The sequence below is a fragment of the Musa acuminata genome, chromosome BXJ2-9 (genome assembly GCF_036884655.1).
Source record: "Musa acuminata AAA Group cultivar baxijiao chromosome BXJ2-9, Cavendish_Baxijiao_AAA, whole genome shotgun sequence".
NCBI classification, from domain to species: domain Eukaryota; kingdom Viridiplantae; phylum Streptophyta; class Magnoliopsida; order Zingiberales; family Musaceae; genus Musa; species Musa acuminata.
In genome coordinates this window covers 38,643,426-38,787,604 of record NC_088346.1, presented here as the reverse complement: position 1 = coordinate 38,787,604, position 144,179 = coordinate 38,643,426, and the positions used below count along the sequence as shown (strand labels likewise).

The 144,179-nt window shown below is 38.9% G+C and overlaps 5 protein-coding genes across 10 annotated transcripts; 2 read left to right on the top strand and 3 right to left on the bottom strand.

The window, feature by feature from the left end:
• Positions 1 to 27,640: 27,640 nt before the first annotated feature.
• On the bottom strand, positions 27,641 to 82,014 carry LOC135584465 (lysine-specific demethylase JMJ17-like). 4 transcript variants are annotated; one of them, XM_065126340.1, is made up of 34 exons: positions 80,631 to 82,014; positions 69,194 to 69,251; positions 68,449 to 68,571; positions 68,192 to 68,249; positions 67,958 to 68,094; positions 67,052 to 67,210; positions 66,864 to 66,950; positions 65,172 to 65,372; positions 58,635 to 58,787; positions 58,365 to 58,556; positions 58,193 to 58,258; positions 57,727 to 57,822; positions 56,170 to 56,256; positions 55,928 to 56,044; positions 55,613 to 55,820; positions 55,436 to 55,500; positions 54,291 to 54,349; positions 54,057 to 54,188; positions 53,824 to 53,980; positions 53,405 to 53,740; positions 49,449 to 49,631; positions 49,295 to 49,356; positions 47,790 to 47,865; positions 46,554 to 46,703; positions 46,339 to 46,472; positions 42,859 to 42,979; positions 42,703 to 42,776; positions 34,830 to 34,974; positions 34,317 to 34,466; positions 31,469 to 31,564; positions 31,290 to 31,385; positions 30,997 to 31,205; positions 30,313 to 30,512; positions 27,641 to 28,499 (listed from the first exon to the last, which is right to left on the bottom strand). In XM_065126340.1, the coding sequence occupies exons 1-34, from the start codon at positions 81,965 to 81,967 to the stop codon at positions 28,489 to 28,491; spliced, it is 5,535 nt and encodes a 1,844-aa protein (XP_064982412.1). In that variant the 5' UTR covers positions 81,968 to 82,014; the 3' UTR covers positions 27,641 to 28,488. The 4 variants fall into 4 exon arrangements, with proteins under 4 accessions (XP_064982412.1, XP_064982415.1, XP_064982414.1 ...); XM_065126343.1 differs by having other exon boundaries at positions 67,958 to 68,113; positions 80,631 to 80,707; XM_065126342.1 differs by lacking the exon at positions 65,172 to 65,372.
• Positions 82,015 to 85,862: 3,848 nt separating this feature from the next.
• Positions 85,863 to 102,693, top strand: LOC135623408 (signal peptide peptidase-like 1). The gene is made up of 3 exons (XM_065126338.1): positions 85,863 to 87,434; positions 101,696 to 101,896; positions 102,283 to 102,693. The coding sequence occupies exons 1-3, from the start codon at positions 86,637 to 86,639 to the stop codon at positions 102,463 to 102,465; spliced, it is 1,182 nt and encodes a 393-aa protein (XP_064982410.1). The 5' UTR covers positions 85,863 to 86,636; the 3' UTR covers positions 102,466 to 102,693.
• A 1,158-nt stretch (positions 102,694 to 103,851) lies between these two features.
• LOC103998505 (serine carboxypeptidase-like 51) lies at positions 103,852 to 109,056 on the top strand. Of its 3 annotated transcripts, none has more exons than XM_065126336.1 (13): positions 103,852 to 104,088; positions 104,161 to 104,255; positions 104,340 to 104,447; positions 104,530 to 104,770; positions 104,854 to 104,897; positions 104,991 to 105,058; positions 105,145 to 105,250; positions 105,349 to 105,542; positions 105,642 to 105,711; positions 105,794 to 105,844; positions 107,232 to 107,260; positions 107,364 to 107,499; positions 108,726 to 108,943. In XM_065126336.1, exons 1-13 carry the CDS (start codon positions 103,950 to 103,952, stop codon positions 108,798 to 108,800), a joined length of 1,356 nt encoding a protein of 451 aa, XP_064982408.1. In that variant the 5' UTR covers positions 103,852 to 103,949; the 3' UTR covers positions 108,801 to 108,943. The 3 variants fall into 3 exon arrangements, with proteins under 3 accessions (XP_064982408.1, XP_064982409.1, XP_009418264.2); XM_009419989.3 differs by having other exon boundaries at positions 103,866 to 104,088; positions 107,208 to 107,260; positions 108,726 to 109,056; XM_065126337.1 differs by lacking the exons at positions 107,232 to 107,260; positions 107,364 to 107,499; positions 108,726 to 108,943 and adding an exon at positions 106,203 to 106,317.
• A 1,012-nt stretch (positions 109,057 to 110,068) lies between these two features.
• On the bottom strand, positions 110,069 to 113,789 carry LOC135623406 (uncharacterized). Its single transcript, XM_065126335.1, has 4 exons — positions 113,669 to 113,789; positions 113,472 to 113,549; positions 112,082 to 112,174; positions 110,069 to 110,275 (listed from the first exon to the last, which is right to left on the bottom strand). The coding sequence occupies exons 1-4, from the start codon at positions 113,669 to 113,671 to the stop codon at positions 110,204 to 110,206; spliced, it is 246 nt and encodes an 81-aa protein (XP_064982407.1). The 5' UTR covers positions 113,672 to 113,789; the 3' UTR covers positions 110,069 to 110,203.
• Positions 113,790 to 116,155: 2,366 nt separating this feature from the next.
• On the bottom strand, positions 116,156 to 118,094 carry LOC103998504 (probable xyloglucan endotransglucosylase/hydrolase protein 32). Its single transcript, XM_009419988.3, has 4 exons — positions 117,776 to 118,094; positions 117,590 to 117,690; positions 117,287 to 117,504; positions 116,156 to 116,812 (listed from the first exon to the last, which is right to left on the bottom strand). Exons 1-4 carry the CDS (start codon positions 117,975 to 117,977, stop codon positions 116,446 to 116,448), a joined length of 888 nt encoding a protein of 295 aa, XP_009418263.2. The 5' UTR covers positions 117,978 to 118,094; the 3' UTR covers positions 116,156 to 116,445.
• Between the last annotated feature and the right edge of the window lie 26,085 nt (positions 118,095 to 144,179).

Genomic DNA, 144,179 nt, shown 5'->3' with positions numbered 1-144,179 from the left:
AAAGGGTGTGGAAAGCGGCATACGCGACCGGATCCACCACCTTGACCGCGGTGGCGCGTGCGACAGCGTCTTTCTTTCTGTCAAACGTGGTTATGGTGTTTATCCGGTGACGATAAGCCAATGACCGCGTCGTCTCAGATTTAGGCCCCCCGGGGGACGGGGGGAGGGAAAACAGCTCTTCGACCCCTCGAAGAGGCAAGCAGGACGCGCCGACCCCATTGCTTCCCAAATGCCTCGAGAGAAATACGAGTAAATATATTGTTATTGTTATTATTATTATTATTATTATTATTATTATTATATTAAAAAACCTCACATTTTGAGTGTTTTTTTAACCGGTGTCCTTTATTTTATTTTTTAAACAGTATCCTTAATTTTAAAAATACCTAAACTTCTTTCAAAATTTTGTTTTGATCTTTTTATAATATTTTTTGATCAATTATAGTATTTTGACCATTATAATAAAAACACTATAAAATATATTAAAAAATACTATAAATAATTTAAATAGTGTCATAACCTCATTCAAATTAACTATAAATTTTAAAATATAATATTGTAATGATGTATGAGTAATGATGAATTAATAATATTTTTTAGGTCACTTAAACCAATCAATTAGTTGGATACAAAACAATCATATCCCACTGCACATCTCCATGACATGTTGATCAAATAAATAATCAAGCTAAAGCGATGCCGACTCAGCATCAACATGAAGGTTCATGCAGTCAGTCCTACATGATTTATAGCTTGTTAGAAGAAAATAAAACTGGATACATATATTCATTAGAAAAGATTCTCTCTCCTACACAGACTTGACTTGACTGAGTTTTAAGTTGCACCGCACTCAACCTGTGCACCAATCGATTCAGCCTTTGTATAGGCATCAGAAGTGGTTGTGTAGGAGGCTGCAACCACTCAACGTTGCTCGGAATGGGAATGTGGTGGGCGGCTGTAACATTCATCTTTTTTATTTCTTTTTTAATATCGTAACACTTCACAATCTCCCATCCAAAGTAATAAAATAAAATTATTATTCATTTTTGCTTGTCGAGTCATGAATTCGTCTCCACTAAACCATTAAAGAATCCGTTTCACATTAGTTTATTAGTTTTAATTAGTTTTTTCATAACATCTATTATGTATGTATCCATGATATTATCCTTTATTATTATTATTTTTAAGAAAATAGGTAGCATCCTTCATTATTTTATATATTATTTTAAGAAAATAATATTGAACTCCTATGTGTTTTCACCCAGGATATAAGATTGAATTTTTGCTTATGTCTCCACTAAAATTAGTAGAGTCATGATTATATCTCTACTAAATTATTCATTTTTTATTATGTCTCCACTAAACCATTAGAAAATCTGTTTCACATGAATTTATTAGTTTTTATTAGTTTTATCATAGCATGATTATCCATTGTGTTGATCTTCTATATGTCTATGATATTATCCTTCCCAATTTTTTTTTTATAAAAAATGATATTAGACTTTTATGTGCTTTCAATCATACGATGTATAAAGTACTTTGATTCACGATATAAATAAATATTCTTCTTGTGCCCAAGTTCTTCTATTAATCTTATAACTCAAATTGCTTCTTTCCAAGCTTGTGTAGTTGTTATATACTCGATGTAATTTTTTTAAAAATAGCTATATCTTTCTTTATTTTCTGTCTCAATTAATTTACATCTTTAGAATCTTATTTGCTAGTCCCAAGTCCCTATCTTCCTAGCCAATTATCTTTAATTCTTTGACTTGATGTTTATTAGATTCAATTTCTTGTTAGATTGTTATCATCTACAAAGATATATAATGGACTACATGTAGCTTAGCCTTCTAGAAAATTGATGACTCTTCATCTTTTGTTAGAAAAAAAATAATACGCATAACATTACCCTCTCACGAGTTGATTGTTAGACTTGTTAACCTTCCAACATCGCTTATGAACAATTCGATTTTTTGATATTGAATCTTTTTTACTTGAACTTGAGTAGTTTTTGAACTTTTTATCATCATGTAAACACCAATATCCTTTTGTCCATCTTTTACAAAGCTAACATCTATACTGATAATTAACTTGTACTTAGTGATATCCCTTAACTCCATCAAGATAACTCGAGAATATATTTTTCTGAACTTAGAATCAAGCTTTGTTCTGTCTTTAAGCATTGTACATACATTCTATACGTACGTAGGACAACCAAATATATGTAAAGAAGAAGCTTACCAATCCATATATTTATTGATAGGTGTCTTAAATTCAATTGCAATCGGGAGACTAATTAATAGCATAATAAATAGGTAGTCTTTACTACTTTTGCCCAAAATGACTTGGGCAGACATATAGTATTAGTAATGCTTTAGTCCTCTTCAAAAGAGTGAGTTATATGTTTGTTTATCCGCTCGATCATACCCATTTTGTTAGGATTGTACGATACTATAAAACTCTCTATTATCTACAGAAAATATCAAACTCTCTCCACTCGTATATTCTTCTTCTCCATTATCTATCTACAAACAAACACTTGATCCTTTTCCCATATTCAAGTCTTACCATTGATTTAAATGATGAAAATACTAAAAACACATATGTATTTTCTTGTTTGAACACACTTAGCATTAATGAATAAGGGAAAATAATTTATGCCGCTTAGTGATGTAATTGATGACTGACTTCCAAATATCAAAATGAATCGATGCAAGCATGTATGTTAATCTAACAAATTTTAATCTATGTTTTTTACTTGTTACACAATGCTTATAATAATACTATATATATATATATATATATATATATATATATATATATATATATATATATATATATATATATAACTAGGGTACTTCTTTGACAATCTTCTTAATCTTCTTCTTAATCTTATTCTGAATATGGGTATGTTGTTAGATTTTTATGACCCTTTATAATTGGGTAAAATATATAAAATAACTAATTGGATTCTAATAAAATATTTTAGCCAATAGAAAAAAAAGTCCATTTAAAATAGGATTCCTTATGAGATAACCTTGATAGGATAACGCACAAGACAAGCATAAGATACGTTTTCTCCTCAACTCTCTCCCTAAAACTATCAATCTAGTTGGTCATATGAAAGGATCTAATTCCTCCTTGCAGATTGACAATGATCTTGGATTAAAGACGATGCCTCAAACAAAAATCTCTGAACAGATGGCATCGAAAGATACACATTGTTAAACTAGATCTAAGTAATTAATTTCAATCCTAGCATAAAGGTTATTTTCGTATTTTAATGCAGCATATTACATATTTTTATGTTTTCAATTGGTATCAGAGCATAGGTTTTTGAGATCAAACACATTAGATCTATTAATTTGTTTACGATGCATGAATTACATTTATCCTCTAAGAATTGCTGAATGGTCGCCATCGACCTTGCTACAAATATGTTGGCGGCAACGTCTGCACTGGGTAACATGCCTACCCTAGTGCAGGCGACAACCGTACTGTCACAGACTTAGCTGGTTTTGCCTAAGTCGTGCGGCACCCTTGCGTGTCCGTCCGCAAAGGTCAACCTCCCCAAAGCCTCCCATGGTCCCTTAGGACCCACAAAAGAGAGAACAGGATAGAGAAAACGCCTCACTCGGGATCAACAAGCAAACATCTCCGAAAAACACTTTATAGACAATGCAAATTACAAACAAACTTTACAAGCTCTGAACAGTTGCACAACAAAGGGTAAAATGGTCCATTACAGACCGAAAATCTCTCACACGTGTCCACATGACACAACCTTTATTTACAAGCCTAAAGCGGCCACCAACCCAACTAAAATGGGACTATTAAGCCTTTGGCTATCCCTCTAAATACTATACAAAGCATGAACATACCAAAAGACACAGACATACATAAGCATTACATCAAACATCCAGTTTAGAAGTTTGTCCGTGACATTCTCCCCCACTTATTCCTTCGACGTCCTCGTCGAAGCCTTTGTCGACACTGCAACTCCTCGCCTATGCTGAGTCTTCAATCTTCTGCTCCAGCTGCAATGCGTCTCTAGGCTCCCAACTGCTCTCCGCTGTTGTTTTTGAGTAGTCGAACCTTTGATCCGCTATGATGCTTCAACTCACCAATGACTCTAACTATGGTATTGGGTTGGATGAGTTGTGTTGATCCTTATTGATTCCTGCGAATCCTCCAAATGAAGAAAAGGACCATCCTTACTGTGCTAGTCTCTCAAATGCCTCATGCTGCTTGAACTGGGTTGATGCTTGTTGGAGCTTTAACGAGCATCGTCTCGCAAACTTCTGAAGTTTTGGGTCCTTCCTCCACAAAATTTGCTCATTGACTCTTATTTCACTTAGTTGTCACATCCAAGTAAGTTAGCATCACTTCCGCTTTCGATTGGCATTTCGTTGGGAAATGAAGCGGACAATATACTCTTAGTAGCACTGATCACTGTTGGTGAGGATTTGACAACTATTTGTTGGGAAATCCTTGGGGGCGACATCATATGCACAGCGGAAGAACAAGAAAAATAAAATCCCGATTCCCAAAGAGATGTTCGTCGTCGTGCGAAGATTGGTACGCAAAAATCCGCGAAACATGAAACTGCGTATATAGTAGATTGTGTTACCTAGGGAGATCGTATATCCCTATTTCCTTGTAGATCCTTAGGAGAGGGTGAAGGAGGTCAAGTGTCCTCCTCTCTAGCGGTGATCCACACAGCAGGGTTGCGACGACGCTCCTCAAAACTCCAGACCTACTATGAGGTGGAGATGGAGAGTAGAATAGGAAAAGGCAAACAAAAGCTCTCTAGCCCATGGGGCTCTGAATCCCTCCTATTTATAGAGGTCCACTGTCAAACCCTAATGGGTCCTCCCCTAGTGGGTATTGGATGTGCATCCAATAAGACAAGGGCTCCGTCGGATATCTCATATCCGAACCTCTATTCATCGCAATGCCTACCATATGTGTATGACCCTCTAGGCCCAATATCGAGCTGGCCGTGAGTCATACCTGTCAGAACTCCTTCTAACTCACTGAATTATTATCTCTGTAATAATTCACTCGACTCATCGACTATGGATGTACTAGGCCACTAAGTCGTAGTCCCCAGACGATACAGGGGAATCCAATCCATTGGACTTGTCTGTCCTCAGTTACCGTGTACCTATAGTCCCTCATCCATTTAATATACCAGAGACCGTATATCGAGCATGGTGTTGTCAGACCCACACGGTTTCTTCTCGAGTCTCGCTCTAATCGGATTCTCCTGGAGAACTCTTTCTCTCTCAACCCGAATGACCCTGGCCAGGGATTTATCTGAGCAAGAACACATAGGATATTCCTCTCATGACGCTGAGAGTGGATGATCCTCTATCGACACTCAATAGCACTCGTAAGGTCGACTACCACTCCCAATGACCAGTTGTACTAGATCTGGGACAGCCAAACCTATAAGTCTGGTATCAAAGAGTGGAGCACTCATACAGGACATCCTTGGTGTCTCAAGTATAAGGACCAGATACACCACTAGGACTACGGAATCGCTGTCTGACAATAAGGCATCATCAACCATCTAGCATTCCGTAAGCGGATCAATCAGTGAACTCATTCTCCAATGAGCACCTGTACTGTATCCCTAGTGTCCCTACACAAGCAGCTATGAGACCAACTGCATCCATCATATGGATGGGTATACAGCACACCAGTCTGTCCGGTTATCACGATATCCCTCTCGAGTAACCTATGACCGAGATTATTTAGGATATGTGTTTAAAGGTGAATCGATCTCACTATCGTGATCTCATCACGATCCGATTCACATTGCACAAATCCAAGGACATCACAATATATGTATGCATTTATGCAATAGTTATAAAGTGATATATGCCAAAATATAATAAGCAAAAAGATTCTATATTAAGTCACACGTGCCATCACTCACGTGATTGGCTTGCTGAGCACCTATGACTAGCAATCTCCCACTTGACCTAAAGCCAATCACCTATGTGTCTGATCCCCATCAGACCCCTGTGACGCTCAAAACAAATATGAGACAACGGCTTTGTTAGTGGATCTGCAATGTTATCTTCGGATGGAACTCTTTCCACTACTAGATCTCCTCGGGTCACGATCTCTATGATAAGGTGGAACCTCCTCAGAACATGCTTAGATTTCTGATGAGACCTAGGTTCCTTTGCTTGAGCAATCGCCCCGTTGTTGTCGCAATATAGGGAGATCGGCTCTTCGCTACCCGGCACGACTCCCAAATCTGTGATAAACTTCTTCACCCAAACTCCCTCCTTTGCTACATCTGATGCAGCAATGTACTCCGCCTCTATGGTCGAGTCAGCAGTGGTATCTTGCTTGGAACTCTTCCAGCACACTGCTCCTCCATTCAAGGTGTACACATACCCTGAATTCGACTTGCTATCATCGACATCAGACTGAAAACTTGAGTCAGTGTAGCCTTCAACCTTAAGGCTATTACCTCCATATACTAGTAAAAGATTCTTAGTCCTTCTCAAGTACTTAAGGATACACTTTACTGCTTTCCAATGCTCCAAGCCTGGATCCGCCTGATACCTGCTCGTGACACTCAGAGCATGCGCTATATCAGGCCTAGTACATAGCATGACATACATGATAGACCCTATTGCTAAGGCATAAGATATCATATCCATGTTCGCCATTTCTTCTAGAGTCTTTGGGGGCATACTCGTAGAAAGCGATATCCTATGTCTCATTGGTATGAGACCTCTCTTGGAATTTTCCATGCCAAACCTTTTGACAATGGTTTCTATGTACCTGGACTGGGACAAGCCAAGCATCCTCTTGGATCTATCTCTATAGATTCTTATCCCCAAAATATAGGATGCTTCCCCTAAGTCCTTCATGGAGAAGTATCTAGATAACCAAGCCTTTACTGTGGATAGCATTCTTACGTCATTCCCAATGATCAGGATGTCATCCACATATAACACCAAAAAGGTGATAGCGCTCCCACTTACCTTTCTGTATACACAAGACTCATCTTTGTTCTTAACGAAGTCATAAGATCTGATTGCCTCATCAAATCTTGTATTCCAACTTCGGGAAGCTTGCTTTAATCCATAAATGGATCTAAGCAACCTACATACCTTATCTGGATAGTTCTTGGACACGTATCCCTCAGGTTGTATCATATACACCTCCTCCTCGAGGTTCCCATTGAGGAATGCGGTTTTCACATCCATCTGCCAGATCTTATAATCATAGTGTGCTGCAATAGCCAATAGAATTCTGATGGATTTTAGCATTGCTATGGGTGAGAAGGTTTCGTCATAGTCAACACCTTGCCTTTGACGATACCCCTTAGCCACTAGCCTTGCTTTATAGGTCTCTACCTTTCCATCTACTCCGATCTTTTTCTTAAAATCCACTTGCAACCGATGGGTACAATACCTTCGGGCGCATCAACTAGGTTCCAAACCTTATTGGAGTACATAGAATCCATCTCAGAATTCATGGCTTCTTGTCACTTCCCAGAGTCTATACTCATAATAGCCTCCTCGTAGGTCTGAGGATCAATATCCCCTACATCCTCTTCTCTAATATGTCCCACATATCTCTCAGGAGGATGGGATACTCTATCAGACCTGCGTAAAGTTGAAACTTGTGTATTAGGTACCTGAACAGACTCGGGCTGTAGAGTGGTGCTTGAGCTTGGTTCTCCAACCTCGCTCAATTCTATCATTCTCCCATTATCTCCGCCAAGAATGTGTTTCTTCTCAAGGAACACTGCTCTCTTAGCTACAAAGACCTTTTGGTCCTCGAGATGATAGAAATAATACCCATAAGTTTTCTTGGGGTATCCCACAAATTTGCATTGCTCTGTCCTTGATTCTAACTTATCGGGGTTGTGTCTTTTAACATGTGTAGGGCAGCCCCAAATCTTAATAACCTTAAGATCATGCTTCTTCCCTTTCCATATCTCATATGGTGTAGACACTATCGACTTAGTTGGAACTCTGTTCAGAAGGTAAACTACGGTTTCTAGGGCATATCCCCAAAATGAGATAGGTAGGTCAGCGAAACTCATCATGGACTGTACCATATCTAATAATATACGATTTCTCCTTTCAGAGACACCATTGAGTTGAGGTGTATAAGGAGGTATCCATTAGGATAATATCTCATAGTCCTTGAGGAACTGAGTGAACTCTGTACTTAAGTACTCACCTCCTCGATTTGATCGAAGTGTTTTGATACTCTTTCCAGTCTGGTTCTCCACCTCATTCTTATACTCTCTGAATTTCTCAAAGGCCTCGGACTTGTACTTCATTAAGTACACATATCCATACCTTGAGAAATCATCAATAAATGTAATGAAGTAGGAGTAACCTCCAATGGCATGAGTTGACATGGCTCCACATATATCACTATGACATGGGTCCACATACATCACTATGACATGGGTCCAACAACTTAGTAGCTCTCTCTCCAGTTCCACTAAATGAAGAGTTGGTCAGTTTTCCACGAATGCAAGGCTCACAAGTTGCATATGACACACAGTCGAATGGATCTAGATATCCATCATTTAGTAACTTTTGAATCCTTCTTTCATGGATGTGACCTAGCCTACAATGCCACAGGTATGCACTGTTCAACTCATCTCGTTTCCTTTTGGACACATTTACATTCATGATATGTGGAGTGGTGTCTAATATAAATAAACCATTATGCAATGTTCCTTTCATGATGATCTTATCATCTAATAATATCGAACAACCATTGTTCTCAAAAACAAATTTATATCCACTAACTGTTAAACATGAAATGGAGATAATGTTTTTGATAATAGAAGGAACAAAATAACATGCATCTAATGCAATAAAAGCTCCACTAGGCAGATGTAGGGTGACCTCGCCAACAGCTACTACAGTAACTTTTTGCTCCATTACCCATCTTGAGGTCCATCTCGCCTCTCTCTAATCTCCTAGGCCTTGCCAGAACCTGTAATGAATTGCATATATGATAAGCACTACTGGTATCCAATACCCATATGTTATCATAAGAGTCTGACAAATGGAGACTGATCATGAATGTACCTGAAGCTTCATCAAGCTTTTGTTTCGCCCTTTGTGCAAGGTACTCTTTGCAGTTTCTCTTCCAGTGCCCATATTTACCATAGTGGAAGCACTGGCATTTGTCCTTTGCTGGGTCTTTCTTAGCAACCTTTGCTTTACCTGGTTTGACCTTGCCCTTTCCCTTCTTAAGGGACCTTTCTGCTTTCCTTTTCCTTTTGGTCTCACCAATGTAGAGAATTGGCTTCTCTTTCTTGATAGTACTCTCTGCCTCCCTCAACATATTGAGAAGCTTTGGGAGAGTCACTTCAAGCTTGTCCATATTAAAATTCATTATGAATTATGAAAAGGAATCTGGTAGGGACTGAAGCTCAATGTCCACACACAAGTTATCCTCTAGGACCATTCCTAAACCTGTGAGTTTCTCTATCCACTCAATCATCTTTAGGACATAGTTCTGAACCGGTGTCCCCTCAGACATCCTAGCGCGGAAGAGGCTCTTAGATATCTCATATCGCTGAGTCCTTCCCTATTCCTCAAACAATTTGCAGACATGTAGGAGAATGGATCTAACATCTATCTTTTCATGTTGTCTCTGTAACTCAGGAGTCATAGAGCCCAACATATAGCACTGAGCAAGAGTGGAGTCATCAATGTACTTCACGTAGCGAGCGATCTCATCCTCGTTTGCCCCTTCTTCGGGCGTAGGCATCACTGTATCAAGGACGTACACGATTTTCTCCGCTGTGAGAACAATTCTCAAGTTACGGAGCCAATCCGTATAATTTGGACCAGTTAGGCGGTTGACATCAAGTATGCCACGTAAGGGATTTGAAAGCGACATTTACTGAAAATAAAGATGTAGCAGAAATAAATAACATGCAGATTTTGCAATCAGGGACATTATAGCCTCGAGGGACTCGACCAACCATGATGCTCGGTTAAGTCAACACCTTCGTTACAAGATGAGTCTGATTTGATGATATACCCTCAGGGGACTCGACCAAGTATACCATGCCCTCAGGTCACCGGTGACATCTCTATGTCGTAAGCAAGATAGCGAATCGCGATATAGGTGAGTCTCGAGGGACTCGACCAACTCAACTTACACCAGGAATCGGTTCCTACTTATAACGATGGAAGGCCACGTGGGTCAATGTAATTGCCTCACGTTTACCGACTTAATATTATCGAGAGATGTTTTTATGATTTAGTCTCCTAATATGACATGTCACACATATACATATTTAATATATATCTACATCGCATGCAAATATATATACATATCTAGTATGTGTATAAGCAATTACACCAGATGATCATGGACCACAACCTAATATGATTAGGCCCGAGCCAGTAGACCTAATCACTCACATCAAGATCTATGTGTGCAACGGTGCATCTCCATGCCCTGTGATCGTCCATTTCGTCCTTGTCGGTTCCGTCGACATCTTGATGCATCTTCATGCATCACAATCGTCCGTCTCGTGGGTCCCGCTATCGCATCCATGCTCCCGCTGTGCCTCCTCATGTGATTACAACTTAATCATAGGCACGCAGGCCCGACAATAAACGAGAAATATAATGGAGGTTCGCAGACCTCAATAATAATAATCACAGGTACACACATCACATGGTTCATGATCATCCGTCCACACATCATACATCACATGTATAAATAATCATCATCATGTAGGACTACTAGATAATAATAATAATAAAATAATAATCAACTAAACCTTTTAATTCATTAATATTTTCTGAAATCAGGGACATTATAGGGAATTTTTGAATTCATAGGGGTATTTTCGTAATTTGGACAAAAGATAGAAATTGGAATTGCTCAAATTTCGAGGGGCAAAACTATCTTTTGCATAGAAAACCCTAATGCCCTTTCCCCCTTTTCGTTGCTGCCGCCGCCGCCACCCTGCCGGCGGCGGCCTGTGCGGCGGGGCGATGGCACTGCCATCGCCTGCAGGCGGCACGCCCGCTGGCAGCGCTGCCGCTGCGGGTGGGCGCCCCCTTTGGGCGCTGCCCCCTCCGCGGGAGCAGCGGCAGGCGCCGCTGTCCTGCGGCGCCTCTGCCCGTGGGCTGCCAGTCCCGCCGGTAGCAAGCCTGCTGCAAGCAGGCCCCCGGCCGGCTGCAACAAACGCAGCCACTGTGCTGCCCGCCTTCGGCTGCGCTGCACGCATGTAGATCGAGGGCAGCAACTGTTGCTGCCCTTCCTTGTTTTTGCGTCAATAATTTTGACGTCAAAATTCTTACTAAACACAACACACGCAGTTCAAAACCAATCAATCGCACGAGCAACCTGGCTCTGATACCACTGTTGGGAAATCTTTGGGGGCGACATCATATGCGCAGTGGAAGAACAAGAAAAACAAAATCCCCGATTCCCAAAGAGATGTTCATCGTCGTGCGAAGATTGGTACGCAAAAATCCGTGAAACATGAAACTGCGTATAGAGTAGATTGTGTTACCTAGAGAGATCGTATATCCCTGTTTCCTTGTAGATCCTTAGGAGAGGGTGAAGGAAGTCAAGCGTCCTCCTCTCTAGCGGTGATCCACACAGCAGGGTTGCGACGACGCTCCTCAAAACTCTAGACCTACTCTGAGGTGGAGATGGAGAGGAGAATAGAAAAAGGCAAACAAAAGCTCTCTAGCCCATGGGGCTATGAATCCCTCCTATTTATAGAGGTCCCCTATCAAACCCTAATGGGTCCTCCCCTAGTGGGTATTGGATCTGCATCCAACAAGACAAGGGCTCCGTCGGATATCTCATATTCGAACCTCTATTCATCGCAATGCCTACCATATGTGTGTGACCCTTTAGGCCCAATATCGAGCTGGCTGTGAGTCATACCTATCAGAACTCCTTCTAACTCAGTGAATTATTATCTTTGTAATAATTCACTCGACTCATCGACTACGGACGTACTAGGCCACTACGCCGTAGTCCCCAGACGATACAGGGGAATCCAATCCATTGGACCTGTCTGTCCTCAGTTACCGTATACCTATAGTCCCTTATCCATCTAATATACCAGAGACTGTATATCGAGCATGGTGTTGTCAGACCCACACGGTTTCTTCTCGAGTCTCGCTCTAATCGGATTCTCCCGGAGAACTCTTTCTCTCTCAACTCGAATGACCCTGGCCAAGGATTTGTCTGAGCAAGAACACATGGGATATTCCTCTCATGACGTCGAGAGTGGATGATCCTCTATCGACACTCAATAGCACTCGTAAGGTCGACTACCACTCCCAATGACTAGTTGTACTAGATCTGGGACAGCCAAACCTATAAGTCTGGTATCAAAGAGTGGAGGACTCATACAGGACATCCTTGGTGTTTCAAGTCTAAGGACCAGATACACCACTAGGACTACGGAATCGCTGTCTGACAATAAGGCATAATCAACCATCCAGCATTCCGTAAGCGGATCAATCAGTGAACTCATTCTCCAATAAGCACCTGTACTGTATCCCTAGTGTCCCTACACAAGCAGCTATGAGACCAACTGCATCCATCATATGGACGGGTATACAACACACCAGTCTGTCCGGTTATCACGATATCCCTCTCGAGTAACCTATGACCAGGATTATTTAGGATATGTGTTTAAAGGTGAATCGATCTCACTATCGTGATCTCATCACGATCCGATTCCCATTGCACAAATCCAAGGACATCACAATATATGTATGCATTTATGCAATAGTTATAAAGTGATATATGCCAAAATATAATAAGCAAAAAGATTCTATATTAAGTCACACGTGCCATCACTCATGTGATTGGCTTGCTGGGCACCTATGACTAGCACTATTATCTTCCATTATCTTCGAAGGGTCTTTGAACATATGCAGAGCTCCTCTACTGGATAGATAAGAGAATTGGGGTACTCGGTTTCGCCCATTCTCTTAAGAGTTGAGAAGGCAAAGGTTACTTGACTTCGCTCGCCTCCTCGAAGTTGTACTCCATGCATCGAGCTGGTTACTGGACTTCGCCTGCTCTTTGCTCACACTTCTGAAGCACTTGAAGTGTTTGCACTCCTTGCGTTGAGTTAGCTACTGTGATTCACCTTCTCAATACCATTGAACTTCTGGAATGTAGGAAGTTTTCACCCCAACTTGGAGTAATTCTCTAATAGATTTGGTCGCCTCTGGGATTGTACCGTCTTCTCCATCAACCCTGCCGCCTACTCCCCTAAGTAGCGAAGGTACAGCACCGCGTACTGACTACTTCGTTCCTTAGTCGTGCACTCTTGCATGACCCGAAGTCCTTCATTTTCGGCTATCTTGATGAGAAACTCATTGACACCTGTCTTACGAAGTTCCTTGGCCTCTGCCCTTCAGCCTTGTCTCGGTACTTGGAGTTTGCCTCTGCATGCTCCACCTCCTCGGCCCCTTTCACGACCAAGCACTCTCCCTCCATGAGAGCAAGGGATCAATGACTTTCACGGAAGTCCCGCCTCTGCGGTACCATGGCGCTGCCATGCCCATGGCACTACTATCCGTCGCCTCGCATCTGCATCCCTTTTCTTCACAATCAGTAGATATGCCTCTGTGGTACTCCTCCGAGTCCACCTTCATTCTATCTGATGCTTGATTTTTTTGGGTAGCTAAGTCCCTCTAGACTCATCGTCGCTTCCTCGCCACTTTCGACCCCCTGCTTCAACACCTCTGTGTTCTCCAAGCAGCTCCCTTTGGTCGATGGAAAGACAGACTGCAACTCCCCTGCACGGCCTCTGCCATCACGTTGTAGGGTTTGCACCGATTCTGTTCTCCTTAGCTTCCTTGGTTGCAACGTTCGCTTACTCGACCTTGTCCTCTGACTTGTTGGGCTCCCTTAACCGAATATAGGCTCTGGAGTAGTCCAACTCTCCAGCTGCTTCGATCATACCGCTGTATGATCAAGTCCCTCTCATGGGACTCACTAGTACTTGCATTCAAACTTTTCCCTTGGTGGAACACAACCCCCATATACTGATAACCAAGGCTTTCATCCGATGCAAAATTCGATGCATGCACAGAAGACCCGCATCTGCGGTACCATGGCCTTCACTCCTTGAATCTATAGCTCTTCTTATCGTCGTGTTGTTCACCGAAGTGGAGCTTCCAGTAGCTCCCGATCATACCTCCGTATGATCTAGTCCCTTACGGGGCCAGATTGTGTGTATCGCATTGCCACGAACTATTCCACCGCGATCCGCTGCACCATGTCGCTTCCCGGTGACATCTCCATTGCATTCTGATCGTTGTGGGATGAACTCGAATTGTGGTCCCTTCATGTGTGGCCTATGCCAATATATCGTAGGGTCTCTTCCACCTTCGCTTTTGTTCGCTCCTTTGGCAATCGACCTTCATCCACCCACTCTTGGGTCACACCAAGATGAAGAACTGCTTTAGGACAGTCCGTCGCCTAGTAGTTCCCAAAGTCCCCGGACTTCGCTGCAATTAGTGCACCATTGTTTGGATCCTGGGCCTCTACCCCTACCAGCACAATCTTCGCTATGCACCGCTTCCTTTATAGCAACTCGAATGGCAACATTGTGGCATATTCTTTAAGTGTACGCACCTCTGCATCCTCTTGCCCCGTGCTAAGGCCTTCTGAACCCAACTTCGCCTCCACAAATTCAGTCGCCTTAGTTCCTCCATCAAATGCTCCTCCGAGTTAAAGTGCATGTGCCCAAAAGCCCCCTTCGTCTTTGGCACCATGCAAGATGAGTCCGCTCTGTCAGAATGAATGACCCATGGAACAACATGATCCTGCTCTTGCCTCTACAAGAGTTCATGTCCTTGACCTCTGTCCAAGGAAAGCACTATGCCTCTGCTCCATGTTCCATCTTCTATGCTGGCTCCCTTCATGCGGCTTGGGTACTTCGCCAAGTTACACCCAAGTTATTCCGCTCCTCGTTTTTGCATTGAGTTGATGGTGGCCCTCGCGCCCACCATTCCACGGGTCAACCCTCCCTTGAGTCCGATCTCCATATCGACTCCAAGTGTGCCTTCATTTATGTTGCTTTGGGTCGCTCCCCCACTTGATCTCGCAATGCATCCACCAATGCATTCTCTCAAGCGAGATCATGCGACGACTCCTCGCTGCTTGCTCAGTCCATTGAGCTTCGTGGAGTTATTGTTTGCTAAGGTACTCCTCCTCAACTTGTGAGATCCGTCCCACATGATTCTCCCTCTAGAGAGCCGGGACTTATCCCTCCTGGATAACTGTCCCGTTGGAGCAACATCTCTCTTCGTTTTGGAGACCACCATCCCCTTGGACTACTCCGATCTGCTGAACAAACTGTGCATTATTCTGCCTCCTGCAAACACACTTGCTAGATTGCAACTCCACGTCAATACAGCCCCCGCTACACCCCTCAAGACCTAGCAACATGTTGAACTAGTTGCACCCTTCAGCCTCCTATGGACGTATCCTTCACATGCCGAAGAGAAAGTTTCAATGCTCCATGGCGCCGAGTTTCGGTCGCCTTGGGATGGCCACGAACATTCCATCGTCCGCATACAAGCCCATACATGAGTACCAAATTCTTCGAGCTAGCAATTCTCCTCACCTCTGTGAGCTTTGCATAACTCTTTTGGTCGTTGAGCAACTCATTCCACCTTGTATGGTCTCATCCTTTACCAAGCACCTCGCTTGCCTTGAGCACCATCAAGTATCGTTGTCAACATTGAGCCGTAGCTCAAACTAAGCCATCCCAACCTTTGTGCGCTTCACATTCTTCCAAGCTTGTCTATTCTCGTGGTGCCTCTTACGCGAAGGGTTGGCAATTCTTCTGAATGCTAATCTCAGATGCCTGCTCCTCCGAACGACTCTTTTTCCCTACATCTCTATGCCCGTTTTCCCCCAAACGATCGCGCGTGTGTTGACTTCCCTCAGCGCAGCCCGGCTAGGTCCCCCACGTTTGCATGCTAAGTGTTTCTATGAGTGCTTATCCCGCTCTGATACCATCTGTCATGAACTTAGCTGGTTTTGCCTAAGTCGTGCGGCACCCTTGCGTGTCCGTCCGCAAAGGTCAGCCTCCCCGAAGCCTCCCATGGTCCCTTAGGACCCACAAAAGAGAGAACAGGACAGAGAAAACGCCTCACTCGGGATCAACAAGCAAACATCTCCGAAAAACACTTTATAGACAATGCAAATTACAAAAAGATTTTACAAGCTCTGAATAGTTGCACAACAAAGGGTAAAATGGTCCATTATAGACCGAAAATCTCTCACACGTGTCCACATGACACAACCTTTATTTACAAGCCTAAAGTGGCCACCAACCCAACTAAAATAGGACTATTAAGCCTTCGACCGTCCCTCTACATGCTATACAAAGCATGAACATACCAAAAGACACAGACATACATAAGCATTACATCAAACATCCTGTTTAGAAGTTTGTCTGTGACAGTACGCGGGCATCACAGTGCCCATGCGACGGCCGATCGCACACGGGTATAACCCATCCATATGGTGGTCGCACGCAGGCAGAGAGCCCCGGCGGCGGTCGTGCACGGGTGGGTCGCACCCATTCGGCGACCTCGCATGGGCAGGTGCCGCGCACAAGCGACGTCCATGAGCGGGCAGGCCGCGCCCAAGTGGCAGCGACCGTACGCGGGTAAGAATCGCCACAACGGCAACAACCATGCGTGGGCAAAGGCAGCACCACGGTGATAGCGACTGCGCGCAGGCAGCTGTGGCTGCTTGGGCGTGGGCATCCACGCCGCAAGCAGTAGCAGTAGCACCGCACATGCAAGCGGCGACAGCAAGGCAAATTAGGGTTTTTGGTATAATTACGATTTTGACCTCAAGACTAGGGTTTTATAAAATTACAATTATGACCCTTGCAAATTTCGTAATTCCAGTTTATGTTCTGTCAACATATTTATAGTTTTACCCTTGGGTCTAATTTCTATCATATTATAGTTTTGCCTTTCATAAATTGTATATTTCTGCTTTACATCCTATCAAATATTTATAGTTTAATATTATGAAATTAAGAAATTTAGTTTATGTTCTCAGTTATAAAATTGATAAATGTGATTTATTATAATTATGATTAAATTTAATCATGATTATATTTTTGATCATTTGATTGGATTATATATATATATATATATATATATATATATATATATATATATATATATATATAAAAGCTATAAATTATGGTTTGGTTTTATAGTTTTCTCATATGAATTATTGATTATACATGTGGTAAATAAAATCAAAATCCAATTATTTTTTTTAGAATTTTATTTTCTTATTCACATTTATATATTTAAAATTATGAAATAATATTTACTTTTCAAATGAAGGCATGGCCTGGGATGATAGATTTTGTGATATAAATTACAATAAAAGTTTTATCATTTATAGGATATTTTAAATTTTATTTTATATTATTGCATTGGTCTTGTAACCACCAAAGTGACCTAGACTAATGACTTATAAAATAATATTAAAGAATTAATCCTAAATGATATTAAAAAATAATATTCATAATGACACATATAATTAGGAGATTTAGATAATTCTAAAGGAGAATCTAATTCAAATAATTATGTGATGGGGTAGGATGATACTATTTTGAATATCCTTGCAGTTTAGGGGTTGTATACCCAAAGGTAACAAAACTATTCTACAAGGATGGTATCAGTCCTCCATAAATATTCTTGAGTGAACACTAGATATGTCAATATTTCACCCAAAGGTGTAATATAGATGATATCAATAGTTCATCAATTTTTGACAAACTCAAAGTATTAATGTTATTATATATTTTTGCAATGGTACTTCCACCCATACATTCTTATGCTTCTAATGTCCCTGTACTCTTTGGATCAAATTATTCAGAATTGTTAGAGCATGTGAAATTTACACTAGGTGTATTATATCTTGATTTAGCATTGCTTATTGAAAAGCCTGTAAACTTGACTGATAAAAGTACTGTAGAACAAGTCAATGAAATGAAAGCTTGGGAAAGATCTGATAGGCTTAGTTTAATGTTTATAAGAATGATAATTGCAAACAACATAAAGACTTCATTATCGATTGCAATTAGTGTACAGGAATATCTAAAGGTTATTGAAGATAGATTTAAATCTGCTGATAAGTCATTGGCTAGCACATTAATGAAAGAACTAACTATGGCTTAGTATGATGACACTTAAGGAATTCAGGATCGCATCCTCAATATGGCTGATAAAGCTACAAAACTTAAAACATTAGGCATGAATATTGATGAGTCTTTCCTCATGTAGTTTATTCTCAATTCTCTTGATTAAGGTAGGAAAGTTCATATAATATCATGACTACTATTCAAGGAGTTGGTAATAAGAAAAGAAAGTTGAAGCATTATTTATCAAAAAGATTTGTCGGGTCTGGAAATGTTAAACAAACTAATGAAAGGAAAGCCTTTATTGTAAAGTGCTTCTTTTGTAGCAAGAAAGTACATGTGAAGAAGGACTGCATCAAACGTAAGATTTGGTTCGAAAAGAAAGGTATTAACTCGACCTTCGTATGTTTCGAATCAAACATTACATAAGTTCCTTTTAACACTTGGTGGATTGATTCTGGTACTTCAACTTATGTTACTAATAACATACAAGGATTTCTTTCAATTCGGAAATGAAAAGAACATGAAAAATTCAATAGTATGGGAAATCGTCTTAAAACGAAAGTGATAGAAAGTGATAGAAAGTGATATCAATGGGAACTTATCGTCTACGCTTAGAGACGGGTCATCTGACAGATCTTATTAACACATTTATGTTCCTATAATTTTTAGAAATTTAGTTATTCTTTCTAGAATTGATGAGTTGAGATATTATCTTTCTTTTGGTAGTGACAAACTCAGCATATTTTATGATTAAATAAAAGTTGGTTCTGGAATTCTATGTGATAGTTTATACAGAATTAATTTGGATCTTGAGTTTACAAAGACATTAATAACCCTACAATCAAGTGTTGGATTGAAACATAGTTTCATTAATGAAAGATCTTCTATATTGTGGCATAGACGATTGGGGCATATCTCCAAGGAAAGAATTGAAAGATTAGTGAAGGATAATATTTTGGAACATTTAGACTTCACTGATTTTGATGTTTGTATAGATTGCATTAAGGGAAAGCAAACTAAACATATAAAGAAAAATACCACAAGAAGTAAAGAACTCCTTGAGATTATTCATATTGATATTTACGAACCACTCCATGTTCCTTATTTTAGTAAAGAAAGGTATTTCATCACATTTATAGATGATCTGTCATGATATGGCTATGTTTATCTAATACATGAAAAGTCTCAAGCCGTTGATACTCTTAAAGTGTACATAAATGAGGTTGAGAGACAATTAGATAGAAAAGTTAAAACTGTCAAATCTGATAGGGATGATGAATTTTATGACAGATATGATGGAGCTGGTCAGAATATTGGTCCTTTTGCTAGATTCCTAGAACAACGGGGTATTTGTGCTCAATATGTATTACCAAGTGTGCCATAGCAGAACGGTATTGTTGAAAGACGAAATCATACTATTATGGATATGGTTAGGAGCATGATGAGTTATTCCTTTGTACTTGAGTTGATGTGAGGTGAAGCTCTTATGACAACTATGTATATCTTAAATAGGGTTTTTAGTAAGTTAGTTCCATTAACTCCATTTCAGTTATGGACTGATAGGAAGCCTAGTCTAAGACATTTACATATTTGAGGATATCATATAAAGATAAGAGTATTCAATCCACATGAAAAGAAATTGGATCCAAGAACTATTTCAGGATATCTTATTAGTTATCTAGAAAAATCCAAGGGATAAAGATTTTATTGCCCTAATCATAGTACGAGGATAATAAAATCTGGTAATGTAAAATTCCTAGAAAATGATGAAATCAGTGGGAGTGAAAAATCTCGAAGGATTAATTTTGATATTGAGGAGATTTAGGTTAATTTTACCATATCATCTCTTATTTGAGAGATTGTTGTTTCTCAAATCAATAAGAGTATTGATGAGGGTGAACAACAAAATAACATCGAAGAACTCTCACATGATGTTGATGTCGCCATTGATGATCTTGTAGAACAACCACAATTGGCAGATTTGAGAAGATCTCAAAAGAAAAGGAAACATGCCATTTCTGATGATTATGTGGTATATCTACAAGAATCAGATTATGATATAGGAATAAAAAGAGACATCTTATCATTTTTAGAAGCCATAGAAAGTAATGGTTCTAAAAAATGGTATGATGCAATGAAAGAAGAGTTAAAATCAATGGTCCAGAATAATGTCTGGGATCTCGTTGAATTACCCAATAATTATGAAAGAGTCGGTTGTAAATAGGTCTTTAAGATAAAACGTGACTCAACGGGCAATATCGAACAATATAAATACAGACTTGTGGCCAATGGTTTTTTTCAAAAGGAAGGCACCGACTATAATGAGACTTTTTCTCCAGTTTCTAAAAAGGACTCATTGAGAATCGTCATAACATTAGTAGCTCATTATGATCTTGAGTTGCATCAAATGGATGTGAAAACAATATTTTTGAATGGGGATCTGGATAAGGAAATCTATATGGAACAATATGAAGGATTCATAGAAAAGGGAAAAAAGGTTGGGCTTGTAAACTTAAAAAATCAATTTATGGCCTTAAACAAGCTTCTAGACAATGGTATATAAAGTTTCATAATACCATTACTTCCTTCGGATTTAAAGAAAATACTATTGATCAGTGTATATACTTGAAGGTAAGTTGAGCAAGTTTATTATTTTGATCTTATATATGGATGATATTTTACTTGCCAGTAGTGATCTTGGTTTATTGCACGAAACCAAAATATTTCTCAACAAGAATTTTAAGATGATTGATATGAATGAGACAGCCTATGTTATTGGTATTGAGATATTCAAGGATAGATCTCAAGAATTATTAGGATTGTCTTAGAAATGATATATTAATCGTATCTTGGAGAGATTTAATATGCAGCTTTGCTCAACCAATGATATACCTATTACTGGAGGTAAAAAACTCAATCAAAGTCAAACTCAGTCAAAGTCAAAACCAGTCTCCAAGAAATGACTTAGAAAATAATCAAATAAAGAATATTCCTTATAGGTGTATAATTGAAAGTCTATTATATGCTCAAACCTATACAAGACCATATATCAGTTTTGCAGTTGCAATGCTAGGAAGATACCAAAGCAACCCAGGAATGGAACATTGGAATGCTACAAAGAAAGTAATGAGATATCTATAAGGGACGAAAGATTATATACTCACATACAATAGATCAGATCAGCTTGAAGTGATAGGATATTCAGATGCTGATTTTGCAAATTGCCTTGATAATAGGAAGTCCACTTCAGGATTTGTATTCCAATTAGTTGGTGGGGCAATTTCTTAGAAAAGCGCAAAGCAATCGTTTATTGCATCATCAACAATGGAAGCTGAATTTGTGGTATGCTTTGAGCCCACAAATTAAGCTTTATGGCTATGAAATTTCATCTCAAGACTTGGTGTGGTCGACTCAATTACCAAGTAGCTGAAGATATTTTGTGATAACACCGCAGTAGTTTTCTTTTTTAATAATGACAAGTACTCTAGTGGTTCCAAGCACATTGAGATAAAATACTTGATGGTTAGAGAAAGAGTCCAGAAACAACAAGTGTTAATTGAGAACTTGAGCACCACTATTATGATTGCTGATCCATTGATAAAAGTCTTACAGTGTAAAATATTCAAAGAACATGTTCTTAGAATGGAGCTTGTGAGCAAGTCATAAAAGATATGGTGATACATGTTTATGTGGATGCTATTATTGATATTATTTTTGCTTAATTAAAATTATTTATTTCTGTAATCCTGTTTACATTTATGTTTATACATATTATGGTTGAATGTAATAATAGGATTGTCTTGATAAGATAAATTACAATGGTCAATATGAACTATATTAGGAAAGACTAACAACATTGTGGTACATAGAATAGAGTATGACATTAATGAAATACAATCACTCTGACTCGCATTGATTGTTGGACTTAATATAGTATTATTGTATTTATTGAACTTATTGGCTTGTTTTAAAATTCATGGGCATGTATAAAATATTTTTTTAAAAAATCTTTGAAATCCGTAAAATTATTTTTTAAACAAAATTTGTTTTGTTTATTTTAAATGCCATCATCAATCTAGTTAGTTTAGTCCCGTAAAAAGATAGGAAAAGAGGATAAAGGATCTAGTTCTTCGTTGTAGATTGACGGCCTTACAGATCAAACAGAAATATCTGAACAGATGGCATCAAAAGGTACGCATCGTTAAACTAGATATAAGTAATTGATTTTAAATCATGGCATAAAAATTATTTTCATATTTTAATACAACATATTATATATTTTTATGCTTTCCAAACTCATCTAACTAACCTAATGGCATATTTTTCTTTATGTTTTTGACATGTGGTACTCCCTGAATAGTGAGAATCATACCATCATACATCTTTATCCTGATAGTATAATTATCAATAATCTTTATAGTATGATCATTACATAGATAGATTAATACTGATATAACGATTCTCTCTTTAGTGCCATGCATCTAGATGTTACTAAATCAACTAGCTAGAAATCAACAAGCTTCTTTCCACCAACTTTGGGAATCAGTGCCCATGACATGTAAAACTAACCACGCAAATTGCAATCGAAGAATCTCCAGCTTTATGAAGACACGAGTCAGGAATGAGTCTACCACCACTAAGAAAAGCAGTGAAACTCCATGGGTAAGTGGATTCACATGTCATCATCTCCATCTCCATCTCCATCTCCATCTCCTTTGGTGGATTCGTATAAACAGACCAGACCAGACCAGACCCTCTTTATGCAACATTCTAAATGATGATGACATCTATGCAGTTGGAGCAAATAACAATGTGATACGAAGATAAATACAACTACGACGACATAGAAAAGAGACGCGCGCGAGCACATTTCCTCCAAGCAGTTTCAATAGTGTGCCTTAGTCTCGTTATATGAAGATAATACGACGACAACATAGAGAAGAGACACATGCAAGCAAGCACACATTTCCAAGCAGTTTCGATAGGCGACATCATCTTCCTTCTCTGATGCAAACATCTTCTTCGCATGAGAGAGAGAGAGAGAGAGATAGCACAATAAAAGACATGTTAATAAAGATAGATAATTCCATAGGAAACAAATTAAATGAACAAAACCTTTATCCTCCTCCTCCTATGTTGGTCACTCTCCTTTTTTATTTTTCGTATGTGAAAAGTGGGCGATACGTCTAATGTGCACATGTGTTTACTTCTCTCCAAGTGTAATGTACTCGGTACATCGATTCTCTTCCCATGCCCATGTCCGTCCAACTAGAGCTTCATGCACTACTGGTTCATCATTAAGTTACTTACTTACTTAATGAAGGATGGATGAGACTCGAATTTGGAAAGGAGAGAGAGAGAGATTAAATGATCTTTTTCATTAAATATAAATAACAATATATATATATATATATATATTCGTTCAATAAAATCATTAACTGTATATTTAAAATGAAGAGAAAAGGGGTACGAATCTCTTTTGGTCGTCGTTATGGACGTCAACAGCAGAATAAATAAAATACTCACATAATAGATGGAAAAAAGGAAATAGGACACTTTACTTTGCTCGTCCGCACTTGACATATATGCATTTATTCATTTGGGAAATCCCGAGCAAAATTCATATCAAATTTCTTCTTCGGCAATATCAAGAAAAGAAATGGTGATTCGAGAATGGGTTGGGCTCAGTTTGCCAAAATAAGATGGATATAAGGCCCGGTCCAGCAATTTGGAGCTGCGATTGATTAAACATCCCTTCTCCTAGTTTTACCATCACAAAAAAAATATGAACATCTCTCTCTCTCTTTCTTTTCCATCACAAAATTCTCCCCCTTACGAATAAAATGATAAGTAGAAGAAGAAGAAGAAGAAGAAGAATTAGTAGAGCCTCCTTTCTACTCCTCAGCAGCAGATAGATAGAATTAGTAGGACATCACTCGAAAAAACAAAGGAAAGGAAATAAAAAAATCACTTGGTGTATAAATTAGTCAGTGGATGCAAGGAAACCAGTTTGCTGTATTTGTGTTTCATTTAAGAAGCCTTGTGTAAAATTTAAAGATCATTTAAGACATCTCTTCTCTGTCTTGAATGCTGCTATATCCTCTGCATTCATCAATAAGCTCATCACCTTTGGAGTCCGATTTGGTTGTAACAAGGAACTGATTTGGTTGTTTCTACAAATCTATGTGACGTGTGTAATCTCCTAAAACTTGTTGTTTCCTAACAAAAAACTCATCATGAAATTACCGGTAGATCTAATTCTTTAATTTAGATAAACCTTTTTGTCCTTCTTTATTGCAAGGAAAAAAAAAAAAAAGACCAACAAGTGTTTCTTCATCGGTAAGAAACAAAACGAATAAGAAAGACAAAAAGGAGGAACAAAACGAATAAGAAAAGCAAAAACTCCTTGTTAAGCAAACAGAGTTGATGTTCTACTATAGCAAAAGCTTATTCAATGAATCAGTGAGCATAGCAAGAACCTGGAAGATGATGTCTGTTGTTTGCCAAAGCCCAGAGAGAGAGAGAGAGAGAGAGAGAGATGAAGATTCAGCAACCGACGGAAAATTCCTAAGGAATCGCATGATCTCCTAAAACCATAGGTGGAGAAAGAAGGCAAAGAGGAAAAGGGAGATCAATGCGATCCCTTTGGAATTCTCCTTCAGCTGCCCATACCACGAGACACACCATCCAGCTTCCATCTAAACACACACACACACACACACACTCTCTCTCCAGATTGAGATAGAAGAGGACATGGAAAGAGGAGATGAGATTATAGATATATATATATAGAAAGAAAGAGAGAGAGAGAGAGAGAGATCGGGGAGGTGAAATGAAGGTTGTAGTCTCTCGTGGACCAGTAGTTGGTGTTGCTGCTACTGTTGTTGGTGTTGTTGCTTTGCTTCACGTTAAGAACACGAGGGGCGGGAAGGTGTGAAGGATGGACCCCCAAACAACGACTCTTCCTCTACTCTCGTAATTGACCATAATACCCTTAACATTTACAAATATTATATATATACATTTTTTTATTGTAATATATCCATTTAGGAGAGTAGTTATGAACAAAGTACGATTATATTTATGTCACTTTATTATTTTTTTTAAAAGATAGATGATAAAAATTAGATCGAACTTGGTTGCTTACGATAAACTATCAAAATCTTTTATCACGCCTTCACGTTTGTCACTCACTCGTAAACTTCACATTATCAAAATCTTTATTTTTATATTTATGTCTCTTTCCATATGCCTTTGGCGTCGTATCAATTTATGACAAGAGCCCTCTATCATATCTAAATATACATATAAATATAAATATTTTATTTATTTCACAACGAGGTTATATATTTTTGTCACCTCTCTTTCCATAGATCCTGCAGAAAGCCTTGTCAATTTAACTTATTACTAATGAAAATTCTTCATCGATTCATTTGGCTAATTATTCTACCAAAGAAACATTTTATGGCATAAAATGTTCTACAACTCGAGGATGTATAGATTTTTCTTATCCTTCTCATCCTCCTTGTTTCTTGGGTGGTCCTCCCTATTGATTGTTGCCACCAAGTCCAACACACAAAAAAGTGTAATCGGACTTTAGCGTAGCGGTTGGCTCCTTTCTTCATCTTGGAAAATGCCTAAAGTCTCAACTATGATTTGGATGCATACAACAGCTCCCAATGGAAGTCTTTGTTTTGTTCCTCACAATAATAATAATAATAATAATAATAATAATAATAATAATAATAATAATAATAGAAAAATAAAAAAATCTATGTGATAATGTCAAGGAGAATTTTGGCAATATGAGTGAGATAGCAATGGGTCTAGTTATCCACATCACAAGCAGACCAAACTTTAGAAGCCCATGCAACAAAGATGCCGTCGCTTTCTCTCACAGTTGGGACTCTTTCCAACCTCCACTTGACATTAAGCAGGATGATGTATACAAGGAAGAGTGCTAATGATACTAAGGTATCTGAGAGAAACATCAAATCCTTTGGACTGGTCATTAAGTTCTTATACACACGGAAATCCTATCTATTTATTTATTTATTTAATCTTCTTTGGAGAAAAATAATATTTTTATTTTTTTTAATCCATGAAATCAAACTGAAAGACATATATCTCGACCGGTCAAAAACAAAATATAAAAAAAAATCAAATTTCTAGTAGTACACGAGTTGGAAAAGGAAAAAAAAATAAATCCTCGAATGAGAAATTAATATCATTAAATTAAGATGTGATTAGATGCCACAAAATGAGTAATTTTGTGATGCATTGCATTGCGGATGATATGAAAATGGTAGGTTAACAAGGTATGGGTTATGAAGTGAACTCTACACTTGCTTGTCTCTAGAATTCTTCCTCAGAAAAAAAAAGTTGACTTTTGAGACGAAGACAAAAAAAAAAGTGTTGCTGCCATCAGTCACAGAGGAAGAAACAATGTGGGACAGTGCGTGCGTGTCCAAATGCCAGAGAAGAAAGGAGATAAAAAGTTACATACCTCGCATACACTGAAGAAGGCCGGCAGCGGTTGCCATCAAGAGGTAGCAAACATTAATAGGAAGAACGTGGGCAACAATTAATGTGGGAGACGCACTACGAACACAGCTTAATCAATCCACCTCTCAAGCTTATATTATTTGCTCTCCAAACAAAGTTTCTTACACGTGGCTGCAAAACTAAAGATTGAAGTAAACTAAAAATTTTTCAAGCCAATCAGGTATTCTATTTAATTATGCTTGTGTAATCCAATGTTTGCAATTCAAAAGGAACGACAATAACAATTTACTAACTCGTTATGCTCCTGCAAGTAGGTATCACGACAGGGATGAAAATGACTTTGGAAAAACTAATTAAGAATTCATAAAATCATGATAAATTACTGAAACAAAACAGTATTCAAGCTCATAAGAAAAAACCCCTTCAAGGATTGGATAAGATGCCAATTATATTAGTGATCTCAAATCCAAAATAAAAGAACGAGAATAACTACTTTTTATCAAAAAAGAAAGTTGACCCACTTACCTCAATCATATGTGCCAATACTTCTCTACTACTGTATCTAAGTCATCTCGATATATGCTGATTGGCATGACAGTCCTTGTCATAGAAAAAGAATCCTGGAGTTTCCAAGAAAGAAAAGAAAGAGAGGATGATCTAATGTTTGTTATAATCTTAAGAAACCACAAAAATAAGCACTTAACAAAGGCAAGTAAACATCAAAATCTCAGCAATTAAAAATAATAAATTTAAGGAGACAATTTTAGTCTCCCTTCCCTTTTTGATATTTTATTGTGTTCTCCACTTGAAAACAGGTGTAAATACATGTAGCAAATTACAAGTACCTTGTTATTTCCAGATGCACATGGCAAGGTGACAACAGAGCCTGGCCACCACAAATACAACAGTATCACCATTAGCCTAAGACAACATCAGAGATGAAGAAGCAAAGGAGCTATTGCCAATAATTTTTTATTGAGAAAGATTTTAAACTCTATGAATCGTATCGAAAAGTGGGTAAGATACACATACATCTCATACATCCAAGACAAAGACTTGGATGCTAAATGTGAGACACATTGCCTCTGGATCAAGCAACAATAATATGGTCACAAAAACATACAAGGTAAATACCCTAGAGAAGGCTATGCTCAAAGTAAAAGAAAAAAAAAAAAAAACTTTAGGACATTAGTATCAACCAAATAATTCATTTGGTTCAAGTGCTTTCCCACGGAACCAAGACATCTCACATATCATGTGGAAAAATATGTACTTGGGAGTCACAATCTTCCCAGTAGACATGGTCATGTGAAATGTTAGAAGCAAAAGGCACCAACTAGCGGCCTGCAACATTCCACAGGACAGAGATAGAGCAGGCCAGCCCCACCAGCTCACATCAATCCGATGTCACCGTGCTCCCTTGGCCTGGTTCATGTGGACCCGACCCTTCCACTTGCACCGCAACACAAAGGACTCCTCATAGACTGCCATTAATCCCCATCACTTTCTTACAACCATGGATGTTGAACAGTTCTTTAAGAATGTCTCCATGTGAACCCTTTTCATCTCATAGAACAACAGCATGACTTTATGGACCTGTGCAACAGTAGCAAATGCCGAGGCCCACTTCAACGGGATCATGATCATGCACAGGCTAATGGCTATCATCGCCAAGCTGTGGACCATCTGTGTTTTTGGTCGCATCTTTAAAGCATTCAGTGCATATTTGCCAAGAACAAGTACTCACAAGCGCAAGAGTCTGGCAATTGTTACCCCCAAGTTGATGATTAAAGTTTTACTGTAATAAGTACAAGAAAGAAGGAAAAAGTCATGTAAGCAGTTGATATATTTCAAAATCTTGTCTAAATAGCAAAACTATAAGAAAAAACAGTGGCTGAAATAATCAGAAACCTAAAAGTAGTAAAAAAATTTGTTTGGACACCTTTGGTCTGAGATACACCAGTCTGATCATAGATCACTGGAACAAAGGAAGTTTGAAACAAAAAGCGGCCACAAAATCCCAACTGTTTGGGGTCAGCTAGAGGGACATTTTCCCATCATCAAGCTCTGATTAGGTCAATATCACTAGTCAAACTAAGAAAAATCAGATCTTTTATTGTGACCATCTTAACAACTACAAGAGCTGGAACACCAACTCATCAAATACTGAAACCTTCCATCCTTGACAAAGCAAAAGACATTAGCTAGATCAGATAATAAAGAGAACAAGACTTTCCTGGCTATAAAGTTACCGTTCAGAATGAGAAATATATAATCATAAAGTTTGTCTATGTTTCTGCTGATCGTAATGCAAAGCAGATGGTAGGATAAGGGACTGTGCAAGAGCCTCAAGAAAATACATAAATTTGCTAAATAACAATTAAGAAAATATAAAATATTACTAAATTTCATGGTAAAGCTATTAGCATGCTGATAATATAGAAAAAAATATACAAATTGACATTATTCTCTAAACCATAACAAATCAACTTTATTGAGTGGTTAGCACTTTGCCCTTATAGACGAATCAGCAAGATATGAAAGCAGCTAGGATGCCAAAGTTTAAGAATGAAACCAAATAAAACAGTTTTAATCATGGCCAATCACCATCAACTAGCATATAACTGCCTTGTTGAGGATACAAGAGTTATCACGAAGCCAAAGCAAGTCTGACTGAGGCATACATGGACAGTTACAGACTCAGAAGTGACAATTAGGCATCACAATCAGGGATATCTATCATGTTGCGTAAGAACATTCCAAAACAAAATTAAGCTACTAAACATGAATGGTTACAAGAGTGGAACGGAACCAAGGTTTCAAATCTCAACCTTACCAATTGGTATATAGTATATACCTTATTTACTGGTATAATACCATTCGCTACTATTTTTTATTATTTTATCCAATAAGACCAAATGGTACAGGTTGATACTCTGGTACCATATCGGTCAGGTAGCTTACCAAAACTAGTATGGGACTGGTATTAAATCCTTGTCACAACAGGCAATCTTTACATGTTGGGTATGAGCTACACTAGCACCAAAACACAATTTGGCAAATAGCTGTGACCCCATGATGTGTCAGGGAACAAGCAAGTTCTTCAGTCAGGGAACAAGCAATTCCCTGAAGAGTTACACATATAACATGTTAGAAATTAATCAAAGGTCACAGCAAAAGGTTTCCAATGAAGATGCAAGTTCACAAGCTCAGGATTCATAGAGAGAGCAAAATGAGATATAATCAAACAATAAGCTCAGAAGAAATAGTTCCAACAGGCAAAATTTTAAGGAAATCTCCAAACGAATGAATGAGGAAGGATTAAGTGCTTATGAACTATTGAATAACTGATTACAAGAAAATTAAGAAGACAGCTTCATCTCTAGCATTGTCTTACTCACGGATGAGATCTCACCGGCAGTGTAGACCTAGGTTGATGACAATCATGTACGAAGGCAAGGTATCATGCAAGATGCAAGATGCAACAATGTTATTGCATGTAAAGCCATCACCAAATGAATAACTAAAGAATAAACAGTACAAGAATAATGACTGGGGACTATTCTTTTAAAAATTGAAAGCCAAAATAACATAAACACCTCCCAACTTACTACGTCTTTTGGCTGTTCTGTGAAGAGGCCTTTTGTTTTCTCTCCATAATTGATCAATGTCACTAAATCTTAAAACTTCCAGTAAATCAACTGCATCCTGCAATTTCTGATGCAAATTAGATCCAAAACTTATTGAACCTCTCCGTTTTGATTCTCTCTGGCAGACTGGGGGTGTATCAGGTCCACCTACATTGCTTGATCTGCAAAATTTTGATAAATGATCTAATATCCTGAAAAAGTTATATATGTTTCAAGAACAAAGGCCTAAACATGGAATATCATATCAAAATCTCATCTTCTCTAGGAAATAATTCACCATACGTTTGCATTGAAGCATCATAGTATGTTATTGAACATAATAAGGAACCATATTTAACTCTTTCATAGAAAGAAGGGCATTTCAATTACATCTTCGACAACTGAGAAAATAATTTGCGAGAAGTAGAGCTCTTTTGTTCCTTGCACCTTTAAGTCTTTTTCAAATAGTCTTACAGTCTCAAAAGTCAAGTTTTATCTGATGTGTAATAGAACAAAATGAAATACCAGCATGCTTGACAGCTATTCTATAAGACATGGATACTTGTATTCCTGGACAAAAGTGAATTTAGCATTGTAATGACAGAACTGCATCAAGAAACTGTTAGCAACAACAGACTTAAGAAATCATACAGTTCCATTTCTTACCTCTCTTCATTGCGCATCACTTGTGGAAGAGATATAAACTCCTCAAGAGATGGCCGACATGCCGGACAATAGAAGGTCTTTTGAGGTGGTTCATGCAAGTCAATGCAATCAAAATGGTACCATTCATCACATTGGTCACAAGCAATCATTGCTCTCTGATCATAAGGCTTCCGACAGATGCAATAAAGTAAACTTCGAGCTCTTAAAGACTGAATCAATTTGAATAAAAATGAGGATGAGTAATAGCTGATTGCAAGAGTCTCTCAAATTCTACATTGTACAAGAGTATATACCTTCAACTCCTTCTCCAAGTTAAGAGGTAAATTTTCACCTTCACTTATAAGCTTATAGACCTCGCTTAGTGCAAGGTCCCCTGAATCTGATATAACCTGAAAAACAGAAGTACATTGGTTTGTATTATGCATCTAACACAAAGTCAAGCAACATTTATGGAGTGCTAAGTCATTTACACCTTTTTGGCAACATCTGCCCATCGCAAGCTTATCTGCCGAACTTCTGCAATTTCCCTCATAAAATGATCTTCAGATGCTATGCCCATAGCTATACCCTGCAATGTCATTACATAGAAACCACACCTGAATGCATGAATAGAACCCTACAGCATCAAGCAGGGGGAAGAGAAGAGCAAATGACATAATTTATGGTTTTTCAAGTGAGCCCATTTCCACAACAATTAAAAACTAAAAGGTTCAACACTGTAAGATCAGCATCCTTCAGATAGCCTTGGATTCAGTAAGGTTATGTCTAGAACTAAATAACTATTCACATGATCTGTAGTTTGTGGATGATAATTCACAGAGGTAACTGGTCAAAGTGTGTTCAGTGAAATCTGAACAGGATCTAAATGTTCGAAGAGGGTATGCTTTCTCAGCTATTGCAGCAAAGCAGTAATCTTTCTGGGTTCTTTTAACTCAAGATAGGCACTAAAGGCTGAAATATCAAATAGGATTTTGAAAAACCATACTATTTCTGTAACATCAATAGCATTCTGCTTAATGTGTTAATGGGAATGATGGGTCAACAATGTCTTGGGTCCGTAACATGATGTTCTGGTAGGCTTTCTTTGGCCCACACCATGAGATACTGGGAGGCTGTCTTTGGCCAGCACCATCATGTCTTGGTACGATCTTATTAAAAAGATAGTGGGAGAGTAGATAAAATGAAGTCTCCACAGAAAATATGAGCTTAATCCTTTTTTTTTTAAGATGAGCTTAGTTAACTTATAACATCTTGATGGAGAATATAATTAATACACCCTTTGGTTTCAGCTCCTATCCAGGAATTTAATTTACTAGTTCAAGTTAGAGGACAGCTCAGACAAAGTATAGACAGTTCTTACATATGGTATTTTTCTGTTTAAAATCAACTATGACAAGGTCACGAAAACAGCTGGAGGTTTTTCATTTGGCAGATTGGTGTCAGAATTTTCTTTAATTAATAGGATAGTGCTCAAAGGAAGCCTGCTTGCTGAAAATTAAATGCTTTCATTAATTCCCATCAGAAAAATATTTTCTTGTTCGCCATCTTGCTGGACCTCTAAATGAGCTGAGTTTGTTAAGCACATGACAGATCATCTCATCACTTTAAAGCAGATGCTAGTATTGATTACCATATATTACCCCGAGGTTTGCAATACCATCTGGTATGGTTCGGTACTGACCAGTCTAATAGCCTACCAGTACATGGACCAGGATAAATAAACCCGATGATAGCACAAGGCTTGGACCACCTAATACAGGGCCCACACCACCCAATATATCTAGCCTAGGGCCTATACCGTCGGACACAGGACTTGTACTACCCGATACAGGGCTTATACTAGGCAGTGATTTTTTTATTTTTCAGCATTTTCAAAACACGGTATGTGTAACAACACACTATATGTCAGTATGGCTCAAACCTCTTCTGGCCTTGATCTGGACCTGTACCCAAAATTAAAACTCTTGATACTACCCATGAGGAGAATAAAACAGACAAGTATCTGGCAATCTCTTGAGGGACAGTTGAATATATTCTTTATGCAAAGGTCATCGTCCTGATGGATTTAGCCAAAGATGATTGGTCTGTTAGTCATGGAAACTGTCGACAATGTAGAAATAAGGGGGCTAAGCATGGACAGAGTGTGAATCCAAACTTTAATTAATCAAACCCCCTCTCTGCTGCTGCGTGCTAAAGTGAAAATCGACAAAAGCATCGATATATAGTTAGCTAATGTGTACTTCTATATATTACAATCAGTCATTACTTGTGATGGGAAAATGCCAGAACCAAAAGGTAGCACTGCGAAGCATGAGCTTCAAGAAAATTGTTAGGTAGTTGAAGCTAGCTGTAGTGGAGATCAGCTCCTAGAGGTTATTCCAATTCAAGATTAGCCATTGACAAAATCAACCAATGTTGCATTTCCCATTGAAATGGTCTGTCATTGCTAAGATTACTCGATTCAAAGAATAATTCTACAGTATTAATTTCACTTTCAATATACCGAGAGGGATTGGTTAATTGATCACTTATCACACCTATAGCATAGCTACAATGAGATATGAATCTTGTTATGATATCTCCCCAGCTTGAAAAGTATGTTAAAAGAGAATATTGCTGGGTGGATTTATGAAAAAATAAAAATCACATAACTTTGGATTACAAAGAATATCATATTTGAACCCATGGAGTGGTTTGGTCAATGACATCAGTACAAGGATTTTGATGGGTCAAGATAATATGTAGCCCTTTTTTATTTCACATGAGCTGCACCTTTGACATAGCAAATTGCAAATTTGACATGAGCATGAATTTGCAAATTTTTTTCCTTTCATGGTCAACTTACAATAGATGGTACGGTTCCTGCATGGATGTTCACACGAGTTTCTCTCATTGCTGAAAAAGTTCCTAAGAGGTTTTATTCAAAGGATTTCAGTTTCCTGGCACATAATGTCAGTAATCTGATGGCACTGTATGAACCAAGCAGCATAGTCAGCCATTATTTCATGGAGATGAACCTTGCTTTCTTGCTCAGAAAGAACAAAGCCGGAAGGATTTTTTTTCTGATGAAATTTTATTCATATTAGTTACCACCTACAAGTCTATTAGATATGAAGGATTAATAACTAGTTGACACTACAATTAAAGTTACAATTGGTTATCAGTGGAAAAAAATCTGGACATGGAGCAGATGTTCATTTCAAGCTACGGATTATTATTTTTATATGCAAATATTTTTGATAAAATCCCCAAATCTAACTCAAAAGACTAAATATCAGATAAAGAAATCCAGCAATGACAAAACAAATAATGCTTTTTACCTCTTTAATAAGACGCTGAATTTGTTGGAGGACAGGCTTCTTTGATCCCCTCAAAAGCTTTTTGACTCTGACTTTCCATGAATTTTTAGATAATGCCAACTCAAGGTTGCAGCAATCTTCATGATCATATATCCCAGCAACTGCTATTGCCTGATAGATAGAGACCATGGCTGAGAAGTTACCATGCATGGAAATTAAGTAAATGAAACCACCATAACAAAAGTATAGCTACTTGTATTACTTTTTTTTTCAGAAAATAGAAAGTATTATTCCTGAAGAAGGTTATTACATACTAAACCATGCTCCTTGGAGCACAAAAGAGGAAAAAAAACCCGGAGGCCATTCGTTTTTCCAGGTCTTGGTGGCCTTTGTGTTTTTGGCATATTGTGCCAACTGCCAAGTGCCAACCAATGTGCACAATTATTTCCTTCTCTCTAAATGTGAAGGAATTTGCAACTTGTATTATTTAAAATTAACGTCGAACTGCATAAAGAAAGACAAAAGAAAAGGAACCTTCAAGGCATTCAGAAAACTCTCTGAGATAGAGCTGAGGTCATTGCCATGGTAAGAAGTAGTATGATGCACTATTTCAGTTAAATTAAACTTGCACTCCAGTGCTTGTTTAACAATTTCTTCTACCAAATTCAATTCTTTGAACCTGCAATAAAAAATCAGTTGACCAATAACATAATACTACTAAATGAAATTGAGAAACTTAGACAAAAAAAATATACATTTTTTAAGGATTTTAATCAATCAGGCAAGTTCAATGCTGCACATAATACAAATTGATGCTGCAAAGTCAATAGTTTTGGAACAACAATATATCATGACAGGAGAGAAAGATCATCAATTTCAATCTATGACTGTCATTTAATTGAAAAAACAAAGGGCATAAGAATAATAAATCTCATGTAACCATATTGACTGTCATAAAAAATCTATGTTGAAAAAAGAAGTCCTCATGAGAAAATTAGTGAAATACCAAAAATTCAATTCACATACTTATTTACAAAATTGAGCACTTTAGGTAACAACCTTAACTGTTGTTTTTATTATCAAAAGCATAACTACCAGATCTGGATTTGGCAGCAACTTGACCAAGCGTCTGGTTAATGGGTCAAAAGTTGGACAAATTGGTCAATCAATTGGATCACGTCTCCAGGAAAAAAGAAATCAATTGAATCACGTCTCCAGGGAAAAAGAGATTACAAAAATAAGAAACATATATAAAAAATAAGAAACAAAAAATAGAAAAAAGTTAAACATTAAGAATTTTGATGAAAATAAGGCATAAGATAGTGACTAAGGACTTGATTCCAAGGTCTTGAGGGCTCTTTTAGATTTTTTTCCCTCTGCTATTAAGATAGCGACTAAGGACTTGATTTTTTTCCAAGGTCTTGAGGCATAAGATAGCGACTAAACACAAATGGACAGAAGTAATACCAGTCAATGACTGTTTCAAACAGGAACAAGAGAGGTTTTTCGCATTTTAAGTGATTGTAGAGTGGCCCAGTCTGGATTTGAATTGGCTAATTCTTTCAGCTAGCAGAAAACCAGCCAGAACATTTTCAATCCAACAGTAGAATCCGATCGATGAAGTAACCACTTTACATTTTTTTGGTTTTGTTTTTTTAGCAAAGGATAAGTGACGAAGGTAAGATTTGAACTCAGGACCTTGCAATCAACTATCAAGGTCTTAACCAGCGAGGCTAGTCAGAACCTTCAAAAACTATGTTGGATGAGGTATCGAACCCTCAACCTTCAGTGGTAAGTGAGTCTGTGTTAGGACTCTAGCTTGGAGAGTCCTAATTGAGAGGGATATTCATGTAAAACTGTTAGGACTCTAGCTAGGAGAGTCCTAATTGAGAGGGACATTCTGTTAGGACTCTAGCTAGGAGAGTCCTAATTGAGAGAGACATTCATGTAGGAGGTTTTTTCTTTTAGAAGAATTAGGAGTTGTAAGGAAATAGGAGTCTTGAGTAGGAGTCCTATTAGGAGTTGGTTAGAAGTAAGAGTCTTAAGTAAGAGTCCTATTATGAGTTAGGGTTTAGAAGCCCTATAAATAGCTATGCATTCCATCACTTTTCTTAAGCAATAGATGAATCTTTTCTGCAGCCTTTGAGCAGCAACTTGGAGGGAGGAACCCCTATAGAGTTCCAAGGAGGCCGATCCCCTAAAGAGATCAACCCCAAGTTTAGAATCTGCAAGGGTTCTATCACCTGGTATCAGAGCAGCATTCTTGGCATCTTGCTGCCCTTCCAGTGCCATCCATCAGCCCTCCACAACCGCCAAAAGCAATTCCCATAATTGCTTAAAAGATCGTCGTCGAATTCCGCCATCATCTCCACCACCGCGGATCATCCTTTGATCTCCCCATGAATTGCAACAGGTTCTGATTTCCTACCTTACTGCTGCTGCAATTTAGTTATCCTTATTCGAAAATCCAAAAAAAAAAAAAAACTGTTCCTATATTGCTGCATAAACCTTTCGTCACAAAGTTTTCATCTCTACGACGAAAGATACGTTGCAGAATTCCAACCGCATAGTACCATCTGTTTAATCTTGCTATTGTGCTTTTTCTATCCAAATTTCTATGAAATTGTTATGACATCTTTGACACTTCCTAGCAGCAGATTTCCCTTTGGTTTTTTCAAAAAATTCTCAATATAAACCATTGATCTTTTACGTCTAATCTGCTATACTTGAAAATCTGCACTGTAAAATTTCAGCCGCATAGCACTGTTTGTTTGATCTTGATACTATATTGTTTCTATCCAAATCTCTACGAAATTTTTATGACAGCTTTGACACTTCCTAACAGTGGATTTCCCTTTGGTTTCATCAAAAAATTCTCAATATAAACCACTGATCTTTTACGTCCAATCTGCTATACCTAAAAATCTGTGCTGCAGAAAATTTCAGCCGCATATTGTTGCCTTAACCCATCTATTTGTAATCTTTTTTGAATGAAATTTCTTATACACTTCATAAATCATCTTGGCTTCCATCTAAGATTGATCTTTTAAGAAATTCATCTCTAAAAATGATTTTATGTTGCTGTAAATTTTCGTCGTAACCTGCTGAAATTTTTTGACGAGAATTCTGCAGTCGCAACTTGCACCAATTTCCTTGCTGTTATACTGCCAAAATTTTCTTGATTAAATTAGATATCCTTGCTGTCATATAAACTGTGATTTTTTTATCAATTCCCTCCTTAATTCTCTCAAGTTTTTGGTGGAAATTACGTCGAGAAACCGTTGTTTCTTCGACGACAATTCTACTCTTACAAGACAGCACATACTTGCTGCAACTTCCACTTTTTCTATCAAACCTTTGCTACCATCTACCACAGATCCAAAACTTTCATCTATAGCCCTAAAATTCCACCAAACCACACCCTCAAACTGCACCGAAAATAGCTATAAAACAAGCCTAAACCGTAGCCTACATCCACCGATCTACCAACCCTTTCGACCATCACCTCTCTCAACCAATACATGTCTTTAACTCGACAACAAAAGAGAGATCTTAACATCACAGATTTGGTGGCATATACTATGGCATCTGAGGAGGTAATCAATGCTAAATTCGAAGCCTTCGAGGCACGAATGAAGGATAAGATTCGGACGCTCTTTACCGAACTCAGATTGGGCTGACCATTAAGCACGAAGAAATCACATCAAGGAGAGAGCTATGCCCAATCGCACCAAACCCAAAGATATGACTTCCAAGAGAGGGGAAGCTCTATGACTGACCCTAACTATCCATGCATGAGAGTGGACTTCCCTAGATGGGAAGAAGGAGACCCGATTGGTTGGATCTCGCGCGCGGAGCGATATTTTCAGTACCACAAAACCGCGGATGCATCTATGGTGAAAATTGCAGCTATACATCTTGAAGGGGATGCTATACAGTGGTTTGACTGGTTTGAATATACTTATGGAGTTCTTTCATGGCGACAATTCAAAGAATGACTGCTAATCCGCTTCAGACCAACCGATTACGAGAATATTGACAGACAACTAGCAAAGATCCGACAAACCTCCACCATTCAGGAGTACCAAACTAGGTTTGAAAGGTTATCTAATCAAACTCGTGATTGGTCTCAAAAACAGCTATTGAGGACCTTCATTGAGGGCTTGAAGCCGGAGATCCGAGGAGAAGTTAAAGCACGACAACCGTATACGTTGATGGCAGCCATCTCTTTCGCATGACATCAAGAGGAGCAATTGAACCATGAAGCTCGGAGGACTAGGGTCGCTCCTCAACCAGTAATATTGAAGCCCTCAGTCCCCCCTACAATCGACCAAGTCCCTACACCAAAGAGGTTAACAAGAGAAGAGCTTCGGGGGCGATATGCGAAGGGGTTATGTTGGCATTGTGACGAGCCGTGGAGCTGTGAGCATCGCTGTAGTAAAGGGAGACTTCTTATGATTGAACCAATAGAAGAAGAGGTCATTGAACATCCAGAAGAGAGCCTTGAACATGAAGAAGAAGATGAAGAAGAAGAGCCACAACCGACTGAAGTTACGGTACATGCACTAGCCGACTACTCAAACCCGCAAACGATGAAAGTTGGAGGCCTTCTCAAACAACAACCGATCACTGTTCTCATCGACACGGGCAGTTCTAATAACTTTATAAATAGTAAGGTTACTATCCAGATGGCCTTACCTATTGAGAATTGCAGCAGGTTTGACGTTAAGGTCGTCGACGGACGGATTTTGAATTGTGATCGTAGGTGCCCGCAAGAGAAACTATTGCTGTAGGACCAAGAGATAATTGCAGATTTCTTCCTTCTCCCTCTTGATGATCATGAGGCCATGCTCATAATTAAATGGTTGACGACATTATGTGATATTTCTTGGAATTTTATGCAACTAATTATGAAATTTTATAGTAAGGAGAAACAGGTGATACTGAACGGGAAACATGAGGGCGACATAACGACGATTTGCACACAACAAATGAAGAAGGTTTTGCATAAAGCATGCAGCGGCCTTTTGGTACAACTTGAGCAGCAAACTAAGGGAGAGCCAATAGAATTTGAAGATCCAAACCTACTTCCTTTGCTTGCTGAATTTTTAGATATATTTGACGAACCGCACAACCTATCTCTTACCAGTCGGCATGATCATTATATAACGATTCTTTCAGGCAAACCTCCAGCAAATACTCGGCCATATCAGTATCTACATCTCCAGAAGGATAAAATAGAAAGGATTGTAAAAGAGATGCTCGAAACAAGAGTTATTTGGCCAAGTTGCAACCTCTACTTTTCACCGGTGCTACTTGTACGCAAGAAGGACGGAACATGGCGAATATGCATTGATTATCGAGCTCTCAATGGCATAACCATCAAGAACAAATACCTAATTCCAATAGCAGATGAATTGCTAGATGAAAGGGAGCACAAATCTTCGCAAAGCCGGACCTTCGATCCGGGTATTATCAAATACAAGTGTATGAAGAAGTCATATCAAAAACCGCCTTTCGAACACACAACGGCCACTACGAATTTTTACTTTCTTCAACAAAAGGTGAAATATCTTGGGCATATCATATCAGAGGAAGGTGTGATGGTGGACCCCTTCAAAATTGAAGCAATGCAAAACTGGCCTACCCCGAGGAACATAAAATTGCTACATGGCTTTTTGGGTTTAACAGGCTACTACCGTAAGTTCGTGAAAAACTATGGAAAGATCAGTGCACCACTTACTTCCTTACTGGAAAAAGATGTCTTCCAATGGTCGGACAGAGCCTCCACTGCCTTCGACAAACTTAAGGTAGCCATAACGACGACGCCGGCGCTAACACTACCAGATTTCAACCAACCCTTCGTTATTGAGGCTGACGCATCTGGAGTCAGAATTGGAGTCATTCTCATGCAAGATGGTCGACCATTCGTATACACTAGCAAGGCATTATCTCCCTCCCATCAAAATAAGTCAACATATGATGAGATGCTCGCCATTGTGTGCGCAGCAACGAGGTGGAGACCCTACTTGATTGGTCGACGATTTCAAATTAAAACCGACCATAAAAGCCTCAAGTACTTTTTGGAGCGAAAGATATTATCCCTTGAGCAGCAAAAATGGGTAACAAAACTTCTTGGATTTGATTATGAAATAACTTACAAAAGGTGGAAAGAGAATGTTGTTGCAGATGCGCTTTCGCAGCTACCCGAGCAAGCTGAATTTTCGGTTGTTTTACTTCCAACCAACGACTTCCTTGAGGATATTAAGATGGAATGGCAGGAAGATTCGGAGACCAGTAAGATAAAAAAAAAATTAGAGGAAGCACCAAGCTCCGTGGCTCATTACAATCGGGACTCAAAAGAATTATGCTATAAAGGACGCATTGTGCTTGTGACAAATTCTACTTGCATCTTCAAGAGCAGATTTTGGACAAAGTTATTCCATATGCAGGGTACTAAATTGAAAAGGAGTACGACATATCACCCACAAACCAACAGCCAGACGGAAGTTTTAAATAGGTGCTTGGAGACAGCCCAAAGCCACCCACCAAATATGACTACCCAAAGAGAACTCCAGACCCAGCCATGTGCCATTATTAATCGACGGATCGTGACTCGACGACGACAACCCGCTAATGAAGTGCTAATACAGTGGGCGAACCTACCAATAGAAGATGCCACTTGGGAGAACTATGATGACTTGAAGATCAAATTCCCAGAATTCACGAATCATCAGCCTCGAGGACAAGGCTGATTTGAAGAGGGCGGGTCTGTTAGGACTCTAGCTTGGAGAGTCCTAATTGAGAGGGACATTCATGTAAAACTGTTAGGACTCTAGCTAGGAGAGTCCTAATTGAGAGGGACATTCTGTTAGGACTCTAGCTAGGAGAGTCCTAATTGAGAGGGACATTCATGTAGGAGGTTTTTTCTTTTAGAAGAATTAGGAGTTGTAAGGGAATAGGAGTCTTGAGTAGGAGTCCTATTAGGAGTTGGTTAGAAGTAAGAGTCTTAAGTATGAGTCCTATTAGGAGTTAGGGTTTAGAAGCCCTATAAATAGCAATGTATTCCATCACTTTTCTTAAGCAACAGATGAATCTTTTCTGCAGCCTTTGAGCAGCAACTTGGAGGGATGAACCCCTATAGAGTTCCAAGGAGGCCGATCCCCTAAAGAGATCAACCCCAAGTTTAGAATCTGCAAGGGTTCTATCAGTCTGGTACATTTTTCTTGTTGAACCAGCTAATCTGATCTAGTTTTGAACCTTTTGAAAAGTGATAACTATGGTCAAATGTACTCCATGTGTCCATGTTGAGCTCTCCCAAACCGCTGGCACTTCAGTGATGAAGATAAAATTGATTAGTGTTAAGAATTGGAATTGTAGAAGTTATGGTATGTATTTAATTGATTAGCACTAGGATTGATAGGTGAAAGGTGTCGTGTGTGCATGTGAGTGGAAAGTGCTATGGAGCAAAAGAGAAAATGGCCTTTGTGTGCGAGATGTGTGAAAAGAGAAGAGAGCAGATAAGCCTTATGACTTCGGTGTAGGTCTTATCTCTCAACTGCCAACTTTTGCTTTGTATTTTAATTACTTGCACATAATCCCTGAGTCAATTGAAAATTAGTGTTACAAAAACAAATCGATGTGAATTTAAATCAGCACCTAACCTGCAAATGTAGATATCATTGAATTAATTAAATTTCCAAATTTACATTTATTGAATAATTATTAACTAAACAAAGAAATGACTATAACAAGCCATTTTAGTTTCTCAAAATAAATTCTATAGCATAAAGAGGATTTTGAAGGTTCTGAGATATCACATCAAATTTCAAATTCATCATGATTTTACTTGGTTAGCAAATTTCAGTGTCCTACAGAGAGATTATCTTAATTTATAGTACTGTTATTTGTGAACCATAATGTTGTCATCACCACTAGTACACATAAGGTCATCCTACCAAAAGGTTGTAGGCCACTCACCACACATTCCAGCTTAAGCAGAGGCTAACAAGAACAATGAGAATAGATAAATGAAAGTCAATATTTCTAGTCTTAGAGAGGTTGTAGTGATACAAAGGTAGACAATCAATACATGAAATGCTATAGCAATATGATACAGCCTCCGAATCGAGCAAATCACATTATGCAATCATTGAAACCAAAATCAAAAAAGAAAAACCTGCTTAAGTCAAAAGAATTTGAATAAAATTTTCAAATAATTCATAACTCTAAAAATCTTCAGGCAATGGAAATGAGAACATTTATGTCCATAAATCAGTGTTCTAGTTTGTAATTATTTAAGTTAACTAGGCTGTTTTATTAAATATCTGCACTTCGTTAGAAGGAAATATCACATTGTATAATTAGGTACGCATCTCAAAAATAAAACATCTTAGATTCTCTTTACCTTGCATGGAAATCCTTTGCAGCATATAAAAGTTCGCAGAATGATTTAATTTCCGGGCGGTTTCCTCTAGATATCTGTAACAAGCAATACCAACATAAGATGAATGAAAAGTTCCCTCAATATATCCAATGTGGAAATTGACTATAAGATGATTACCAATGTTTGGTTTCCATTTCTTGGTAGAGATCCACTTTCCACACACAGGCAAAAAGGACAAGAATACTCACTAGTCATCCCAGCATTAGCAAGTGGTGGTCCCACACATGAGTAATGGAACCTGTCAACTCAATTATGATATTCCTCAGAATAATAAAACATACATGTCAACCCTAATTGACAAATAGTCAATTCCGCATATTCTAGCTTGTCAAGATGCACATTTGAAACAGTAGAATCAATTATACAAATGCAAATTAACTTAAATAGCTTTTAGCTTCTATCTGCTTCCAATTTCCTCCTGAGTCAACATTTCACAAAAAAATTTACAGTTCTGAATTACTTACTAAAAAATGTACAACCTGATTTTTTTATTTCGATATTTGTATAATAAATAAAATGTTTCAGTTGATTGCTTCTTCACATGCTTCCAGTAGCAGGCATATATCCAGAAGTGGGAGAACTAGTACATAGAAGCAGCACTCCTTTAAAAAAGTGATCACAACCAAACAAATACAAAGGGACTCAGATGATGAGACCACAACAACTAGCCAAGAGATGGTGCCATAACCTGAACAAAAGTCTATTGCTACAGCTAATTAGCAGCCTAAACTGTGCAATTCCAAGGGAAAGTCCAAATCAAGCAGATTAATAAGGAATATACTTCAAATCACTCAAATTGATTCAAGGCAAAAGTGATGTTCAATTTAACCGTGTCAAAGGTGCTAGACGCTAACAGGTGGCAAGGTAGACATGGAATTAGCAGGCATATAACCAGAAGTGGGAGAATTAGTACATAGAGGCAGAACTCCTTTAAAAAAGTGATCACAACCAAACAAATACAAAGGGACTCAGCTGATGAGACCACAACAACTGGCCAAGAGATGGTGCCACAACCTGAACAAAAGTCTATTGCTACGGCCAATTAGCAGCCTAAAATGTGCAATTCCAAGGGCAAGTCCAAATCAAGCAGATTAATAAGGAATATACTTCAATTCACTCAAATTGACTAAATACAAAAGTGATATTCAATTTAAGCCTCAAGCCAGTGGTGTCAAAGGTGCTAGGCGCTAAAAGGTGGCAAGGTAGACATAGAATTAGCAGGCATATATCCAGAAGTGGGAGAATTAGTACATAGAAGCAGAACTCCTTTAAAAAAGTGATCACAACCAAACAAATACAAAGGGACTCAGATGATGAGACCACAACAACTGGCAAAGAGATGGTGCCACAACCTGAACAAAAGTCTATTGCTACGGCCAATTAGCAGCCTAAAATGTGCAATTCCAAGGGCAAGTCCAAATCAAGCAGATTAATAAGGAATATACTTCAATTCACTCAAATTGACTAAAGACAAAAGTGATATTCAATTTAAGCCTCAAGCCAGTGGTGTCAAAGGTGCTAGGCGCTAAAAGGTGGCAAGGTGCCAAAATGGCTGCCTGAGTGAAGTGAGGCACTCACGAATATCAAAATATAAAATATATATAATTATTGAGAAATATGATCATTAAAATAAAAATGAGAGGAGCAAGGAGCTATTGGGGAGGAGGAAGGAGAGGGGGCTATCACGGTCTATGGAGTTTCGGATGGGAGGGGAGCATTAAGCTATCGGAGGAGGAGAGTGTGGTGGATGTCGGTTGGGAAGGGAGGAGGGAGGAAGGAGGGGAGCTATCAAGGAGGAAGGAGAGGGGTCCAATGGGTCCAGAGAGGAAAGCTATCAAGGAGAAAAGGAGTATGGACAGGGGGGTTGATGAGGTCTAGGAAGGCTCAGTAGGGAGGGGGAGGGAGAGATAGTGGAAGATCAGAAGGGATGATAGTGATAGGGAAAAGAGAAGGCAATGTTTGATATGCTCAAAATGGCACGAAACGAGCGATATGTACTGGTCAACTGACAGGTACACAGATCAGCCCGTTTCGAGTGGTACGTAGGAAAAGGTCAGGTATCAGTCAACACGGGTGATGTAGCTATATCGACTGATACAAGAATTTCCAATCAATACAGGTCAGTATCTGTCAGAATATCAAACCGATATGGGTCCCAAATTGTGTCAAGTTTAACCCCAACCATCAAATTGACCACTTGGGCCTCTTTTAGGGCTTTCAATCCCCTTCTCCCCCTCTTTCAGTCAACTCTCACTCACTCTCATTCACTCTTTTATTCTCACACTCTTACATATGATTAAAGTTCGTAGTCGATGATTAGTGATAATTAAACTATTGATTTGGATGAAAAATGGATTAGAAGTCAAGATTTATTGAAATTAATCTCCAATTTAAAGATATTTAGCTTCTTTCTATGTTTTATTTATGCAAATTTACAATGATTAAATATAAATAACATTATTCTCCTTTTCTAGACCCAATTAAGTATATTATCTTACATTTACAGCCAGATTAGGGGTATTTAAGGTTAATCACAGCCTTATGCATTTATTTATGCCTCATATATACTCTATTCTTAATTAAATATAATAAAATTACCATTAAATTAGGACAAAAAGTCTAAGGGATTTTTTTAAAATTTCTGGCCTATTTTCAGCCTTTTTCCAAAAATTACTATGTACTGGCATACCAATGTATTGATGAACAAAACGCTGGTACTGACCAATACATATAGGTCCATCCATTGACTGATACCACTAGTCAGCAAATACGATGGTCCTTGGGGGAGAGAGAGTTTACCGCAATAAAAGAGCCCATTAGAGATCCACTCAACGCATAGAAGTCACTCGCCGAAGGAAGACGACATCATTCGTTTGCCGAGGAAGATGTAATCGTCATTCGCCATTAAAGAGGAAGGCGCTATCACCATTCATCGTTGGAGAGGCAGAGACACTCTGCCACTGATTAGGTTTACTAAGGAAAAGAAACAAGTTTTCATGGGTGAGTGGGTGTTGTGTGAGGAAGAATTAGGCTCACATTTTATTGGTTCAGTCAAACCATAATCAACAAACTAAGCCCAATTTGGTGTGGTTCAGGCTTGACTCAATTAGGTTTGGTTCAGGTCCGCTTGAAGCACTCGACGTTTGAGATCAAGCGTGTGCCTAGGTTGCGCCCAATTGAAGGTGCCCACCTGAACCTGTTTTCAAGTGCTCGAGCCTCATCTCACCACACTTTGCCCAAGCACCCAATGACTTTAGTTAATTCAAAATTAAAAGCTCTTCAAGATCAGTCCCATGAACTTTTCTTATATGACTGGGACTTCAGATTAGCTTAGCTCTATTTGGCATCCACTAAGATGGAACCCAATCAGTAGAAATAAGTTACACAGCATGTATAATATATTACATTATGAGCATAATCGAGCCCGGCAATCTTCAGGCCTGAGAATTGATTCAAAGCCCACTTATACTATCAGCCAAGTTAATCCAACTCTAAGTGGCCAAATCTATTAGCGGATAAGCAAGTCTCGTAGCACCAATTTATGTCGTAAAACTTCAAAATTGTAATCTAAGTTGACAAGTTAATCAGGCACCTTACCGATCATCACATACGAGACAAGTATATACTTCTTCATTCCCTGCATAATTGGGGCAGCAAACAGAGAATTCTCTGGCTCTTCGTCCTTTGGAACCACGATAGACACACAAAGCCTTGTCAAGTGAACCTTTGATCTGGGAAGGTAATAATAACTGTGTAAATTTCTTTAGGAATTCCTAACCAATAATATATGCAAAATTGATGACATGACATACTTGCACTAGCCCAGCTGACAAGGAATCAAGATCACCAACTACTGGGTCCAAAAGAACATGGCACTCAGACATCCAATTCTCAATCTTTCCTACTTCAGAAGCTACTCTATAAAACTCAGAACACTCAAAGGCAACAGCTTCTCCATGTTCCTGCAATAATGAGAATTTAAATGACCAATGCAGACACCAAAGCAAGACTATTTAACTTAGCAAGTTTTATATAGGTCAGTAAAATAGCAAATGATTCAAAAATTCTAAAGAAACTACAATAATCATAGACTGCTGTACTGCCCGAAATAGTATGATATGGCCAGTACATACCGGTCCAAGCATGGGCCGATATGTAGACCACCCCTGTTTCGGGCAGCCCAGCTAAAACAATAAAAATAATCAAAAGAAGTGGTGAGCCCCTGTCCAACTCAGCAATTAAAAAAACAAATTAGGGCTCGCGAACGCAAGCCCTCTTCTCATGTACAATGCAGCTGCTGCTTCCGCTTCCACTGTCACTTCTGCTTTGCCACTCCCACTTAACTGCTGCTTCTTCTCATCCTCCTCTTCTTTCTTCTTATTCTTCCTTTTTCCTCCTCCACCGCTTCTTCTTCTTCCTTCCTCCCTCCTACCATCTTTGTTCCTCTACCACCCCTTCCTCTTCACCCTCTTTCTCTTCCTTGTCAAAACACTAGTACACACCGGCATACCATGTTTGGTACAGATCAGCATGTATCGATCTGATAGGTTGCCGAAATGGGTCTGGTACCCGAAAAGGCAATCCTTGATAATAATAATAATAACCATCTAAAATGTTTTGAAACAAAGTTCAGCACATCTCTAGTTCCTGATTTACAAAACTATGGTCTTCAAATATCTTATGTAGATTACTAAATAAATAATACATATAAAAATAATCTCTTGTAAGTTAGAAAAGCCAAGAATTTCACTTAACTGTCTAATATGTGCATTCATGCAAAGAACCAACATTGGTAGTCTAAAGAGGAGACTAAAAACTGCGACATCTATTGAGATGTCTTAGTGACACAAACAATTGCTAATTTATTGGTAAATTTGTTTGAGACTATGATGATCACGACAAATTATTAATAGACAACAAACACCATCTATTTGAGCCAATAAAAGCAATGGTTATAATGTGGCCGGACAGTTGATTTGTATCTGGTAAGAATGGAGAAATTATCTAGGGCACTCGAACTATTTGATCATAACATGTGACTGGCTTACCTTAAGCTCCAACAAAGAAGGCCAAAGCTGTTCACTAGGCAGTTGAAAACAAGCATTAACTTGCTTCAACCAGGATCTGCATCAACGCATTGAACAGATTAGGTTTAGTTAAAAATATGAAGAAAAATCCGATAATGATCCCACTTAGGCTAAAACAAAGGACAAACAAAGAAGAACAAGGATAAACAAACTTCTTTAAGCTTTCCACTAAAATATGTAGTGATTTTAGTTCAGTTACCTCGATGCTTAAACAAATTGTGACCATGATTGAGTTGCATTAGTGTTTAGAGCTTTACAACAAGATAAAAATGTTTATAATTAAACCAAAAATAAGAAACTAAGAATATCCCCATTCATGGGACTGAAAAATTAGATTGCTTGTTATTTATACCTAATCAAACAAAACGTAGTGATGCAAAGCAGACTGCAATAGAACTAGTTTACAAGAGACAACTTGAAAGTTGATTAATATTAAGGCAAAGTTAAGCAAAAAATAATATAATACTTGCACATTTGGGAAAATATATAGAGTACCATCTCCAACAGCAATTTTCAAGGGCACATCCATCAAATTCATTAATGAAACAGTAAATATAAACTGAAAAGCAAAATTTGCAGCTAACTTCTATGGATCATTACTCGTACTTGAAAAGACACCAATTCTATATCAAACTATCAATAGCTTCCTTTACCAAAAATATTAAATATTATTTTTAACCGAGGATTTCAAAAGTGAAGCTCCTCTTTGTGGCAGCATGCTTGTAGATAAAGAAGTAACTCATGTACCTCTCCATTGGCATGCCTATGTGCAGTATTCTCTCAAAGTGACCATTCCTAATAACCTCTGAGAGAAAAACAAGAAACTTCAATCGGTTCCATGATATCACTGGTGGTAGCTATTCAAGTCATTTCCCATTTCTTATAATTCATTTTAGATCAGAAATTTAGACAAAAACTGCAACAAAATTAGGAAAATGATAGCTAATCATCCAGTTTAAAATTAGAGTAAATACTGGCATCATTCTACCATTATATAAAACATTTATCATGAAATCAACCTCTTCTTAACCATGCTTTCACTACTCTAGGTTCTGCTTACAAGATGATGGAGTTGGTAAGTCTGTATGTTCCCTGTTATGGAGCTCAAACAGCATTAGGTGAAAATAAAATATTAAACATACATCAATAAGTAAAATATGATTTTCTTCCAGTTAACCACTTGACTCCGAAAAATTCTATGAACATTAGTTCTTTAAAGCTATGTCTTAGAAAGACCATCAGGAAAAGGAATTTGGTAAGATGATTGGCTAGTGACAATCTTACAATTGCCCATATACAACAATTCACAATAACATCTTAAGATAAGTTCTGAAATCTATACACATAAAATGTTTGTTCTACCTGATATCCATGTTACTTGTGGTTACAGATGTAGATTTTGCAGGCTATAAAACCCATGCTCAACATTATATGAAAGAGAAAATATAGAGAAAATGAAGACTAACTTATGTTTCTGGATGGCACTTTGAATCTGAGAAACAATCAACGGATAAGGAACTATATATTTCTGCAAATTGCATTGGAAGCATGTTAGTCAAGATTGCCCAGCAACAACAAATCAGATTAGGTCGATAAACATAATCAGAAGAATGAGTTAACCTGAATTTCATCTAAAATTGTTTCAACATCTTTCAACTTGCACCTTTTAAAATTATGAGGTTCTGGAAGTATAGAAAGTGCTTTCCTAAGACAATTGACTCCCACAATCAACACTTCAGCGAGATAACTATCTGCAAAAATGATGGGAAGACAATCTGCATCTTCAAGCAATCTTTCAACCTCCTGTCAACCAAACTGAATTAGTTTTTCATCTAAAGGAGCAACCATGAACCAATATCTGGTACTTTATCTAGTAACAACTTCCATGAAACCTAAGCAAAAAGGCTACACAACCTCCAAGTTACACATGAATGTAATACCAATAACTAATGAAGTTCACCTTGCCAGAACCAAAAATTAAAGCAATGTCAAAACGTTCCACTAATAGCAACCTTAGAAGAAAAATTAAGTAAACAAACTATCCAGTCAATGCAGGATACAAATCTAGCAACAAAAAAAAAAAAGCAAACCAATTAATAAGCCAAGGATATATCACTAGCAAGGAGAAGAAAACCATCAAAGCTACATTCTTGAGAACAAAAAATATAAAGTCGAGACATAGGAATGAGGAAAAGCCAGTGTTCTAAACAGCACTATACGTTAAAAGGTGACAAGGTCCCCCATTGCTCAAGATGCTAGGTGCTAGCTTAGGTGCTCACCTGAGTAAAGTAAGGCACTTACTTTACAAAAATCATTAAAATAAGAACAGGGTTGAGAGGGCAACGAAGCAAGAAGAGGGAGGGAACAGGGAGGGAGGGGACAGTAATGTAATCATGGTAGTTGGTTATTGGGAGTGGAGCAGAGAGGAAGCAAGAGAGGAGGGAAAGGAGAGAAGAAGACAAAGAAGGTGGGAGATAATGGGTTCGGCCATAGAGAGAGGAAAGGAGACGAGAGAAGTGAGTGCCAAATGATGTGCTTGCCTAGACAGCAACCAATTATGTCTCGCCTAGGCCCACAGCATTCGAACCTTGCCTAGGCAAAGGCCCAAGCCTCTCGTCATCATTGGAAGAAACAAAGCTTTTATTTTGGACAAACAAGTTGTATCATATTACGATGGCAGTATCAGCATGGCCAGTACAGATTCACCTGCCAATCCATGCTGGTAGCATTCCACAAAACATGGCAGCACATCAATAGCATGGTCCCTCACCATTAAATTCAATTATTGGAAATTAAAAAACAAATTTTTTGAAATTGAAGAATAAAATTTGATAAAACACGGATACCAAGAAATATGAATAAAGAAATCACCATAGTCACAAGCAAGAAGCAACAAAAAGAAGCAAATGTGGTGAATAACTTTTCACACACCAGATTGAAACCTGTATCATATAGAGAAGAAAAAAATAAAGAGTCATGTTTTAAAGGATTTTTAAACACAAATTGCGAACCATCTATGCTATTGTACAACTATTAGCCCAAAGGTCAACCTTAGGCCTTATGCATGACAACTAAATTGTTTTTCTGGAAAGTTATACTTTTCATTAGTGTTGAACAAGAATTATACAATAAAAAGTTATTAAATTAACATGCTTTGGTGTAAGACACACCAGATAAAGTCTTAAATCCAACTAGTAGTATAAAATGCATCAACTGAGATTTTAAACACTTGTCTGTGAGAGACTAGGTCATACCACATCAAACAAATTAATAAAGGCAACAAATTAATAAAGGCGATAGGCAACTGCATGTTGATAACTGCATATGATGCTGTTGACATTACAAGATTGAAAAATTCCAAGCAGACCACAGAACAGATTTCGTCAATGAATAAAAGGCGCAATCCTGATGTTTGATGCAGAAAACACTGTCAGAGGGACAAGGATAAGAATAAGGCACAGTCACAAAGACTGGAAAGCAAATGAGGAGCTGAGATGATTCAAAGAGAAATACCATGAATCAAGGATCACTCACATAAAAGGATTTCATTGACTTACAATTCTATCAGCCTGGTTTATGTTTGATTACATTGAAGACAAATACACACAAGGTTAAATGATGTTAGATGCAGAAAACTCTGTCAGAGGGACAAGGATAAGAATAAGGCACAGTCACAGAGGCAAGAAAACAAATGAGGAGCTGAGATGATTCACAGAGAAATACCATGAATCAAGGAGAACTCACATTGTAAAAGGATGTCATCGACTTACCATTCTATCAGCTTGGTCAATGTTTGATTACATTGAAGACAAAATACACACTAGGTTATCTGAAGGTTTGCACATTTTTTATTACTGAAAAAAAGCACTGTTTGATTTAACTCCTGGGATAATGCTGAGCCCCTCTCCGGGAGTCCATGTTCAGCTGCAATGAATATGCAACCTGTATCACCCTTAGTCATCACCAGCTTACATACCAAGGCTTGTAAGTGGAATAATAACTGTACTCCCAGTCTGTATTAGTCTGTATACACTAACCCCCATGTAACAGATACATAAGATGGTATCAGAAATCCAACAATTACTTCCAGTATCAGAGTTATCTACGCGTTATCACCATGATACAAGCAACATCAACTCATTCTAATACAGTTGCACATAACAGCCATTTTGCACCATTCTTGATGCACCCATTCTAATGAGGCATCACCTACAAAACCCCTGATATTGACAACAGCCACCAGAATCAATAAAACCATAATTTGTCACAATTTTTTCTTTCAAAGGATGTCAGCAAACCAAGTGGGACCTAGCTGACCAAACTCAAAAAGTACCAAACTGGTTGGCAAATAGATTAGATGGTATCAGAAATCCAACAATAACTTCCAGTATCAGAGTTATCTATGTGGTATCACCATGATACATGCAACATCAACTCATTCTAATGCAGTTGCACATAACAGCCATTTTGCACCATTCTTGATGCACCCATTCTAATGAGGCATCACCTACAAAACCCCTGATAATGACAACAGCCACCAGAATCAATAAAACCATAATTTGTCACATTTTTTTCTTTCAAAGGATGTCAGCAAACAAAGTGGGACCTACCTGACCAAACTCAAAAGTACCAAACTGGTTGACTTGACACTCAAATCTTAAATATCTCTAAATATAAGGTTGTCTATGTGAGACTTGCATTCCCTACACAGAAATGCCAACTGCAGCCACTAATGGAAACACCTGGGGAATCCACATGGCTCTCCACTAAAAATGATGGAAGAGACAAAGTGAGCTATACCAAATCCCACCTCTTAATGTTTTTAATATTAAGCTGCCAGAATTTTGTCCACATGACTTCAAAATTCAAATAACTGCAATTATGGAATAACAGGCTTGAAAAGCAACATACCATGTTAGTTTCTTACAAAAACCTAAATTTCACAATTTTAGCTTCTAGTGACTTTTTTCTCACATGGATGCCTTGGGCAACCTTCTGAACATAAGTTCATGTTAATTATATAGAACTCATTCATCAGTCAAGGAAGTAAAGTGGATGCTCTAGGTGAGCAACGTGCAACTGCAAACATCTTTTAGCATGAATTTATTAATGGAAACCATGAATAATACATGAGCATTTGAATAAAAAAGAAGATAATTACATGACATTTAAAAGCATGAAGTGCAATTGTAGAAAGTAGCAACAGGTACAGTTCCATACATGGTCTGCCGTACCGAAGCATACCGCCCGTACTGGGCGGTATGTACCGGTCCGACAGGTTCTCGGTACGCGGACCCGTCCGGTACCGCTACAGTGCTACAGTATTGTACTATAGTACTGCTACAGTATAAAAAAATATAAAACTATCGGTACACCAGGGTGTACCGCTCAGTATGCCCTGATGTACCGCCCGGTACACCGGTACCAAACCGAGCCCGGGTCAAAATTCCGGTATGGTACGGTATGGTATGGCGGACCTTGGTTCCATATAATCTAATTGGACTGATATTACCTCAAGTACAAATGACCCACTGATACGTGGGTAACCAAATGCAAACCAAAAAGAGAAAAATTACCTTTAGTAGCGGAACCTTGTAGCAGAAAGAGAGTGCTGTCGAGCACCACTGCAAAGATGAAGATGCATTTCGCAGTTCAGGCAACTCTTTAAAATGAAAACACAAGGACTGCCCGTCTTCTATAGCAGAATCAACTTTGCTGAGTAGTTCTACGATCTTTGTCAAAAAGTTATGGCCAACTATGAGATCTGCATGATGTATATTAAATAAGGATTTTGCATGTTCCAATAAAGAATAAGCATATTGCACCCATCGTTCAACTTCCTTCAGAATGCTCTGAAGCTTTTCTGAAGCATCTACAGTGACTTTTAAAAGTTCAGACTGGGAAACCAACTCCTGCAAAAATGAGATGCAATTGAGACAAATTCTTAAACATAGCTTGTATGAAACAACAAAGCAATTCAGGAAACAATGTGAACCTTCAACTCATCAAGTTTAAGCAAATGATCTGATGGATTCCTGTTCATAGTTTGTTCCAAATACGGCTGAGACCTACTTATCCATAACTGAGCCACTGACATTGCATCCTGGACATTAGCAAGAGAGGGAAGACCAACTAATATCCCCTCTGAGTCCCTGAATTGAACAATGATTATACTGTGAAAGAATGACCACAATGCATAAATACAGCTTATAGTAGCCTACTTTTCACCTTATAATGTTCTGAAAATCAGAGATGTGTGCTACATGTTCTAGAGCAGATTTGGCTCTTTCTTCCCAAGAAACAGCTCTTCTGAGAACTTCAGAAATATCTATAAATAATTGTTCATTCTCAATTTCCAACCTGAATAGAACATCACATAGAATCAGAACATTTAGAAAATTATACATGTTCCTAAGACGAAGTAAACTAAAGCACCACCAAAAATTGAAAAAAAGAACTTACTGAGAAGCTTCATTCAACACTTGCTGAATGAAACCCAAAGGCATAGGAGTAGCAAGTGCCTGCAGTAGCATATAACTTAATCCATGATGATGAAGTACAAAGTAAACTACAAGAGAGCAAGTAGCTAAAACAAACAAATTTAGACCATTGCATATTGTTAATCATAATTAACATACACATACAGAATAACATAACTGATTGAAGAGAAAATGATCAAAAGGTTGAGAACCTCAAAACTTTAAACCAGAAGTAGAGGCACAGAGGGAATTAAGCTACTTATGTTGGACCTTATGGTCTCAAATAAAAGATACATGAAATCGATTTGTAATCATCAACTTATTAAATCAAAAGTACATCGATTAAATAGGAAAGTCATTATTTGGCTGGCAAATAGGCCAGATTTGAACATATTTTCAACAAACAGGTTGTAGAAAGTGAAATGAAAACCCATTCAGGCACACACCAGTCCAAAATTACACCAAATAGATAGAACCGGAGAAGGATAAATGAAAGAGCTACAAGAATCTACACCAAATAGATCTAACATCACAAACCACTTACACTATATGAAATAGACAATAATTCTGTCATGTACAACATTTGCTACATTGACAACAACCCTGTTAAACTTGACTAATATGATTAAGGTGTTTTAAAGGGTCTATCAAATTCTCATTCAACTCCTTCCAATGTGAACTCGACTCCTTTCATGTGAGAAAAGAACATACACCAAATGAGATCAAACATCACAAACCACTTACAATGTATGCAAGAGGCAATATTTTGTCACTATAATATTTGCTACACAGATAATGCCCCTGTTAGATTTGACTACATATGTAATTAAGATGCTTTGAATGGTCTAACAGATTTTCTATGTTCAACTCCTTCCAATGTGAGCTCAATGCCTTCGAAGTGAAAAAAGGCCTACTCGTACTCCAAAGTGTCTGCTACATTAGCATGTAGATGAATTTTGGGGTATAAACAGAGTTTCATAAGTCTGTGATGCCTTTATCTACTTTTAAATAAATGAAAATGAACAATAAACACTAATCACTAAAACACTATCCATTCTCTTTCTTCTTTGTATAGTATGAGATATTCAAAACTAGAAATTTCAAGGTACTGCAGAAAAGAACTAATACCTTTAAAGCGTTCTCTCTACATATTGACTTTTTTAGTTCAGCTTTTACAAGAGGCAACTCGTCAACTGGTCCACAAAGAAAAGTTGAGATATGATTGTATAAAGCATGGGGGAAAATGTACCCAAACATTTTTCCCTCCAACTATATAGAAAAGAGAACAATTTTGAAAATCCATACCCTGCACTCTCAACAACTCTCCAGCTTTCAAGATGTGAGAAAGTTCTATAACAATGTTCCCATAGTCGTTTCGCTCATTAAGATTTTGCAAAACATCTTGAAGATGGCAAGCCCAGGAACAAGCATCAGATCTGTATTTCCTTAGGAGATCTATCTCTGGAATGCTGACTATCAGATTGTCTGCAACTATAAGGAAATCTTCAAGTTCCTGTACAAGGAAGTTGTCAATCTTCAGTTCTGAAATATAATTACAAGTGGATTGCAAAGTATATAACACTCATACATTAATCACAGAACATTTATGATGATTACAACCTTCAATCTGAGCGGCCCTTTCAAGATATCTTCACATCTGATTTTCCATGATTCAACGTCTTTATACATGTTTGAAAATGAATCCACTTCTGGAAGGCTAACATGAAGCTCTTGCATCTATCAAGTGTGAAGATCGTTTCAAACAAAAAAAAAGCTCCTTGGATCATCCAAAATCAAAAACAAGAAAGTAAAATAACATAGAAAAAAATGTAGGTATATATATCATCTTGTTGCAAAGATACCTCTGATTTTAGCTCGTTAAAGAAATCAATGTCGATAGAACCAGGCTTTTTCTCCATCAGGCACAAATGAGCATTATTTAACCAATTCTGCAGTATCATGAAAAGCAGTAATAAAGGTGGTCCTGAACATTAGAAACATTTGGCAAATAGCAAAGGTAGCAAACGAGATGGTAACAGTGAGATGATCACCAACTATAAGACATGATACTAATAACTGCCCCTTTTTGAGCAGTCCATTTTGGTTTATTATTTTTTCTCAACACATGCCACTTGGGATTTGCACACAAGATGCTGAATTGTGAGTGTCTGCCACTTGTGTCACTGCACATCCAACCACAGGCCAGGACATGAAAACTGGATGTCCCACCACTACTCCTCTTCCTCCTCCACCCTCCTCTCCTCCTCTCCTCTTTCCCACCTACTCCTCTACCTCCTCCCCCACACCCCCACAACCCTTGTTGGCACAGCGATATATAACAACGTACCAACATACCATGTATTGGTATGTTGACATGGACCGGACCCATATTAATCCAGCCATGGACTGACATAGGTTAGGTAACCAAAATTGTAATGCTTGATTCCTAATTACAATTATAGTATTTAGTATTACATGGCTTGACAGCAAAAGGAGTTCCACTTTTGTACACTTCTCACTTAACAATCAACTTCATAAAAATGTTGGCTTGACTTGGTAAAAAATTATAATAATCCCAAGAGAGAAATCAAACAAAAGTTCAGCTCATATTAGATATCTTCTGAAAAGAAATCAGAATGAATCAAATGTCCCGTAAATTTGTAAAAAGCACAATTCCGAATCTAATCACAATCATCTTAAGTTTATCTTCTGATTCAGAAGATCTAGACCAGTAGGATCAGTTTTCCTCCCATCTCTTTCAAGCCTATATAAATTAAAAATAAGAGCTGGTTGCTACTTTTTTTTTTAAATTATGAAGCATATCAAAATTTAGATTCAACGAAGTTATTCTTCTACCTCCCTATTGGTGCAGGACCGTCATCAATGTAACACCTATGCACTATGAAGCATATGTCTAATGTGAGACCAAGATCCCTAAATATGATGCCTAGAGACTACAATGAGTCCACATCAAACCCCAATTATCTTCTTCTCTACTTTCTTAAATTTCTTAACATCTCTACAATTACTTACTAGTCCTTTAGACTTCCACATGCTTTTACTGTGAACTATTGCATTGAAAGTTGAAATTTCTTTAGTTATAAATTATTGGACAGTGAAGAAGTAACTTGGCATGACTATTTACTGTTCTACAATTCCAGAAGTCGTTCTGACCTTAGAACATTGTCAACAATCTAAACTCTCTGTTATGCTTCTAGTCCCACATTACAAGGAAACAATAACCAAAAGATTAAACATAGTAGAAATCATAACATCAGCTTATGTAAGCTGATCATCTCACAACATAGTGACACTGTTTGACTAGTCCTACCTCCATAATGGAAAAATAAATAAAAGAACAGCTGACAACACAAAGCTGATTTCTAGTATTAATGACTATATAAGATAATGAATCATACCTTTGCAGAAGCAATTTCACAAGATAATCTTTCAGTTATCTGAAGACTAACAGGAAATTCAGTAGTTCTGTTGTACAACATTTCCAATTTGTCAATCTGCAGTTCACATATTGAGGAAAAATTAATCTGAAGTTAGAATTTGACAAAACTAAGGAAAAATTAATCTGAAGTTAGAATTTGACAAAACTAAGTGCAACTGTAACTTGTACGACAAAATTACATGGTCAACTAATAACGGTAATGAATGTTGATAAAGCCTTAATCAATGTCATAGAATGAAGTAGTGCAAAGGAATTCATAACCCAGTCAATTAAGCACTGTTATTAATTGAATACAAAGTCTAATTCCATCTGATTGACGTGAGACAAAACAGTAAAATCAATATATCCATCAGATCTTTAATGGTAGACAATGGCAAACTTATTTTTCCATTCATATCATGAATCATTCACAGTTTTCCACTTACACTTAAGTAAGATGAAAGAGCAGATTGTACTTCAATGACTAAATTCTGAGCGTCCTCTGCCAATGTCTGTACAGCAAAAGAAAGTTAAAATAGAACTGACATGGCAAAAGGCATAAAAGCAAAAGTTTCTGGAATTGAATACAACGCAAGATTAGATAGCAGATTTATAAACCTTCAATTTGCTGGAACCAGCCTCATAACATGGTAAAGGTCGAAAATTCAGCAATTTTTCTAACTCATCCAATGATACTCTCTCATTGTACTTCTGTGGACAATGCATGAAGCTCTCTACTTTAGACACACAGCTATTTATATCAAGCGCCCACCTTTGAGCTTCAAATAGCTTAATTTTCATATCACGCACCTAACAAATGTGACATTGAAACTATTAGACATAATATAGTAATTTTGACAACTGTGCAAATGCAATAAGACATCTTACAGGATCCATGTCATGATCAGCCCAAAGAAATTGTTGAGCTTCCTTTAGAGCACTAAGATAAGCAGAATTTTCAAATGGAATCTCCAAAATGTGGCAGGAATGTGAAAGCCAATCTTCAGCAAGTTGTGAATAGGAAATATCACCACCTTTCACCTGAGTAGATCAAAGACCTTTGTCAGTGTAGACAAGAAAATGAAAAAAATATACTAAATCAAAGCCAAAAAAGAATGCCATTATTTCTGTCCAACAACTCAATAATGTTACAAAATTCACACACAATTAACAAATTCAATCTCAAGATAGATTTAGGATGTCCAACATAGCTTCCAGTATTATTTATGAACTCCAATCCAAATTTACAATGGACCAAGAATATGCCAAACTAAAGTACTAATTTTATACCACAGGTTCAAAAAAAAAATCTTTAAAATCTAAATTCAAATACATTCTCATTTTGATATAAAGTGACAAAGTTATTCTAATCCTCTTCCTTATCCACAACCTCCTCATCACCACCAAGCACAATGATGAAAAGAAGACAAGGGAAACTGCAATGTGAAGTGAACAATAGTGTTGATAGAGGTTGAAAGATGGAGGTGGAGCAGTGGTGGCATATTGGTGAACGAGTCATTAAATGTTGTAGGGCTCAACACGGTAAGGGGGGCACTAATAGTGGTGAAGGTTGAGTTAATAAATAGCAATAGTGGTGACCGTGGTATGGTGGAATAGAGATGGGCAGTTCTAAGAGATATATAGAATATAGGTATATGTCATTCAGCCAGTACACCTAGCATCACATAGGGTTGGTAGTTGGTACAACACTGGACTGTTGTGTACTGGTGCTAAGGACTGGGAATTAAATTCATAATTAAAAGAGGCAGGTTTCACCATTTCGAGTATCGGATCTGTTTTGGAGATGTCGGTACAATATGTATTAGTCTACACCGGTATACCAACACATGATATGCTACAGCATGTCGACGGGGACTCAGGCAAGCCGCATCTAGATGGTGAGTTGGACTAGTACGTACCGCCCATACCATGCCGACTCGAGCGGTACAACAAACTATGAAAAGGTATTAAACATTGGCACACCATGGTGTTTCAATATGTCAATAGCAACATAGGGTTAGTGCACCCATGTGCCAACACAAAAATAGCCTAAAACTACCCCTGCCCCTACCATAGTAAAAAATAGTCCACAAGAGCACCACAGTTCTATCACGGACTTAGCTGGCTTTGCATAAATCGTGCGACGCCCTTGTGTGTCCGTCCGCAAAGGGTCAGCCTCCCCGAAACATCTTATGGTTCCTTAAGGACCTACAAAAGAGAAGACAGATTAGAAAAAGCGTTTAACTAGGGATCCACAAGGAGCCATTTCAACAAACACTTGATAGGTAATGCAGATTACAAACATGGACTTCGTAAGCTCTGAACGATCGCGCGACAAAGGGTCGAAGGTGATTCGCCACAGACCAAAGTCCTCATAATTGCCCACATAACACTATTGTGGAACAATGCAGCGAACCAGCCCTAAACACTACCTCAAAGGCCCATCCGACCATGTGCCACACCAAGGTAGCTCCTAGGTGTTGTATTGGCTGACACTCTGCACTACTCTGCGGAGCTTGTTAACCCCCCAAAAAGCTACCTGGATGGTCTGTTTCTAGGCAGTTTTGCTTCTGCACGACAACTGCACACAACCTGCGTTTACAAGCCTGAAACGGTAATAAAAGCCAACCAAATTGGGGCTGCCATGCCTATTGCCAACCCTTTACACGTTGTGCAAAGCATGAACAAAACCAAAAGACATGAACATACATAAGCATTACATCAAACACCCCGTTTATAGCTTTGTCTATAACATTCTCTCCCACTTATTCCTTCAACGTCCTCGACGAAGCCTTTGCAGACACTGCATCTCCTCGCCTTTGCTAAATCATCAATCTTTTGCTACAGCTACAACACCCTCTTGGCTCCCAACTGCTCTCCACCGTTGTTGTTAAGTAGTCAACTTTTGATTCGCCATGCTACTTTAATTCGCAAATGACTCTTGACTCTGGTGTGGGGTCAATTGAGTTGTGCTGATCCTTATTGGTTCCTACAGATCCTTTAGATGAAGGAAAAGACCTTCTTTATTATACGTCAATCTCTTAAACGTCTCACACCGCTTGAACTGGATGGATGCCTCTTGGAGCTTTAACGAGCATTGCCTTATAAACTTTGAAGTTTTTGGGGTCTTTCCTTCATAAAATTTGCCCATCGATTCCTCTTCAACCTAGTTGTCACCTCCAAGTAGGTTTGCATCACTTCTGCTTTTGATTGGCATTCTGTTGGGAAATGAAGAGAATCTACTCCCAGTAGCACCAACACCATTAGTGAGGATTTGACAATTGTTGTCTTTCACTAAGTTTCTTCGAAGGGTCTTTGAACATATGCAAAGCTTCTCTGATTGATAAATAAAAAACATGAGGTACTCGATTTCGCTCATTCTCTTAAGGGTTGAGAAGGCAAAGGTTACTTGACTTCGCCCACCTCCTCGAGGGTTGCACTCCATGCATCAAGCTGGTTACTAGCCTTCACCTACTCTTTGCTCACACTTCCGAAGCACTCAAAGTGTTTGCACTCCTTACATTGAGTTAACTACTACAATTCGCTTTCTCACTCTCATCGAACTTCTAGAATGCAAGAAGTTTATTCCGAAAATAGCAAAACTTCGCCCCGACTTGGAGCAAGTCTCTACTAGTTTTGGCCACCTTTGAGATTGTACTATCTCCTGCATATTTTCTATCGTCTACTCCTCTGAGTAGAAAAGGTACAATACCACGTACAGCCTACTTCGTTCCATGGTCGAGCACTCCTGCATCGACCCGAAGTCCTCCACTTTTGAATATTTTGATAAGAAGCCCATTAACACCAGTCTTACAAAGTTCACTGGCCTCTGCCCTTCAACCTTGTCTCGATACTTGAAGTTTGCCTCTGCATTCTTCACCTCCTCGGCCCCTTTCAGGACTAAGCGCTCTCCCTCCAATGAGAGCAAGGGATCGATAATTCCATGGAAGTCTCGCCTATGTAGTACCATGACGCTACCATACCCATGGCCCTATAATCTGTCTTCTTGCATATGTGTCCCTGTCTTCGCGATCGGTAGATCCGCCTCTACGACACTACAGCACTCCTCCGAGTCTACCTTTATTCTAACCAACACTTGATTTTGGGTAGCTGAGTCCCTCGCTTCCTTACCCCTTTCGACCACCGACTTCAACACCACTGTGGTCTCCAAGCAATTCCCCTTGGTCGATGGAAAGATAAACTGCAACTCTCATGCATGACATCCACTGTCATGTTGCAGAACTCGCTCCGATTATATTCTCCTAAACTTCCTTGGTAGCAACGTTCGCTTACTTAACTTTGTCCTCTAACTTGTCAGGCTCCTTTAAGCGAATATGAGCTTTGGAGCAATCTAACTCTCCAGTCGCTCCGATCATACCTTCGTATGATCAAATCCCCCCCCCCCCATGGGACTCATTGGTACTTGCACTCGGAATTCCCCCTCGGTAGTACACAACCCCCATATGCTAATGACTAAGGCTTTCATCCAATACAAAATTTGATGCACACAAGGAATATCCACCTCTGTGGTACCATGACATTCACTCCTTGAATCCATAACCCTTCTTGCCATCGTGTTGTTCACTGAAGTGGAGCTCCCAGTAGCTCACGATCATACATTTATATGATTAAGTCCCTTGCGGGATTTCTCTCGCGTATGTCGCATTGCCTTGGATAGTTCCACCACAATCTGGTGCACCATGTCGCCTCCTTGTGACATCTTTATTACATTCTGATCTTTATGGGATGAACTCGGTCTGCGATCTCTCCATGTGTGGCCTCTGACAACACATCGCAAGGCCTCTGCCACATATGATTGTGGTCGCTCCTTTGGCAATCGACATTCGTCCACTCGCACTCGGGTCACACCCGGACAATGCACAACTTTAGGACAGTCCGTCACCTAGCAGCTTTCGAAGCCCATCGACTTCACTGAAGTTGGTGTATCATTGTTTGGATCCTAGGCCTTTGCCCCCCAATACAATCTCTGATGTGCACCGCTTCTTTCACGACAACTCGAATGGCAGCACTGTGGCATATTCTTCAAAAGTACCCGCCTTTGCGTCCTCTTGTCCCGTGCCAAGGCTTTCTGACCCCAACTTCGCTTATGCAAGTTAAGTTGTCTTAGTTCCTCCGTCAAATGCTTCGTCGAGATAATATGCATATGCCTCGAAGCTCCCTTTGTCATTAGCACCATGCAGGATAAGTCTGCACCATCAGAATGAGGGACCCATGGATCAACATGATCTCACTCTTGCCTCTACAAGAGTTCATGTCCTTAACCTCTGTCCAAAGAAAGCTTTGTGCCCCTGCTCCATGTTCTATCTTCTATGTCGACTCCCTTCATGCGGCTTAGGCACTTCACAAAGTTCCACCAAAGTTGCTCCGCCCTTTGGTTTGCATTGAGTTGTTGGTGGCCCTCGCACCCACTATTTCACATCGGCTCCAAGTGTGCCTTCATTTGGTATTGCCTTGGGTTACTCCCCCACTTGATCTCACAATGTATCCACCAACACATTACCTCATGCAAGATCATACAACGACTCCTCGCCACTCAGTCGGTCCATTGAGTTTCGTGGAGTTGTTGTCTTGAGGTACCCTTTAACATGTGTAGTCTGTTGCACATAATTCTCCCTCTAGAGAACCGAGATTTATCCCTCTTGGATATCTATCTTATTGGAGTAACTTTCCTCTTCGCATCCTTCCCTCTGGAAGTTTCGGAGACCACCATCCTCTTAGACTACTCCGTCTTGCTTAACAAGTGCGGGGGGCAAACGCACTTGCTAGATTACAACTTTTCGCCAATACAACGCCTGCTGCACCCCTCAAGGCCTAGCAATATATTGAACTTGCTGCACACTTCAACCTCCTATGGACGTATCCTTCCCATACTGAAAAAAAAAAAGTTTCAAAGCTCCACTGCGCCGAGTTTCGGTCGTCTTAGGATGGCCACGAACAATCCATCGTTCGCATACAAGCCCTTGCATGAGTACCGAATTCTTCGAGTTAGTAATTCACCTCACCTTTATGAGCTTTGCACAACTCTTTCGATCATTGAGGAACCCACCTTGCATAGTCTCATCCTTTGCCAAGCACCCTACGCCTTGCCTTAAGTACCGTCAAGTTTAGTTGCCAACATCGATCCGCAGCTCGAACTCAACCATTCCAACCTTTGTGCACTACGCGTTCTTCCCGGCTCACTTGTCCTCGTGGTATCTCTCGCACAAAGGGTTGGTCATTCCTCTAAATGTCAATCTTGGATGTCCGCTCTGAGCGACTCCTTTTCTTATACCTCAATGCTCGTTTCCCCCAAACGGTTGCACGTGCTAGCTGCCCTCAACACAGCCCCGCTAGATCCCTCACATTTGCATGTCAAATGTTTCTAAATGTGCTTGTCCTGCTCTAATACCATCTATCACGAACCTAGTTGGTTTGCCTAATTCGTGCGAAACCCTTGCATGTCTGTCCTTAAAGAGTCAATCCCCCCCGAAACCTCTTATGGTCCCTAAGGACCTATAAAAGAGAAGATAAGTTAGAGAAAGCATTTAATTCAATATCCACAAGTAGTCATTTCAGCAAACACTTGATACGTAATGCATATTACAAATACAGACTTCGCAAGCTCTAAACGGTCACATGATAAAGGGTCCAAGGTGGTCCGCCACAAACCAAAGTCCCCATAATTGCCCACATGACACTGCTACAAAACAATGCAACGAACCAGCACTAGACACTACCCTAAAGGCCTATCCAATTATGGGCCACTAGGGTAGCTCCTAGGTGTTGTACTAACTGACACTTCGTACCACTCTGCGGAACTAGAAAACCCCCAAAATGACTACCTAGATAGCCTATTTCTGGGTAGTTTTGCTTCTGCATGACGACTGCACAACCTACGTTTACAAGCCTGAAACAACCACAAAATCCAACCAAACTAGGGCTGCCAAGCCTATTGTCAGCCCTTACATGTTGTACAAACATGAACATTACATCAAACACTCTGTTTATAGCTTTGTCCATGACAGTTCGACATAGCTTCACAACAATCCTTGCTTGGAATCACGTTTATTTTTTGTAATGAATAATGGTGTATATCTTTGGTTTCAAAAATTTCTTTCCACTTCTTCCTTAAAGTATTATTTTAATTCATTATAACAAATATCAGGATATTAATATGTTATTTTCAGCAAACCCAATTAACTAGGTGGTACTGCAGTTATTTAATCCAAAAGGAGTTAGATTTATTTTTTCATTTAAAGATAAATCTCTGCAAATTGAAGAATCACAGCTCAAAATTTGACAAGATAATTATAAAAGTCATCATGTAAAATTATTTTCAAATGCAAAAAATATATTATTGAAAAAGTTCATATGGGAAAAAAATCTCATATTTTTTCGAGATAGCATACAAAAGTGTAAAAGAACCTTCTTTGTTATGGCACTTGATCTATTAGGATATAAATTACACCCTGGGCCTTGAGAAAGTCTATTTTGTAAGGTCTCCACCATGTTTGTCATTTCAGATACAGAAGACACCATATGCAATAGATCACCAAGCTCCGCGAGAGTATGACGGTAAAGGAGATGATGCTTTTCGGGTTTGCATTCACAAAGATGCCTCCAATGCTAACAGATTAAAAAAAAAGGATCTTGGTTATCAAAATGCTACACCACAAAGACCAGCAAGCATGAAAATTTCCACAACTTTCTCACACTTGTGAAATTATGACATGACTGAGTTAATGAGAAAGTAAATTTTGCATCATCTAGTGTCAACCATGTGTAGACCACATAGGAAATCCTAGCCAAGTGTTTCATTAGCTTTCTGATCAACAAAATAAAGAGTGTCACAAACTACGCCAAAGGTGAACATAACTGAAACATGTGTTACTACTGTTAAGGACAACACAAGTGTCAAGTGACAAATATTTTAGGAATATGACACTTCCATAATTCCATTATGCAAACTTGTCCCAATGACTGAATCTGCAGAAATGGTGAATCGTGATTAATCAGAAAGTGTAATTTCTTTAGGATCCTTAGATAAATCACTATAAAATGTAAAACCAATATTCTATAATAACTTTCAACGAAAATGATGGCACCATGCTTTCTTGGTTCAAGGTGTCAAGGTGCACCATAAAGTGTCTTCATCCTAGTGTTAGAAACCAAGACAATTATCTATGGTTTGAAAAGATGCTAAAACAGAGAGCAGATGCTACTATTTATCTCATACGTGAATGAAAAAGACAATGTGGTAGTCCAAATCCAAAACACGCATGAGAATCATGTTAATCAAAAATGATTTATAATTGTCACATTCCAAAAGAAAGAACAAAAAGTTGCTGATCAAGGGAGCTAAAAAAAAGCTGCTGCTAGTATTAATAATATTAGGAAGCAAAATAAAATAAATTAATTATGCAACTTAAAGACCCCTTTACTATCAGGCATTTTTTATAATCACTCATACATAGAAGAAACTGATGCTCATTACTTTTGTTTTACCAAGCTGAGCAGGATCCTAGATTGGATATATACTTGCACAAAGCATCTTTTTTGTTCCATTCAAATGGCAGTCATCGGATTTTTTTAAGAGAGATGTTTAGGAGACTCAGACTGTTTGATGCATGTAATCCAGAATTTTGCCAACATCTGCAGCTTATGTTTGAATAAGAGTGGTGAAATTTTTTTAACTTGATGAACAACACTTACACATGGATGCTTGCTTCCATTTATCATTTAAGTTGGTTGCTGGTACATACCCCCTTAAATTGCCATTACCATTTTTCTTCTTAAAGAGACAAAGACAATAGTGAAAAGGCAAGCTAGAAAGAACATAGATCCTAATATGCCAGACCTGTAGTGGTCCAACAGTGAACTGGTACAAATATCTGTATCGAGATCTAGAATCTTGGTATCTACAGCCACATTAATGTAATTCAAGAATCTGAGGAGTCATGTGGAAGAAAGATAACCAAAATTGGTATGAAATTTGAGTTATTTGTTAACATTTGCATGGTAATCATGTTAACATCTTTACCTAAACTATTTCCTATTTACTTAGACAACATATGTTCTTGGCTGAGAATAGTTATTATTTCCAAGACAACAACATACCTCAAGGCAGACAAAAGTAGATGGTCTGCAGCTGCATGTAATGGCGGAAAGATAAAGATACTGTTGACATATAACGCATGCAGGATCCTACAAAATTTCTCAGGTTCTTGATCATATCAGAAAAAGACTTGAAGCAAATTAGCGAACTGAGATAGACAGTTAGGCACAACAAATAAAAAAGAATCTACCTCTTCACAGCCCACATAATTGGGATGTTTCTTTGGGCACATTGGAGAAGATCTGACAATACCATTAACCCACAACTGCTCCCTATACTTCTTTTCTCTAACAAATACCATCTGCATTTCTTCCTTCAGATAAGGCAAAGCTTTGGAATCACAGTCGCTCTACCAAAGCGTGTAAAATGAAGTTAGGAAGATTTAAATGCCCTAAGAAACAGTACCATTGATTTTAACACCAAAATTTGAACCAAGAACCACTAGGGAAAAATGACAAGTCTGCATAGCATTGTGCGAAGGCAAACTTTGAAAACATTGGCCAATTGTTGAAATTAAGAATATGAGAAAGTAACCATACAGAACAGTACAGGCCTGAAAGAAATGGCCAATAAAATAAAATATTACCAAAAAATCATAGGATGATCACATGGAGTCAACAGCTACATCATGAAAAGAATATATAGTATAGATGTGACAAATTGTGTAAACAAAATGTCAAAAGACATCCTGTTTTGCTACCAAGTATTTTTTTGCAATTTTCATATGGTTGCACAAGTTTTCATGATCATCACAGAGTACTCATTTTCTTTAGGTAGGTGTTCATCATTTTATAAATTTGATCAAAACATATTAATCAACATATAAACAAACCTGAAATGGAACTAAACATAATAACAATGTCGATAAGGAAATTGTAAAATAAATGCAATTAGGAATTAGCCAATAATCAAATTTAACAGGTCACCATATGTTTTATAGATATGGCTAAAATGAACAAAGTAACACCACATTTAGTAAATGCAATGACACAATAAGAAATGAAAAAGAAAAAAATTAGACATATTCAAAGTTGACAAGCCTTTCCAAAGTCAATAACATAAAAAAGAGCATCAGCAAGGTCACAATGAAGTCAACCTTAACAGCTACACAAAGAAGTTCTTCATGAGATAAAACAGCAGCCTTTCGATACAACCGATACAAGTCTGCTCCAACTCCACCATGAGGCAACCAGTCCGCAGGAGCAAAATTGACAGCTTCAGCACAATTTAAGCCTGAAACCCAGCCGTTAAGCTTTGTTGAATAAATTACAAAATGAACTAGATTTGGAATTCACAACACCACTGGTCAGTTAATTAAATGACTACCTACCAAAATTGAAACCACCATGAAAGGACCTTGGAAAAGTAATGACAAAGTTTCCAGGCTCCTGCAAAGGAGTGCATCTCTTAAAAGGTCACATAAATGTTTCCAACATGAAATACTATTACTATTACCACCAAAAAAAGTTACAAAAAGCTGTCATCTCCTTTCATGTTAAGGATAAATCTGAATGAGAAAGAATGATCACACTCCCAGTACCATACGAGAAAACAACATTTTGGATAAAACTTTTTCATTTCACTAACCTGCAGAACACTATAAACTGGAACACCCTTTTCCAGCAAAATAGAGGGATTAAGCATTGTGACAAGCTGGAAAAGCAAATCTGGTTGTGCCTCAAATAGATCTGGAAGAGTCGTTCGCATAACCTGTAAACACGAAAAAGAACAGGTTAGCTAAAACCATGAGGATCAAGATGGTCCAAAAGATTCATCCAATAAAATGACCAAAAAGATAAAAAGATATTTCAACAATGCATGAGAAGATCATATTTCTTGGACATGCATGAAAGTGGATCTATTACAAACATCCAGTTATGCAGCATACAAAACAAAATTGATGAGCTAATAGTCACATAGTCAACCTCATCAAAGTTCAAAGCTTATTAAATATTCTACATCTCCACTGTATTTCCGCCCTGCATGTCTTGGCTTTGAATGTTTATATTTTAATAAAGTTCTAAATTACAAAAACTTTTGTCTAAACAAGAAGCAATACATTTGAAACAATAATTCAACCAAAATGAACCATCAAATGACTTAAAACCATTTTTCTTCTCATGCGTGCTTCAGCAAGATTTCAACGTCTCGTCCACAAAAAAAATTCCATAAGAAACTGCTGACCACTCCATTTATGATATAGAGGAAACACTGATAAAATTTAAGATATTTGAGTGTCATATTTAACTACAGAATCTTGTTGACTCCAGTACTACTGTTACAAATTCATTGGATATACAAGTATTTATAGATGACTAAGAAGACAAATTACCTGCTCAAAAGCATTAGCCTCAGATCCTGGCACACCATACCAACACTTTGGTTCTCCCCTGAAATTACACAATGCCAAATTAGATTAAATAATTGCCGCTGGAAGAACTATTAAAACTTATGTGAACATGTATGTGCAAAAGAAAAATGTGCAGTCTTTTTGTATTCTGTTGAGTATTAGAAAATGACATAAACCAAAATTTAAAAACAAGAATCAAAAGAAAAGAAGGTAATAAAATGTGGTATCAATCGGTTATGTTTCTAGATTGACAAAATTTTTCAAAGCCAGATTCATTGAGGTAAGGTGCTTATGTTCACATGATACATGAACAAGGTTACATGATCATATGAGCCAGGATTCTCAATTTCGATATGTACCACCCGATACGGGCAGTACGTACCGGTCCAAGAGGATACCGGTACACAGACCATCCTCTATAGGACAGTACCAGTGTTTTGACCGGTACCGAGGTGTACCGACCGATACCGCCTTAGATTTCGACCGTTATCGAGGCATACCGATCGGTACACCCTGGTATGGTAGGTGAAGGTATTTTTAAGGTTTTAGGATGTATCATCGGTACACTCTAACATACCGACAGTATATACCGATACATACCATACCAAGCAAAGCTCGATATGCCGATACAGACCGGTATTCAAAATCCTGATATGAGCATCCTTCATTAACCTCGTATCTACTTGTTGATGTGCTATGTTTCACACATTTACACAAATACAAGGGATGGAATTATTTTTTTATTTACAAAACAAGGTTATGTGATCATACAAGCATCCAGCACCAACCATATACTTAAAAGAACTACACCAATGGCTGATACATCTCTTAAGTCATTGGATAATGTCCCTTTATCCACTAGATAGGAAAATGATGCAAAGCATTTGGCTTACATAAAACTCCCATTAGATACCTAAAATTTTGTACATTTATAGGTGAGATGTGCAGTTTAATTAGGTTGAATTGCCTATCTAAACAATGACCCAACGACTTGTCTCTGTCAAATCTTCTTTTCAAAATCATGAACAGATATATTCCACAATATCAGATTCTCAAAAAAAGTTGAATGAAAAGATCCTATTGCCTCTGAATTTTCTATCTAGCAATATATCCTACCCATGATTGCTAGCCACTGCTGACTGACTGTTGAAAATTTTCCTCAGGTTCAAAAACCAGGGAACTTTCAGACAACATATATTTAAAACAATCAGGATGTCTAATGCATATTAAGAGCATGGTTTTTAATTTCGATGTGTATCGACGGTACATACCGATCTGAGAGCCTCTCGGCACACGAACCACTTGCCACTGGGCGGTACCAAATATTTTACCCCGTATCAAGCGATACAGGGCTATATCGGACGGTACTGACTTGTACCGGGGGTACCGATCGATTTTGACCATTACCGACCTTTCAGCTATTTTAGGCATGCCACTCGGTACGCCCTAATATACCGTTGGTACACCTTGGTATGTACCATACCGAGCAAGGCACGGTACGTCAGTATGGATCAAAATTGCGAGCATTGATTAAGAAAAATGACTGTCTTGTGATTCCTTACTTATATGTTGCTCATGGAAGAATGTTCATATGTTATGCTTTTTTAGCTGCATTATTTACCAACCATTCTATACACATGTATGACCAATATGGAGCTCTGCCAGCATGGTAAACATAGATCCAGTTTGACATGCATTGGCATAGAAAGATATAGCCAGCATGGTGATGATGCCTTTGTAACTAAATGCACCTTAAACATAACCATGTGTAAACATAGTGTGACAGAATGCAGTACTGCAAGAAACTATGTGACAGCCAGGGCAGGCAGGTGCCAAGACAGTGCGAACAATCTATGTCCCCACAAAAAAATTACACCCAAAAAGCAAAAATGCATGCCCAAGTCTATCCAACATTGGAACAAACATATGCAATTACTCCAACATGGCAACCATGAATGAAGATAAAATCATGAAGGCTAGAGAAAGGGTTAATCATAACAAGTATAAAAAAAATGTAAAGACGTTTGAGGAAATTGAAGATTAATCAACAAAATCTTCTAGTCTGTAGGCACCAAAATTTCCTAGATACCCCGCACAAATGCCAGATGTGAAGTCCAGAGAACCTTTAAATGAGGTCAAAAAACACATATGATAGATAGAACAATCAAGAAATATTATATCAGTGACAAAGATGAGTAGGAAGCAGTAACTCCTAAAAGTAGAAAAAAATATTCGCAGCCAATATTAGAAGGAAATAAACAATTTATGGCATTTGACTACTAGTGTTTTAAATTTAGTATAGGGAGAAGAGATTTTGAATATCATAAGCATCTCATATTGAATTGGATGATCAAACCAAGAATCATTTTTGGAAATGTTTAGAGTTATAGAAGGAATGCCTTCAAATGAATTTACAATTGAAGGGTTTTGGATGACCACTTTCAAATAAGTACATTGGAACTTCAGCCGTAAAAAGAGAAACAAGGGCATGGTGTAGATTTTGTTACTTATGATTTCATAAATGTCACTAATCACTTCAAGAAAAAAAAGACAAATGCTTGATTATTTTAACTTTTAAGAGTGCTCATGACTCATGTTTACAATCATATAAATTGTTTTTTTAACTAGAAATGCCAATAGGGTTATGTGTACGGATTATAGGCTCTTAATAATTAAAATGCAAAAAGAGAAAGGTTTGGAACTTGGACATGGACAATATTAATATCATATGATTGTTGATGGCCACTAAAATTAGCAGCATAGCATTGGAAATTTTTGGAGAATCTAAAAACAAAACTGTAGCTTTTGGAGAGATCTGATGGTGGTGCGAGAAAGTTGAAACGCATTTGCTACTAGAGATCATGCTTAAAAATTGGAAAATGGAAAAAATGAGTAAATTTTTATAAGATATATAGTGACCAAAAAAGAATAAAAAAGGGTCATAAGTATGACAAATACAAGGTTTATGGAAAAAATATTGCTAGAAATTATGTAGTGAACATTCTAAAAAACCTTATCTCAAGGGATAGAAAATAGTGGTAGGGATAAAAAATTCTGTAGTCTCCATAGATTTGTTTGTGAAATTAAAACTAAGGTAAAAAAAAAAACTGGAAAAAAATAAGAATGCGGGACCTGATGGTATTTATATTGAGGTTTGAATGGCGTTCAAAGATTAGGCATAATTTGATTGACTAGTTTATTTAAAGATACTTTAAGAATTAAAAAAATCCACAGCTATTCTATTTATAGAGATTAAAATAATGAGTTATGAAGAGTGATTGATGATAAAATAAGATGTGAAATAAGTAATTTTAGTTTGTGCTTGCTAGATCGAGTCATCGACCATGAAGATATTTATTTGTTAAGGCAATTAATGAAAATTATAAGAAAAAATAATTATTTGGAAATAGTTTTTATTGATTTAGAAAAAATCTATAATGTTCCTAGAGATTTATTATTGTGGATTTTAGAAAAAAAAGGTATAGTCACTATTTATATTAATGTCATGAAAGATATGTATAACAATCTAGTCACTAATGTTTAAATACCAGGGAGTGTGCATAACAAGTTTTCTATCACTGATTATTTGAGATCGATCTTGGTTCTTATCTTTTCAAATTAATAATGGATAAACTTGCTTTCATATGCATAAACAGGACAAAGCTTCATGATATATGTTATTTGTTAATGATATTATTTTAATTAATGAAAGTTCAAATGGAATTAGTTTCAAACTTGAGTAGAAACAAGAATTAAAATGAAGATGCTTTAAATTAAACAGGAGTAAGACTTAATACATGAGATGTAATTCAAGTAATACTAAACAAAAATTACAAATGTAGTTAAAATGAATGAAGTAGTTTAAGTAAGAATTTTAGGTACTTTAGTTTGATTATTCAATATGAAGGAAATATTGATGAAGTTATGCTCATAAAGTAAATGCTAGTGACTTTAAAAAAGAGGAACCTGGGTGGTTGAAGAAGAAAAAGATGCAAGCAGTTTTCTATCGTCATCAGATATTCTTTAGATTAAAAGAAAAATTAACAAGATTATTGTTAGGCCAATCATGCTTTATGGATTTATGATCAAGAAACAATATATCTAAAAAGTTGGTATCATTGAAATGAGAATGTTAAGGTGGATGATAGAATAACAAATGTTTTCATTGGTGAACAATTAGACATAAATTTGACACAGAATATAAGTATGGATGTGTTATAAGGAGAAATATAACCGTTATAGTTAGACAAGATGATGACTAGAAAGTATAAACAAACTTTTGATTTAGCTAAAGATATTATTTTGTACTAAGTTCAATGACAGAAAAAAATCCATGTAACCACCCCCACATAGTCGGAAAATGGACCATTACAGCTTGTTATTGTAACATAGATAAAGAAGTCCTAATTTAGGGCGTATCGCCACCTTTTGTTTTACTATTCTTCTTCAAAGTTGATGCATAGTTTTCACCTTTACAGTAGTGATTATTCATCATAAAAGATTGCTTCAGCCCCACTCTGCACTTCCTAAAAAACAGTTAATTATAACCTTTACAAGGCATAAACACTCTCCACCTCCTAATAGCATGGATGAAAGCACACAAAGCAGTCGCCCAACCAAGATTAATTTGAATCCAAAGACATTATTTCAAAGAAGGGCCAAAAATTAGGCACCTGAAATAATAACTATCACACGAACAAGACAGTCCCCTAAAATGACAACCAAATACATTTAAGATAAACCTAGATTATAACTAAGCTTAGCTCACTAACTCACCCAACTAAACAACTCGAGATCCTACCCAACCAGCTGAACCTTTCATCTTAGGACTCAAACTTAAAAACCAATTTTACATCTTATTCTCACATTTGCTGCACCAATCTGAATCGAGCAAAGCAATCAACTGAGACAAGAATGTCTTTTAAGTGCATCATCTAGAAGGCATAAACAAGCTATTGAGTCATACATACATTAGATTAAGAAGCTTCAACAAAAAACAATTCATTATAGCAAGGAGGATCTCCAAGCAACTCAAATGGCAAAGCATTATTGTTTCTGTTGATAAATAAGATAACTTTTGTAACCTCTATTAGAATTTCAGAAAGCCTGTGCCCTGGAGTACTTCTTCCAAATCGGTGCCAGTACAAGGTGCCCACCTCATCGATCAAACCGAGATTATGATCAATAACAATTTTGCCAAACCATAATCTGGGGTGACAAAAGGAGCTACCTAGAATAGATAATTGTAAGTACCAAAATGATTCATGTTATTTCAACCTCTTGTTTTTACCTCCATTCGCCTAGGTGCCAAGGCAAGTGTCCAGGTGGTAAAACAAACTGTGGACCACTAAATGTGCATACATAAAATGCTACAAGTGCACACATCAGAAAATAAAGATTCATATATATACATGTGATTTTGGAGTATTTTGTAAATTCACTAGACCAACACAAAATGGACAGTAGATCAAGGTTCTAAATTTCACATGGACCAGCACAGACCATGCTGTTTTTACCAACCCGAGCATGAATTGGCATGCTGTCACGGACTTAGCTGGCTTTGCCTAAATCGTGCGACACCCTTGCGTGTCCGTCCGCAAAGGTCAGCCTCCCCAAAGCTTCCCATATCCCTTAGGACCCACAAAAGAGAGAACGGGTTAAAGAAAACGCCTCATTCGGGATCCACAAGCAAACATTTCCGAAAATACTTCAAAGACAATGCAAATTACAAACAGACTGTACAAGCTCTGAACAGTTGCACAACAAAGGGTCAAAATAGTCCACTACAGACCGAAAATCTCTCACAAGTGTCCACATGACACAACCTTTATTTACAAGCCTAAAACAACTACTAAACCCAACTAAAATGGAACTATTAAACCTTCGGCTGTCCCTCTACATGCTAAGTAAAGTATGAACATACCAAACGACACGGACATACATAAGCATTACATCAAACATCCTGTTTAGAAGTTTGTCCATGACATTCTCCCCCGCTTATTCCTTCGACGTCCTCGTCGAAGCCTTTGTCGACACTGCAACTCCTCGCTTTTGTTGAGTCTTCAATCTTCTGCTCCAGCTGCAATGCGCCTCTTGGCTCCCAGCTGATCTCCGCTGCTGTTTTTTTTTTTTTTTTTTTGAGTAGTCGAACCTTTGATCTATCATGCTGCTTCAACTCGCCAATGACTCTGAATCTATTGTGGGGTTGGCTGAGTTGTTTTGATCCCTGTTGGTTCCAGCGGATCCTCCAAATGAAGGAAAAGACCATCCTTACTATACGCCAGTCTCTCAAATGTTCATGCTGCTTAAATTGGGTGGATGCTTGTTGGAGCTTTAACGAGCATCATCTCGCAAACTTCTGAAGTTTTGGGTCCTTCCTCCACAAAATTTGCCCATTGACTCTTCTTTCACTTAGTTGTCACTTTCAAGTAGGTTCGCATCACTTCCGCTTTCGATTGGCATTTTGTTGGAAAATGAAGCGGACAATCTACTCTTAGTAGCACTGATCACCGTTGGTGAGGATTTGACAACTATTGTCTTCCATTATCTCAGAAGAGTCTTTAAACATGTGCAGAGCTCCTCTGCTGGATAGATAAGAGAATTGGGGTACTCGGTTTCGCCCATTCTCTTAAGAGTTGAGAAGGCAAAGGTTACTTGACTTCGCCCGCCTCCTCGAGGTTGTACTCCATGCATCGAGCTGGTTACTGGCCTTCGCCTGCTCTTTGCTCACACTTCTGAAGCACTTAGTGTTTGCACTCTTTGCGTTGAGTTAGTTACTGTGATTCACCTTCTCAATACTATCGAACTTCTGGAATGCAGGAAGTTTTCACCCCAACTTGAAGTAATTCTTTCATAGGTTTAGTCGCCTCTGGGATTGTACCGTCTTCTCCATCAACCCTGTCACCTACTCCACTGAGTAACAAAGGTACAGCACCGCGTACTGCCTACTTCGTTCCTTGGTCATGCACTCTTGCCTGACCCGAAGTCCTTCATTTTTTGCTATCTTGATGAGAAGCTCGTTGACACCGGTCTTATGAAGTTCCTTGGCCTCTGCCCTTTAGCCTTATCTCGGTACTTGGAGTTTGCCTCTGCATGCTCCACCTCCTCGACCCCTTTCACGACGAAGCGCTCTCCCTCCATGAGAGCAAGGGATCAATGGCTTTCACGGAAGTCCCGCCTCTGCGGTACCATGGCGCTGCCATGTCCATGGCACTACTATCCGTCGTCTCGCATCTGCATCCCTTTTCTTCACAATCAGTAGATATGCCTCTATGGTACTCCTCCGAGTCCACCTCCATTCTAACTGATGCTTGATTTTGGGTAGCTAAGTCCCCCTGGACTCATCGTCGCTTACTCGCCTCTTTCGACCCCCTGCTTCAACACCTCGATGTTCTCCAAGCAGATCCCTTTGGTCGATGGAAAGACAGACTGCAACTCTCATGTATGGACTCTACCATCATGTTGTAGGTTTTGCACCGATTCTGTTCTCCTTAGCTTCCTTGGTAATAACGTTCGCTTTCTCGACCTTGTCCTCTGACTTGTTAGGCTCCCTTAAGCGAATATGGGCTCTAGAGCAATCCAACTCTCCAGCTGCTTCGATTATACCTCTGCATGATCAAGTCCCTCCCATGGGACTTACTGGTACTTGCATTTGAACTTTTTCCTTGGTGAAACACAGCCCCCATATGCTGATGACCAAGGCTTCCATCCGATGCAAAATTCGATGCACGCACGGAAGACCCGCCTCTACGGTACCATGGCCTTCACTCCTTGAATCCATAGCCCTTCTTGTCGTCGTGTTGTTCACCGAAGTTAAGCTTCTAGAAGCTCCCGATCATACCTCCGTATGATCTAGTCCCTCATGGGACTCATTCATGTGTATCGCATTACCACGAACTGTTCCACCACGATCCGCTGCACCATGTCGCCTCCTGGTGACATCTCTATTGCATTCTGATCCTTGTGGGATGAACTCGAATTGTGATCCCTCCATGTGTGGCCTCTGCCAATACATCGTAGGGTCTCTTCCACCTTCGATTTTGTTCGCTCCTTTGGCAATCGACCTTCATTCACCCACTCTTGGGTCACACTTAGATGAAGCACCGCTCTAGGACAGTCCGTCGCCTAGTAGCTCCCGAAGTCCCCCGACTTCGCTGCAATTAGTGCACCATTGTCTGGATCCTGGGCCTCTGCCCCTACCAGCACAATTTCCGCTGCGCACCATTTCCGTCATGGCAACTTGAATAGCAACACTGTGACATATTCTTCAAGAATACCCGCCTCCGCGTCCTCTTGCCCCGTGCCAAGGCCTTCTAAACCCAACTTCGCCTCCGCAAATTGAGTCGCCTTAGTTCCTCCATCAAATGCTTTTCCGATATAAGGTGCATGTGCTCAGAAGCTCCCTTCGTCTTTGGCACCATGCAAGATAAGTCTGCTCCGTCAGAATAAAGGACCCATGGAACAACATGATCCTGCTCTTGCCTCTGCAAGAGTTTATGCCCTTGACCTCTATCCAAGGAAAGCACTGTGCCTCCGCTCCATGTTCCATCTTCTATGTTGGCTCCCTTCATGCAGCTTGGGTAGTTCGCCAAGTTATACCCAAGTTGCTTCGTTCCATGTTTTTGCATTGAATTGATGATAGCCCTTGCGCCCACCATTCCACGGGTCAGCCCTCCCTTGAGTCCGATGCCTTCATTCGTGTTGATTTAGGTCGCTCCCCCACTTGATCTCACAATGCATCCACCAATGCATTCTCTCGAGCGAGATTATGCGACGACTCCTCGCCGCTTGCTCAGTCCATTAAGCTTCGTGGAGTTGTTGTTTGTTGAGATACTCCTCCTCAACATGTGAGGTTCGTCCGACATGATTCTCCCTCTAGAGAGCCGGGACTTATCCCTCCTGGATAACTGTCCCGTTGGAGCAACATCTCTCTTCGTTTCGGAGACCACCATCCCCTTGAACTACTCCGATTTGCTAAACAAACTATGCATTGTTCTGCCTCATGCAAACGCACTTGCTAGATTACGACTCCACGTCAATACAGCCCCCACTGCACCACTCAAGGCTTAGCAATATGCTGAACTCGTTGCACACTTCAGCCTCCTACGGATGTATCCTTCACATGCCGAAGAGAAAGTTTCAATGCTCCATAGCGCCGAGTTTCGGTCGCCTTGGGATGGCCACGAACATTCCATCGTTCACATACAAGCCTATGCATAAGTACCGAATTCTTTAAGTTAGCAATTCCCCTCACCTCTGTGACCTTTGTACAACTCTTTCGTTCGCTGAGCAACTCATTCCACCTTGCATGGTCTCATCCTTTACTAAGCACCTCGCTTGCCTTGAGCACCATCAAGTATAGTTGTCAACGTTGAGCTGTAGCTCAAACTCAGCCATCTCAACCTTTGTGCGCTCCGCATTCTTCCAAGCTTGCCTGTTCTCGTGGTGCCTCTTGCGCGAAGGGTTGGCCATTCCTCTGAATGTCAATCTCAGATGCCCGTTCCTCCGAGCGACTTCTTTTCCCAACATCTCCATGCTCGTTTTCCCCCAAACGGTCGTGCGTGTGCTGACTGCCCTCAACGCAGCCCCGTTAAGTCCCCCACGTTTGTATGTTAAGTGTTTCTATGAGTGCTTGTCCCGCTCTGATACCATCTGTCACGGACTTAGCTGGTTTTGCCTAAATCGTGCGGCACCCTTGCGTGTCCGTCCGCAAAGGTCAGCCTTCCCAAAGCCTCCCATGTCCCTTAGGACCCACAAAAGAGAGAACGGGTTAGAGAAAACGCCTCATTCGGGATCCACAAGTAAACATTTCCGAAAACACTTCATAGACAATGCAAATTACAAACAAATTGTACAAGCTCTGAACAGTTGCACAACAAAGGGTGAAAATGGTCCACTATAAACCGAAAATCTCTCAAAAGTGTCCACATGACACAACATTTATTTACAAGCCTAAAACGGCCACCAAACCCAACTAAAATAGGACTATTAAACCTTCGGTTGTCCCTCTACATGCTAAGCAAAGTATGAACATACCAAAAGACACGGATATACATAAGCATTATATCAAACATCCTGTTTAGAAGTTTGTCCGTGACAATGCGGACCACCCCTTTTCAGATGATTCATGGGTGCTTCATTGGTTATCAAGTAGTAACCCTCCTGAACTTGGTGGTAAGCTTGGTTCAATCCCTTTTTTCTTTTAATTTAGGGTTAAAGCAAACTACTCCAGTCTCCCTCCTCTCGATAACTCTAGTGCTCGGCCGGTCGCCATCCAATTGCCTGCTGTCGCAAGCTCACCATGTACGACTCCTCCTCCTCTTCCTCCTACACCACCTACTATCACAAGCCAACAGCTTCCTCCAAACCCAACATCACCCCCCCCCCCCTCTTTTTTTCTCTTTTCCTTTTAATACATGGTACATCGATACACCAATTCATATTGAACCCATATCAGTCCCTTACCCAAGGTTTTAAACCATGTGTAACATGATATTGGGCATTGTTTTATACAAACGGTCAAATGAAGTAAGCCCTTCACCATGTCCAAATGCTCAAAACATGAACTTGTTAGATTGTTGCATAAAGAAACTCATGTTAGTTTAAGGGTATCCTAGTTGATGCACATAAAACGAAGCTTCAAACATCGTAGGTCTTGCCCCAATGGAATTGATTTTGACCTTCAAGAAATACGTGCCCCGATGACTGATTTAAGTTTACATAATTGTGACCTTAGTCCTCCTAATCAAGGATTGTCATGCCAACAAGCACATATCGAAATTTGTCATGCTAGAAATGCATCAGCAAACACCATGCCAACTTTTTATTGAATGAGATGACAAATAATTGGATCAATTTTACAGGTCACTAGCATAGTATGAAAGATATCAACATGCTCTCATATCATAAAACAATAATCCTTACTCCTAATCAAGGTTCTGAATACCGTACCGTACTACCAATCAAGGTGTATCGATCAGCTGTCGATACGGTATGTACCGAGCTATATCGAGCATACCGAGCATATCGACACATGATACACTAAAGTGTATCAATGTACTACCCATATCGGTCCTTTATCGAACCGGTACATACCGCCCATACCGAGTGGTACAGTACAGTATTACAAACCATGCTACCAATAGAATTTCAACTCAACTCTAGATGCACATGCATATATAATAAATGAATAGGAATCTACTTTTCTGACATAAGTCAATAATAAAATTATCATAATTTACTATCTTCTAAATATATGCCTAACTGATTTAATCATCATTATATCATCTTATACCTATGTGTTTAAATGAAGCAATTTGGTATCAATTTGGAGACGGTATCTATAGTCAATCTCAATATACTCAAATAAAGCACAATGGTATCAATTAGAAAAGGTATCTGTGCAGAAATATATACATACCAATGCAGGTAGTTAATTGAGTAAAAACAATGATCCTCAACATGCCAACAAAAGGATGAAAAAAGCATTCCCACATAGAGCCAAGGAACCATGACACCAGCAATATTCTCACGGACTGCACGAAGCATTGACCCCGGCAACTTTGGCAGGTTATTGAGGTTCCATGGACTTGAAGCATATTGTCTCCAGACATTTGGATCTATCGATGATGGAATTGGATCATTTGCACGAGGGAATCCACTTCCATACAATGATGTATCCAAATCGCTTCCATACATGACCTCCACTTCTCCTGATCTGCCTTCCACAATCTCCCAAAACCGCTTTTCTATCTGCACACGACTGGCATTTGTCTGCCCAAACCACTTCCTCCTCATCCGATCATCCATTCGCTTAAATGCATTCACCGAGTACAGCTTCCCAGGCACAAAACCAAAGCAATCCGTATCAGAATTCACGCACTCCAAGCAATACCAGTTCCCTGATGGAATTTTCTCCAGAGGCGGGGACAAGCAGTACAAGTGACAGCCTTTATCGCATCGATCACAAAGGAGCATGACTTCCCCATGCAACCCGCTCTTGCACTGCTCGCAGATCTGATCCAACACCTCTTCAACCACCTCCTTTGCTCTCTCGCAGCCTAAACCCTTCCTTCTCCTCTTCCGATTGGGGATCTCGGTCTGGGCAGAGGTATTCCGTTCTGGGCACCGCCTGGTGCTCTTGCCCTTCTTGGTTCCCCGGTCCAATCGGCTGTTGTACTCCTCGTAGTCGTACAGATGCTCGCGGTAGAGCTGGCAGAGGACGTGTTTGGCGCACTCGGAGATCTTGATGGCCGGTCGGACGAAGCGGGCAACGTCGGTCCAGCGCTTCTCCGCACAAACCATGTCGTAGCCGCCGTAGCGCTTGACGGCGTTAAAGAGGCGGCAGAGATCAAGGTCATCGCCCTCGAAGACGACCCGCCGCGGGAGGGATCGCTTGCCCAGGTGGGATTCGAGGAAGCGGCCGTACTCGAGGCGGAAGGTGGCGGGGTCGCAGGAGGGCGGTCGGGTCTGGAGGCGGTGGATGGCCTGGGACTTGGTGGGGAAGGTGAACGCGGCGCGGTCGAGGGCGAAGGGGGGGTTCCAGGACCGGGGAGGGACTATTCGGCAAATGCCAAAGGGCTCGGCCAGAGGGCGAATCTTGAAGATGAAAGCCAACGGGTCCGCGAATTCCTCCTCGGTGGGGTAGAAGACGGGTGCCTGAGGGACGACGGTGGCGGAGGAGGATGAGGAGGCGGCGCTGCCCAGGGAGTGGCCTAGGACGCCCTTCTCGACGGCGCGCGGTCGACCTTTGCCCATCAGGAGATCGCGTAGGGTTGCGAGGTCGGGGAGAGAGAGAGAGAGAGAGGGGTGTTATAATTGGTAAAGAAATAACGGTAAAAAGATGTTCCTGGTGGGAGAGAGAACACGACGCTGTCTATCCACGTTTTTGCTAATAAGTGAGTGGGACCACAACAGGAATCAACTCTTATTCCAATCCGCAGGAAGGTAAGATAAGAGGGTATGAAATACCATCTACAAAATAGAGAGAGGGCACGTCATTCGTCGGATTTCGGATCTTTTATCGCTCCTTGCATCATTAATATTAATTATATCATTTCAATTTATATTCCTAAACGATTTCTTCTTGCTTTATCCTTCTTTTCAACTATATGGATCTCAAATGATGTTTGTACGAACCTTAACTTTTAGTACGTTATCTAAAATGAATTGTCCTACAAATTGTAATCATTAGATCTTTGTCGATAAAAGAATTATACTAACGATTCTCACTTCGTTGACAAAACTAAAACCATACAGGACGATGGATTTGACATTGCTCAAATTGGATTGCCGTTTGCTTTTTGGAGTACATAAATGTCAAATTTTGGGTGTAGCAATGGAAACCAACAAAGTTCCTAAAATTTAGTCTAATTATAGTCTGAATTCCAAGTGATAAGATCCATCCAAGGTTTAGTTCATTTTAAGGTAGTCCTGTGCAATTTTGTGATTTTTATTATCCTTCATGCTATTTTCCATTAATTTCATGTTTCTATTCTGATGTTTATGCTTCTCTTTGATGTTTTTTTTTTTTAATATTCTCAGCTTGCTTTTATCTTATCAGAAATCTTCTATAAAAGAGAATTTTGCTCAAAAAAATACCATTATGAAAGGAATTACCTTTCACATATTAATTATATATATATATATATATATATATATATTCAAGCTTATGCTTCTCTTTGACATTTTTTTTTAATTTCAGCTTGCTCTTATCTTTTACGAAATATCGATAGACAAATTATTTTTTAATATATTCCTTCGAGCAACCTCAAGGGAGAGAAATAGAAATTTCTATTACAAATAACATTTCACAAACTTAAAAAAATGATATATATATATTTGTTTTGTTAATATCTATATGATTTTATATATTATATTTCCTTAATTCTTCATAATCTTTTGTATTAATTTTACTTTTGTATTCTCAAGTTCATGTTTCTATTTTACATTAAAAAAAAACTCTCAGCTTGCTTTTACCGAATAAGAAATATTTTACAAGAGAGAGAGAGAGAGAGAGAGAGAGTTGTCATTTTTAAATATATTCATCCTTGTAAGTTTGAAATTAGTGTATTCGTCCCTTAGATCATAAGATAACATGTAAGTTCGGTCTAATATTAAAATCATATATATATATATATATATATAATCTTAATATTCGTCCAAATAAGTACAGTAATAACTACTCTGAAAAAATAAATAAAACTTAAAATTTTGACCAGTATAATCGTTTTCAATGATACTCTTAAAGAGGTATCGATGACGATTGAAATCACCGCACCTGCGATTAACTGCATAGGCAAATAAATTTGTGTACATCTAGTGTTGATGATTGGCTGAAAGAGTCGTGTCCGATACGCCAACCTCTTAAAGTCCGAAGCCTTCACAAAGAAGAGGTCAAGCTGAGTGCCCTCGCACCACACGCAAAGTCGCGCATGCAGCCAAATCCACATTTCGATCTACTCATCAGAATTCCTCCATCGCACCTTCGCCTTCTCTGCCTCTTCCAAAACTCCTCTCCTCGCAGTACACACAGACTTTGTAAGCAGCGGATTCGCTTTATACTTTGCATCGTATTGACTGGGAGACGATGTGGACTGGATGTTTTATGGGGCACACTGAGGAAGTAAATTCTGAATCCTTCCCTTGGAAGAAGAGAAGGCAAAGGAAACGAATGCAATCTGTCGCTGAACAGCAACAATATGATCTATATCTTGCTCGGAATACAGAAACCGAAACACCTCCGGGAAAGAGGAGATTACTAATCCAAGCCATACTTCACACGATATACAGAGATGTGAAGAAGACGAGTATGATCAGCTGTCATCAGCTTCTCTTCTTTGCATGACTGCATTGACTCCTCGACCCAAACACCTGCTCCATCTCTTCAGCTCCGATCTCGATGAGCTCCGCTTCGGGCCACAGCCTCCTCTTGCACCGCCGCGCCGTACCTGGCTTCCTCGGCGCCGGCGGGCAGCTCAGCGTGGTGGACGGGAGCTTGCTCTCTTCGGCGGTCGGCGTGTGGCACTCTTCGTCGTCGTCCTTCGACGGCGGCGCCATCTTGATCGGCCTCAGCGAGAACTCGGGCGGCGTTGTGCGAGCGAGCTCCGGGGAGGCGGACATTTCAAGATGAGTGCAAGGCTTGGTAGAGAAGGTTGGGGAGGGGGATGTAGGAGGAGGAGTTGTTGGCATGACTGTGTTTGTTCTTATATGATTCTTTTTCCCTTGTCAGCTCTCCAACTCTTGACCTACTCTCTCTTCCATATATGCTTTCTTCAACAATCATCTCCTGTTATTTTCTTGGAATCTGCCTTGTTTTCTCTCTTGTTAAAATTACAAATCTGATCATATCTCATCTTTACGCTTTTAAATAAATAAAATAATAAATTTTAAGATTATTTCGTAGAGAAAATTATATATATATATATATATATATATATATATATATATATATAAATAATTTATTCATTGATATGAGATTATGACACATGCATATATGATGACTATCGTTACCATACTCTCATCCGTTGATCAACACATACATGAAATCTTCACTTGATCAACACCTCAGTTTTATTTGGACAATAAGACAGTCAAAATTATCGTATGAAGTCATGTGACATAAATAAAAGTATATGTCAACACTACTCCTGCCTTCACCATATATATATATATATATATATAATATTACATGTTGGATTTTAGTGCTAAAAATATAATTCAAATTATGCATCGACTATAGTTTTTAGTTGAAATTTAAGTCTAGTTGATCCTATTATAATATCTTACTCTCACACTTTTGTGTATTATTCTCGTCTTTTTATTTTCATTTTTCATTTTCTTCTTGTGAAGTACGAACACTCGATGATAGGCCACATTATTTTCAGCAATGCTTTGCCTTGTTGTATGAAGCCCAACAAATGTCCATATTACAAGTGTAGCCCAACTATACCACTCACTAATTATGCGCAAACGTGACACATATTCATGTATGAATTACACAGCGATATAGTTAGCTCTTATTTTATGGTAAAAGTAACTCAATTCCTGTTTCTTATGTTTTGCCAATAGAAAGTGTTTTATCTTTATTTTCTATTTGCAAATCAAATAAAAAAATTAGAATTCATTACAAGAAGAGAAGATTTACACTTGATCTACAAACCCAATACTCAATTACTTTTTTTTTTGTCCCTTTTTTCTATGGATCGATCCAAATCGGTTTTTCTAAAAATATTATCATATTTTTGTATAGATTTTTAATAATATTTAAAAAATTATAAATATAAGAACACATGAAAATTTAAAGGAAAAGATGTAAGTGATTGGATTATTCTGGGTATTACCTTAAAATAAGAAGCGTTGCTAGAAAATTCTGAAGAGGGGAGGTGACAGTTAGTTAAAAAGAAGATTTAGATTTTTTTCACAGTCAAATTATTTATATAAATAAATTTATATAAAACATATATTTTGCACTCTGTGCTGATCGATCAGTGAGTGTATTCAAAGTGAAAACTGTATGCTCACCAACTCCAGTTATTGGAGTATATGATGGGACTCTGTGCCTCGTATCTGTTTCCGGAAAAGATACAGTTAGCTCAGAAACATTAAGTAGTGGCGTGGAGAGCTCGCCGTTGCACGTCCCGCGCCGCGCTAACGATGGTTTTCTGGTTCTAATTTTACCCGATTTCTTTGATTGGAGCATAAGCGAGGACCCACATGGGGTTGCACTGTTGATTCCAGTAATGCTGCAGATGGTAAATTACGGAGGGCCGGAAATAAAATGCCGCCCTGACAGACGGTATTCTCATCCTCCTCAAATGCCGTCGACGCCCACCGCCGCAGGTCCAAATCCGGTCTTCCCCACACAAGCCAATCTCGTCGCTTTCACAACGCCCACGCTCAAAATTCCCTTCTTTTGTCCTCCTCGAACCGATCCCACTTGCATCTTCTTGTGTTCCTGGCTAGAGAAGTAGGCGGATCAGTCGGTTCTCTTATTTTAGGTAAATTTCTGTTCAGAGCAAGGATGGCTTTTTCGGTTTCTGGTCTATCGGATTCTGTCAGTCGGTTCCTCTTTTTCCTCAAATTCATAGCTTTGTCAAACTTTTTGAATTTTGAACCCTCGTATGCCCTCAAAGCAACGTTCTTTTCTGGTTGATTTGAGGTTTTCTTGCTTAATCTTGCCTTGTGCGCTCGGAAAAGTTCTCTTCCATTCCGTGCAATGTGATGGCTGGGAACCGAAGCTGAGTGGAACCTTACACAAAAGAATGGATTTTTCAACGGTTCAGGCGACGCAAAGAAAATTCTTAATGTCAGCAACAGTGGCATGGAAGTTCTTTGAATCTTGATCCAAAGAACGTCCGTTGATATTAGCAGAGTGGAAAAGGGTAGAAAGAAGGTTGCTTTTTTTGGGGTGTGCTATAGAGATAATATGGAGTCACTGTGGAAGCTAACTTGTTTGCTTGAACCGGGATCCCTCGCTCTCATTGGGACAGCAATCTTAGTAACCTTTGTATCGGCTTCTCGAGCTCTGGATCACGGCAAAGAAATGCAGAAAAACCTGAATTTCTCAGAGGCATCGATAACTTTGGACCGGTCCCAAGCTGTCATGATTCCCCATGCTAGTTCTTGTAGTCTTCTATTGATGTTCTATCTTTTCTCATCTGTGTCCCAACTTATCACTGCCTTTGTGGCTGTCGGCACAGCCTCCGCACTCTACTTCTGCCTTATCCCGTATGTTGCTTACGTCAAATCGCGGTTTGGTGTGGTTGATCCATTCATCTTGCGGTGCTGTTCCAAGTCTTCGACACGAAGCCAGGGAATGTTCCTGCTGTTTTCTATAGGAATTGTGGCAGCTTGGCTTGTCACTGGGCATTGGTTGCTGAGCAATCTACTGGGGATATGCATATGTGTTGCATTTGTTAGCCACGGACGACAACCCAACATTAAGATATGTTCTTTGCTTCTTGTCTGCTTGTTTCTGTATGACATATTCTGGGTCTTCCTCTCGGAGAGGTTCCTCGGAGCAAATGTTATGGTTTCTGTTGCAACACAAAAGGCATCTAACCCACTTCACAATGTGGCAACAAGCTTAAGCCTTCCAGGATTGCAGCTGATTACAGAGAAGTTGGAGCTGCCTGTTAAAGTTGTTTTCCCAAGAAATTTGTTTCCTGGGTTAGTTCCTGGAAGCAGCAGCACAGATTACATAATGCTGGTCCTTGGAGACATGGTATGATGTATTTCAGTTGTTGTAAATTTGGTTTGGTTTGATATTATGTGTTCGTTAAATTATAATCAGTTTGCAATTTGAGTCCATTAGCTATCTGATTGTTTTGTTTATAAAACGTAGCAGCATTTACATATTTGTATTTAGTATCCAGTAATGTCAGTTTGAATGGTCTCTGATCTTTGCATATATGCAAAGATGCTAATGATACAACATACATTAGACATAAGTAAATTATGTTGAGAATTAATTCATAGTAGTTATCTAGGTAGTTACTATGTTCTAGGTAGTTATAAGCATGTTCTAGTAGTGACCCATGATCTAGAAGTTATAGGGTAGTTCCTACATCTAACTTAATCATGGGTGACATAGTGGAGTAAGATAGTTACCATTAGGTTCTATAAATAGGACCATAGTTCATGAAGCAATATAAGGAGTGTGCACTTGGGAATATCTTGTAAGCGTTCTTGTCTTACCTCTTATTTAAATACTACAACGGTTTTCTTGATCGAAAGGACTCTTTTTAATTGCATCATAGTATTCTGTTTTTATCGTTTTCTTGCTCCTCTATCGCCAACATTTGTGGTATCAGAGCCATAGCAATGAAATATTGTAGAACATATGAACAAGTTGCGGATATCCTCACCAAGTCGCTTTCAGTACAAAAGCATATTTATTTCATGTCGTAAATCGGTGTACGTAACTATGAATCAATAGGGAGTATTGAGAATTGATTCGTAGTAGTTATCTAGATAGTTACCATGTTATAGGTAGTTATAGGCATGTTCTAGTAGTGACCCATGATTTAGAAGTTATAGGATAGTTCTTACACCTAACTCAATCATTGGTGATATGGTGGAGTGAGGTAGTTACCACTATGTCCTATAAATAGGGCCATAGTTCATGAAGCAAGATAAGGAGTGTGCGTTTGGGAATATTATGTAAGTATTCTTGTCTTACCTTTTATTTAAATACTACAACGGTTTTCTTGATCGAAAAGATTCTTTTTAATTGTATCGTAGTATCATATTTTTATCGTTAATAGTGCATGAACCATCATCAAATTTAACTGAATATCCATCATCTATCAATTGGCCAACACTCAATAAGTTATGCGATAAACTAAGAACAAAGAAAACAATATAAAGGGATTTTACCTTCCCTTGACTTGTCTTCACCTCAAATGTTCCTTTCCTTTCTACTTGGATTTGCTTGTTATCCCTATATCTAACTTTCAACCTATAAGTTTCATTAATATATCTAAATATTAATTTTATGCTTGGCATATGATTATAACATTCACTATCCAGAAACCAAATATTATTAACTTGTGAATGAGTCATAAATAACTTACTATTTTCTTTATTTTCCTCCACATAGCTTGCTTGCTTTTCTCTTTTCCAGCAATCTGCTTTCACGTGACCAAATTTTTTTATAATAGTTACATTGAATTCTACTCTTATAATTTTTTTGATCATAATTTGATTGCCTTTGTTCATCATGCCCATCAAAGTGTCATCTTCCTCTTCCTCTTCTATTTCCTCTACCACGAAATCCTCCTCTGTCATTTTTTCTTCCTGTTGATTTTTTGTCTTCTTTTGAAGTAGAAGACTCTCCCTTAACCTGAAATATCTTTTCTTCACTTTTTTCAAGTGTCATGTTCAACCTTGCTTCATATGCTTACAAGAAACCCATTATTTCATCAAATGAAAATATAGATAAATCTTTTGACTCCTCAATTGCGGTAACAACATGATTAAATTTCGGAGTTAAACTTCTCAAAACTTTTACAACAATTATATGATTAGGAAGATGTTCACTATAAGATTTCATTTGACTAACAATTTCAGTCACTTGAGAAAGAAAATCTTGCACTGATTCATTGCTTTTCATGATAAAAAATTTCAAACTCACGACGAAAGGTTTGAAGTTTTACCGTAATTACCCTTGATGAGCCTTGAAATTCATTTTGAAGTATCAACCAAGCTTACTTTGAGGTTGTCGCTATTATAATTCTTGAGAAGATTGTCTCAAATACCGCTTGTTAAATGAAGAACAATGCTTTTGAGTCCTTCTTTCTATTCTCCCTCAACCTGATTTTTTCATTTGGATCCGCATATCCATTCTCTATTAAGTCCTAAAGATCTTGAGACTTGAATAGAGTCTTCATCTTGATACTTCAAAATTCATAGCATTTGCTCGAGAAAATAAGAATAAGGGGTTGAGACATGGAATTGCCATTAAAAGCCATAATGCCCAGTTCAGATTGAAATTTAGCTCTGATATAGCTTGTTGAATGAATAACAATGCTTTTGAGTCATTCTTTCTATTCTCCCTCAGCCTGATTTCTTTATCTGAATCCGCATATCCATTCTCTATTAAGTCTCAAAAATCCTGAGACTTGAATAGAGTCTTCATCTTGACACTCCAAAATTCATAGCATTTGTCCGAGAAGATGAGAATAAGGGGTTGAGACATGAAATTGCCATTAAAAGCTATAATGCCCAGTTCAGATTGAAACTTAGTTATGATCCACAATCTTGGGTATTCAAATCCAAGTGGAAGGGAAAGGAACAATTGAGGCGAAGACAAATCAAGGGAAGGTAAAATACCTCAATAATGTTTTCTTTGTTCCTAGTTTATCACATAACTTGTTGAGTATTGGATAATTGATAGATGATGAATATTCAGTTATATTTTATGATGGTTCATGCACTATTAAAGATAAAAAATCTGGTTTGATTATGGTAAATGTTTGTATGATGCAAAACAAGATGTTACCACTTGATGTTTCAAATATTAAAAAGCATGCTCTTATCGCAACTCAAAAGAATGAGTTTAATTTATATCATTTAACATATGGACATCTTAATATTAAGGGTTTAAGGTTGTTAAATAAAAATAAATAATTTTTGGATTACCCAAAATTAATACACTTGATGTATGTGAAGGATGCATTTATGACAAACAAAGTAAAAAATCATTTCCTGTTGGAAAAGCATGGAGAGCATCTAATTGTCTTGAATTAATTCATGTTGACTTATGTGGACCTATGAATACAAAATCATTTGGTGGAAGTCAATATTTTCTATTATTTACTGATAATTATAGCTGTATGAGTTGGGTATATTTTTTAAAACCAAAATCTGAAACATTTGATAATTTTCAAAAATTCAAGGCACTTGTAGAAAGGCAAAGTGGTAGATATATAAAGACACTTCGGACAGATGGAGGTGGTGAATTTTTATCTAATGAGTTTAATTCTTTTTGTGAAAAAATGGTATTCATAGAGAATTGACAGCACCATATACACCAGAGCAAAATGGTGTAGCTGAACGTAAGAATCGAACTGTTCTTAAAATGACAAGAAGTTTGCTTAAAGGAAAACACCTTCCAAATCAGTTTTAGCAGAAGTAGTTGCAACAACAGTTTATTTGTTAAATATTTCACCAACAAAGGCTGTTATGAATCAAACTCTTTTTGAGGCTTGGTATGATATGAAACCAAGTGTAAAGCATCTAAGAATTTTTTGTTGTATTGCTTATGCTTTGGTAAATTCATAAAACCATCACAAGCTTGATGAAGAATTTGAAAAATACATTTTAATTAGTTATTTCTTACAATCCAAAGCATATCGATTGTATAATCTTATTAATGGCAAAGTTATTATTAACAAAAAGTGTTGTGTTTGATGAAAGGACTAGTTGGAATTGGGAGACCAATGAAGGTGGAACACAAATTTAGATTTCAACAGAACTAGACACTCTAAAAAATCAAGTGACAGATCCTGCTCCAATAAGTTCATCGTCAACCTCACCTAGTAGCAGTTCAAGTTTTGATTCCTTAGATAAAACTACTCCAGGAAAATTCAGATCACTAACAAAAAATTATGACTCAACATTTACTTTATTTATTTCAGATCCTATGACTTTTGAGGAAACAATTGAAAAAGAGGAATGACGAAAAGCAATGAACGAGGAAATCAAATCAATTGAGAAGAATGAAACTTGGGAGCTAATAAATCTACCGAAAGAAAAGAAAACTATTGGATTAAATGGGTGTTCAAAACAAAGTTTAATACAGATGAAAGTATCCAAAAGCATAAGGCTCGGCTTGTAGCAAAAGGATATTCACAACAATAAAGCCATAATTGCAATGACGAAGAATCCAACATTTCATGGAAGAATGAAGCATATAGAGATACGCTATCATTTTATCCGGGATCTTGTAGCAAATAAAGCCATAGCAATGAAGTATTGTGGAATAGATGAATAAGTTGTAGATATCCTCACCAAGTCGCTTCCAATTCAAAAGCAGGTTTCTTTCATGTCGCAAATCGATGTATGTAACTATGAATCAAGGGGGAGAAAGAAAACATTATCTAGGTATTTTACCTTCCCTTGATTTGTCTTCGCCTCAATTGTTCCTTTCCATTCCATTTGGATTTACTTGTTATCTCCAAGTCTAACTTTCAATTTATGAGTTTCATCAATGTCTCTAAACATTGATTTTATGCCTGACATATGATTGGAATATCCACTATCCAAAAACTAAATATCATTTGAGATATCATTAACTTGTGAATGAGTCATAAACAACTTACTATTTTCTTTATTTTCCTCCACATAGCTTGCTTGCTTTTTTCTTTTCCAGCAATCTGCCTTCATGTGACCAAACTTTTTACAATAATGACATTGAATTCTACTCTTATATTTTTTTTTATCATAATTTGATTGCCTTTATTCATCATGCCCACCAAAGTGTCCTCTTCCTCTTACATTTCCTCTACCACGAAATCCTCCTCTGCCATGTCCTCTTCCTGTTGATTTTTTGTCTTCTTTTGAAATAGAAGACTCCCCTTAACTGGAAATGTTTTTTCTTCACTTTTTTCAAGTGACTTGTTCAACCTTGCTTCATGTGCTTGCAAGGAACCCATTAGTTCATCAAATGAAAATATTGATAAATCTTTTGACTCCTCAATTGCGGCAACAACATGATCAAATTTCAAAGTTAAACTTCTTAAAACTTTTGCAACAATTATATGATTAGGAAGATGTTTACTATAAGATTTCATTTGACTAACAATTTCAGTTACTCGAGAAAGAAAATTTTGCACCGATTCATTGCTTTTCATGAAAAAAATTTCAAACTCACAACGAAGAGTTTGAAGTTTTACCGTAATCACCCTTGATGAGCCTTGAAATTCATTTTAAAGTATCAATCAAGCTTGCTTTGAAGTTGTCGCTGTTGCAATTCTTGAGAAGATTATCTCATGTACAGCTTGTTGAATGAAGAACAATGCTTTTGAGTCCTTTCTATTCTCCCTCAGCCTGATTTCTTTATCTGGATTCGCATATTCATTCTCTATTAAGTCCCAAAGATCCTGAGACTTGAATAGAGTCTTCATCTTGATACTCTAAAATTCATAGCATTTGCTCGATAAGATGAGAATAAGGGATTGAGACATAAAATTGCCATTGAAAGCCATAATGCCCAGTTCAGATTGAAACTTAGCTTTGATACCACAAATGTTGGGGATGAAGGAGCAAGGAAACGATAATTACAGAATACTACGATGCAATTAAAAAGAATCCTTTTGATTAAGAAAAATGTTGTAGTATTTAAATAAGAGGTAAGATAAGAACACTTACATTATATTCCCAAGTGCATACTCCTTATCTTGCTTCATGAACTATGGTCCTATTTATAGGACCTAGTTGTCACGAACTAAGTTGGAATTGCCTAAGTCATGAGGCACCATTGCGGCAAAAACGCGAACTTAGCTTGCGTTGCCTAAGTCGCGAGGCACCCTTGCGACAAAGACGCGAACTTAGCTTGCGTTGCCTAAGTCGCGCTTCGTCTTTGCGATTTGCGTCCGCAAAGATTAGCCCACTTGCAACCTCTCGCAGGCCCCGAAGGACCTGTAAAAGAGAAAGTTGATTAGTTCGAAGAACGAGCGACGGACAAGTCCCGACGTATCACGAAAAGGGGAAGCTTTATAAGCAATTCAGCAAGCACCTTATGTGCGCAAGAGAAAAGAGGGAGAGGAGGAAAACAAAGACTTTAGAGGGTTGAACAAATAGCTGCAAGTCCACAAACAACTGCCCACCGGGTGTCGAGCGCGACAATAAGTTCCGTCAAGGTAACGTGCGAAAGATTGTTCAACGCCCGACACTATACCGAAGCCCCATCCCCCATGGTGCCACCCGGGTGGTTCCAGAGTGTTGAGATGGTTGACATTTTGCGTGCAGCAGTGGGCTGCAGAAAACAACCCGTGGCACACGAAAACGGAGCTGTTTAGCTCGGTTCGGTGAGCGGTCGCACTATAGCGCTGCAACTTGTTCGAACTTATATTTTTACAAGCAAAAGAACTTAAAACCAAGCCAAAACATGCTGCCAAGCAGCTGTACATGTAGATGAGAGCGATGAACAGTTCGTTGAATGAAGTTGTTGCGGGTGCGCGACGACCGTTCGTGACATTCTCCCCCACTCAAACTGTCAATGCCCTCATCGACGCTTGTTGGTAGTTGTTGATAATTGCTTCTTCATGTTGCAGGGCATCTTCGGGCTCCCAATTGGCTTCAGTTCGGGAAGCTTTCACCACTTCACCAAGTACTCGGTCTGCTCAGCTCCATTGGGTAGCTTTATCTTGCGATCCGCTAAAATAGTTTCAACTTGCTTCTCGTAGGAGACTCTGGTGGGGGGTAGTCGAGTTAGAAAACTTCGGAAAGCATCTTGTGGATCCGAGTGGTAGGCTTTTAAGTTGCTGGCGTGAAGAGCATTATGAATTTTGAACCACGCCAACAGCTGCAACTTGTAGGAGACGTTGCCCACCCTGCTGATAATTGGGAAGGGCCCTTCATACTTGCGCACCAATCCTTTGTGTACTTTGTTCCTAAAGAATTGGAGTGATGCTTGTTGGAGCTTTACCAGCACCAAATCGCCGACCTTGAACTCTTGCGGTCGCCTTCCCAAGTCTGCTCACCTCTTCATCCTTTTTGCCGCCTTCTCCAAGTAAGCTCACGTAATATCTGTATTTCGGTGTCACTCCTTTGCGAAGTGGTAGGCTGACGGATTACTCCCAGTATACTCGATTGCTATGGTATGAGGAGTTGATGGTTGTTGTCCTGTAATGATCTCGAAGGGGCTCTTGTTGGATGCAGAGCTACACTACAAGTTGTAGGAGAATTGGACAATGTCCAACAACTTCACCCAATCTCGTTGGTTGGCACTCACGTAGTGCCGAAGATATTGCTCTAGGAGTGAGTTTATCCTTTCGGTTTGGCTATCCGTTTGGGGGTGCAGGCTTATGGAGAAGTATAACTTGGACCATAATAATTTGAATAGCTCGGTCCAGAATCGTCCCAGGAATCGAGCGTCTCGATCACTAATGATATTGTGCGGGACTCCCCAATACTTCACCACATCCTTCATCATCAACTTGGCCGCCTCCTCTGCTGAACAGTATAGAGGAGCAGCAATGAAAGTTACATACTTTGAAAATCGATCGACCACCACGAGTATCGATCCGAGTCTCCCTACTGCGGGCAAGCTTAATATGAAGTCCAAGGAAATGCTCTCCCACGGCCTTTCTGGTACAGGCAACGACTACAAAAGTCCCACCGGCTTCCGTTACTCCACCTTGTCTTGCTGGCAAGTGAGGCACGTTCGAACATATTCCTCCACATCAGTCCCCATCTTCGGCCAATAGAAGGCCCTCTCCATGAGAGCCAAGGTTCTATGAATGCCGGGGTGTCCAGCCCAAAGGGAATCGTGACACTCTCTTAAGAGTTCATGTCTCAGATTGTCTACTCGAGGAACATAAACTCTATTTCCTTTGGTGTAAACGAGTCCATCCTAGACCTAAAACCGTTGTGCCTTGCCTTCTTTAATGAGCTGTATCAAGGCTTTTGCCTGAGGATCACTGTACAGTCCATCCCTAATCCTGGAAAAGAAGTTAGAGTGCAACTGACTTGCTTAGCCTCTGCCCTCCAATTGTACGACATTCACACGCTCCACTTTCTGACTCAATGCATCGGCCACGACATTTTCCTTTCCGGGCTTGTACTCTATTGCCATATCAAACTCAGCCAGGACGTCCTGCCATCGTGCTTGCTTTGGGGAGAGTTTCTTCTGAGTTTTAAAATAGCTTAAAGCGATGTTGTCCGTCCTTAGTACAAATCGCGATCCAAGAAGGTAGTGTCGCCAAACTCGTAGGCAGTGGATCATCGTTGTCATCTCCTTCTCGCGCATCGGATACCGTCGCTCGGTCTCGTTGAGTTTGCGGCTCTTGTAGGCCACCGGATGACCCTCCTGCATGAGTACTCTCCCAATAGCGAAGTCTGAAGCATCTGTTTGGACTTCGAAGGGCTCCCCATCGTCCGACAATTTAAGCATCGGTTCTTCTAATACAATAGCCTTTAGATCTTGGAATGCAATCTCACATTTATCAGACCACCTCCAAGGTTGCTGCTCCTTCAGCAACTCCGTCAATGGAGTTGCACGCTTCGAATACCCCGCTATAAAGCGTCGATAGTAGTTGACGAAGCCAAGGAAGGATCTCAACTCTGGCACCTTCTTTGGAGTTCGCCATTCCGCAACCGCTTGCACCTTCGATTTGTCCATCCGAATGGAGCCATCACCGATTCGATGCCCCAAGAATAAGATCTCCGTTTGGACAAAGTAGCATTTCTCCCTTTTTATGAATAAAGTGTTCTCCCTGAGAACCTTGAAGATCGTCCGAAGGTGCTTCACATGCTCCTCGAGCGTTTGATTGTAGATGACGATATCGTCTAAGTAGACGACCACGAACTTATCCAAATACTCCTTGAATAGCTGGTTCATGAGAGTGCAGAACATGGCCGGAGAATTGGTTAAGCCGAAAGGCATCACCAAAAACTCAAATGCTCCATACCTCATCACGTAGGTAGTCTTCGCTTCGTTGCCTTCAACAATGCACACCTGCCAATACCCCGATCGAAGGTCGAGTTTTGAGAAATACTTGACTTTGCCCTATTGGTCGAACAAGTCCGCGATGAGTGGGATGGGATACTTGTTCTTTACCGTCACTTTGTTGAGGGCTCAGTAATCGACGCATAGTCGGAGGTTCCCATCTTGTTTCTTCTGGAAGAGAACTGGAGCTCCGAATAGTTCTTTAGAGTTGCGGATGAGACCATCGCTTTGCAGTTCACCTAATTGCTTTCTATGTTCTACCAACTCTAGCGGGGGCATGCAGTAGGGTGGTCTCGCTGGAGGATTCACTCCCGGCTCCAGCTCGATGTTGTGATCCACACCTCTGCGTGGCGGAAGAGTCTTCGACAACTCGGGTGGTATAATGTCAGTGAACTCTTTCAGGACGTTCGCCACCACAGCAGGTTCATGAATAGCCTTCTCGTCAAGTGGCTCTAGCTTCATAGTTGCCACGAATGTTAATTCACCTTTTTGCACCCCTTTCTTCAATTGTAATGCCGATATATGTTGGGGTTCCCTGGCTCCTCTCCAAGAGACGGGAACCACACAGGAGTCGTCACCTCCCATCACACATAGGGAGTTAAGGAACGACATTGGCACCAACTTGGCTGCGTGCATAAATTTCATTCCAAGAATCACTTGGAAGTCATCCAATGGCACTGCCATCATGTTTGTGCTCCCGCTCCATGTTCCGATCTTGATGGGAACTTCCTTTGTCAACCCGAAGATTTGCTTGGCCTCCGAGTTCATCGCCTTCATTCGACTTAGGCTCTTCTCCAAGATCAACCCAAGTCGCTTTACTTCTCGATCGGCGATAAAGTTGTGGGTAGTGCTCGTGTCCACCATTGCACGAGTCGTTTGGCCATTGAGCTTAATGTCTACGTACATTAGCTCGCCACTTCCTGCTTTTTGTAACCTTGTCTTCGTGTTCTCCCCCACTTGACCCCGCATGGTGTTCAACAAACGCATTGCTCCTATCCGGGGTCCTTGCGACTCCTCATCGTCGCTGCTGGATTCAGAACTACTCGAACTAAGAGCGACAACCTTACCCTTGTCCGATCGGCGGGGGGGAGGGGGGGGGGGGGTGGATGAAAGCTGTTAAAGTATTGAGTGCCTGTTTTTGTGGGCACTCCCTCACCATGTGCGACACTCCGCATAAGAAGCATCCGCCAGGTTTCGGGGCCTTGCCTTTCGGGCTTGGCCCTTTGTGGGAACTCTTCTTCCTCTGTTCACCTCATAGCTCCTTCCCTCAAGAATATTTTGGAGGGCGATTGCTTAAAGATTGTTTCCTTTTCCCCGGGTCTTCGGAGGAAACAAAGTCGGTGAGCCTTTCTGTGGCAGCAATTGCCCCGATCACATCAGCGACATTCCTTTGATGTAGTTCTTGTTAAACCCATGACTTCAAACCATCGAGGAAGCTGAGCAGCTTATCCTTCTCGGACATGTCCTATATGTCTAGCATTAGCACAAAAAATTGCTTCATGTAGTCTCGAATGGAGGTATTTTGGCGGAGTTGTCTCAACTTCCTTCTTGCGACGAACTCTGTGTTCTTCGGTAGGAACTGAGTTCTCAACTCCCGCTTCAGGTCCTCCTATGTGTCAACTCGATGCCGACCTTGTTGGATCTCCTCCCAACGGGTTCGCCACCAAAGTTTTGCATCTCCGTTCAAATACATTGTTGCTGTAGAAACTTTAGTTTCTTTAGAATCAGGCCTTGTAGCTCGAAAGTATTATTCCATATCGAATAGGAAATTCTCGAGCTCTTTGGCATCTCTGGCCCCTCCATAACCATGAGGCTCGGGTGCCCTCAAGTTTTGTGGTGGCGCAACATGGGTGTTGCTTCCTCCCGCATTTAGTGCTCTTGTGAGCATGGTCACCCTTGAAGTGAGTTCCGCCACAACTTCCTGCAGGTGTTGCACAGAGTCTTTGGTGTCATCTGACAATCAGTCGACCAGGGCCTCAACCTTGTCGATCCTAGACTTCGCTTCTCCTTGCGAGCTTTCTACCCCAACCAGCCTTCGTTGGCCATGGTAGAGTTCCTCCAAGCTCGCTTCAAGAACATCCAAGCGGGTTTCCACCGTTGTGAGTCTCTCCTTATGACTCTTTTTCTTGGTTGGCGCTCCAGATTGTGCCTCCTCTGCTCGCGGAGAACAGCCAACTTCTCGCTCATCATGTTCGCTGCCGCGCTCCTCCTGAGCAGCTCCAACAGCATGAGAGCGAGTGTGCACTTGCAGCCCACTTGCGGCTGCTTGGGGCAAGGGTCTGGCTTGCCCCGTCTTGCTTGATTCGCCACGATGCTTAGCCATAGCAAAGTTGCGAAGTTCCTTCGCTGCTCGCTCGAAGTGCTTGCCCGCTCTGATACCACAATGTCATGGACTTAGCTGGAATTGCCTAAGTCGTGAGGCACCCTTGCGGCAAAGACGTAAACTTAGCTTGTGTTGCCTAAGTCGCGAGGCACCCTTGCGGCAAAGACGTGAACTTATCTTGCGTTGCCTAAGTCGCGCTTTGCCTTTGCGATTTGTGTCCACAAAGATCAGCCCACTTACAACCTCTTGCAGGTCCCGAAGGATCTGTAAAAGAGAAAGTTGATTAGTTCGAAGAACGAGCGACAGACAAGTTTCGATGTCTCGCGAAAAAGGGTAGCTTTACAAGCAATTCAGCGAGCACCTTGCGTACACAAGAGAAAAGAGGGAGAGGAGGAAAACAAGGACTTTAGAGGGTTGAACGAACAGCTGCAAGTCCACAAACAGCTGCTCACCGGGTGCTGGGCGCGACAACAAGTTTCCGTCAAGGTAACGTGTGAACTTGCAAAAGATTGTTCAACGCCCGACACTATACCGAAGCCCCATCCCCCATGGTGCCACCCGGGTGGTTCCAGGGTGCTGAGATGGCTGACATTTCGCGTGCAGCTGCGGGCTGTAGAAAACAGCCCGTGGCATGCGAAAACGGAGTTGTTTTGGGGCTGTTTTGCTCGGTTCGGTGAGCAGTCGCACTATAGCGCTGCAACTTGTTCGAACTTACATTTTTATAAGCAAAAGGACTTAAAACCAAGCTAAAACATGCTGCCAAGCAGTTGTACATGTAGATGAGAGCGACGAACGATTCGTTGAACGGAGTTGTTGCGGGTGCGCGACGACCGTTTGTGACATAGTGGTAACTACCTCACTCCACCATGTCACCCATGATTGAGTTAGGTGTAGGAACTACACTATAACTTCTAGATCATGGGTCACTACTAGAACATGCCTATAACTACCTAGATAAATACTATGAATCAATTCTCAACAAATACTATAAACTTAGCTTGTAAGTGTTCATGTCTTACCTCTTATTTAAACACTACAATGGTTTTCTTGATTGAAAGGATTCTTTTTAATTGCATCGTAGTATTCTGTTTTTATCGTTTCCTTGCTCCTCCATTCCTAACAAATTATTCATTGCTGACTTTTTGGAATTTTAAGATGCTCAATCAAACAATGAGTTTCTTCCTATCATCTTAAAAACTAGTCATTCTTGACAAAAGATTACATTTTCATGGTGGATATATAATCGACCAGATATATAAGCACTGACGTGTCTCATCTTATGTGGTTTTAATGTTGTGCAATATGCCCTTGGAAGTTGATGTGCAATATGCCTTTCAAAACTAGCTTAAAAGAGGGTAGCTTTCTGAGTATCTGGTTTTAATGTTGAAAGATGCATTTGGCATCATGGACCATGATGACTATTTAAATTTGTCATGTATCTTCCAGAAGTTAAATTTTTATTTGGCATAATGAACTATCATCAACAAGATATCTGATTGTGGTTTCTAAGCAGAAAGATGGCAATGTTGATAGACCGGAATAATGGTAGACAAAGTTCCAAAATTATTTAACTATAGTATTTATTGGCTGCTAATTATAATAAAACATTCATGATAAAAATTGACTTTTATTGAAATGGAGTTTGTCGCACGAAAAGAGTTTTATATTGAGCAAAAAGCAGCAATTGTTGAATAAATTAAAGTTATAGTGTCGAAGTTCTGTAAAAATAATGATGTCATAGAATACCATCCTGTCTGATTATTAATTCGGATGTGTCTCATGTATATTTGTGATTATCTACTTTGTAATGCTTACTATGTAAATCAAATGATGATGATGATGCCATGCCTTGCTTACATAATTGTGGCTGCCATGCTGGTAAGGTAATGACAGTACACAAGCATGTCTCCATATAGCAGAGCATGGAGCAATATCTTTTTTCTTTTAGCGTGCTTGTCACAGGTAATATCTGATTGAATGTTGTGCCACATCAGTGATCAATCCCATCAATGCTTGGACATAATATTTATAGATTTCAAGATTCAAGGTTCTTAGTTGTGCTTGATTCAGTCTACCAGTGTAGGACATACTTTTGAAAGCTATTTAGGATTTTAAACATTTGTTTCAGTTCTTGAAGTCTGACATTTTTTATTTCCTCATTCTAGAGAGGTTTGCTTTTTTTTTTTGTATCTGAACATTATCTTCTAGGGAATTTTTAACATGAGCGTTATTGTTGCTATCATCTACGAACACATGATTATATTCTGCTGCACATCCGATCTCTTGATTGTCTTAACATTGAACCTCTTCTGGTGAAATCCTGGAAAAATTATCATTTCTGAAATACATTTATGATTCAAGCTTCTTTCGATGCCAGAAAAGATCATGCTGTTAGTCGTTTGTGAGCAATACAGGCCTTTTGAGAAACTTCGAATACACGGTTATTGCAGGAACCTTATTTTTCTTTGATTTGTGACTGTGTCCTCTCTAGCATCTAATTAGAAGGTCAAAGCAACAAGCATTGCATTGTGGAACTTCTCTTAGATACTAAAATGTTTTGTGCTTTTTTTCAATAGCACACATTAATGCGGCCAAATGAATTGGAAATGGAGATGGATAGGTAGAGGGTAAAGGTATTTATGAGTTACATCAGGAAACATGTGTTCATCTTGTAAGAGAAAAGTGGCCATTGTTCGCATCGCTGGAAAAAGCGTGTGTCCATCTCATGATAATTCATTGTTCTCTTGACCTATTAAACGTCCTTTGTAGCCACATTTTGTCTATCTATGCACTTGAATTTTTTATCCTAGAACAAGAGTGAATTTTGGTCGATATTATACTTTATTCATGTTTTGGTAATAATATCTTAGTTCATGTCTATTTCTGGTTCTCCTAAAGTTGAATGCATATTTTGTATATTTAGTAGAAATAATATGACCATGAAATCTGATTAATTATATTTCTACTCACAGTTTTCTTAATCCTACAGGCTGTTCCAGGTATGCTTCTAGCTTTGGCACTATGTTTCGATCACAGAAAGAGTAGAGACATAGCATGTATGTCAGAATTATCCTCATCAAAGCAGCACAAATACATATGGTATGCGCTATTTGGGTATGTGGTTGGACTGATCACTGCTTTAGCTGCTGGAGTTTTAACTCAATCCCCCCAGCCTGCTCTTCTTTACTTGGTAACTTCTAACCACATGCTGTATTTAGTCAGCGTTGCTATAATTTTTCTCTGTTCAATGTTATCGCAAACAACTATTGCAATCCCATAAATCTGGACTATAGACAATTCTCTCCCTCAACAAGGGCACACATTTTGTTAATCGCAGTGATATTCCGATACTTGTGCTATTATTCCTTTCCCTTGACCATTTGTAATTCAGTTACTCTCTATTTCATAATGTGCATCCAAACAGCCATATGAAAGTACTAATGACAACCATATGGTTCACCACAATCCTAGTATTTAGCATATCATCTTGGGCGTATATCAATTAAATGCTTTTTATTTTTGTATCAAGAAAGCCTGTGAAAGAAATGGCTTCAGAGTCTTGTAATGTGACTGCAGATACCATCTACTTTGGGGCCTCTTGTTTTCCATTCTTGGGCAAGAAATGAACTAAGCGAACTGTGGCATGGAGGCAGTCCAGCTCCGAGTGAGAAAGCTGGCATGCTGAACTGCTGCACTCTTCTGAGCGGTAGAAATGTTATATATGAGTTGTTTATGCTTGAGAACTTATATAAAATCTAGTATATTTAATGCCATGCATTCAGGTCTTCTTTTCGTTAGTAGTAAAGTCAATTTGTTTTCTCTTATAGTTGAACATTTTGTGTGTAGTTGCAGAGTTTCCAGAATCGACAATTTGTACCTTATCAAGTGGTGTTTTTGTTTAGTCTGTCCTTTTTGATGAAATATGTTATGGTATGTTACCGATGATGTATTCGTGGATCTTTTAAGTGATTCACTGTTTATGTTTGATTTTTCTGATCCAACTCAAGGTTTATAAACATTTGGGCTTGTTAGTCGATATTTGTAAGGTCAACAACTACAGAGTTACCAATAATCCAAAGAATTATTTGCCAAGAATCTTGTGTTGGGAATGTGATGATGATGAGTTAAGTACTCTTGATGATTGTTGGCTTATAAATAAAAAAAAGCTAATCTTATGGCCAAGAGGGTCATCTATGTGGATAATAAATAGATTAGTGATTTGGCCACAGGGTTGTCGTGGCACTCACACACCAATTCTCTACACAATTTGGCAAGTGGTAGAGGTAATATATGATTTATTATGTTTGCCTCTTGGTCACGTTTGTGTTATCTAAATCATGCTCTACTCTTACTTGTAAGTATTGATATATGCAAATAAAGAAAATAAGTTTAAGTGACAAGCATACGTTTGCAGTCATATACCGATCCATGAATTGATTGTTAGGATTTTAACGCATGAATTGGCCTTTTTCTAACGTGGAAAGCGGAGAAAGAATTACAATGAAAATTATTAATTTCTGCTATTAATGGTTGGATGACGAGAGTCTCATTACCATTCCTTGCTTTTCCTCTATCAATCAAATGTGATTAATTATGTTAGTTTTCTTAATCCAAACACATAACAAGGAATGCAGGGGGGGAATTTGGTCAATTTTTTGTCAATTTATTTCCAATTTTAACAACAACTTGGTTCATAGTTGAAATAGGAAGGAGAATCAACTTTAAGATTTGTTAAATTGGACTTGGAATGCTTAAATTCTTCCATACATTTAGTTGATGAACTAAATGAATGCAATTGGAATGTACCAATTCATATTCATTCCATGTTTGGTTGTTATTAACTCCTAAATCAGAATTGACAATGTTCTGCATAATTTTTACTTTTCCCTATTAAATATTCTTCCAATAACAATGTCCAACTCCCACTTTTATGGCAGTATTCCAACTCAATCATAATCAAACCATGAATTGTATGTATATAAGAAACTTTTCTTTTCATTAAAAACTACATCAAAAATAAATCCAAAGCTGCAATAAATATAAATAAATAAATTATATATATATATATATATATATATATATATATATATATGTATATATATATATATATGTGGTTGTGGTTGTCTTCTGTGGTTTCGTCAGCTTCCTTGTAGCTATAGGAGTTCTCGATACCTTCTTCGTTGCTCTCTACGTAGTTTGTTGGTTTGGTGGATCTCATCGACTCATTAACACTCTTCTTCTTTATGATGGCGAAGTCTTCCTCTGCTGTTTCTACTCAACTGCTGCTTCTCCTGTGCTGTTCTCTTCTCTCTTTCGAGCTCGCCATCGCCGCTGGCACTGCCGATGGATCTGAGAATTGGGGTTACGTCGAAGTCCGACCGAGTAATTTCCTCATCCTCCATTTGCTTGCGTTCTCTGCGTTTGATCACTGTTGAGCGCTGAATTCTACTGCAGAGGCGCGCATGTTCTGGTGGCACTACCGGAGCCCGCAAAGAGTCGACGGTGGCTCCACTCCGTGGCCGACAGTGCTGTGGTTGCAGGGTGGACCCGTAAGTCTCCTTCGACGCAACTGTTGTAAGCGACTCTTAAGTACCTGAATTCTGATCTATGGCTGTGGCTTTCCATGGCGAAAGGGAGGCTCTGGTGTGGCGATTGGCAATTTCCAAGAGATCGGGCCATTGGACACGGATTTGAAGCCTCGGAATTCGACATGGCTGCACAAGGCAGACCTTCTGTTTGTCGTGAGTCCTCTACCCGATCTCCGACTTGTTCTCATTGTTGTTGTGACTTCATCTTCTTCCTTCTGCTGCATGGAAAACGCAGGACAATCCGGTAGGAACAGGATTCAGCTATGTGGAGGACGAGAGCCTCCTCGTGAAGACCGATGTGGAGGCAGCAGTCGACTTGACTACCCTTCTCAAGAAGCTCTACGGCCAGAACAAGTCATGGCAGAAGAGCCCACTCTTCATCGTGGCAGAGTCTTATGGAGGGAAGTTTGCGGCGACCGTCAGCTTGTCGATCCACAAAGCCATTAAAGCCGGCGAATTGAAGCTCAAGCTTGGAGGTAGTCTCTTCTCTATTTCACATCTTACACAGGTTGAGATCACGGAAGAATACAATTTCCTGTGACTTGATGTATGTGAGCAGGTGTTGCTTTGGCTGATAGCTGGATGTCACCAGAAGATTATGTGGTAAGCCTTCATGGATTCTTGCTGTCTTAAGAAGATATAATTCCATTTCTACACCAAATTATGATTCCTCTTTCCTATGATTTTGTGATGCAGTTCTCCTGGGGACCTCTGCTTCGAGATGTCTCAAGGCTTGACGTTCGAGATGCAGAGAAATCAAACGTGTACTCTTCTTTGAATTTAAGGAGCGATCGATTAGTTTGCCTACATGATGTGCTCTGATCTGATTCGCGATGTTACAAAATTTCAGTATTGCTGAAAGGATCAGACAAGAGATTAAGGAAGGTCGAAATGTTGACGCGACGAACTCATGGAGACAGCTGGAGGGCTTCATCAGTTCTGCCAGTAATGATGTTGTGAGTTGCTTTCCAGGTGTTGAACACAGAAACAAGTTGATTTCAATTAATTCCAGTCCAGATTGTTCATGAGTTTGTACCGAAAATTCAATTTACAGGATTTCTATAATTTCTTATTGGATACGGCGAGTGATCCTCTGTTGAAGACGGAGGTCCAGGAATCAAGGAAGCTGACAATGGAGACATATGCAACATATCTGAGCTCCAAGGCTGCCACCTCCGCTGTTGATACTTCAAGCTTCATGAATGGTGTCATCAGAGAAAAGCTGAAGATAATTCCAAAAAGTGTGAGGTATGTTCGAATTTTATGATCAATTCCGAGAACACAAGCTATCGAATTCATAGCATTAGATCAAACACGGGCTTAATTGACCAAATATTGATCTTGCAGCTGGGGAGGACAGTCCGGTCTTGTGTTTGATTCTCTTTCGAATGATTTCATGAAGCCAAGAATCAAGGAGGTAGACCACCACCCAAAATTAAAAACCTTAGCAAGTACATTAGGGAAATGATATCCAATGCAATCGACTTTTACTCTTGCAGGTTGATGAGCTTCTTTCCCTGGGAATCAATGTCACCATCTACAATGGACAAGTAAGAACTGCACACCATTTTCTTTTTACTTACTTGTTACCCCCTCGGTGACCCACAGAAGAAACCAATTCAAACATTTACCTTTTAAGATACTGGTAGCCATTTGATCCTCCAATTATTGGATGGTGACCATATTGGCAGTAGATAGAGGTGCTTTTGCTTGTCATTTTTTTCTTGGAGTTGTTCTGCCACTATATCTGATGATTCCAACCTGAATAAGAACATAAGTGACCTGCATTTGCTGAAGGTTAAGAAGCTTGGAATGTTCCAACTTCAAAAACCACTCATTTATTACTAGATAAAATGCTGTATTAGGTAGTGCCAACAATATATTTAACTCGAGCCTTTTTTTTCCTAGTAAGCTGAATTCAAGATGTGGTGAGTCGAGGATGAACAGTAGATGCACATTAGAGCAAGCAACACAAGATTTAGCAAATTAGACAATGTGATATTAACAACATAGAATAGAAGGATAAGGTGGAAGACAACCTCTGTTGGCCCCAGTTTCTGTATTGAAGGAAAGTTTCCGAGGATATCTATCTACAACATCTCAAGGTACTTGCTTCATGATAAGATCTGAAGCTAGGACTCTTAAAAACTGTAGACACATTTATGGAAACTGGTAAAAGGTGCTGTTTCAGTAAATGCTTATGGATCGATCGTCAGTGACATTAGCGGGAAGAGATGCACTTGTGTTGCAGTTTTTCTGAGAGAGACAGAATATGAACTGGGATGTGATAGAAGAAAGGCAATGGCTTTTAGTTCATCGATGAGTGATGTTTCTCTAAATGCTCTGATCCTCCTTCTGCCAAGATTGTTGTCAGATTACACCTTCTGCAAAGTTGGCAAAAGGTTTTGACCCTGCAGTATTACTGGAGCAACAATAATTCCAGTGGGCCACAAACTGGATTTGATGTATTGAAATTAATGAGTTGATCTTAGGAGAGAACATGGCAATGGTTTTTTGTCCAGTTGCACAACATGTTGGTGCTATGAAGATGATCTGTTGTGGAATCTGATTATGAATTTACTAATATCTCAATCTGGATTCCCACGCATGGAATTTCTAGAGGAAGAGAGGTGTCAATTATTAGGCTCAAGTCAGTTTGACATTAGTTTTATGGTACACCCACAGTCACTTCACATGTCAAAGAATTTGAGGTGATTCCTCTCTCTCTTGATTTTTTTGTTAGCTTTTAGCTATGATTGCTGGAATGTGTTTCCCTGCGTAAACAACTGTTATCATCATCACCTTTTGATATGAAAAATAATCTGTAGTTCTTGTCAAAATAATATTTACTTAACAAAGGCAGGAATCTTTTCTTGTAACTGATTCATGCTGAGTTCTTTATTCTATGTGGAGGTTGATCTGATTTGTTCAACCAAGGGCACTGAGGCATGGGTTCAGAAGCTGAAGTGAGCATCACATACCACTCTTAACCTTTCCTGTTCTAGACTTATCTTTCAAATCCTTGTCCAGTTCTTGAGTTTAGTGAATGACCTTTCAAATCCTTTGCAGATGGAAGGGGCTAAAGCAATTCAACAGCATGGATAGAAAGCCTTTATATTGCCATGGTGGGGAACAGATCACCAAGGGTTTCCTCAAGTCTTATCAGAACTTGCATTTCTATTGGATCCTTGGAGCTGGACATTTTGTAAGTGTTCTTTTTGTTTCATATGGTGTTGTATTAGCGCTAAGGCAACCAACACTGTCATACATCTTAAACAAGAAAAATGAATCTTGATTAGAACAACAGTTGTGCAATTCCCAACCTGATGGTGATGAAAAGAAAAGAACCTCAAGTTCATCCACATGACATTGAGAACCTCAAGAATTCTCAATGTGAGAATTGTAAGGATTATATGCTGGTGTAAGATCCATGATATGCTGCAAAATCCTGAAATTTAATGCATGGAGGAGATATGCCAAATCATCTATCTAAACTAACTTTGGATGATAAAACATTAAAGTTGTTTAATTAGCTCCATAATTAGTGAAAAAAAATTGGCAATTAGGACCACATATCTTTTTACTCCACAGTATATGAATTGAATCAATTTAAACAAAAAAAAATTGCTATTTTTTCTACAATATACATGGCTGATTAAACACATGTGGATCTCCAAAAATGATAGTGCAATGGTTTTATTGAATATACTCCACATGGACATTAGGATTCAGAGCATTCCAATCGTTTACACTCCACACAGAAAAAATATACTTTCAAAACAGATTATAATTTCTTGGCCAAAGAAAGCAGGTGACAATCCTGTGTACGCTGCTGACTGGTATTTCCACAGCATGCACTTATTTCCATGCATTTATAACTCATGAAGTCTCATGTCTCCCAAGAAAGAGAGTCCAAAATCTTCTTATAGTGCTCCCTGCACTCTGCATGTACCTTTGGATTGACCAAGAGAAGAAACCTACTCGTAACATATTATAATTTCTTGACCAAATAAAGCAAGTGACAGTACTATGTACACTGGTGATTGGTAATTTCACTGCATGCACTTGTTTCACAACACTTGATTTGCATGCATTTGTAACTCATCAAGTCCCATTTCTCCCAAGAGAAAGAGTCCAAAAATCTTCTTGTGGTGCTGCTCTCTGCTGTCTGCCTCCTCTCTCCTGCATGGCCATGGCCTGTTCTTCTTGGTCACTTCTGGTATTCTTTCAACAAGCCATGGTCCCCCGGCTACCTAGTTTCATTATTGTTCTTAGGAGTCGTGCAGTGATGAGTTCAGCACTAGAATGATTAGTTTTTTTTTTTTTTTTAACACAGTTGCTGAAGATGAACACAGCTTCAACAACATACTACAAGGACAGATGATGCCTTTCTTTTTCCTCTCAGAACAAACCGTGATCTTCTCTATGCAGGTACCGGTGGACCAGCCTTGCATTTCACTGCAGATGATTGCTGCCATCACCCACTCTCCTGCTGTTTCTTCCTAGAAGATGAAAAATGTTTGCTGGTTCACATGGGAGGAGGAATAAAGGAAGGAATGCTAATACAAAAACAGCATCCATGGCAAGCAGAAAGTTCCTATCCATTCCGTGGTGCATCTTCATTTCATGTTGCTTTAGTGGAAGAAGGGGAAGCAAAAAGAGGAGCTGTTTGAATCGAATTGTCAATCAATGTTTTGGTGGGTCTGAGTCTGTACATTTGGACGAATACCAAATGGAAATAAAATACAATAAATGTGGGAGGTTTCAATCATTCATGTTGATTGATTAAACAAAGAGCTAATGATGGATTATTCTATTGAAACTTTAAGGTGGTGCTGATTTCATTCAGAAAATGGAAATTGGTATTAATAACCTGCACCAACAACATTTTAACTCCTACGCCAAGATCAAGAAGATTCATTGCTGAATTCAAAGGTTATGTTATGTAGGTTATGACAGCAACATCAAGCTTTGCTTTAAAACGTGCCACGGAGAAACACCTTCAGATCTTATTGGTGCAATCTGATGCATCGAAAGTGATAAACTGGTTCGATAAGACGAGCAGGGTTTCATAGAGCTTTAGATATTTTGAAGTTAACCAAACAATTTAATGTGACATAGTTTTGTTTTTTCAACAGAAATACCACCACCCTTTTGATGAATAATCTTTTTAACTTCGGGTAGAACATAAAAAATCAACTTTAATCTGAGAAGTTGACCTTTTATTTTTTTGTTTTTTGTTTTTGTAAACGAACAATTTTTTAGCGCTGGCTGGCTTAAGATTCTCTTGGTAACATATCCTGCAGTGTTCTGTGCGAGGAGATTAGCTTCTGGCTAATCTTAACCAAAATATGATGAAAGGAAGACAGGACCTCCAACTATGAAAATAGTCTCTCAACCTATGGGTACTTAATTCAGTAGAGTTCAAATTAATAAAAAGGAGACTTGTTATGGAGATTCCCCACAACAACAAAATAGAAAAAGAAAGATCTAACTAAGCAAATAGATTTTTTTCATGTCAGATTCAGTTTCACAATCTTTATGCAAGAATTAGATACATGTATATGTTTCCAAGTGTTAACAGAACCCACAACATCACAGGTCACAGACCAAGTTGAGCTTCGGTGCACTCTTAGAGACCCACGAGGGTTCATTTCTTGTCCACCTCGGTTCTCGTTGATATTTACATCATGAATGATATTTCTATTCTACCGAGTAACATAAGTTGTTCTCCTGAAGACAATTTACATCATGTCTTCATCACCTTCAAAAGATGTTTCAGAACAAGTCCACAGATTTATTTCAGCTAGTTGGTAACGTGAATCAGTTGGAACAACAAATTGCAGATCAATATGTTTCTACAACTTTAAAATTGGCACCGTGTCGAGAAAAGTCAGTTTGCTGCAACTTTAGTCTTTTTTGTCACTTGATTCTGCGGCAGACTTTGGTGGTTCCACTTGATTCTCTGTCTCAGTTAGATCCTGCAACACAAACCAGGATTGAATAGATAGGGTAGGATTAGAAACAGAAAAAATCACACGAAGACAAGTTTTCCACAATCACTTCTTTTTCCCCATATAGAGAGCATAAAATGACCTGTTTTCAATGTTCGGTAACATAAGAACATTCTTCAGGATCTAAACTGAACATGCAAATGGTAAAGGAACTTATATTCTCCACTGATAAGTTGAAGCTCTCTAGTAGTGAGCTGTTAAAATAACTGTTGTAGCTCTGACTACAGAGTTAAAAATATGAATGCACTTCAAGCAACACAATTTCCATTCGAAATAATAAAGGCGACAAAAGAGGGGGAAATAACCATTGGCCAATGCCTCAGAATACTCTATTTACTGGAGGTTCTGGAATATCCAGAAGCTAAAAACTGAAAAATAAATTTGTAAACAAGGATGTTATGATTTAATATTTCCAGGAAGGGGAGAACACATAAGTTTTTTGGTGAACCAAAGATAATACAAACAACTTTCACTCGGTCAACTTAGATACTAGTGCATTTGATGCACTCATCGACCTCTCTCCACACGATGACTGGCTATTAATTCAAAATAACTATGGAGTCAGCTACTGATGTTTTGATCATCCTCAACAATTGGTAGTATTAGTTACTACATTCATTTTGAACATTGATATGATCATTGTGCATCCATAGGATAAAGAACTTATAGTAATATTATAGCTGCATAAATAGAGTGTTCTATAATTTTTAAATGCTAATCATAAAAGATTGAGGCAGTACTCTGAATCCATTGTATATTTTAAATATGAAATTGCTAAATCAGGCTGGACCAATCTTAATGAAAACTTCCTTGTGGCAAATGCAACAGTACTCTGTTAACGTCTCATCCCTTAATTAGAAAATCACAACTGTTTTCTTCAGATGCACAAAAAAAAGATCGACATGAGAATAGAGGAAAAAAAAGGAAAGTATTCATTCAATATAATAAACATTACCAATGCTAATCACATCATAATTGTTTGCAATATAATATTTTTCCCAAAAAATATTATCTAGTCAAGTATGGAAATAAGGGACATCTTTCTTTATAACTTGACCATAATTTCCATTTTACACATGGTTAGCCATTGGTTTTAAACATTCCAAAGCATATAGACTAGATAACCCATGCACTCATCATCCTAATTGGCAACCATGGTATATAGCACCAGTTTAAAGTCTTAAGGTCAAGCCAGTAGCTAACAAAAATGGCTTAAGCCTTATTGTGTACAGGAAATCCCCTTGCATCCAATTGTTACCCCTGACCACACCAAAATAACTAGTTTTATACCAAATTAAACCCATATTATAAAAAAATTGGCAACAGAACACAATTCCAAGATAGATCCATGATGAACTTTTCAAACAACTTCAAATTCTCAACATTCATACATTGTGCTAAATTTTATGCAAAATAAATATAAAGAAAGTGGATTATGTTAAACTAGAAGGTCAATTGGTGAGTGAGAAGTTCCAATCTAGCTTATGCAACCAAGAAGCAAACTGCCATACTTTCCTTACATGTTGGAATAGCTTTGAGACAGAAAAAATTACAAGTTATAAGAGCCAAAATGGAAAAACAATCCCACATCACAACACAATAGTCTCGCATTCTCTAAAGAGATTTATATTACATATGGCATTGGTTGCATTGTGCCAATATGACTTTACCTTGGTAGGAGTTATAGCTTGTCATTGTAAATCAACTAAGAAGTTTAAATCTAGCTCTTCAATAATATATACACTATTAAAGCAGAATCATTAGCCTACGTACTCCATTTTTCTTGGATACAGGCTTGTAAGGACAAGCAGGTGGCACCCTTTCAGGCTTTCTGTATTCCCATCCAAAAAGATGATAAATTTTACCCTGTAATAGTGTGAAGAAGAATATACATTAGTAATTCTCAAGATAAGATATATACAAAGAATCAACAGGTAGAATGAATATGTTCCAATATCTGGCATAGAAACTACTGCTACTGCAAATCCTTCAAGTACAACAATGCTATCAAATGTGCTTGCTGTCAGTTATATTTATCTTCAGTAACATCCAATAATAATATCCTTTTGTACAAATACATGAATGAGATGGATTGTAGTATGGGAATTATGATAGTATGAAATGCCAAAAGGGACAAATTCGTAATTTTATTCTATAAATTACATTTACATACTGTCTAAATTACCAGTGAACTTAGAGAACCATAAATGGTTTGTATACCACCATATTACTTGGCAGAGATAGATTTACTGAAATGCAATATGTGAACTAATATTCATTGAAACTTCCTTTAATGTCACTACCACTACTGTGAAGAAATTTCTTTATTAGCTATTACTTAATGTCTGAGTCTAGTTCATCCAGTTTGTCCTTTGCAAATATCTCAAAAAGATTTCGCAATGTGGCTGCAGAAAAGTATTCCTCAACTCTATGCCCTGTTGTTTACCATATAAATGAATGGACTAGGCAAGAAATGCTATCAACAAAGCATATGATAGACAAATTTGGCGAAGTAAGCTGCAGTTTGCTAAATTTCGACCCAAATAAACACTAATATTGGTCATTAGCATTTGAAGGAAAGCCAAAAATCGTAAAAGAATAGCATCATTATATAGTTCAATAAATTATACTTCTTCATTAACTTATTTGATATAAAGTTGATAGTTACATCAGATTTTTCACAGAAATAGTATATATTAAATCAATAAGACAAACAAGAACAGGACACAAGATGAGCCTGTTATAGTCTGCTGAAAAAAATATTAGGATCCTTCTTTCTCTTCTTTTTAAAAACGTAATTAACATACGAACCTTTACCCTTAGTTCTTCATAGACAGAGATTTATGGATGGGGTTTACTTGAAAATAATAAAAAAAGAAGTAGAACGGATGGGAGAAACCTTCAACAAAGACAAACGTTTAGGCAATAAGTACCAAAATCTTCGAATAGACTAGAATAAGAGACCACAATTTAACAAAGAGAAAACTAAAATGTAGATTGCCGCACGATTTAGAAAGGAATAGAAGACAACATAAACTAAAACTAAATCCAAAAATAAAATTTTGCATAATCATCAAACGCACACTATACCGCTCGAAATTTCCAGAGGAAAGGAATTTTGACGCATACGAAACAGGAAGAATCGGAAGAGAAGATCACTCACGACAATGAAGTCGAAGAGCAAAGGCAAAGCATTGACCACCGGAATCAAGAAGAGGGGCAACAAGCACGCCAAGCACACCTGCAATCTCGATCACAAAAGACAATACTGAGCGAATCCAAAGATTCTTCCTTTTCTAAGGGAAAGAGAGAGATTTTCGGAAATCATGTTGACAAAGATCAAATAAATTGTGCCCTCACCATCTTCCGCACTCCTCTCGATTCCGCTTCGCAGGTGTTGTCTGTCGAGTGCCTTGAGGTATGAAATAGGTCAAAATCGACGGAAGTTGAGACGCGAAATTGGGGATTGAGTGCAATGTGGGCCGTTGTCAGACTCGATATAGCCCGTCCATGGGCCACGTAATATGTAACGTTTGAATAATTGTATCTACATACTTAATAAAAATCTATACTAAATAAATAAAAAATATACCTATTTTTTAAAAAAAAAATCACTTGGAAATATATTTATTTACATAGTTCAAAAAATAATATAATAATATTCGAAAGATATATTTCAAAATTTAAACAAACTAAATTTTGAATTAATTTTATAAAAATAGATTCATCAATTTGCTCTTATAAATAGGACTCTTAACAAATCATTTTTAGATTTTGGTATTGATTAATAATATCTAATATTCTCTTGACCATCAATCATTCGCTGTATTTATTCTATATCTCAAAAATTTTAGGACAAATAATACATACAAGATTACCAAAATTTATTTAATATAGTTTACAATTTCCTCCACATTGTGAAGGCATTGCAACTGTACATATATATATATATATATATATATATATCTAAAAAATACATTTTATTTTCTTAATATATATACGCACAAATTTTAAGATGCTTATATTTATGCTTCTTTTGTTATATTCATCCAAAAAAAACTCAAGTTAATCACCTCTAGTAGTTAATTTGAATTGTATATAATACCTAGAATTTTAGGTCTTTTACCATCACAAAAGTCAATAGAGGAGGTTTTAAAAATCATTTTTATGAGCTAAGAGTTTCAAGATTTCTTTCTATCAAACGAATAACAATCATTTGATGGAGATTAATTACAAAGCAGATATGTATGCAAGTATAGGGTTTTCCCTGGAATCCTGGAGGTATAAATATGAAAATTATTTATCAAAATGGATACATAAATAAATGTAATTTTATTTGGATAAAAAAAGAAAAAAATTTCTGTGTTGTATCATGCTTGCCTGCAACACAAAAAGTGAATTAACTGCAATAACAATTAGTAGACTGTAAATTACTACAAAAATCTGTGCTTAGATGCCCATTGGGATGGAAATTTGCATGATAAGAAGCTGTTATCCCAAGCATTCTTCACCTTTGCATTGCATTATATTCTTCAGAATCTAAAAGAAAATGTTCCAGCAACCATTCTCCATTTGTATACAGAAGACTAGCCAATCACAACCTCTGCATGTATTATTGTTGTCAGCATTTCTGGATTACATGCTGCATGATATTTCTTCCCATGTGTGGTCACTAAGCTTAAGAAGATTATCTTCATCATTTTGTCTGGAAACATGGCTGCAATTATATTACTCCAAGCACAGTGATGAATGAGTGGAAGAATAGATTGGTCCCGCAGCTTTTAGGGTGTGCAGGTACTCTTTACCCTAGCTTGGCCTCCCATTTGATAAAAGAAGACACTGTGAGAGGAGCCCAGGGCACGTGGTGCTACTGTATGCGAGCAGCATGATTCCTCTAAATATTCTCTGCGAGATGATCTGAACAAAGCTTACGAGCCAAAAGATAATTTCCCACCCTTGCATGATCTGAAAGGGACTCATAATACATATAGGTTGCTCCATTTTCTTGTTTGTAGATGAGTGTTGCATGCAGCCACACAAGAGTTCTTCCATGCATTCCGTCATCTGGGACCTTAGAGTACATGTAGGTTGCTCTAATTTTTGGTTTGCACATGATTGTTGCATACAGCTACACAAGGAATTTTGAAGTGCACTTCAAGAATCTGAGAGGACTTTTCTTCAGTGCACTTTGCATGGTTTTTTCTTTTGTGGTGTGTAGGAAGTGTCGCAAACAGCTACACTAGTGTTGTGCAGCGGACTTGCATGATCTAAGAGGGCTGGTCGGATACAAGTAGGTTTCTATATTTTCTGCTTTTGTAGATAAGTGTCGCAAACAGCTACACAAAAAAGTTATGCAGTACATTTACGTGATCTAAGAGGACTTTGATGATGCACTGTCGATTACTCTATTATATCTATTTTTCTGATGGGTAGATATGATTTGCTACCAGCTTTCACAAGAGTTCTGCAGTACACTTGCATGGGTGTGAGAGGGCTTCAAGATACATATAGGTTTCTCTATTTTGTAATTTGTAGATAAGTGTTGTAAGGGTTCACATCAGTTTGATTTATATTGTTTCTGATGCATCTATAGTCCAATTGAATCAAATTTTTACTGCTTTTTTGTTGATATCTGAAAAGTTTCGACTCAAGGTCAACTTGAGTTGTAGTGGGATTGACTAAAAAATTCTCCAATTTTTAGTGACTAGATCCCTCAATGATCTTACAATAAGATATATTATTAAGGTTTATAATCTCATGTATCTTGAGCTATATGCACAGGCCTCTAGAGAGCTAATCTAAAGATGGTTACTGCACAACCAATCACAAGCCTTTAAAGTCATGTCATGCTCTCTCAACGTAATTGATTCCAGAAGATATGACAAGTGAGCAAGACAAATCTAACACTATATACTGCACTACAAACCCATTGCCTTTTTCTCCTTCTCTTTTGCTTCTCTCTCTGGCCCTTTGCCCTCCTTTTTTCCCTTTTTATTGTCTTCAGCATAACTATAGTAGAATGTAGCGGCAGGAAAAACTATTACATCACTGTCTTGTAGAATACTTAGCCTCTTATGGCATCTAGCAGCAAGGAATAAAGGTGTTTGCAGAAATGCTTTCATGGTTCTGTGGCTCCTTCAGCTCCAGCACTCGGGCGTCAGCGAATGGTCCCGCTTGGGATCCTTGCAGTAGTTGTAGACAAGGTAGTACCGCTGCGCCCACTGCATGGCCGCGTACTGGCGGCGGCTGAGCCCGTCGCCGTGCCACGAGGAGGGCACCGGTTGGCAAAGCAGCGGCGCGAACGCCGTGCACCCGCGGACGACGAACCGGGTGAACCGCGCCACGAACGGCTGGTACCGGTAGTCCGCCTTGTACTTGCCGTCCTCGGTGGCCCACGACGACGCGTCCCAGATCGACCCGTACAGCCACATCGGCCGCAGCGGGAACGTCGCGCCGGCGTTCTTCCTCGGGTACCGCCGTATCGGTATGTCGTCGACGAAGAAGCTGTAGATGGTGAGAGATAGCCAGCCATGAGGTCGTCACTGATGGAGACATCGATCGAACGGGAAGAATCTACGTATCCCATCAGCTAAATGAGTGATAATTAGTGACGGTGTCTTAAACTGGACATCCCAAAATGGATGTTACAGCGGAGGAGCATCAAGTCCAATGGAGTCGGACCCGTACGCGCTCTGTTTGGCTTGGAAGGCAGTACAAGTACTCCCTTTTAAGTTATTCCCAAATTGCAAATCTACTGTTCATTTGGTGGCCACCAATATCATGTCGACGGCATGTACTCCCCTGCCACTGTTAACACAGTGCAGTGATGTGCGTTGCCCATTAATATTGTCCAAAGCTACTTTGTAGTATACCGACACTAAAATCTTGTTAAAAGATTTGCTTTTGGCTTGTATGATTCATGGATGGTAGCGCAGAAGATTCAGTAAAGCCATGGAGTCCAGTCAAGCTTTTGCTTACATGATCTCGTTTGGGTTCCACAGGATGGCGTAGTTGTGAAACCCAGCAGTAGGATCAAACCAGAGGTGGAACTTCACCTCCCTGCCGATGATCCTGCCGTCGCCGCTTCCTCTCACGTACACATTTGTCTGCAGTGTGTATGGCTTCCCGGGCGTAGTTCCCAGGAACTCGATGTCCACCTCATCGTGGAATCCAGGATGCGCTTGGTTGTTCGAAAGCTGGGGAAAAATCAAGGTTGCTCACACAAAAGTGGAGAACAAAAAAGGCCAACTTTTGAGTGAAAGAGATTTGAAGGTTGCTCACATAAAAAGCTGTGATCACTCCTGCAGTGTAGCCAGGTTGAAGCTTGATTGATGTGCCAAAATACCCATTACGAAATGGGCGAATAGATTTGAATCCACTTCCTGTCACCATTGGCGCATTAGCAGAGCATAAATGAGCAGCTGATATCAGAGAAGATTCAAGCATCAAAGAGGAGAGGAAGCTGACCTGAGTTCCTGTCGAGCCAAATCGTGACCGAAGACTGGTCTCCCGAGACCGTTTGGTGCTCGGGACCCCAAAGATTGTTGAACCCCCGGTAGAAGCCTCGCAGAGGCCTGAACCTGTAGCTCGGGTAGTAACCAGGAGAAGGCTGGGCGTTGCTCCAACGCAGCATGAGAAGCAGAAGGAATGGCACAAACAAAAGAGCCATGGAGGCTGAGAGTTATGCGAGGCAAAAAGATGGAAACAGATGAAGTAAATAGAAAGACTCCAGCTCCTACAGCAAGAGAAGACTAATACTGGGGGGAGTGTGACAGTGGACAGAGCTGGGGCAAACAACTTAATGGGTTGGGTAGAAATGGAGTAAAAGAGGTAATGAGATCTGAGGCTTCATGGTTAAGAGGAAGCACTACTGTGTTCCTACACCCCCTTCTCATCCCTATTTTTAACTTGGCTGGGGCTCCCTATGGAAAGGTAGAGGAGGTGGTGGGAGATGGGAGGTTTCGTACCTGTAGCACAGCAATGGCTTGTAAGCTTGCGGGGAAGTCCTCCCATTTTTGTGCATCTTGGCTCGTGGCCAATCATTTTTATCTGACTTCCTTGACCCCTCACATTGCCCCTTCACCCCATTTTGTTCTCGCTCTTCTACTGTTCCCGGGCCAGTGCCTGTTTGAGGAGTAGATAAGCTCCAGTAATTGCACACCACCACAGCTAGTGGTAGATTTTGGTGAAGCAGCAGTATCAGCTTGGTGAGCCTTTGTTGTTGTTGCTGCAGCAGTGCCACTGTTGCTCCTCCCACAATGATGAGCACCTCTTCCACCATGCTGACCTTGTTGGCCGAGGGCTCATGTGACTTGCCCATGAACATCGCCATGAACGCTTTAGTGGAAAGGGTGAAGGAACGGAGGATGACCACTGCAAAAGGCAGCTCAATCGATCATCTTTAATGTCAACTAATTTCTTGTACTTGAGATGATGCCCTGCTCACTTTTCCTTGGGGCTCATAAAGTCAGCAAGACTTGCAGCTGCGCTCCTAAATCACCAAGCATTAATGCGAAAGTGTGCCATTTGTCTTACAGATCTATTCAATGCTTCTCCGACCTACTTGTTGTTCTTGTTCTCCATCTACTGTATCCAGAGAACCCCAAACAGAGCTTCATGGTCTACTGCATCACAAGTAGGATCATTCGCCATTGACCGATCTCTCACTCACTGTATCGGTTCTACGTACCTACCTGCTACACTACAAAACCAGAGCAAAGTAGCCGTTGGGGGAGAAGGAATCAAAGCATGAAGCGAGGCGTGTGAGCTCATGATGCGAACGCTACTGTTTGCTTTCGCCGATACCCATGCAGGGCGGCAGGGTGCGGACACAGCAGCTAGCGGAGACTGCCGTTGGCCCAACTTAACGTTGGTGAAGAGAAGACGACGTGCGCCGTTGCCTCTGCCGACAAAGTTTGGTTGCTATGAGAGGAGGACGCGCGCAGGTGCTCGTGAAGGGCGAGCGAGGGGCGGGGGCGGCGGGGACGCCCCTTCGCCCGCCCGGACCACCTTTGGGGACCGCCGCCTGCATGTGTGCCAACGACGTTCCGCGAAGAAGAAGAAGAATCCCGTGCCCACGTCGAGTTCATACCAGAAGTATTAACGATTACTCCTCGTACTGTACGAACTATTATAAGTATTGGCAAGCATAATACTTCAATTTTTTATTAATAAAATATCAATAAAACTTCCACAACCCTAATTCCTTATTTTTACTAATGTAATGTTTCATGCTCTTTCCTTTGATGTCTTAACACCATCCTCCTCTTATTGTGTTCAACGGCATATAAATATATTATAAAAAAGCCTATAGATGTGGTTAAATCAATTGAGATATTTAGTACCAATAATATGAGAGGTAAAAAGATCTTACAAATTATAAAAAAAATTTATATCACTTTAGATATTATTTTATCTAAATATCACGAGAGTAGCATAGGATGAGTCCTTGTTTTATACTTCTTTTTAGGATTTTATCAGTTTTTATTTTTTAGAATAATGAATATCGATAGCGTAAACTATTAAAATAATAGTTTTTGGTTTGAAATATTTGGTGATACTACTCTATCAATCGTATAAGACTCGAAGAGAACCTTTTGAAATTGAGTCACAATAGTAATTTTAAATTTGTTTAAAAAATTATGAATATTATAGATGCATGTCATGAGTGTTGGGCTGATGGCCCATATTCAGCCTATGTGGGCTTTATCAGTCCACAGCCCACACCCCTTCTTAACCTAACCCTAATTAAGATTAGGGGGGTGTGGTGACTACATTTTAGAGACAGATTAAAGCTATAAAAAGGCAGCAACGAGGCATATCTTTGCAGCCACGAGATTCCAAAGAGAAGAAAGAGAACAAGACAGAAAAGGAAGAGAAAGAAAGGGAAGAAGACAAGGACAACGCAGAGAGACTGTTCTCAAACATCTAGCAGTGTTCTCATCTCAGGTTAGATCAAATCTACAGTAAGGCTCTTGCTGTGATTACTTGGGAGGTTTTAGATATTGTGGGCAGTGACGTGATCCTTATATCCCAGTTATTCTCTTGTGGTTGTTGCTAGGGTTTTGGGCAAGAGATTGAGATTTGTATATTCATTATTCTCATAGTGGATTATCTCTAGTTTGCCCCGTGGTTTTTACCCTTCACATTGAAGGGGTTTTCCATGTATATCTTGGTGTTCTGTTTGATTGTGTTTCCATTTTATTCCGCTGCGTATTTTGGTCTTCTAGTATTTGTTCCTATACAAAGGTTATTCCTGTTTATATCCCCATCAACTGGTATCAGAGCGGGGTTTTGGTGATTTAATTTTTGTATTTGAACATGGAGGGCAGTAATATTTCTCGCATGATTAGTTTGAATGAAAATAATTGGATGATATGGAAACCAAGAATGGAAGATCTCTTGTATTGCAAAGATTTGTATGGACCTTTGCAAAGGGATAGTGCAAAACCTACAACTATGACAGATGATGAGTAGAAGAGGTTAGATCGAAAAATAATTGGGTTTATTAGACAGTGGCTTGATGATAGTGTCTTTCACCATGTTTCTACTGAAATTTCTGCATATTCTCTTTGGAAAAAATTGGAAAGTCTCTATGAAAGAAAAACAGCCGGCAACAAAGCTTTTTTGATCAAAAAACTTGTGAACCTAAAATATAGAGAGGGTGCTTCTATTGCTGAGCATTTGAATGAAATACAGAGTATTACTAACCAGTTATCCTCTATGAAAATGTCTCTTGATAATGAGTTGCAGGCATTGTTACTTCTCAGTTCATTACCAGAAAGTTAGGAGACACTAGTGGTTTCCCTCGGTAATTCTGCACCAGATGGTATTGTCACTATGAGTCAAGTAACAAGCAGTTTGTTGAATGAGGAGTTGAGAAGAAAGAGTTCAGCAATATCTCAGAATGATTCACAGGCACTTATCTCAGAGAATAGAAGAAGGTCAAAGTCTAGAAGCAGTTCATGTATGGGTAGGAGCAAGTTAAGATCAAGAAAAGATATTGTTTGCTATAACTGTGGTGAGAAAGGACATTACAAGAACCAATGTAAGCAACCTAAGAAGAACAAGAAAAAGGAAAAAGAAGTGGAGTCTACAGAGTCAAAGGATAATACTACAGCTACAGTCTAGAGTGGTGATTATTTGATTTTGTCTCCTTCTAATGATATTTTTTCTTGTGTGTGTCAGGATCTTGAGTGGGTGATTGACACAGGTGCTTCTTATCATGCTACACCTCAGAGAGAGTTTTTTTGCTACATACAGGTCTGGAAACTTTGGTGTTGTCAAGATGGGAAACTATGGCACAGCAGACATCATTGGCATGGGTGATATCCATTTAAAGACCAACCTTGGCTGCAAGTTGGTACTTAAGGATGTGAGACATGTAGTTGACTTGAGGCTGAATTTAATTTCAGTTGGAAGACTAGATAATGAAGAGTATGAAAGCAGATTTCACAGAGGGCAATGGAAGCTCAGTAAGAGTTCTCTTGTTATAGCTAGTGGAAAGAAATGTCATACTTTGTACAGGTTGCAGGCTAAAGCTTATGATGAGCAGTTAAATGCTACAGAGAAAGACTTCAGTATGGAGTTATGGCAGAGGCGATTGGGACACATGAGCGAGAAGGGGCTGCGGGCTCTTTCCAAGAGAGAGGTATTACTAGATCTCAGAGGTATACATCTGAACCCTTGTATTGATTGTTTGACTGGTAAACAACATAGAGTTTCATTTGCTAGTGCTGCTTTGTCTAGAAAAATACATGTCTTAGACCGTGTTTATACAGATGTATGTGGTCCTTTGAGGACAAAAACTCCTGGTGGATCTGTTGATGTTCTTGGTATAAGTTGTGTAATTTATTTTGTCACTTTTATAGATGATTTTTCCAGGAAAGTTTGGGCTTATGCTTTGAAGACCAAAGATCAGGTTATTAATGTCTTCAAAGAGTTTCATGCCAGGGTTGAAAGGGAGACAGAAAGGAAATTGAAATGCATAAGATCAGATAATGGTGGTGAGTATACGGGATTGTTTAATGACTATTGCAGGTCACATGGGATCCAACATGAGATGATAGTTCCTGGTACACCTCAACATAATGCAATTGCAGAGAGGATGAACCGCACCATCATGGAAAAGATCAGATGTATGCTTTCACAGGCCAAGCTACCCAAAAGGTTTTGGGATAAGGCTTTGAGGACCGCAGTTGATGTGATCAACTTATCACCATGTACAACCCTAGATGGTGATGTTGCATAGCATGTATGGTCAGAGAAAGATGTTTCCTACAGGCATTTGAGAGTATTTGGTTGTCGTGCATTTACACATGTTCCAGATAATGAGAGGTCCAAGCTGGACGGTAAGTCTAAAGAATGTATTTTTCTTGGTTACTCACATGATCATTTTGGTTACAGGCTTTGGGATCCAGAAAAGCAGAAGGTGTTCAGGAGCAGAGATGTGGTCTTCTTCGAGGATGAAACCTTTGAGGATTTGAAGAAGAAGGCACCAGCCAAGACTTCTGCAGAAGAATTAGCAGATTGTGACCCAATTATTCCTCCAGTATATCAGGGTGATGGGGGAGATGTGCAGGAAGATAGTGTAGAGCCTGATGTTGATTTACCTGCAGGACATGTTGAGCAAGAAGAAGTATGAGAGCAAGTTCCCGCAGAACCTCAGTTGAGAAGATCTTCTAGACAACGTCAACCTTCCAGAATATACTCTACAGATGAGTATGTGATGCTTACTGATGCAGGTGAACCAGAGAGTTACCAGGAAGCAATTGAGAGTGAGCAGAAAGAGAAGTGGTTAGTTGCTATGCAGGAAGAGATGGATGCTCTTCAGAAGAACCACACTTATGATTTGGTGTTGCTACCAAATGGAATGAAGGCCTTGAAGAATAAGTAGGTTTTTAGGTTGAAGACTCAAGAATATTGTTCTCAACCAAAGTACAAAGCTAGATTGATTATGAAAGGCTTTGGTCAAAAGAAAGGTATTGACTTTGAAGAGATATTTTCTCCTGTTGTTAAAATGTCTTCTATTCGTGTTGCTCTTGGTAGCAACACCAAGAGCAGTTAGATGTGAAGACAGCTTTCCTTCATGGTGATTTGGAGGAGGAAATTTATATGGAGCAACCAGAAGGCTTCAAAGTCAAAGGTAAAGATAATTTTGTCTGCAAGTTGAAGAAGAGCTTGTATGGGCTAAAGCAAGCTCCAAGACAGTGGTACAGAAAGTTTGATTCATTTATGATAGAAAATGGATACAAAAGAACGGCTTCAGATCATTGTGTGTACATCAAATGGTTTGGTGAGGATTTTATTATTCTCTTACTTTATGTTGATGACATGCTTATTTTTGGGAAAGATATGTCTAAAATTGACATGTTGAAGAAGGAACTGAGTGAGTCTTTTGCAATGAAGGACATGGGGCCAGCAAAGCAAATACTAGGCATGCAGATTTCTCGTGACAGGAAAAACAAGAAGATTTGGTTGTCACAGGAGAAATACATCGAGAAGGTATTGGAAAGATTCAGTATGAGCAATGCTAAGCCAGTTGGTTCTCCTCTTGCAGGTCACTTCAAGTTGTGCTCAGAACAGAGTCCGTCAAGTGATGAGAAGGAGAAAATGTAAAAGGTTCCTTATGCTTCAGCAGTTTGAAGTTTAATGTATGCAATGGTATGTACGAGGCTAGACATTGCATATGCAGTGGGTGTTACTAGCAGATTTCTTGCAAATCCACGCAAAGAGCACTGGGCAGCAGTGGAGTGGATTTTTAGATATCTCAGAGGGAGCTCTAAGGTTTGTTTAAGCTTTGGAGGTGGACCACCTGTGTTAACAGGTTACATAGATGCCAATATGGCAAGAGATATAGATACGAGGAAGTCTACTTCAGGTTATGTACTTACTTTTGCAGGGGGAGTTGTGTCATGGCAATCCAGGTTACAAAGGTGTATTGCTCTCTCTACCACAGAAGCAGAATATATTGTTGCTACAGAGGTATACAAAGAAATGTTATGGATGAAAGAATTCTTACAATAATTGGGGTTAAAACAAGAAAATTATGTGGTGCATTGTGACAGCCAAAGTGCCATCCATTTGTGTAAGAACCCAATGTTTCATTCCAAGTCAAAGTATATAGATGTCAGATACCACTAGATTCGAAATGTATTTGAAGAGAAGCAGTTGCAGCTTCAGAAAATTCATACAGATAACAACGGAGCAGACATGTTGACGAAGACCTTACCAAAAGAAAGACAGGAGATATGCCGACAGTTGGTCGGTATGGCTTCATATTGAGGAGTCATGAGACAACCTCCCTTATGGGCTGAAGGGGGAGGTTGTTGGGCTGATGGCCCATATTCAGCCCATGTGGGCTTTATCAGCCCACAGCCCACACCCCCTCTTAACCTAACCCTAATTAAGATTAGGGGGGTGTGGTGGCTGCGTTTTAGAGGCAGATTAAAGCTATAAAAAGGCAGCAACGAGACAGATCTTTGCAGCCACGAGATTCCAAAGAGAAGAAGGAGAACAAGGCAAAAAAGGAAGAGAAAGAAAGGAAAGAAGACAAGGACAACGCAGAGAGACTACTCTCAAACATCTAGCAGTGTTCTCATCTCAAGTTAGATCAAATCTACAGTAGGCTCTTGCTGTGATTACTTGGGAGGTTTTAGATATTGTGGGCAGTGACGTGATCCTTGTATCCCAGTTATTCTCTTGTGGTTGTTGCTAGGGTTTTGGGCAAGAGATTGAGATTTGTATATTCATTATTCTCATAGTGGATTATCTCTAGTTTGCCCCGTGGTTTTTATCCTTCACATTGAAGGGGTTTTCCACGTATATCTTGATGTTCTGTTTGATTGTGTTTCCATTTTATTCCGCTGCGTATTTTGGTCTTCTAGTATTTGTTTCTATACAAATGTTATTCTTGTTTATATCCCCATCAATGAGGCCCAAATAGCCACCTATATAATATTTAATATGGTGTTTTAAAGTGAGCAGTGAGGAATTTAGAGTGTGAGTTTAGTAACTTAGGTTCCTTTATTCTTTTTAGCATCCTGTAAACTATCTACAACAATGATTATATATATATAGTTCTGTTCATGGTTACAACAATGGTTTTGTTAGGCCCATGAAACCTCTCTCCAAATGATTAAATGACTACTGTTTAGTCCTCAAAGTGCTTCCTCTCAATAAAAAAACTTCTCACCATTGTTCTTTCATTAATTTATTAATACTAACAATTAATTCTATAGGAATTGGGCAATTGTTTTAGAATAACATCTAGCGTTTTTACAGCATAAATGCCATTTCTAAGAGTTTATATAAGAGGAACATGAAAGCCTATCCAATTTAATCTTAAGATGTTAAAACAAGTACATTTTTTTCCCTCTATAATTAATCGGGGGTATGTTTGGAGCTTGAAAATGATCAGATGTCATTCGGATAACTTTCATGCTCTAATAAAAAGCCTACACCTTTCGACAACACGATAAGCCAATAACCAAACTGCTACAGATGCTATGTTTCATCAGCAATGCATCACCGGGCAGGCCTGCCGACACTTCTCTTCTCCATGGAAGATGCCATACTGTGAGATATGTTCTGTGCTCATGTAGCTTGATTCATTCATCTATTTCCCCATAAAAATAATGTGATTAGAGCTCATATTATAAGCCGTGATTGGCAATCATATTATTGTTGGATCGAGACATTCCAATATAAAATGTAAGCTTGCAAGACCATAAAGATCTGTTTTTCGCTGTTTCACTAAGATCCATAAATATCATGAGATAAAGCTTTCAAGACGTCTATTTCTTTAAGGTGATTTAACATCAATCACTTTCGATAATTATCACGATAACGTCAGAAAACTTTCCTTCTCTCTTTCCAGAATCAGATTCGTGAATGTAGTCTTACTATGATCTTATATTTTTGGAGTGGCAACAAGAACACAAATTATTTTATTTTTGTAAATAATAAATGATGAAAACAGGTTATGATTCTAAAATTTTACTATCGATAATTATGATATTTACTGAGTTCGTGTGTCGTTGTTGCATTCAAGACCGGAGCTGACGCTGTTGTTAGTCAAAATGTGCGGGCCTACTGCTAGAAGAATCCATTTAGGACGAGTGGTCAAAATCATGATCGAATTGACAAATTGAACCATTTTGACATCATTATTCCTTTTCCACCGATCCGATCCAACAGGAAGACTACTTGCTTGGTTCATCCTTCCTACTTTTTAGTTGTCTACTAGTGAAGCCTGGTTGACCATTAGTCCTACCATTGACATCCTATTCGTAAGGAACAGGAATGACATTTATCAGTACCATATCATAACACAGAATCTTTTCTTATTAATTCACTTTATGTATTACAACGGATGATAGGTATGTAATTTTAGGTAACTAAACTAAATTCAAATATCTCAAACGACCAATTCTTTTTTGGGTACCAAAAAAAAAAAAAAAACCTTATTTCACTTATAAGAATAAATTAGCTTAGGATAGATACCTCTTATAAAAAAAACAAAAAAAGAGAGGAGATTTTGCATATTTTAGATTGACACAATTCAATAACTCCACTCCAATTGAACTCATTCATAAACTCATAATTGTTAGCATAAAAATTATAATCATATTATTATATAAAAAATTTTTAATATCAAAAATTAAAATCAAATAATCATTGATCAATATATCTTTTGATGTTGTTTAGAAAGTCTTTATCTGATCTATAAATACACCGTCATCAAATTCCAAGGCTATAGCAATGTCAATCAGTAAAGATAATTTGACTCAATTTCTTTTCTCTTCCAATTCTTCATAGAATCACTCTAAGGGCTCTCAAGAACGTCATGCAATGCCATGCTACTTCTCGTATCGAGTCTCTAGGAGGTCCTGTCTATTTGTAGACAAGAGTAGAGGGTATAGAATAAGTAATTAGAAGAGTCTCTCCCATCAAGATATCTCCTAAGAAATTTTATCATAATTAGACTTTTTTTTTATTGATCGATAATTGTAATCAAAATTTAATCATATCTACAATATATCTTGCTTAATTAGATAGAGTCACGTAATCTAACATTCTCCAACTTTACCCATTAATTGATAAGATATAAAATAGATTTAAAATCAAAATAAATAAAATCAAAAGTTATTTAAAAATATATTTATTTAATTAAATTATGAAACTATAAAAAATATTTTACACGTGTGTACACATTTTATAAAATAAGCTAATAAGTTTAGTAAATATAATAATACTATATTAAGTTTGACTATTAATGCGAGTCATAACGGTTGTATTTCATGAATGTGATACTTCCTTCTATATACACATATAAATGTAAATAAAATAGTAAAACTAAATAATTTTAACTACGTAAATAAGAACGCCAATTATATTGTCCACTTAACATGTATTATCTTTCATAGATTGCTCAAAAACTCAGAATATGTTCTTTTAAATATTTTAGATTGATATTAATTATTTTTAAATTTTTTCTCTGACCATCAAATACTTTATACCATAATGTATAGAATTACTATAATACTTGTTATTTTTAGAGAAGAAAACTATTATAATATATAACAAAATATCTTCAGCGACTTGGTAATTGAGTTTGACCACACCAAGTCTTAAAGATAAAATTTTACAATCATAAAGCTTGATTAATGATCTCAAAGCATACTATAAAATTAGCTTCCATTATTAATAATATAATAATAAATTGCTTTATATTTTTCCTTGTAAATTGCTTCTCGAACTAATAAATATAAAATGTAAAGTGGACTTTCGCCGAGTTAATTTATAGAATCATCATATGAAAATATCATTATTTGATCTAATTTGATATATATAAGTATATAATTCTTTGTCCCTTCTAAATATCTTATTATTTTATTTGTAGCCTTTTAATATTTTATTTCTAGGTAATTCTAATATCTACTTACTCAAGTATTCTAACTATAAAATTGATATCTAGTCTGATATAGGCTTAAGCATATAATAAACTTTTAACTGTACATACATAAATAATAATTTTCTTTCACTTGATTCTTTTTTAAGTCATTTTAAAAACACTTACTTTGATTAATTTTTTTTTTAATTTTTGTCATTTGCTGAATAAAATTATAAATTAAATACTTGGTTAATATACCATTTTTGAGATAGTCCTAGTGATTCTTGAGATCTATTCTTGAATATTTCAATGTCAATAACATAAGCTACCTTATTCATCTCAACCATCTTAAAATTCTTAGTAAGAAATATCTTAGTTTCGTATAATAAGCCAAGATGACAGTTGACAAGTAAAATTTTATCTATATATAATATCAATATAATAAACTAGCTCCTATTAATCTTCATATATAAATATTAGTTAATGGTATTTTTCTTAAATTTGAAAGAAATAATGATATTATGAAACTTTATGTACCATTATCTGGCTACTTATTTAAGTTCATAAATAAGTTTTCTAAATTTATATACTAAATATTATATATATTTTTTTTTTTTTGAATCATATATATTAATCCATATAAATTTTCTTATATAGATTTCTATTCAGAAAAGTTATTTTTATATTCATCTGTTGTAACTCAAAATCATAATAAACTACTAATATTATAATGATTCTTAACGAGTATATTAGATAAATATCTCGTTATGTTTAATACTTTTTTATGAGTAAAATCTCTGACCATAAGTTTAACTTTATATCGTTCGATACCATCCTTTGAGTCATGTTTATATAACAGACTCTTTTACGGTTATTGAGCAATTTGATAAGTTTTCAAATACTATACATATTAACTTCTTGTAATAAATGTAAAGAGTTAGACTTAGTCAAAAAGAAAAAATTATTATTATAACAAATATTAGAAAATTTTAAAATTAGAAACAAATTATTAAACATTATCTTTGCTAACAAAGGTCATTTATATAGAAAAGAAGGAATTGACTTTGAGAGTAGTAATACTCAACAAAAGTCAAATATATTTGTTAAAAGACCCATATTGCATGTTTCCCCTAAAATTAAATATAATTTTTATGATAGATATAGACATTATGCTCATAAATATTTATTTAGAAAATATAACTCATATAAATTAATTTGGGTTCCTAAAGGAATCATAAATGACTTTATGCCAAAAGTTAAGATAGGTAGATCTAACCATGAAGAACCCAAAGTTAAATAGATACATAGAACAAACTTATCTTTCTTGTAGAATTATATACAATTGAAAGCTAGGAGTAAAAATAAAATCTTGATAGTGGATGCTCAAGGCATATGACCGGAGATCCAATATACTTCACAAAGCTCACTAGTTGAAATAATAATAATAATAAAAAAAATATCATTTGAATTAGAATTATTAATAATAAATCAAATCTTTTGATTAAAGATATTTTATTATTTAATGTGTTATATTATTGATCTTGATGATTTTTGTGATGAAACGTATTTTTCGATTTTAAATAATGATGCATGACTTTTGCATAAAAGACAAAAGCATGCTAGTATGAAATCAAAAACATAAATGAAAACAAAAAAAGGGAATGCTTTTTTTTCTTTAAAAATGTCTATATCAAGTTTTTCAATAAGATATTGATGAATCTATTTATATTTTTTATGAATCTCTTGAACTATGAAAGTGATTTTGATAATTTAAAAAATTAAATTTGAATGAGTTTTATTCAAATCTTTCACTTGGTAATTGAATTTTTTTTTTTGTGAATCAAGATTTCTTATTTAATCTCCTATGATTCTATTTGCTATTTACTAAAAGAATATTTATCCAAATGAATCATGATTTTTCACTTAATTTTTTGGAATTCATGACTTAAGATTTTTTTTAAAGATCATTTACTATTTGATCTCCTAAGATTTCTTTTCATTATTTACTAAAGAGAAAATTTGTTAAATTGAATTATATCTTTTGGTATTCACAACTTTATTTTTCATGATCTTTGATATTAATATCTTTGGTGTCATGATTATCATATGACGCCTTTGTGTTCATAATATATATACTTCATCATCAAATCAAACTTATTTTTGATATTTTTTATATGATGATTTAAAAATTAAAGTAAAGGAAAAAGAATTATATCATGTATCATTCCTTTCTTTTTGACAATTGTTAGGATCGAGAGCACTAAGAGGGGGGGGGTGAATTAGTGCAGCGGAAATCTTACAGCGATTAAAAACCAAAAGCTGCGTTTGTTCAAAAACTATTATGATGCAAAAGCAAATTCTCAGTTTGTATCTAAGTGCAGTTTGCGTCTAAGCGCAGATTGCGTCTAAGCGCAGTTTTGCGTCTAAGCGCAGATTGCGTCTAAGCGCAGTTTTGCGTCTAAGCGCAGTTTTGCGTCTAAACTCAGATTTACGTCTAAACGCAGATTTACGTCTAAACGCAGTTTTACGTCTAAACGTAGTTTTACGTCTAAACGCAGATTTACGTCTAAACGCAGTTTTACGTCTAAACGCAGTTTTACGTCTAAACGCAGTTTTACGTCTAAACGCAGATTTACGTCTAAACGCAGTTAGACGCAGATTTACGTCTAAACTTTGAAACTCGTTTGTATACTCGCAGAAGGCAGTATGCAGTTGAAACCAAGACGTAAACGTGAACTGAAATCTGATGATTGAGCGAAGAAAGCCGATTTACGTCTGAATGCAGTTTTACGTCTAAATGTTGAAACTCGTTCGTAAAATCGTAGAGGACAGATTGCAGTTATTAATAGGATTAAAATGTAAGCGTAAACTGCAAGGAAGCTCGTTCGTAAAAGCGCGGAAAACAGTTCTGCAGAATCAAACGTAAACGTAAACTGTAATGTATGAAAATACGAGTTTACGTCTGAATGCAGATTTGGAAGAACAGCACTTAGAACTTGTTCGTGAAAGCGCAGAGAGCAGTAGTGATGAGGGAGGTTTGCAGTAATGATAAAGTGCTCGAAAGTAAACGCAAACCAGAGATTTAGAGTGGTTCGGTCAGCCTTGACCTACTCCACTTTTGGCTTCCTCCACCGATGAGGTTGCCGACGTCAACTAGGTGCCTTCCTTCAATGGGCGAAGGCCAAACTTCCCTCTTACAATTTCTCTCCTTTTGACAGGCTTAGGAGACAACCTTTACAGACCTTTCTCTCCTCACTTTACAATTGAAAACTTGAAGAACAGAAGGAAGAGACTTAAAGGCTTTACAACACTTTTGAGCTCTTTAGATTCACAGAAAAGATCACGATTTCGGTATAGGTCTGTTATCTTTTCAGTGCTGAATGGGTGGGGTATTTATAGGCCTCAACCCAATTCAAAATTCGAGCTCAAAACGATCAAATCGATCAAATCCCAGAATTCTGGGATCAGGCGGTTGCACCTCTCGACTGGAGAGGTGGCACCGCCTGGCAGAGCTCGAAGACTGAGCTCTGCCGATTGCTTCTCTCTGCCAGAGCTCGAAGACTGAGCTCGATGGTTGCATCACCTGGCAGAGCTCGAAGACTGAGCTTGGTGATTGCATCACCTGGCAGAGCTCGAAACTGAGCTCGGTGGTTGCATCACCTGGCAGAGCTCCAAGCTGAGCTCAGGCTGATCCACCTCTCTGCCAGAGCTCGAAGACTGAGCTTGGTGAATGCATCACCTGGCAGAGCTCGAGACTGAGCTCAGGCTGATGCACCTCTCTGCCAGAGCTCGAAGACTGAGCTCGGTTGTTGCATCGCCTGGCAGAGCTCGGAACTTGAGCTCTGGCGGTGCAACCTCTTGGCTGGGGCGGTTGCACCTCCCAGCCTTGCAGCCCTGGCGGTTGCACCTCCTGGCTGGGGCGGTTGCACCTCCCAACCCCACAGCCCAGGCGGTTGCACCTCCTGGCTGGGGCGGTTGCACCTCCCAACCCCACAGCCCAGGCGGTTGCACCTCCTGGCTGGGGCGGTTGCACCTCCCAACCCCACATTCCAGGCGGTTGCACCTCCTGGCTGGGGCGGTTGCACCTCCTGGTGCAATCAGGGTCCGAATGGTTCACTCCATTCGGCCCACTTTGAATCTTTTCAGGGGCCCAATTGCCCCAAGATTAAGCTAATGGGATCACCTCCCATTTTCATGCTTAATCATCATGCTAACTACGATTATCTCTAAGACAACTTCTGCAGCTTTGCTCCGATGCGTCAATCGCTTCTTCCGGCGAGTTTCCTGCCAACTTCCGTCGATCAACCGATAACCCTCGGTGATCCTTCTGCGGACATCCGGCATACTCCTGGACTTTGCGACGATCCACTTGGCGAGTTCCGACGAGCTTCGCTTGGCAAGCTTCTGGACTTCTCGGATCTGTTCTCTCTGAACTTCCGACGACCGTCCGAACTTCCGTCGAACTCTCGAACTCCCAACGTGATCATGATCTTGACTCCGGCGCAACTCCTGCTGCTTGTCTTACTCTCATCGTAGTTAATCCTGCACACTTATCTCAACACATAGATTAGATAACAAATGACAATTGACTTCATCATCAAAATCCGAGATTCAACAACAATGACAAAGGGAGAGAAAGAATTACTAGCTTGCACATCTCAAAAGAGAAGCAAAATTTGTTACCTTGTATAATTCAAGAAGAAGCAAAAACTTACAAGCTTGCACATATCAAAAGAGAAGCAAAATTTGTTAGCTTGCACAATTCAAGAAGAAACAAAAATTTATAAACTTGCACATCTCAAGAGAAGCAAAATTACTAATTTGCACATCTAAAAAACTTGCTAGCTTGCTTGTTTAAAAAATATGCTAGTTGCACTTTTCTCCTTTTTGTTGATGACAAAGGGAGTGAAGTATTGATGATTTAAAAATATTAATATTTTGGTATTATGCATGTTATGACCAAAGTAATGATGATTTGAAATTTGAATCATGCATGGTATTATGTACTTTGATGTTTTGAAATTATGGTGATTATGCATGCAATACTCATGATTTGCATATAATAATGTGAAAGTCATGGTTTCAAAGGTTATTACTCTTTTTGAATTCAAGTTTGCTTTATTTTGATATGACATATAGGTAGGAGGAGTTTAGTTAAAACTCCATCATCAATTGATTGTCATCATAAAAAAGGAGGAGATTGTTGAATCTCAGATTTTGATGATGAACTCAATTGATAAAGTTATGATCTAATGAGCATTTAAGTGATGCAGGACTAACTTTGATCATGGAAAGATAAATCGATTGAAGCAGGAGAAACAAATGTTAGGCTAGAGAGCATCATGTCAAAAGATTGAATGTCGGGTCAGAGGATTGATCGACGTGTCGAAAGGACTTCATGCCATAAGTTCGGGCATCGGGCTAGAAGGATCAAACATTGTGCCAAGAAGATCAGATGTTACGGGAGGTCAACATGCGGATGGATTGAGCAATACGCCAAAGGAGAGAACGAAGCGTCGAAGGATCAGATGAATTGCCAGATGAACTAATGACATGCCAAACAATATAGGATCCATGTTTGTAATTATGTGTGTCTAGATCGAAGTAATTTAGGTCTTAATTGAGTTAGTTTTGGGTGTAACTATGCTAACTCAATTAGAGGCCTATTGGGCCTGAGTCGGGGCTGATATGGGTTCATTGGGAGGCCCATTTAGTGACTCACAATTGGGTTAGGCGATGACACTACCAGACCAAGTGGTGGCACTGCCAGACCAAGCGGAGGAATTGCCTATGAGTCGTAATGTACGAAGTATACATTTTCTAGAAGACCTGACGGTAGTACCATTAGTGTTAGGTGATGGTACCGCCTAGACTAGTAGTGGTACCACCCAAACTGGCAACAGTACCACCAGTACATGGTCTCCTATGTGTCAAATAGTAACACTTCCCAGATTGGACGGTAGTACTGCCAGTGGTCAATCCTACAAGTGGTGGTATCGCCCAGTACTGGTGATAGTACCACCAAAACCTTGGAAACCCAATATGAGACTCTTTTTGGCTCCATTTTTAAAGTCATTTGGGGCCTACAAATACCTCACTCTTTCCTCATAATGTTTAAAAATCCTTCTAAGGGGGGAATGAGGTCTTAGTGTATAAGAGAGGTATAAAGGTTCTCTCTTGAGACTATGAAAATGAGAAAGAGTTGTAAAGATGGTAGTTGATCTTGTTGAAAAATCTTGGGGGTGACATTATATGCGCAGCGGAAGAACAAAAAAATAAAATCCTAAATTCCCAAAGATATGTTCGTCGTCGTGCGAAGATTAGTGCGTAAAAATATGTGAAATAGAAAATCACGTGTGAGATAGATTGTGTTACCTAGGGAGATCGTATATCCCTTAATCCCTACAGATCTCTAGGAGAGGGTGAAGGAGGTCAAGCGCCATCCTCTCTAGCGATGATCCATACAATAGGGCTGCGATGATGCTCCTCAAAACTCTAGGCCTATTCAAGGTGGAGAGGGGGAGGAGAATAGGAGAGGAAGCAAAAGGCTTTAGCCTATGAACTATTGAATCACTCCTATTTATAGAGGTCCCTTATCAACTTAGCCCTAATGGATCCTCCCCTATTGGGTATTGGATCTCCATCTAATTACCCAAGCCTCTTAGATTAGTGGATCTCTATCTAATAATCTCTTATGGGCTCTTATTGGATCTCATCCATAGGATCCAATAATTCAGGGGCTTATTGGATATCCAATAAGATAGGAGCTCCGACGTGCTAGTCATAGGTGCCCAGCAAGCCAATCACGTGAGTGATGCACGTGTGACTTGATACAGAATCTTTTTGCTTATTATATTTTAGCGTATATCACTTTATAACTATTGCATAAATGCATATATATATTGTGATGTCCTTGGATTTGTGCAATGGGAATCAGATCGTGATGAGATCATGATAATGAGATCGATTCACCTTTAAACACATATCCTAAATAATCCCGGTCATAGGTTACTTGAGAGGGACATCGTGATAACCGGACAGACTGGTGTGCTGTATACCCGTCCATATGATGGATGCAGTTAGTCTCATAGCTGCTCGTGTAGGGACACTAGGGATATAGTACAAGTGCTCATTGGAGAATGAGTTCACTGATTGATCCGCTTACGGAATGCTAGATGGTTGATGATGCCTTATTGTCAGACAACGATTCCGTAGTCCTAGTGGTGTATCTAGTCCTTAGACTTGAGACACCAAGGATGTCCTGTATGAGTGCTCCACTCTTTGATACCAAACTTATAGGTTTGGCTGTCCCAGATCTAGTACAGCTGGTCATTGAGAGTGGTAGTCGACCTTACGAGAGCTATTGAGTGTCGATAGAGGATCATCCACTCTCGGTGTCATGAGAGGAAAATCCCATGTGTTCTTGCTCAGACAAATCCCTGGCCAGGGTCATTCGGGTTGAGAGAGAAAGAGTTCTCCGGGAGAATCCGATTAGAGTGAGACTCGAGTAGAAACCGTATGGGTCTAACAGCACCATGCTCGATATACGATCTCTGAGATATTAGATGGATGAGGGACTATAGGTACATGGTAACTGAGGACAAACAAGTCCAATGGATTGGATTCCCCTGTATCGTCTGGGGACTACGGCGTAGTGGCCTAGTACGTCCGTAGTCGATAAGTCAAGTGAATTATTACAGAGATAATAATTCACTGAGTTAGAAGGAGTTCTGATAGGTATGACTCACGGCCAGCTCGATATTAGGCCTAGAGGGTCACACACATATGGTAGGCATTGCGATGAGTAGAGGTTCAGATATGAGATATCCGACGAAGCCCTTGTCTTATTGGATGTAGATCCAATACCCATTAGGGGAGGACCCATTAGGGTTTGAAAAGGGATCTCTATAAATAGGAGGGATTCAGAGCCTCATAGGCTAGAGTCTTTGAGTGCCTTTCCTATTCTCCTCTCCCTTTCCACCTCAGAGCAGGCCTGGAGTTTTGAGGAGTGTCATCGTAACCCTACTGTGTGGATCACCGCTAGAGAGGAGGACGCTTGACCTCCTTCAACCTCTCCTAAGGATCTGTAAGGAAACAGGGATATAGGATCTCCCTATGTAACACAATCTACTCTATATGCATTTTTAAGTTTCGCGGATTTTGCGCACCAATCTTCGCACGACGACGAACATCTTTTTGGGAATCGGGGATTTTGTTTTCTTGTTCTTCTACTGCGCATGTGATGTCGCCCCCAAGATTTCCCAACAGTTGTATCAGAGCCAGGTTGTTCGTGCGAATGATTGGTTTTCAATTGCGTGTGTTATATTTAGGAAGAATTTTGACGTCAAAATCCAAAAACAAGCAAGGGCAGCAACAGTTGCTGCCCTCGATCTACGTGCGTACAGTGCAGCCAAAGGCGGGCAGCACAGGGGCTGCGTCTGCAGCAGCCAACCGGCGGCCTGCTTGCAGCAGGCTTGCGTTCGGCGGGGCTGGCAGCCCGCAGGCAGAGCGCCGCCAGCGAGCGTGCTGCCTGCAGGCGAGGGCAGCACCCTCGCCCCGCTGCACAGGCTGCCGCCAGCAGGGTGGCGGCGGCGGCAACAGTAAGAGTGAATTAGGGTTTTGGGAAAAAGATAGTTTTGCCCCTGTGCATTTAAAAAATTCTAGTTTCTGTCTTTTGTCCAAATTATGAAAATACCCTTAGGAATTAAGAAATTCTCTACATGTCCCTGATTTCAAAAAATATTAATTAATTAAAAGGTTTAGTTGATTATTATTTTTATTATTATGTAGTAGTCTTACATGATGATGATTATTTATACATGTGATGTATGATGTGTGGACGGATGATCATGGACCAATGTGATGTGTGTACTTGTGATTATTATTATTGAGGTCTGCGAGCCTCCATTATATTTCTCGTTTATTGTCGGGCCTGCGTGCCTATGATTAAGTTGTAATCACATGAGGAGGCGTAGCGGGAGCGTGATGCGATAGCGGGACCCACGAGACGGACGATCGCAATGCATCAAGATGCATCAAAATGTCGACGGAACCGACGAGGACGAGATGGACGATCACAGGGCATGGAGATACACCGTTGCACACATATATCTTGATGTGAGTGATTAGGCCTACTGGCTCGGGCCTAATCATATTAGGTTGTGGTCTATGATCATCTAGTGTGATTGTTTATACACACACACACACACACACACATATATATATATATATATATATATATATATATATATATATATATATATATATATATATATATATATATATATATATATATATATATATATATATATATATATTTGCATGCGATGTAGATATATATTAAATATATATATGTGTGACATGTCATATTAGGAGACCAAATCATAGAAACATCTCTCGATAATATTAAGTCGGTAAACGTGAGGCAATTAGATTGACCCACGTGGCTTTCCATCGTTATAAGTAGGAACCGATTCCCGGTGTAGGTTGAGTTGGTCGAGTCCCTCGAGACTCACCTATATCGCGATTTGCTATCTTGCTTACGACATAGAAATGTCACCGGTGACCTGAGGGCATGGTATGCTTGGTCGAGTCTCTCGAGGGTATATCATCAAATCAGACTCATCTTGTAATGAAGGTGTTGACTTAACCGAGCATCATGGTTGGTCGAGTCCCTCAAAACCATGGTGATTCGGAGGCCGAACAGGACGGGAATCACAAGGAATTGTGATCGGCAAGAGTTGCCTACCTTTTAGGCTTAGTGTGATTGGTCGAGTCCCTCGAGGTTACACTAAGACGTTGATTGGATCCTGATCCCCACTATAAGTCTGCCGGAGACTTCCGTTTCACGTGCTGAGGGTGTCGCGTGACTCGTTAGTAAAATAGTGGGAGCATATTAAGATAGAAGTCCATATCTTGATAGTTTATTTCTTGCAAAATCTGTATGTTATTCATTTCTGCTGCATCTTTATTTTCAGAAAATGTCGCTTTCAAATCCCTTACATAGCATACTTGATGTCAACCACCTCACTGGTCCAAATTATATGGATTGGCTCCGTTACTTGAGAATTATTCTCACGGGGGAGAAAATCGTGTACGTCCTTGATACAGTGATGCCTGCGCCCGAAGAAGGGGCAAGCGAGGATGAGATCGCTCGCTACGTGAAGTACATTGATGACTCCACTCTTGTTCAGTGCTATATGTTGGGCTCTATGACTCCTGAGTTACAGAGACAACATGAAAAGATGGATGCCAGATCCATTCTCCTACATGTCCGTAAATTGTTTGAGGAATAGGGAAGGACTTAGCGATATGAGATATCTAAGAGCCTCTTTCGCGCTAGGATGACTGAGGGGATACCGGTTCAGAACCATGTCCTAAAGATGATTGAGTGGATAGAGAAACTCACAGGTCTAGGAATGGTCCTAGAGGATAACTTGTGTGTGGACATTGTGCTTCAGTCCCTACCAGATTTCTTTTCACAGTTCATAATGAATTTTAATATGAACAAGCTTGAGATGACTCTCCCAGAGCTCCTCAATATGTTGAGAGAGGCAGAGAGTACTATTAAGAAAGAGAAGCCAGTTCTCTACACTGGTGAGACCAAAAAGAAAAGGAAAGCAGAAAGGTCCCTTAAGAAGGGAAAGTGCAAGGGCATACCAGGTAAAGCAAAGGTTGCTAAGAAAGACTTAGTAAAGGACAAAGGTCAGTGCTTCCACTGTGGTAAAGATGGGCACTGGAAGAGAAACTGCAAAGAGTACCTTGCAAAAAGGGTGAAATAGAAGCTTTGAGAAGCTTCAGGTACATTCATGATCAATCTCCAATTGTCAGATTTTTGTGATAGTGCATTGGTATTGGATACCAGTATTGCTTATCACATCTACAATTTATTATAAATTCTAGCAAAGTCGAGGGGAGATTGACGAGAGGAATATTGCATAAAGGTTTGTTTATGCAAGACACTACTCTACATATCATGAATGTAAGTGTCTAAGAGGAAATGAGATGAGGTGAACAGTGCATACCTATGGCATTATAGGCTAGGTCATATCCACGAGGGAATGATTCAAAAGTTACTAAATGATGGATATCTAGATCCATTCGACTATGTGTTATATGCAACTTGCGAGCCTTGCCTTCGTGAAAAACTGACCAACTCTCCATTTAGTGGAACTGGAGAGAGAGCCGCTGAGCTGTTGAAACTCATATATAGTGATGTATGTGGATCCATGTCAACTCATGCTATTGGTGGTTACTCCTACTTCATTACCTTTATTGATGATTTCTCAAGGTATGGATATGTGTACTTAATGAAGTGCAAGTTCGAGGCCTTTGAGAAATTCAGAGAGTATAAGAATGAGGTGGATAACCAGACTGGAAAGAGTATCAAAACTCTTCGATCAGATCGAGGAGGTGAGTACTTAAGTATAGAGTTTACTCAGTTCCTCAAGGACCATGAGATATTATCCTAATGGACACCTCCTTATACACCTCAGCTCAATGGTGTCTCTAGAAGGAGGAATCGTACGCTATTAGACATGGTACGGTCCATGATGAGTTTCGCTGACCTACCTATTTTATTCTAGGGATATGCCCTAAAGACCGCAGCTTACCTTCTGAACAGAGTTCCAACTAAGTCCGTAGTGTCTACACCATATGAGATATGGAAAGGGAAGAAGCCTGATCTTAAGGTTGTTAAGATTTGGGGCTGCCCTGCCCACGTTAAAAGATACAACCCCGATAAGTTAGAATCAAAGACAGAGTGATACAAATTTATGGGATACCCCAAGGAAACTTGTGGGTATTATTTCTATCATCTCGAGGACTAAAAGATCTTTGTAGCTAAGAGAGCAGTGTTCCTTAAGAAGAAACACATTCTTGGCGAAGATAGTGGGAGCATGATAGAGTTGAGCGAGGTTGGAGAACCAAGCTCAAGCACCACTCTACTGCCCGAGTCTGTTCAGGTACCTAATACACAAGTTTCAACTTTACGCAGGTCTAATAGAGTATCCCATCCTCCTAAGAGATATGTGGGACATATTAGAGGAGAGGATGTTAAAGATATTGATTCTCAGACCTACGAGGAGGCTATTATAAGTATAGACTCCGGGAAGTGGTAAGAAGCCATAAATTCTGAGATGGATTCTATGTACTCCAATAAGGTTTGGAACCTAGTTGATGCGCCCGAAGGTATTGTACCCATCGGTTGCAAGTGGATCTTTAAGAAAAAGATCGGAGTAGATAGAAAGGTAGAGACCTATAAAGCAAGGCTAGTGGCTAAGGGGTATCGTCAAAGGCAAGGTGTTGACTACGATGAAACCTTCTCACCCATAGCAATACTAAAATCCATCATAATTCTATTGGCTATTGCAGCACACTATGATTATGAGATCTGTCAGATGGATGTGAAAACCGCATTCCTCAATAGGAACCTCAAGGAGGAAGTGTATATGATTCGTGTCAAAGAACTGTCCAGATAAGGTGTGTAGGATGCTTAGATCCATTTATGGACTAAAGCAAGCTTCCCGAAGTTGGAACATAAGATTTGATGAGGCAATCAGATCTTATGACTTCGTTAAGAACGAAGATGAGCCTTGTGTGTACAGGAAGGTAAGTGGGAGCATTATCACCTTTTTGGTGTTATATATGGATGACATCCTCATCATTGGGAATGACGTAGGAATGCTATCTACGGTAAAGGCTTGGTTATCTAGACACTTCTCCATGAATGACTTAGGAAAATCATCCTATACCTTGGGGATTAGAATCTATAGAGATAGATCAAAGAGGATGCTTGACTTGTCCCAGTCCAGGTACATAGAAACCATTGTCAAAAGGTTTGACATAGAAAATTCCAATAGATGTCTCATAGCGATGAGACATGGGATATCACTTTCTACGAGTATGTCCCCAAAGACTCCAAAAGAAAGGGCGAACATGGATATGATACCTTATGCCTCAGCAATAGTGTCTATCATATATGTCATGCTATGTATTAGGCCTGATATAGCGCATGCTCTGAGTGTCACGAGTAGGTATCAAGCGGATCCAGGCTTGGAGCACTGGAAAGCAGTAAAGTGTATCCTTAAGTACTTGAGAAGGACTAAGGATCTTTTACTAGTATATGGAGGTAATAGCCTTAAGGTTGAAGGCTACACTGACTCAACTTTTTAGTCTGATGTCGATGATAGCAAGTCGAATTCAGGGTATGTGTACACCTTGAATGGAGGAGTAGTGTGCTGGAAGAGTTCCAAGCAAGATACTACTACTGACTCGACCACAGAGGCGGAGTATATTGCTGCATCAGATGCAGCAAAGGAGGGAGTCTGGGTGAAGAAGTTCATCACAGATTTGGGAGTTGTGCCGAGTAGCGAGGAGCCGACTTCCTTATATTGCGACAACTATAGGGCGATTACTAAAATAAGGGAACCCGGGTCTCATCAAAAGTGTTCTGAGGAGGTTCTAGCTTATCAAAGAGATCGTAACCCGAGGAGATGTAGCAGTGGAAAGAGTTCCATCCGAAGATAACATTGCAGATCCACTGACAAAGCCGTTGTCTCATTTTGTCTTTGAGCGTCACAGGGGTCTGATGGGGATCAGACACATAGGTGATTGGCTTTAGGTCAAGTGGGAGATTGCTAGTCTTAGGTGCCCAGCAAGCCAATCACATGAGTGATGCACGTGTGACTTGATACAGAATCTTTTTGCTTATTATATTTTGGCGTATATCACTTTATAACTATTGTATAAATGCATATATATATTGTGATGTCCTTGGATTTGTGCAATGGGAATCGGATCGTGATGAGATCATGATAATGAGATCGATTCACCTTTAAACACATATCCTAAATAATCCCGGTCATAGGTTACTCGAGAGAGACATTGTGATAACCGGACAGACTGGTGTGCTGTATACCCGTCCATATGATGGATGCAGTTGGTCTCATAGCTGCTCGTGTAGGGACACTAGGGATACAGTACAGGTGCTCATTGGAGAATGAGTTCACTGATTGATCCGCTTACGGAATGCTGGATGGTTGATGATGCCTTATTGTCAAACAGCGATTCCGTAGTCCTAGTGGTGTATCTGGTCCTTAGACTTGAGACACCAAGGATGTCCTGTTTGAGTGCTCCACTCTTTGATACTAGACTTATAGGTTTGGTTGTCCCAAATCTAGTACAACTGGTCATTGGGAGTGGTAGTCGACCTTACGAGGGCTATTGAGTGTCGATAAAGGATCATCCACTCTCGACGTCATGAGAGGAATATCCCATGTGTTCTTGCTCAGACAAATCCCTGGCCAGGGTCATTCGGGTTGAGAGAGAAAGAGTTCTCCAGGAGAATCCGATTAGAGCGAGACTCAAGTAGAAACCGTATGGGTCTAACAGCACCATGCTCAATATACGGTCTCTAGGATATTAGATGGATGAGGGACTATAGGTACACGGTAATTGAGGATAGATAGGTTTAATGGATTGGATTCCCCTGTATCTTCTGGGGACTACGGCGTAATGGCCTAGTATGTCCATAGTCGATGAGTCAAGTGAATTATTACAGAGATAATAATTCATTGAGTTAGAAGGAGTTCTGATAGGTATGACTCACGGTCAGCTCGATATTGGGCCTAGAGGGTCACACACATATGGTAGGCATTACGATGAGTAGAGGTTCAGATATGAGATATCCGACGGAGCCCTTGTCTTATTGGATGCAGATCCAATACCCATTAGGGGAGGACCCATTAGGGTTTGACAAGAGATCTCTATAAATAGGAGGGATTCAGAGCCTCATAGGCTAGAGTCTTTGCGTGCCTTTCCTATTCTCCTCTCCCTTTCCACCTCAGAGTAGGCATGGAGTTTTGAGGAGCGTCGTCGCAACCCTACTATGTGCATCACCGCTAGAGAGAAGGACGCTTGACCTCCTTCAACCTCTCCTAAGGATCTGCAAGGAAACAAGGATATACGATCTCCCTAGGTAACACAATCTACTCTATACGCAGTTTTAAGTTTCGCGGATTTTGCGCACCAATCTTCGCACGACGACGAACATCTTTTTGGGAATCGGGGATTTTATTTTCTTGTTCTTCCGCTACGCATGTGATGTCGCCCCCAAGATTTCCCTACACGACGAATATCTCATATCCGAACCTCTACTCATCGCAATGCCTACCATATGTGTGTGATCCTCTAGGCCTAATATCGAGATGGCCATGAGTCATACCTGTCAGAACTCCTTCTGGCTCAATGAATTATTATCTCCATAATAATTCACTTGACTCATCGACTACGGACGTACTAGGCCACTACGCCGTAGTCCCCAAACGATACAAGGGAATCCAATTCATTGGACATGTCTGTCCTTAGTTACCATATACCTATAGTCTATTATCCATCTAATATCCCAAATACCATATACCGAGCATGGTACTATCAGACCCATATGGTTTCTACTCGAGTCTTGCTCTAATTGGATTCTCTCAGAGAACATTTTCTCTCTCAATTCGAATAACCATGGCCAGGGATTTGTCTAAACAAAAACACATGAGACATTTCTCTCATGACACTAAGAGTGGATGATCCTTTATCGAGACTCAATAGCCCTCGTAAGGTTGACTACCACTCTCGATGACTGATTGTGCTAGATCTAGGACATCCAAATCTATAAGTCTGATATCAAAGAGCATAGCACTCATACATGACATCCTTAGTGTCTCAAATCTAAGGGCCAGATATGCCACTAGGACTACGGAATCACTGTCTAACAATAAGGCATCATCAACCATTCAGCATTCCGTAAGTGAATCAATCAGTGAACTCATTCCCAAATGAGCACCTGTATTATATTCCTAGTGTCCCTACACAAGTAGCTATGAGACCAACTGCATCCATCATATGGACGGGTATATAATACACCAGTATGTCCGGTTATCTCGATGTCCCTCTCGAGTAACCTATGACCCGGATTATTTAGGATAT

Excerpts from the sequence above, each read along its gene's own strand:
- LOC135623406 (XM_065126335.1), bottom strand. Across the intron at positions 112,175-113,471 it reads TGCTCTTCGACTTCATTGTC|GGTAAAATTTATCATCTTTT; the intron begins GTGAGTGATCTT and ends ACACTATTACAG. Across the intron at positions 110,276-112,081 it reads CTGTATCCAAGAAAAATGGA|GATCTAACTGAGACAGAGAA; the intron begins GTACGTAGGCTA and ends TTTGTGTTGCAG.
- LOC103998505 (XM_009419989.3), top strand. The coding sequence starts at position 103,950 with ATGATGGCGAAGTCTTCCTCTGCTGTTTCTACTCAACTGCTGCTTCTC. Across the intron at positions 105,251-105,348 it reads GTTCTGCCAGTAATGATGTT|GATTTCTATAATTTCTTATT; the intron begins GTGAGTTGCTTT and ends TTCAATTTACAG. Across the intron at positions 105,712-105,793 it reads TGAAGCCAAGAATCAAGGAG|GTTGATGAGCTTCTTTCCCT; the intron begins GTAGACCACCAC and ends TTACTCTTGCAG.
- LOC135584465 (XM_065126339.1), bottom strand. The coding sequence starts at position 81,967 with ATGGGCAAAGGTCGACCGCGCGCCGTCGAGAAGGGCGTCCTAGGCCAC. Across the intron at positions 68,572-69,193 it reads AGGCTAATGCTTTTGAGCAG|GTTATGCGAACGACTCTTCC; the intron begins GTAATTTGTCTT and ends TCGTGTTTACAG. Across the intron at positions 58,788-65,171 it reads CAAGTGCCATAACAAAGAAG|GTGAAAGGTGGTGATATTTC; the intron begins GTTCTTTTACAC and ends TGATCTACTCAG.
- LOC135623408 (XM_065126338.1), top strand. The coding sequence starts at position 86,637 with ATGGAGTCACTGTGGAAGCTAACTTGTTTGCTTGAACCGGGATCCCTC. Across the intron at positions 87,435-101,695 it reads TGCTGGTCCTTGGAGACATG|GCTGTTCCAGGTATGCTTCT; the intron begins GTATGATGTATT and ends TTAATCCTACAG. Across the intron at positions 101,897-102,282 it reads AGCCTGCTCTTCTTTACTTG|ATACCATCTACTTTGGGGCC; the intron begins GTAACTTCTAAC and ends ATGTGACTGCAG.
- LOC103998504 (XM_009419988.3), bottom strand. The coding sequence starts at position 117,977 with ATGGCTCTTTTGTTTGTGCCATTCCTTCTGCTTCTCATGCTGCGTTGG. Across the intron at positions 117,691-117,775 it reads TTGGCTCGACAGGAACTCAG|GAAGTGGATTCAAATCTATT; the intron begins GTCAGCTTCCTC and ends CAATGGTGACAG. Across the intron at positions 116,813-117,286 it reads TGGAACCCAAACGAGATCAT|CTTCTTCGTCGACGACATAC; the intron begins GTAAGCAAAAGC and ends CACCATCTACAG.